The sequence below is a fragment of the Amborella trichopoda genome, chromosome 3, assembly GCF_054954075.1.
Source record: "Amborella trichopoda isolate Santa Cruz 75 chromosome 3, AtrichopodaSantaCruz75HAP2 v2.0, whole genome shotgun sequence".
Classification (NCBI taxonomy): Eukaryota; Viridiplantae; Streptophyta; class Magnoliopsida; order Amborellales; family Amborellaceae; genus Amborella; species Amborella trichopoda.
In genome coordinates, this window is record NC_142338.1 from 45,312,494 (window position 1) to 45,456,672 (window position 144,179).

Below are 144,179 nucleotides of genomic sequence, written 5' to 3' on the forward strand. Positions count from 1 at the left end.
TATATTAAATTTTGAAGGACGCTTCCATCATTACTAACAATCTCTATCTCTCTCTCTCTCTCTCTCTCTCTAAACAATAATTCACAAACTCCCTCGCACTCTCCCATTAACATTGAGGGCCACGTCTTGTTCGTTATCTTGTTTTTGCCTTGTTTTGTTGCACTTTCAATCTCGCATTTGCGTAAATAAAAATTAAAAAAATTAAAAAAAAGAAAATAAAAAGCCAAGCTTCTTTATTCTTTCGACCTACCCTTGTCTAATTGGTAATAATTGTTTAATTTGTAGTAACACCATTTTACAAGTTCCCATTATATTTGTTGTCTTAATCCTTTTTCTATTTCAATTTATATTTCGTTAGATGTTGCTTAATTAGTAAGTATATCCTTCTTTTATGGGAAGCATTAATCGTTCTTTGAGGTTGAACATGGATGATGGCTAATCCTCATAACGTGCCTTACACGAATGCGCCCATGCATGTATTTACATCATTCATCGTGCTTCATTATGCATAATGACTAATCCTACAGCGTGCCTTGCACGAATTTAGCTTGTAAGTGCATTTAGAGAGAGAGAGATTCCTCGGGACTAGAGATTAATGGGAAGGTAGTCCCCACAACGAGTGTATTGACAACCAGTAAAAAGGGCTCTCAATGAGTACTGATAATGAGTGCATTGACAACCAGGTAAAAGAACAAAGAATTTAGGGGTGGCAACTGGTGGGTCCAGGTCGGATCTAAAGTGTTTGTAAAATCGGACCGGAACTGTTAACGGTTCATAAGCTTGGAAGCAGTTTAATCGGTCTAACCGATAAACGATTAGATTTAACCACTCTAACCAGACAAATCCCAGATGGTAAAAAAAGTATTGAAACCGTACATAAGCCTGAAAGCAGTTTAACCGGTCTAAGCAGTAAACGATTAGATTCAACCGCTCTAATCAGGCAAATCCCAAGCAGTCAAAAAAGCGTTGAAACCATACATAGGCATGGAAGCAGTTTAACCGATTTAACTGATAAACGATTAGATTCAATCGCTCTAACCAGGTAAATCCCAGGTGGTCAAAAAAGTGTTGAAAAAAATACAAAAAAAATCTACTAAAATATGAAGAGTATATAAAGAATGATTAAAACAAAACACATTCAAATAAAGTTGAAAATTAATGAAAAAAATGGATTTTAACCCATTTTATATTTTTCAAAATGTATTTTTAAAATTTTCTAAAAAATATGGAAAAATATAAAAGTGAGTATTAATGACCAAAATAATTTTTAATCTTTACCACAATGTAAAGAATATTTAAAAATGCATTACAAATCAAATTTCTTATTTTTGAGAATATATATATATTTAACCGGTTGTTCACCCTAATTGGCCAATGGCCGGTGCTGATCTAACCAGGTGATTAGCGGTTAGATCGGGCGATTATGCGAACAATGGTTATGGGACCCGGATCCAAAACTGATAATATAATATAGGATCCAGATCCGGCTGGATCCAATTGGATCTGACCAAAAATAACAAATATTTATATATTCAATGTACGAAAAATATGGTGTGGGACTTAAACTCGAATCCGGACCCCCAATAGTGTTTGGGTCAAAAATCTAGAAACTCGATCCGACCTGCTGATCCCAACCTGTACCGGTGTCAGGTCCTAGAACAGTTAAGAATCCAATGCCACCTCCGAATAACATAATGTGAACCACATGGAGCTAACCCCTGTGACCCCATGACCATGTGGCTCATCGTTGTCCAATTACTCGAATGGATATAATCCCTCGTTTGGGACCTTGTATATAAAAATGTTGGGTTTATTTCAATACCTAGTTTTGTTGATTCCGGTGTATATAAAAATTGGTTTTGAGCACTATTGTTTGGCTGATTGATGGAAAAACCTAGTATATATGTAAGTTCATATTTTACCCTGTTTGGCACAAAAAAGAATAATGAATTGCTCTGTTGGCCCATAATCCACATCACCGTCCCAACCTTTGAAGGATGATGATAACCTCAATGGTCGTGTGGATTACAAGTCCTCGTGAAGTATGGAAAACATTTGTAGGCATATTATGAAAGAGAGTATACGGCAAGTTCATCTGAGATAGGTAGTTAAGTGGAGATAGAGATGAAATTTTCAGCTGATTGGGTATTAAATTCTAATACTTAATAATCTATATTAAAAATTAATATACTGTTTTAACTTTATATAATTTAAAGTCAAATTTTTTGGTCTTCTCTAACATAGATACCTATTTTGTTGACATATAGATACCTATTTATTTTATCAAAATCCTTTTTGTAGAAAGAAATATATATTTTACATATGATAGATATTCTTTTAAATATTTTTTAAGCTATTCTTTTTTCTTTTAAATTTCTCTCGTTTAATTTCTTTGTTCTAATTTACCTTTTTTATTAAAGGGTACATTCAGACCATATATCAAACACAATTTAATGAGAGATAAACATGACATTTTTTGTTTTAATTGTTAATAAATTTAAGAGTAAAGATCTTTTGTCCCACACCCATGTGTGTCGGACTCCGAAAGATCACCATTAAATTTGGCACAAATCTCTAAAAAAAGTTATCATATGGGTGTGGGATTTAACTTTTCTAGAGATATGTGCCAAATTTAATGGTGATCTTTTGAGGTGCTATACACATAGGTGTGGGAGGGTCTCATAAGATCATTACTATAAATTTAAATAAGGGATTGCATAATGAGTAATGATCCTATGAGACCCTCCCACACCCATATGTGTAGAACTCTAAAGGATCATCATTAAATTTGGCGCAGATCTCTAAAAAAGTTATCATATGGGTGTGGGATTTGACTTTTCTAGAGATCTGTATCAAATTTAATAATAATCTTTTGAGGTCTTACATACATGGATGTGGGAGGGTCTCATATGATCATTACTCTTGTATAATATAATACTATTTATCTTTATTACAAGGAAGTCATAATCACTCATGGCCATTAAATATCAAGTTGGACGGCTTGGGGTGTGTCGCAAAGTTCGATTGTTCTTTTCTTTTCTTTTGAACTTTGAGTCTAATATTTAATATTCTTATGTCACACCCCAAGAATTTACAATATTATTATTCCTGAGATGTGACGGACAAAACATATATACATCTATTGATAGGACAAATTTACAGTGACGAGGTCTTACATAGTAAATAAAGAAAGCTAGCACAACAACAGTATCTTCCAAGGTTGATCTTGACTAGCACTCAAAATGAATCCGTAGTTATCCTGAAAAAATGTTTACCATAATTTGATGAGTTTGGCTACTCAGTAAGTGATCATCATAATCCTAAAATAATCATGATTGAAAGATATCAATATTTTCTAAAATGAGATCTATTAACAGAAATGCATCAACAGTTTCACTTTCAATAAATGCATAATTAAACATAATCCGAGTAATTGAAATCCTTATAACATTTTTAACGGCAGTACATAATTCAAAGGATTTCACAAAATACCCTATTGGCATCCCAAGTAGGTCACCTATATACCCCATCAGCGTCCTGATGGGTCCACTTAATCCCTATCGGCGTCCCAGATAGGTCCACTTAATCCCTGCAGGTCCACTTATACCTCACCGGCGTACCGGATGAGTCCACTTAATCCCTACCGGCGTCCCAGATAGGTCCACTTATACCTCACCGGCGAACCAGATGAGTCCACTTGCATACTTAAATTATTTCTAAATCTCTTTAAACATTCGAAAGCAGCAATATCATGTACTCAACATATCACTGAAACCATTAATATGAATTTCACTTAAACCATTAATAACAGTCACTTTCTATAATATTTCAAAAATAACCAATCAAATATTTTGGGCTCAAATTTAGAAAGGTAGCAGTTTGTAAAGGCATTCTAGCATAATTGCCAATTTAATATGTATAGAAAAAAAAAACTCTTATAAAAATTCAAGAATACGGAATTATCACAATTTATGGAATATCAATTCACAAATAAACATTTCACAACAATACTATAATCAATTGCAAAAATGTCAATTTTTAAATAATAAGGCAGTCATTTGCACATGAATTTTATAATGTCTAAATATTCAAAACAGTAGAAAGAAATATCACAATTTTACTAAAAGCAGAAATATCACATTTATTTCTAACAATAGACAAGAAAAATAAATAAATTTATTTTTCTAATTTACAGCATTCAAAATTTCTAACATAGATAAAATATCACAATTTTTATTAAAAAGATTATTTTTCAAGATAATGAGGTCACGTGCGCATAAAATTTATCGCGCCTAAAATTCATGATAATAAGCAGAAATAATTATTTCATTTTATTTTTAAAAAGAATGGATTATTTTTCGAGACAATGAGGTCACTTACACATAAAATTGATAAAATAAAGATCCTGGACGGAAATATCACTATTTATTAAAAATAGACTATTTTTCAGAAAGACGATGTCACTTACCCACAATTATTTGAGAGGGAGCTTCCGATAAAAGAATTCGGTTCGAGAGAGAAGTTCACTGTGTTTCGACCAGAGAGAGATCTCAAAGTTTTGTTTTAGGGTGGGAGTGCTCACATCCCCTATTTAAATTCTTATAACGTATTATTATATTGTTTTATTACGCTCTACCTCATACCTGAGGTGTCGCGTTAAAAGCAGACTTTTATCGTACGAAAACCACGTCCGCTAAAGGACGTTGCCAGCTGCAAGCAGCAGGACGCAAAAGCAGGCAAAAGAAAAAAAGTAAAGGCAAAGGCAAATCTTTTGAAAATAGTGATGGTCCTCAAGGACCATCATATTCAAACAGAACATCACCTATTTAAAAGCATATTTTCTCCTTTTTTTTTTTTTTTTTGAAATTTTAGGATTGTTACATTCTTCCCTCCTTAAAGAAATTTAGTCCTCTAAATTTGTGTACCTGATTACTGAAAAAGATAGGGGTATTTTTCTCTGATTTCGTCTTCTCGTTCCCAAGTCGACTCTTCTCTTGAATGGTACTGCCATAATACACGGACTAAAGGAATCTCCTTGTTACGCAACACTTGCACCCTTCTATCCAGTATCAAAATTGGCTGCTCAATGAAGGATAGGTCCTTTTCGATCGGTAAAGGTTCATATTTTAAGATATGGGACGGGTCGGGCTGATATTTTCGTAGTGAAGATACATGAAAGACATTATGGACATTTGCCAATTCGGGTGGTAAGGCAAGTCTATAAGCGACACCTCCAATTCTTTTCAGGATTTCAAATGGTCCGATGTAACGTGGGCTCAACTTTCCTTTCTTGCCGAATCTCATAATGCCCTTTATTGGCGAGATTTTTAGGAAAACTCGATCACCTTCCTCAAATTCAAGATCTCTCCTTCGGTTATCGGCATAACTCTTTTGCCGACACTGAGCTGTCCTGAGCCTTTCACGAATTAATGCTATTTTATCTGTGGTTATCTGGACAATTTCTGGCCCCGAAAGCTTTCTTTCACCAACCTCGTCCCAACATATGGGTGACCTGCATTTTCTTCCATACAGGGCTTCATATGGTGCCATTTGAATACTGGCTTGGAAGCTATTATTATAAGCAAACTCAATCAGGGGTAAATGGTCATCCCAGCTTCCTGTAAGGTCAATAACACAGGCCCTCAGCATATCTTCCAAGGTTTGGATGGTCCTCTCCGATTGTCCATCAGTTTGGGGGTGAAAGGCGGTACTAAAGGCGAGTCTCGTCCCCATGGCTGACTGTAGTCTAGCCCAAAATTTAGAAGTAAACCGAGTATCCCTGTCCGATACAATACTGACAGGAACTCCATGCAACCGCACTATTTCCTTAATGTACAGCTGAGCCAGTCGATCCAAAGTGTACGTCGTGCGAATCGGTAGAAAGTGGGCAGCTTTGGTTAATCGGTCCACAATGACCCAAATACTATCATGTCCTGAATTTGTTCTAGGCAAGCCAGAGACAAAATCCATAGAGATGTGCTCCCATTTCCATTCTGGCACTGGTAAAGGCTGCAACAACCCAGCGGGCCTTTGATGTTCATCTTTTACTTGCTGGCATGTTAGGCATGTAGACACAAATAGTGCTACCTCTTTTTTCATATTATTCCACCAAAAGGTTTTCTTCAGGTCCTGATACATTCTAATACTTCCGGGATGCATCGTATAACGAGAATGATGTGCTTCTTCTAAGATAGCTTTCTTTACACTCTCATCATTCGGGACACAAACCCGACCTTTGAATCGTAGCAAATCCTCACTACATATAGAGAATTCATCTCTCTTTCCTTGCTTCACCTCTTTTATAATTGTTATAAGCTGAGGGTCTTTCTTTTGTGCCAATCGAATCTGTTGGATTAATTGGGGTTCCGCCTTAATGTTGGCAATCATACTTACCACACCATTAATGGACGGAGTTGGATGCCAATCCACTATTTCCTCCAACAATCGTATTTCTTGGATCATTAGATGAGCTAAGACTCCCGTAGATTTTCTACTTAGAGCGTCGGCCACAACGTTAGCTTTTCCTGAATGATAATGGATTGTACAATCATAATCTTTTAAGAAATCCATCCATCTTATCTGCCGCATATTTAAATCCTTCTGAGAGAAAAGGTATTTCAAATTCTTATGATCCGTGTATATTACGAATTGCTCACCATATAGATAATGCCTCCATATTTTTAAAGCGAATACTATTGCAGCTAGCTCCAAATCATGAATTGGATATTTTTTCTCATATTCTTTCAACTGTCTGGATGCATATGCCACTACTTTCCCATATTGCATTAATACACAGCCCAAACCTTTATGTGAAGCATCACTATAAATCACAAATCCCCCACTCCCCTCAGGAATAGTTAAAATAGGTGCTGAAGTTAAGCGAACTTTTAGTTCTTGAAAACTCTCCTCACATTCACTTGTCCACTCAAATTTGACATTTTTCTGTGTCAATCGAGTCAATGGGATTGCGATTCGAGAAAATCCTTCTACAAATTTTTTGTAATATCCTGCCAATCCCAAAAAACTTCGAACTTCAGTCACATTACTTGGTTGTTTCCAATTAACAACGGCTTCAACCTTTGAAGGATCAACTGATAGACCTTCCTTTGATATGACATGTCCTAAAAATGTCACTTGTTCAAGCCAAAATTCACATTTACTAAGTTTGGCATACAATTTCTTCTCTCTTAATATTTGCAATACCATTCTTACATGCTGCTTATGTTCCTTCTGATTCTTGGAATAAATTAAAATATCATCGATGAATACCACAATAAATTTATCCAAAAAGGGCTTAAAGATCCGATTCATCAACTCCATAAATGCAGCTGGTGCATTGGTTAATCCAAAAGGCATGACTAAAAATTCATAATGGCCATACCTTGTTCTGAAAGCTGTCTTGAGTACATCTTCACTTTTAATCTTAAGCTGATGGTATCCAGATCTAAGATCAATTTTTAAAAACACTTGTGATCCTTGTAATTGATCAAATAAATCATGAATCCTAGGTAATGGATACTTATTTTTCACTGTCACTTGGTTCAACTGTCTATAATCAATACACAATCTCATAGTCCCATCTCTCTTTTTGACAAACAGTACTGGAGCACCCCAAGGTGACACACTGGGCCTGATAAAACCTTTATCTAATAATTCTTCCAATTGTTGTTTCAGTTCTTTAAGTTCTGCAGGAGCCATTCTGTAAGGTGCCTTAGAAATTGGTGCTACCCCTGGCAATAATTCAATGGAGAATTCAATTTCCCTGTCAGGTAGTAATCTTGGCAATTCTTCAGGAAAAACGTCGGGAAATTCTCTGAGAACCGGAGTGGTATCCAAATTTATTTCTTCCTTCCTATCTTCTTTGATATAGGCAAGAAAGCCTTGACACCCTTTTCGAAGGAGGCGATTAGCTCGAATACAAGAGATTAAATATGATGGGGAGTCTTCTTTGACACCATTGAAGTAAAATACTGGTTGATTCGGAATACTAAAGGTAACAATTTTCTTATAACAATCAATACTTGCATGGTATGCAGAGAGCCAATCCATGCCTAAGATTACATCAAAATCTTGAATTTCCAGGAGTATTAAATCAACCAACAGTTCCTTTTCTTCTATCTTTATTACACATGATTTGTACATTATATTGATGTTAATTGAATCTCCCATCGGTGTGGCTACCTCTAGAATGTATTCTAATTGTTCTGGTTCTACCTTTAAGTGGCATGCGAAGTGTTGTGACATAAATGAATGAGTAGATCCAGGATCAATCAAAACATGAGCTACTTTTTGGAAGATAGTAAGAGTACCTTGGATCACTGATTTTGAGGCCTGAGCGTCTTGCTTGGTAATCGCAAATACTCTTCCCTTCATCTGAGGCTTTGAAGCTATCTCTCCCTGCTTTGGAAGCTGTTGTGTCTGTAAGCTAGGACATTGTTTAATCTGGTGTCCCAATTTTCTACATTTAAAACAGGCTCCGGTATTCCAATAACAAGGGCTTGATCCATGATTTTTCCCAAATTTTCTACATGGTTCTATTGGGTTTTGAAATGGCGAGGGCCTTGGCTTCTTGTTTGGCCTTTCAAACTGTTGTCGATTAGATGATGTAGGTCTAACATGACTGATCTGATTTTTCGTCTTTTGGTAATCTTCAAAATCTTTTTCGACAATTTGGGCACGATCCACTATTTCAGCATAAGTTCTTAATTTCAAGACTGATATTCTGCTTCTAATAGCTGGCCTGAGACCCCTTTCAAATTTCTTCACCTTTCTTGCCTCATTATTAATCATATGCGGTGCAAACCTGGCCAATTCAGTAAACTTGGCCTCGTACTGTGCTACTGTCTTATTTTCTTGGATTAATTCTAGAAATTCCATTTCTTTTTGGTCTCGAATAAAATCTGGGAAATATTTTTCATTAAATGCCTCTAAAAATACTTCCCAAGTCAAGGTTTTATTTTCTTTTACCAATACTCCTTTTGCCATTCGCCACCAGTGTTGTGCCTCACCTTCTAACATAAAAACTGCCAAGGCCACCTTCCTATCATCAGGACATTCCATAACCTCGAATATTTTTTCCCCATCCCTCGGCTTCCAGTGGGTTTACAGCACCCTTAAAAGAAGGTGGGTTTAATTTTTTAAATTGTTCGATATTGCTCCCACCATTTCCTGTAACTGACTGCCTGGGTGGATTGTTGTTTTCCATCTGATGTTGCATTAGAGCAACCATATTTTCCAAAGCTTTGTGAATTCCTTCCATATTGGCTTCAGCTATTCTGGATCCTGACTTTATCCCGGTCTGTACACACAATAAATGCGATTTTAAGTACATTCTTTTTAAATTTCCTAAGGATCTTAAACCTATTGCTCTGATACCATAATTGTTACACCCCAAGAATTTACAATACTATTATTCCTGAGATGTGACGGACAAAACATATATACATCGATTGATAGGACAAATTTACAGTGGCGAGGTCTTACATAGTAAATAAAGAAAGCTAGCACAACAACAGTATCTTCCAAGGTTGATCTTGACTAGCACTCAAAATGAATCCGTAGTTATCCTGAAAAAATGTTTATCATAGTTTGATGAGTTTGGCTACTCAGTAAGTGATCATCATAATCCTAAAAATAATCATGATTGAAAGATATCAATATTTTCCAAAATGAGATCTATTAACAGAAATGCATCAACAGTTTCACTTTCAATAAATGCATAATTAAGTATAATCCGAGTAATTGAAATCCTTATAACACTTTTAACGGCAGTACATAATTCAAAGGATTTCACAAAATACCCTACTGGCGTCCCAAGTAGGTCACCTATATACCCCATCAGCGTCTTGATGGGTCCACTTAATCCCTATCGGCGTCCCAGATAGGTCCACTTAATCCCTGCAGGTCCACTTATACCTCACCGGCATACCGGATGAGTCCACTTAATCCCTACTGGCGTCCCAGATAGGTCCACTTATACCTCATCGGCGAACCGGATGAGTCCACTTGCATACTTAAATTATTTCTAAATATCTTTAAACATTCGAAAGAAGCAATATCATGTACTCAACATATCACTGAAACCATTAATATGAATTTCACTTAAACCATTAATAACAGTTACTTTCTATAATATTTCAAAAATAACCAATCAAATATTTTGGGCTCAAATTTAGAAAGGTAGCAGTTTGTAAAGGCATTCTAGCATAATAGCCAATTTAATATGTATAGAAAAAAAAAACTCTTATAAAAATTTAAGAATACGGAATTATCACAATTTATGGAATATCAATTCACAAATAAACATTTCACAACAATACTATAATCAATTGCAAAAATGTCAATTTTTAAATAATAAGGCAGTCATTTGCACATGAATTTTACAATGTCTAAAAAGAATTTAACGACGAAAGAACCTTTATTGATGGGTTTTTTGAGGTGTACTTTAATTCTACAATATGCCTTTATTGATGGGTTTTTTGAGGTGTACTTTAATTCTACAATATAAGGTTGACACCTTATACAAACTCTTTCCTTCCTTAAAAGTCGCAATTCTATTTTTTTCCTTTTAGATATTACTCCGGGGTGCACGTGTTCGTGTGGTTAAGTAGATTAGGAGTGGATTCCTTTTATTTCCCTAAACTCTTTCTAGTTTGGGCCTATGCCCTATTTTAGTGGTATACTACTTGTCCACCTTAACAATATAAAACAAATTAATTAATTAAATATCTAGATCTTACACTTTGGCTAACAAAAGATGTATACTTTTTAATTTAAAACATTTCCTCATTTAAAAATTAAAAGCTTATACATTTGAACAAATATCCCTGGAGGAAAGATAACGAGGCACATGCAGTGCATGTGCTGGTGTGGTGCCCAGGGAAACCATGGACATACATATGCCCGTGGGATCACCTTCTTTTGTAGACAAACATGTTCATGTGCCCCTCTCTCTCTCTCATTCTTTTGTACAAACAATTCCATGCCTCTTTCTCTCTCATCCATGCAAAAGTTCATGTGCTCTGTCTCTCTTATCCATGCAAAAGTTCGTGTGCTCTGTCTCTCTTATCCATGCAAAAGTTCGTGTGCTCTGTCCTCTTATCCATGCAAAAGTTATTGTGTTCTCTCTCTCTCTCCTCCATGTAGTTCTTGTAGTTCTTGTGCTCTCTTTCTCTCTCTTGTTCTCTCTCTCATCCATGCAAAAATTCTTGTGCTCTCTCTCTCTTATTCATGCAAAAGTTCTTGTGCTCTCTCTCTCATTCAAGCAAAAGTTCTTGTGCTCTCTCTCATCCATGTAAAAGTTCTTGTGCTCTCTTTCTCTCTCTTGTTCTCTCTCTCATCCATGCAAAAACTCTTGTGCTCTCTCTCTCTCTTTCATGCAAAAGTTCTTGTGCTCTCTCTCTCACACCCATGGGACCCAGTGCAGCGTTGCAAACAGTGCACATGCTCACGTCACCTGATGGCTTTATTAACATCCATCCATGCAAATCCATCTCAAAAATACTTTTATTAAGAGGCCCGCTTTTCTACATATGCGGCCTTGGCCGCATAAAAACTAGGTTCTTTATAAAATACGAGAGCAAACGAAATTAGTCCAATTTTATTTAGGGTTGGTATTGCGTCCATAGGCTGTGGACGTTACCTTTTAATGGTTCAATTGAACAAAAATACCTAAAAAATACTCCAAATAAAAAATACTAATCAAAATAAATTTAGAGGTTTTTTTTATCATTTTGTATTTCAAATATTCTTTAAATATTTTTATTTTTTTTATATTTATAAACATTCACCTGTCCCCCAAATTTCATATAAATATTTTTTAAAGTAAATAATAATAATAAAATATTAAACAAATTTGTTACGTTGGATTTCCACTTTTGAAATCTCAACCATTGAAAGCGTGCTCGAGCACCACTTCATGTGGACGGGATACATTTTCTTTTATAAATATCTTTTAATTAAAAGGATACATTTTACTCTTGTAGGAGCTTGGTATATGCGCTCTCAAAATATTCTTACCAGTGAAAGATGCATTAATAAATCCCACGCGAAAGTGAGTGGCATATAATTCAGTGCTTACTAACTAAGTCAAAACTCACGTAAAATGAATTAAAATCGGGTCCAAAATCTTGCTTCTAAAATATCATCTTAAAGATCCAGGACCCAATTGGATCCCTACAATAAATCGTTTGTAAAAAACGATTTCCTGTAAAATACAGCTCTAATAGAAAATATTCTTTGTAAAATGGATGTTTAATGTTTGGAAAGTATCCGGAATCTGGATACAATCGCTACTATGAAAAGACTTAAATGCGATTGATCCCTAGAAAGGCAAATACGGTGGAGATAGAGGGATAAGGAAATGGGCAGAGCAAGACGGAAGTATGGAGAGATTTCTATGAAGTAGGAGAGATAGAGAGCGAAGTAAGAAACAAAGATATAAAGATTTTGGAGAATTAAGAGGAGAGAAATAAAGAGAGAGAGGTAGTTTGGTCAGAGATTGCCTTTTTTTAAAAAAAAAAAAAAAAAAAAAAAAAAGAACTTGCCGTGTACTCGTTTTCAGTTTTTTTGTTCAGGTTTGTAGGGAAATCAAACATGGAAATTAATTGTTTAGCTTGTAGTGAGAAAAAAAATGTTTTGGGCTGAAAATAGAGAAATTAATTTATGGCAGAAAGCATTCCATCCCAAATTTTGAATCCAAACAATAGAAATGAGCAAACCCATTGAAAAACCATTTCTCAAAATATTTTTCCGGAGATCTAGGCTGCCCTCAAATGAGTTGGAATCAAGGTTTAAAAATTCGGCGATCTAGATCGAAATCGTTTGATCCATATCGGATTTGGCACTAGATGAACAAGATCTGCCAATATATTGGGAATCACCCAATCCCCCTTGGATCACAGATTCGACTGTAGAGAATTGGCAATTCGCTACAATAGAATCGCCGAGTCGAAATGCACTTCCAATAATGCACACTGGATCACGGATTTTGCTTTTTTCAGGTTTTTTTTTTTAATGTTTTCCAATATTTTGGCTTTTTCTGGATTGAAATCATTGTAATATAGCATGTTTTGTGAATCAACCATTCATCAAAAAGAATTTCAATCGATCTTTGGTGCCTTTTTTCACATTTTCTGAAAAAAATAATTTTGTTGCAATTTGGTGCGTTTGAAAGAGAATTGAAGCTTTCACAATGTATGTGTGTTAATTTGTTCGATTATTAAACGATTATAGGTAGATTTTTGCTCGAAATGTTGCTGCTGAAAAAATGACCTTAGTCCAAAATTGAACATCCCAATCGTTTTATAACTCGTTTTGGATAAAATTAAGTAAAATGTTTTTATTATCTAGGCTTCACCTCTCAAATAAATTAAGTAATTTATTTATCATTTAGTAATTTTTTTCTATGAATTTTTTCTTGCTTGCATGTGATAAAAATTTTAAGGTTTCTGAAAAATCCATCATTTTTTCAATTTGAACTTCAACATCATATTATTTTTGCTGCAATTTGATGTGTTTGAAAGAGAGTTAGAAGCTTTTACGATTTACGTTTGTGGATTTGTTCGATTATCATAAGATTGTGGGTTGATTTTGGTGCAAAATGTTGCTCGCCTGTAGGGGTTTTTGAGAAATCATTTTTTAATATATATATATATATTGCTTAATAAAATTAGGTCTTTTGATGAATATGCGCTCTTGATACATATGGTGTGGGAATAAGTTTTTTTATTTGTTTTTTAATTATCTTTAATTTTTTTTCATGACTGTATATTTTGGGGGAAAATATTGGCTTTTTAATATTTTTTAATGTTATATTTTTTATTTTAATATTGTAGTATTTTCTATCACTTTTTAATTATTATTTTTACAACATTTGGACTTGAATGCATTTGTATATGTTTTTACTTCTTTTTTTTCATTTCTTTTATATACTCCATCATGATCCTTTTCTTCTTCTTTTTTTGTTACATGAGGAATGTTATGATCTGTTTATTTTTTATCTTTCTATATTTTGACCTATTTAATTGTAGTTAATGTTTTCTCTTATTTTTGAGATAGCATATCTCTTTGATTTTGAGGTATACATGAATCGATATAATGAATTGTCGAGAGAATTCAATGAGATGCATCAATACGATGAAGAGGAAGAACATCACCACCTTTCATTTTGGTATTCGATTGTATTTTGGTTGTTATATGCTCCATTTTGGACTTTATATTTATATATTTATTTTTTTCAATGCTATGGATAAATGGTTAACAGAAATCCATACATGAAATCATCGTCTTAGTATTCACGTATTTTTACAAAAATAATGAAATTACATAATGAATCACTTCTATTTTTTTTCGGAAACTAAATATTTTTATAGACTTAGAAAAGGAAAAAGTTTATGTAAGGATGCAACCTTATAATGTAGAACTACGGATGCACCTCAAATATCCATTGGAAAACATAGTTTTAATGTTGAAAAACCCTTGGATTGATCATCTCAACATCGAGATGTATGACTATGAAAAATAAAAAGATTTTAAGCATCAGAAATAATACATTTTACAACATATTATATACACCGTCCATTTTTAAGATTTTTATATGTTTATAGATCTACTTGATTTTAACCATTTTTGAAATTTAAAATTTTATAATTAGATATCAAAATAGATTTTGAGATAATCTTAAGAATATTTTACATCAAAACTATATACCATGATAAAATTTGAAGGTGCACCTTACCTCTACAGCTACGGATGCATCTGTATGCCAACTGCACCTTTTAGAAAAACTTTTGGGCCGAAACCCACCGATCCGACATGATTTTTGGGGCGTTGATCCGGTTTGCAGATCCGTTTTTCAAACCTTGGTTGGAATCATGTCGAGCACCTTGCAAGCATGATTAATACATGGAATTCTTTCTATTGTTCAAAAAATATTAATACCCTGTTTCTTGATAATTTGAACTATGTTTCTTGATACTAACATGAAAATAAAACTCAAAACTTCACATTATGGCACCACCATGTCCCTATTTGCATATGGTTAAGATTGTTATCCCAATACAATCATCCAGGGTGCTATACACTTATCCTCCTCACCAAATTATTAATTCCCTCCTTTAGCCAATCCATCAGGAATAGATTTCTTAGCTCATATGCGTCTGCAATTCTAACGTCCATTATCTTACCCATATATAACTTGCTTATTGGTTATGAGCAAGATAAAAAGAGAAAAAGAACAAGATCAATCGTTTCTTCATCTTCTTTACATGGGACATATATTTGTATGGATTTTACCCTTTTTCTTCTCTTTCAACCACACATATGCACCTGATTTTGTGCAAGCATGGATTTCTTTCTCTTCGTCCATTTTTTTTCTTTTTTTTTTTTTTTTTTAATTGACACACACTCTATGTGTCTCTCGCCCTCTCTCTCTCGGGCAATTAGCTCAGCCCTGCCCTAACCAAGTCACTTGGCCAATTTTGAGTGGACTTGATCGACTAGTGTACACCTTAAAAAGAACCAATAAAAAAAGAAAAAAATAATTCCTAAAATATGGGGAGATAGGTTGGGGAAGGAAAGCGAGAGCATTTGGGAAGAGTAAGAAACAAAAATGAAAATGGTTGATGGATTTTCAGACCGCTTTAGAGAGGGAGAGAGAGAGGAAGGAAGGGGAGAAAACTAAGGGGCAAATTTATATCCTTTGTGTGGATGTCTATGTGTGTGAGAGAGATTAATAATATATATATGAAAAGTCTTCCCAATGCCTATAGGCAAAAATGAATAGTGATTTTACATCACCGTCCAAAGTTTATCGCATAGTCACGATTGTCTGATAATGGTTTAATTTTTATTTTTTTTACAAATCAAAATAATTTGAAATTTGGAACGTATATACATCTTAGTGAGTCGCACTTAATAAAAATATGAAAAAAATATTTTGTTAATATAAATTGATCAAAATACCCCCATAAATTATCAAGGGTATTTTAATCAATTGATGTTTTGTGAATTATTTTTTAATATTTTAATTAGATTACTCTATTTTTTATGAACATACTCTCCAAATTTCAGACCATTCCGATTTGTAGAAAAAAAAATAAAAATTAAAACACTATAGGAAAACTATGACCGTGTGATGAAGTTTAGATGGTGATGAGGGTAGGCGAAATCACTGTTCATTTTCACCTATAAGGCATTTTGTCGTATCTTTTATATATATATATATATATATATATATATATATATATATATATATATATATATATATATATGGACCCAGTTTCTATATGGCCAAGCCCGCATATCTATAAATGCGGATCTATTAATATATCTCTTTTTTAGATGAATTTTTTTACTTAATTTTTAAGGATATGTGACCTTTAACATTGAGATCATGAATATGAAAAATACATAAATTTTTAAAACCTGGAAATAATAATTCTAGTTAGAAAATATTTGGACTGTTAGTTTCCATTGTTTTTAGATGGAACACCTACTTGCATCCATCTTTAAGATGGATGCTTTACACATTTCGGACTACATATGTAGTCATGCGGTCCAACCCGCACCTAGGGCAGGCCCGACTTCTCTCCCTCTCTTCTTCTCTTATCTTCTCCCTCTCTTCTTCTCTTATCTTCTCCCTCTCTCACACACAAAAGTCTGGACCCACACCTTAGGCGGGTCCAACTCTTACCCTCACACCCTCAGCTTCTCTCCCCCTCTCTCGTCCCACCAAGTCTTGGACCCGCACCTAAGGCGCGTCCTCTCTCACCATCTCTCACCCTCTCTCACCCCAACTTACCTGTTAAGATACCCAAACCCACACCATAGGCAAGTCCATCTTTCTCTCACCCCAACCTACAACCCAAGACAACCGGACCCGCACCATAGACTGGTCCATCTTCTTTCATCCCCCTTAACTCATTTATCTCTCACTCTAATACATCCCTCTCTCTAACTCATATATTCATTTCTAATTCACTCATTTTATTTTATTTTTGTATCATTACTTCTTCACTCTTTCTCTTTACTCATCTCTTCTCTCATCCTTGAGCACTCGAGCCAGGGTCTTCTTGAGTTAGTATCTTAGGGTTCTAACTCTCCGATTGCTACCCTAACCACCAGTTCACGTAATATTGTTGAGTCGTAAAAGGCATTGATTCTCTTGCACTCGATCACTCAGGCTAGGGTCATCCTAAGATAGCTTTTACTAGAGTTTTAACCATTACATCACTCTAACCATTGGGTCGCACAGGGTTCGAGCTGTGAGAGATTTTGTATCTCCTTTCACTCTATTCTCTTCTCTCCCTTGATCACTTTTAGGGGGCTTTTTGGGTTAGTGACATAGTTACAGACTAAGTCCCGTAACTCCACTTTCTAAATCCTCCAGGTACCAATGCTTTGAGCCCGATGTTTTTCCTTGTCTCCTGTAATACCTCTTAGGATAAGTTACTCCAAGAGGTGGCTCGATTTTTCGGTCATCCCTTGACTTCTTTCATCTCATTTTCTTATTCTTCTACTTAACTCTAAACCAAGCTCTCACCAACCTATTCTTATTCTTCTCTTTCTTCTCTTTCATACCTATTTTTCCTATCACTCTACCCTCAAAACTAGAACCACTAACCCACAAGTGCATTAAAGATGAGTTTTATTATAAGTGGACTTTTAATTAGTAGTTTTTTTGTGAGAGTTAAAGTGAGGTATTGATTTCAGAGGGGGCCCAATTCAAACCACGTTGTTGGACAGCCAGAGGGCTTTCGTCATTGATCTAAGAGGGTTGTAGCCTGGGTGTATCCCACGAACTCAACTCTAGTGCGGTAGGTGCTTGAGTCCACCGCTTCATTGCTTTAAAATCTTCTCACTGTTGGAAATACCTATCTACACGTGGCACGGGAGACACACACACGCGCACGAGTTAAGCGGTTGTACAAGAGGGGATTCATCGAGCCTAAGTCTCCGAGGGAGCCCGAGCGAGGTAAATCCAGGCCCGACCAGTAATATTATACTATAGTTAATAATTATACATACATCGAGACAATAAAACAACATCTCTATGTTCACCTATTTTACAAAATAATGAAAGTACATAATGCACCACTCCTAAATTATTTTAGAAACTAAAAGAACACTATTTTTAGATATTTATAGTGATGTTTTCAAAAAAAAATTGAGAAAAAAATTACCTATTCGGCCGATTCTCCAATCTGATCCACCGGTCCACCAATCTGACATTGGTATGGGTGTGACTGATTCATGTCACCAATCCGAAAACACTGGGTTTAACTTTAGGATGCGGATAGCATGCAGTCAAGCCCACACATGTAGAATTGCGGGCTTGGCAATAAATATATTTTTAAAATATAATTTGATCTTAATTTGAAGAGAATATATAATCTTTAACTAAGAGATCATGAATATGAAAAAATAGATAAATTTTGAAACTAAAAATAATAATTATATTAAAAAAACATTTTGACCGATAGTTATAATTGTTTTTAGATAGTCCACCTATTTTCATCCATTATACCTCTGGACGACATACGGTAGAAATTTGGTTCAACCCCACGAAACAATTATTCTTAGCCTTTATATGTTTTTTCTCTCACAATTCTTAGAAGCTGTGATTTAAAAATCGATGATCCGATCCAAAATCGGGCGATCCAGATCAATAATCTCCATGACCTTGCCGGATCCAGTAAAAAATCAAGATTCGAACGATTCAAAGTAATAGACTCGCCGATTTTTTGTTGAACGACCGATTTTTCCACGATTCTTCACCGATTATCTGCCCACATTTGCTCTTCGCACTTTCTCCCCTCTGCAGCCCACTTTGCTCTCGCCCCCTTCTCTCTTCGCACTTTGCATCTCTCTCTCCTCTCTCATCTCCACCTTCACTCTCCCCCACGAACCATCCTCTCTATTTGTCCCTCCACTCCCCGCAAGCCATGCCTATGGTTCAATTTTTTTTTGTTTTTAACTTTTTGAGTTTTGATATTATTATTATCTATTTTTTTTAGGGAGAATTTTATTTTGAATAGTTATTTTTAATGTCATAACATTGAAACTAATAAAAAACTTTTATTTTTATTTTTAATCATATGATACGAAGGTGTTTCTTAATATTTTTTTAATCATGTTTATTATAATATTATAAATGATAATTATAAATTGATAACCAAATATTATATTTTTATTAATTTATTTATATTATAAATTATATAATATATTATTTTGTTATAGTTGTAAATTAGATTTTTTTTTGAATTAGATTATATTATAAGACAAGTTTTAAATTTATTTTTATTTTTCAATTTAATGTATAATATTATAGTTAGTTACGTTGTGATAATTTTGGTCGAATTAAAAGAATTATAAATGTTTGATATGATAATTTTGGGGTATTATTTTTTTAATTTTATAATATAGAAGTGTACACCTCCAATTTTTTTTAGCTCAAAAAATATTATTTTTAGAGATTTTTTTGTGATTATTTGAATTTTTTTTTGGACCAAATTCGCCGATCCAGTCGATTCTCCGAACCAGATCGTCGATCCACCGATCTAACACAGTTTTTAGAATGGCTGATCCAAGTCACCGATCCGTTTTTTAAACCTTGTATCAACCATCTTATTCTTAACACTTTATTTGTGTTCAAACTTTCTGTTCATGACTCTCAAAGTTTACAACTTCAAAATTGCCGATTGTGTTGTGCATCGATTCAAATTTTATTGAGTACCACAAATGCTAGGGTAAAGCCTTGTTTTAGAAGAGCATCAACTTCCGTATTAATCTCCCTATGGAACAATGCATATCTAAAAAAAAAAATTGCACAGTGATATCTCCGCTCGCATCCAAAATTGGGACTACAATTTATCGGATTTCTAACTTCCCTTACACCAGTTTATCCCATTGTTGGAGTCTTCTTCCACGGCAAATTGAGATTAGGGAAAATTTTCAAAATATTCATATGAGATGATTATGGGTATTTTGAAATTATATCAAAAGATATAGGTAAGGTATAAAATTAATCATCTCTTATGAGTTTTTTAATAAATTGGCCCAAAAATTATTTGTGAGTTCTATGCCTTGAAGGAGAGTGCTTGCCTGAGCTCTGGATGGCATTGGGCTAGGCAGCCCGGCCCAGCTCAGAGGTACTAGTCTTGAGCTATAAAATATGGTCCTAGGGCCAAGTCAGTCTAAGCCACCATAGAGTGAGGGTTGGCTGAGGCTTTGGCTTGGGCCGCCATAGGACTGGCCAGCCAAGCCCACATTTTCCCTAATGTCATTTTAATATATAAAGCCATGTCCTAGGCTAGGCTCCCCTCAGCTGTGTCGGGAACGGGCCTAGCGGGACCCAAGCCAAACTCAAGCAAGGGCTGCCCAGCTTGGAGCCAACCCTATCGTTGGCGGTACAAATTCCACTTGAAATTGAATTGTCTACTTTTAGTTTTAGTCTCCTTCAAGAACATGGGAAAGGTTTCTATGCTACTTCGACAACATAGGAGTTTTATCCTCTCCCTACTATCCAGCTCTCTAATTTTGATCAAGAGAGCCATTCACCGTTTGATTTTAGATCTGACGTCTCAAAGTTTTTTATTTTTAGTTTTTTTATACAAATTGTATGAATATGAAATTTGGTATGTGTCATCTTCTCATTGGGGCGCACCTATAAAAATATTAAAAACATTTTTTCAATAAAATATAGTAATCAAAATACCCCTTGAAACTTTCAGGGGTTTTTTGGTCATTTTATTTTATTGAAAATATTTTTTTTTTCGCTAGTGTGAGTTTAATAGAGGAATGGATGTCCAATATTTGGTGTCAAAATAGTTTACAGAAAAAAAAATTAAAAATTAAATAGTATAGAGACATGACATTGTGATTGGGAAAATCTTAACCCTCCATTCATAATGAACAGTTGGATAAGAGAGATGATAGAACTTCTATACTGTAGAAGAAACATAAAAAGCTTGTCCCAATAAAATTTTATAACTTCTATCAAAAAAAAATTGAATCGTCTACCATGTCATATCTTGATGTACCCCAAACGTTCATCCGAAGTTAACTCAAGCTCCATTATAACGCCTCAAAGATTATCATGTTGCATCATTTCCACAGTTGCCACCCAAGACCTTCCCCAAGGAGGGCGACCTTAGTTTGGATGGGGCAACATCAAGAAAAAAGGTGCTCAAGGGCTCAAGTTTTTGGGACGTGACTCATTGTAGCCCCTGCATTCAAGAGGCCCGGCCCAAATATTCCGAAACGGAAGGACAAAATAAAAGGGTGTGGTTTGTATAAGGATACAACTTTATTTATAGAAGTAAAGTTGCGGTATTCTAGTTTGTTTTTTTAGTTGAACGGTATGGATCTGGCATATTTTTTAAAACAATATCAAAATTGACATGTTTTTTGAGACAAAGTCAAATCTATACTGTTCAAATAAAATAAACGATGTAGATTAATATAATATTACTTCTACAAATAAAGTTGCATCGTTATGTGAACTCTTTCCAAATGATAATCTCAGGTTTCCACCCGCTTCACCCATTTCCATAGACATGGGGAGGATTCCTCTTGGCCTACTCAAATTATGCATAAAGTGTCCAAGCAACCTGGCGACGGCCCGACCTATTCTCAATTGTTTTTTCTTTTGAAGTCATGGTAGCGCTAATTGCATTGGATTCCAATTGTGTGCGTAAGTGGGATTAGAGAGAGCCGTTAGGTTAGAACAAGATTAGCGTGACGCCAGAAGGAATTTGGCGGTATACATAGGGTTAATTTGGATACCTGAAAATATATTATCTATGAATTATATATAAGACATTACCGTATAATATATTACATGGAAATAGATTGTTATTGTTTGGGTAGTATTTAGATGCAACATGGGAAATACATTGTAGTTAGATTACACAGTTTTATGTAAAATTCCCTACATTGTACCTTAAATTTGTTCTTACATTGCTCTTACTGGACATACTTACATTGCTCTTACTAGATATAGCGATTTAATATAGAATTGTCTATAAAGATACCATTTATCTTTTGTACGCACAATAATTTTTGTCCTTTAAATTTTAAAATGGATGGTTGTACCAATTGAATAAATACAAAATTTCAAAAAAAATCACTTCATGACTCACTTCAGGCCATCCAATTTGACATCTAATTTTTTATAATGATTGTGACCTCCATTTACGAAAGATAAATGATCTATTTGTAGACATTCTTATTTAATATTGAAATGCATAGGTAAAGATAGCATGACTATATCATGCTTGTCATGCCTCAAAGAATAATAACTTAATATTGTGAATTAATATTGGTCATAAACGTTAAGTGAACTATTTTAGTCACAACCTTTAAATATCGTTAATTTGTAGTTTAAATAATAAATTGTGATGTATTTAAAAAAAAAAAAAAATCTAAAAGAGTAATCATTATCATTTAAATAACATATAATTTATCACTTTTTTCTGCATTTAAACCCTAATATCCCCAAAAAAATCTTTTTTTTTTCCAAATGATTTAGTAATCATTATAATTTATCCCTTTTAGATTGATGAGGTACAGTCTTCATCTAATGAGGAGATCTAAGAAATCTTCTGCAACAACCCATCAATCCAAAACCCTTTTGGATTGATGAGAAAAATTGAAGACAACCCAAAACATATTTAAAATTGCTTCAAAGGCTTGAAGAGCAATGACGTAATAATATGAGAACTGATGGCTTCAAATGAGGGCTATAACCCAATTGAAGATAAAGGGATATAGAATTGGATGTGCGCATGAGAGTGTAGAATTGGATATATGCAACATATGCAAACACTTATAGGTGGAATTTTGAGAAAAAATAGAAATTGAGAGTTTAGAAAGAAAGTAGAAATGGTTGTGCGTATAAGTAGAGTTTAGAGAGAGAGTAGAAATGGATATGCGGAGGAGGGAGGGAGAATAGCGGGAGAATAGATGTGCACATGAAAGAGGGAGAATGGGGAGATAGAAGATTTTTTTGGGCAAGAGACTTGTATAGTTAGATTACCCGTTAAGCACGTAATGGATTTTACAATCATTCTACGCGTAATAGATTTCACGTATTTTTTAAAAAATCTTTTGTAATTTATTTCCAATTTCTTACTATTGAAGTTTACTACTATTGAAGTTTACTATTGAAGTGTACCCAAACATGATAAATCTCATATTTCCTTCTAATATGTTTCTTGTAATAGATTTTCAGTTACCCAAACGGCCCCATAATGTCAAAATAAATAAAGGAATGGCAAACAGGGTTCACATTGGGTTGGCGCCGGTCCTGAAAAATTTAGAGCAGGCTAAATGTAGCTCAGGGCCGAGCCAAGGCCAAGGCCAAGGTCAAGGCAAAGCAGCTTCATCCAGACCCAGGCTAGGTCCAAGACAGAGAGAGAGGGGGTTGGAAAGAGGGAAAATTCACCCACCCAGCCTGTTTCGATAAAAGAGAAAAAATATAGTTGAAAAAATAGATTTAATAGAAGAAAATGTTTTGATAGTACTGCAAGCCTATCAAAATAAGTAAAGCCTCACCTCAAAATTTAGTAGAAATTGTAGTTATGGGGTCCATAGTCTTTGTGTAGAACTAATTTACACCAGTGTTTAAAGTCTTTACGCTAACATAATACTGTGTTTCACTAATTATCTACGACCCAAAATTAAGCCGCCACTTGATGGAGCCGTTATCTAGAGTCCTAGCTTTTAATCCTCACCTGCGGTTTTAGGCGTCCTAACCTTAGAGAAATAGGCATAGCCCTGCTACTCCACACACATAACCCTAGACCCTTAGAAACCCTAAAGACAAGAACCCTAATTTCCCCTTTCATAGACCTATACTTTGGACCTCTGCAACCTTATGCTAGCCAAGACATACACTTAAGCTACTAATCAAAACATAGATTCTAGGTTACATAAATGTACCCTAGACTCTTCTTTTAGACCTTTGGCTTAGATTTCCTCTATCTTATTCAAATCTAAGTTAGTACCGCCTTAGTCATAACTATGTTCGATACCAATTGGCGGATCCTAAGAGGTGAAAGAGGCCAACACAACAATCTTGGATGTGGTCAAGACCACCTTCTAAATGCCGGGCTTGTGGGCCTAGCTTCCAAGTGAGTTCATCCCTTTGCTCTTCATTGTGATTTCATTTGCATATTTCTAGTAGCTTAGTCATAGTTCCCTAATTCATAATCATTTCCCAAATCTCTCCCTTCGTAGCTCTAGATTTTTTGAACTTCTTCCTCTGATTGACTTCATTCCGGTATGAAAGTACTTGGCGTCACGGCCGAAGCCCTACCTTATCGCCCTCGAGCGTTGTGAACATAAGTCCTAAAAATATTGTATATTGTAACACATTATCTAGACCATCCATTTCGCCCTAAAAATAAGTGCTCACCAATCCCCAAGATCTATATCACTTTTTTAGCTACAAATTTTATAATCAATGGTAGAAATTAATTATAGAGCCATCTTAGAAATTTCTCACACCGAAAGTATTTTCAAAACGAAGTTTCGAGGTGAGGCCCTACCCTTTTTTTTAGCCCTTATACGAACTGCATCCTTTAATAAAACCTAGGGTGACACGTTCTAAATCGTGCCCATTCGTAGTTATAGTGTAACTAACATCCCTTCCTATTCTAAATAAATAATAGTGCCAAAAATACCCTATACATAGGCTGGGGAATGGGCCGGGCTGAGCCGGCTTGGGCCTGAGACTGGCCTGGGTCCTTATCGGGCTAGCCCTAGCCCGTCCACTCTCGGTGGAAAACTACACAGTGCATTTATAGGAACTTAATTGAGTTGTATGAATCGGACCGAACTAGTCAATATGACCAATGAACTAGTACCTTCTCGGGTCCGATCCAGACAATGAAATGGGGAAAAGCAGATCTAAACTGGTAAACCAGCCCGTCACGGATCGGGGCCAATTCAACAGCTAAGATGCAAGCTAGCCGTTCCAAATGTGTGGGTAAAATGATAGTTTCAACCCTTCTTTTGCATTTTCTAAAGAAAAAAAAGGGGCTTCATAGGTGGTGTTTAGGTCTTATTAAATACGTAAAGGTTAAAAGGTTTTTCTTGGGTTAAAGTTAAAAAACAACTTATGACTTTTATAAAAGAGAGATTAAAAGAGAGAGAAACAGGTTTATTCGATATGCTCTCCCTTGCTCGATCAACAAGCCTCCGCCAAAAAGACGTCTGGCCAAATTTCGGCAATATTCCGGCAATTTCAACATCAGGCTATTTTTTTATTTATTATTTACTATTTTAATTTAGAGTTTAGAAATTACAAAATAAATGAAAATTTATGTAGCCTTGCTAGTTTTGGGAAATCAAAACATAAGGGTTTTACAATTTTGGAGGTATTTTTCATTTTTGGATGCAATTTTATGTTTTTTTTAACGGAATTTTACAATGTGTAAAAGCCCCTCAAAGAACTAGCCGAAAATATAAAAAGGAAAAACCTAATATTTTTGGATTTTTTCCTTACATATATAGTTTTAATTTTTAAAATTTTAATGTTGTAATTTGTTAGGGCTTTTACAATTAAAATTTGTTAAAAACCCCTAGAAGGTAAATCTAAAAATAAATAAATAAACAAATAGTTTGGTGCAAAATCGTAAATTTTTTATATTCCCTTGAGCTTGGGACATGGTTTGATTCCACTCCCTCGCACCTCTCACCGTGCTAATCTTGCATGGGATTTTATATTTTGTATAAGCCATTAAAACAAAAAATGTATCAAAATCATCTAGTGCCTGTTTTTTGTTTTTTTATTTTATTCATTTAATTTCTGTTTAAAAAAAAAAAAAAAAAGGTAGATAGGGAAACCAAAAAAAGAATAGATTAATTTTTTTTTCAATTTTTATTTTTTATTTTTAGAAAAAATTTATATGTAAGAATGCCAGCATATGAACTTTAGCTGTACTTAGTTTCTCTTGATCAATATTTTATTATTATCTTATGAGCGTTTTTTTGTTTTGCATATTCTTTACAAATTTAAGTTATTGTATCGCTAATAGTTATTTGTTTTAATTTTTTTCAGATTTTTATTTTCTAATTTTCTCTAATTTTTCCCATTTTTTCCTTATTTTACTATTTTTACGCATTATTTAATTTCTTACACTCGTCGTACTAGTGAATTGGTCTTATTCAATATAAACTAATGCGGGCAAGCTTTCTATGCTTGCCCTATAGCATAGAAGTTCTATCTTCCCCCTTGTCCAACCGTCCATTCTGAATGGAGGGTTAAGATTGCCCCAATCACAATGTCACGTCTCTACGCTATTTTTTTTTAAATTTTTTTTATAAACTATTTTGACACCAAATTTTAAACGTCCATTCCTCTATTAAACTCGCACTAGCGAAAAATATAAAAAAAATATTTTCAATAAAATAAAATGACTAAAATACCCCCGAATGTTTTGAGGGGCATTTTGGTCATTACATTTTATCAAAAAAAAAATTTAATATTTTTTATAGGCGCGCCTCAATGAGAAATGGCACGTACCAAATTTCATATTCATATAATTTGTATAAAATAAAAAACAAAAATAAAATACTTTGAAACGTCAGATCTAAAAATTAAACGATGAGTGGCTCTCTTGATCAAAATTGGATGGCTAGACGGTAAGGGGAGGATAGAACTTCTATATTGAAGGGGAAGCATAGAAACCTTTCCCAACTAATGCCCTCACCAATTCAGTCGCCGGTCCGATCCTCATGAGTCAAAATATTACTCACAACTAGCTAGTGTATAATGTGTCACACACTTGTTGTGTATCTAAACCATGGCATAATCTATTCAAGTTTCAAAATAGGGAAAATATCTCAATAGACCCCATTTTTTAGAACAGTGTCCCCTGAATTTTGAAGACTATCTTGCGGCGTTAAATTTTTAGTGTTTATTCTCGTTTGATGCTTTTAATAACATTTTGTTTTCCTAAATAAGAGAAATGATCCTATAGGACCTTCCCCCACCCATGTGTGTAGAACTTCAAAACATCACCATTAAATTTGATACGAATCTATAGAAAAATAAAGTCACACACCTATATAATAACTTTTTTAGAGATTCGTACCAATTTGAATGGTGATCCTTTAAAGTCCTACACAGGTAGGTGGAGTAAGGTCCTATAAAATCATTACTCCCAAAATAATATCCCAATTCCCTCCCTCATTTTAGGTACTATCTCATTTCTCCCTCCAACCTGTCTCCTTCGCTCAAGCCCCCTCTCCCTTGAACCTCTCTCTCGCTCACGTCCCCCTCCCTTCAAATCCTCTCTTTATCTATATGTCGCGTCTCTCTCTAATCCTAGAGCCAGAGGCCTGCAATCAAAGCATGACTCATTTTCCGGCCATTTTTCACAACGAGAAATCCTAAGGTATCTTGATGGAAATTATCTTTCTTGACGAACCTGGTTTTTTACATTTGAAGAAACCCATTCGCTAAAACTAGCAGGGTCACCATACCGACCTCCGCTGGCCTTGCCCTCATTGAAATGGAGAAAACTATAATCTTCGACTTTAATCTCACTCTCCCCATCACTGGCGAATTACTGCTCCTTATGAACAGTGTGAGAGACACATCAAAGGAGGTGAAAGAGGCGCAAGCCGCAGCCATGCTGAGCGCGGTGAGGGCAGAGATGTCATGGGCACTGAATCAGATGAAGAGGGAGGTGATTATGGATTTGGAGGTGAAGATGGTTGGGGTGGAGACCATAAAGGCCATTGACTCAGAGATTGCGGCCCTCACCTTGGAGATTATGAAAAACGATATCGACAAGAAACTACTGGTGTCTTGTGACCATTTTGGTGTTTCTCTTCTTCCTCTCTCTCTCTCACAGTGGTTTGTGAATGAAGGGTAAGGGTTTGGAGGAAATGAGAGAACACAAACAAAAGCTCTTCGATAGAAAATAGTCATATTCTCAAGCCTAAAGAGATTTGATGAAAAACAATCATATTTTCAAGCCTAAAGAGGACTCCTGACCTTGCCACTAAACTGGGCCATACCTAAACCCCTCTAAATTTTAGAGCACCTCATATCTCTCTCTAAATATATACAAACCCTTATTTGTCCCTCCATTAGTGGAGAGAGACTCGTGAAGATCATGTGTACTGCTCCATTACTACTGAAAAATAAATGGAAAATCTACCATAAAAATTTGGATAGAAACCGGTTTTTTTTTTTGTTAATCAAATAGCAGTAGATTAGAGAGAGAGAAAATAGGGGGTCGGAAAAGAGGCTCCGAAAAAGATAAGGAGGTTCCGGGAGAGAAGATATGAGAGAGATACAGAGGTGAGCCCATGGCGTATGAGAGAGAGAATTGAGATAGTGGATAAAATGAGAGAGGGTAGATTTAGGGGGATAGCAAAATGCTACTAAAAGCATCAAACGGGGATCAACAATGTTGGGGTTTTGCAAGAAATGATTTTAAGAACTTCAATGCCGCAAAGTAATTTTCAAAGTCCAAGAGACATCGAGAAACTGTTCTAAAAAATAGAGTCTACAGAAATATTTTTCCTTCAAAATACACGAGTCTTTTGGTGCCCCCGGTCGCATGGCATCACGCAAGAACGTTCTGCAACTCTGAGGTACAATCGGACGGTCAATAGAAATTCACTCTAATCCAACGGTCCAAAATAGGGTGAAAATACGGGAGGACTTCGAAGAGTCGTGATTGCCTGCCTAGTTCCGGGTTGCATCTTTATATAAACTTTTTTCCCTTTTTTATTTCTAGAAAATGACCCACAAGTACGACGATGGCCACATACAAAGACAATATACAAAAACATAGGCTCATAAAGGCGGACTGAATCGTATTTACCTTACAAGAGATGGGTTTTATTGTCTTTACCCAAAATTGAGGGGATAGAGTTATGGTATCGTCGCCACCCATATGTCATAAAAGTACAAAGAAACAAACACACACCCGGTAACCTGTCCCATTGGAAATCAAAACTGATCCACTTTTTTTTTTTTTTTTTTGTTTCTCACTCTAAAAATCCCGTTTCGACCCACCCAATTTAATTCTTGTTTTCTTCTCTCTCTAAAACTCCACATGTTACTGTTTTGTAAAGTCGTTTCTCCCCTCACCAAACCCAACCCAACCCAACCCCCGCGCATAAGGCACCCAAGACTTCCTCAAAAGCGGCCATTTACATGTATTCTCCTCCATTCTCTATATCTAAAATAACCATCTATCCATCACGAAACCTAAGCCACTAAATCCTATCATCATTTTTCTCTCTCTCTACCTCAATTACCACTTGCATTTGGATAACGATGGCAGAAGAAAGACGTATATTAGGCTTTTTTGGATTTCCATGGAGAATTTTTTTGGGTAGCCATTCTTCAAAAAAGTAGGGTATGTCAGTGGAGATTTATGCCTATGATCTTTAATGAGAATCGAGTAAGAGACCTACTCATGACTTATTCATGAGGCGTCAAGGCACCTTTAATGAGAATCAAGTCAGAGACCTCCTCATGAGGTAAAAAAAGTGATAAGTCAATGTGGATTTGGGCCCCTACCATTTGATTAGGAATTAAATTAGAGACCTCACCATGATGTTTGACAATACTACCACCAAGCCCCAAGTCATCCTCTCTATTTAGACTATAGAGAGATACTAAACCTAAAAACCTAGAGATATAGGGATACTTGTGGTTTTGAAGAAAGAAATTTAAAGGGTTTGGTTTAGATGGAGACCAGCTGAGCCAATCTCCCGGTTTTTAAACTCTGTCTTGTAAACACGTTTTTATGAGTCCATGTTGGAATGAGCCACCTCTTAAAAATTTAGTTTTGTGATGGCTTTTTGGACTTAGTTTTTAAAGACATGTAATATCTAACATGAATATGAATAAATAAATAAATTTTAAATAAAATAATAGTTTTATTTAAAAAAAAAACAGTTAGACTGTCAGTTTCAATTGTTTTTAGATGCGGATCCGGTTTCTATGTAGCTAAGCCCGTATATGTAGAAACACGGGCTTCTTAATAAATCTACTTTTGAGATGGATTTTAAGATTTAATGTTTAAGGACATGTAATTTCTAACATGGAGATCATGAATATGAAAACATAAATGAATTTGAAAACTAAAAATAATAATTTTAGAGAGAAAATATTTGGACCGTTAATTTTCATCATTTTTAGAAGGAACACCCACTAACATCTATCTTTAAGATGGATGCTTTACACTTTCTGGACAACATAAAGGCCCGCATGAAACAATTTTGTTTTAGATGCATTACCTATTGGGTGTGGTTTCTGCGACCTTAAACAATTCAAATAAGGTGCACCTCCAAATTTTATCATAATATATATTTTTATTGTAAAATATTATTAGGTTTTTCTCAAAATCTATTTTCATATCTAATCATAAAATTTTAAACTCTAAAAATGATTAAAATCAAATAGATCTATAAACATATGAAAATCTTGAAATTTGACGATCCAGATAATATGTTGCAAGATGCATTGTTTCTAGAACTCAAAATCTTTTTTCTTTCATATTCATACATCACGATGTTAAGGTGATCAATTAAAGGGGTTTTCAACATTAAAACAACCTTTTTCGGCGGATTTTTTTAGATGTATATGTAATACTACATTTTAAGGATATATAAACTTTTTTTCTTACCTATTTACGTCCATTTTATACCTCGAGGACTGCAAATGTAATTCGTCCATGAAACGATTTTCCTCTTCTTAAAGAAGTAATCTCAAATTCGCTTAGATCCAACGGTTGAGAGAGAAGGGCCATAAGGGAAGGGCCGTAAAGAAAGATTCCCAAATTAGAATAGGTCGAGCCGTACGGTGTCTGTTTTGTTCGGCCGCACGCGGACCGGACGGTTCCGGAAGACTGATTCATGGCAACCGGCGTTGCACGTCGACCGCGTGGTTTACCAGTACGGCCGGTCGCCACCCTATATAAGCGGCCGAGACGAGCGGACACCCCGTGCTTTCCACACGTTCTTCTTAATTCACTGTGCTTATATTCTTGAACGCCTTCAGTTCCAGGTGATTTTTTCCCCATTTTTCTCCTTTTTTCTGATTTGGTTTCTAGAGTTCATGATTTACGGTTTTTACCCTGTTTATAGGGCGAATTTGGGTTTTAGATCTGCGTTCTGGGGCTTTTATTTGATGAATGTTGTTTAATGTTTGAATATGATCAATTTCTTAGGTCTTTGATTTATGGTTTCGGTTTCCTGAATGTGACTATGATTGTCGATGTAATATATGTGATTTAATGATTTTGTGTGTCTGTGACGATGGTTATGGCTGTGATGTATGTGAAATTTGTCAATTCACTATGTGATTGTTGGCCCCTTCAGCAATCCCCAAAACCCCAATTAAGGGGAAAAGGAAAAAAAAAGCAAGGAAGAAAATCAGGGAATTAAAAATTTATTTCAATTAAAGGATAAAGAAGGAGTCTACAACTGCATCAACGAAAATTGATTAAGCAAAGTCCTTTTTTCTTTTGTTTTTGCTTCTCTTAAAATTTTTGTTTGACAAAATAATAGGTGGATACCCTCTTTTTTATATTTTTTCATTTCCTTTGACAAAAATGGAATAAATTGGATGGATTAGTAAATCTGCAAACACAAATTGATCAAGTTTCTTTCTCTTTTGTTGGTAAGTATTTTTTTTTATCTCTCAGTTTATTAGAACTTTTCTATTTCCTCCAAAAGCATGGGTAGGAATCTTTTTTCTTCTTTTATTAAATCCGTCTTTTGAACTAGTTGATGAACAGGTTTACAGCAATAATCATTTAAAAGTGGTCATTTCGTATTTTCTTTCAAAATATTTGTTTTCCCCAATGAATTTTTTTTTTTTTATATTGTACCTTGATAGAATGATATGTATGTGTAATGGAGTGAATTAGATTCTTTTTCTAGGCCTTGGGGTGTATTATAACTGTTTATTTAATCAATGTTGGGTTCGATAACTCGCATTTTTCTTTTTCTTTTCTTTTTGCTTTTGGTCATTTCTTTTGATCACATCTGTTGCTCAATCATTCATGTGAAGGGCTCATTTTCAGTTGCTAAACCTTAGCCAACTTTTTGACTGATTAATCTGTGTTCTATCTTCATTGAATCGATTGATTTAGAGACAATAAAGCTAGATCTCATGTAGTTGATTATCAATTAACTATGCTTGTTTAATATCAACTGGCAAAGACTTTCTCTTGGGTAGGGTTAACCTTGTTTAGATTCCATGGACATTTTAAGTTTTGTTTAGATTAATCATACATGTTGCATCATGCATGGCATGGCAATGGGTTCTTTTCGAGAAATATGGGGATGGCTTTCTTCTGTTGAAAATGAACCTGGAAAGATTTTGGTTACTGCTAGATATAGGGAATAAAATTTGTGCATGATATTAGAAGTTTAACTTTGCTCAGAACACCATGTGCATTAACTTACATAATGGGAATTTGTTTTATGTTAGTTCAGAGTCTCATGTGCCAAATATCTTGGTGTATCTTACTTTTCTTCATTCTACAGGATAAACCAGTTTATCAGAAATGGATAACTTCTTGAAAGGTGTGAGTGACAATTTTTCGTCCGACAGATTCTTTGCTGTTCAGGACATTCAACGATGTCCATTTTTGAGGAACATCAACGAACCCACAAGCTTCTCTTTCTCTTCTCCAGTAAATTTCCCCACACCAGTACGTCTCTCTCTCTCTCTCTCTCTCTCTCTCTCTCAAATACAAACATTAGTCCAGTTCTCTCTCTCACACACATTCCAACAATTGTATTAAAGGATTTTATTTATTTTTGATCGGGATATGAGGATGTTGGACAAGGATGGGATGGCTACCTCGTGCTTTCCACTTGAATTGAATTTTCCTTCTGATTTAAGCACTGTGCTTCTATCAGCATTCGATGAGCAGCAAGCATGTCATTCTTTAGCAGTACTTGGATGTTAATGGGGAATTTTCACACTCTAAAATTGTTCATACGTGCAACTGCTTAATATCCTTTACACTGGTCATGTTGCTACATGTTTTTCCATCTCCATTTTGGAACCATGTGCATTGCTTTTGCGATAGAGACAACCATCTAACTAAAGAAATCAGAAAAGAGAAAATGTGTCGGTACAATTTGCATAGGCTGATTCTGTGCTGATTTTTAAGTTATATTAGTTTGAAGACTATATGCTCTGCTTTGGATATCTGAATTTGTTTTATCTTGCAGGTCCGAGGAGCTAAAGGTCCAATATTTGAGGATGGGCCCAATTTTGATCTGGCATTTAGGCTCTTCCATGGTCGTGATGGAGTCGTTCCCCTTTCAAGAAGGTCAGTTCCCTCTTCTGAGATTCCAGAGCCTCCCTATCCGACTCCTCAATTTAACCCTTTGGCAGCAAAGGCAGCCACCATTAGCCTCTCAGCTTTTGGACCTGGTGGGCCCTTCAGCTTCGACACCTTTAATGAGAAATGGAAGAAACAAAAGAAAAAGCCCTCCAAGAAGGAACCCTCTAAACAGGTAAAGTACCATTTCAAGATTTTTTCATCCTCTTCCGAAACGAAAAGAAGGGAAATGAAAAAGATTTTTCTGTTGTGTTACCAAATTTTACAATGCTTTATAATAAAAAAATTATATCAATGCTTTAGCCCCATCTTAGCAATCAATAGCTATTTGAAATTGATGCCCTGTTGGTTGGTAATGTCTACGACAAACTCTAGTGGCACGATATTCATTGTTGAAGTGACTGGTTTAATGGATAGTTGCATAGTGGAGATGGCTTAAAATGCAGATTATATCGGCCAATCTGCTACACTAGTTTGACTTTTAGTTTAGTTTGTGTAGTTGTTGAGATTTGCTGTACCTTACGTATATACTACAGTTTAACACTTTAAAATAAAAATAAAAATGTAACACGCTTTTGGGTGACTTTGGTGTTGTCTCTTCAGTTCTTTGACCTCATTGGACAGGCCATATATATATATATATATATATATATTAATGGACTACCCTTTCTGGGCTGTCTGCACCATCTGTCCTACCTAACATCTACTCCCTCAGTGTTTTATTTTTCAGACTAAGAGGATATTGGATATGCCATTTGAATAAACCCTGTCTTCTTTCTTTTCTTTCTTTTTTTCGAGACAAAACCACCTGTGATTGAGAAATCTAAAGAACTACCAGTTTTCAGTAACAAATGCGAATTCTGGTGAAGTTTGAAATTAGGGAAATTTATCAATGACCCATAAGCGATAAACTATTTTGAAATCAACTCAAGAAATATGGGAAAATCAACTCATGTGTATTTGGATGAAATCCCTTGAAATTATATGAGAAAACTGTTTGCAGGTTTGGTCATGATGGAATGTGTCTGTGTTGTGTTTTGAGAGTCAATCGAATGAGAGTTTGTAGTTCAGGTGTATCTGTGTATGCATGCATTTGAACACGTGGTAGTTCTGCTGAAATTCACATATCCAGTGGCATGGTATTATAATTACGGATTGCTGCTTTTGTAGTTCACTCTTTTGTTTGACCAGTCTTCACTTCATTCTACACACAACAAAACCAATTTCTCACTCTTTCTCCCCCCCCCTTTCAACCAGGCTGACTCTCATGAGGCCATGAGCAATGATTGGCTTGAGACCGGAAATTGCCCTATCGCCAAGTCCTATCGTGCAGTGAGCCGAGTCCTACCTTTGGTCGCCAAAGCCCTTCAACCACCACCAGGCATGAAGCTGAAGTGCCCACCAGCTGTGGTGGCAGCTAGAGCTGCGTTGGCTCGAACCGCTTTAGTAAAGACCCTGAGACCCCAACCCTTGTCTGCAAAAGTGCTCGTAATCGGAGTTCTGGGAATGGCAGCCAATGTGCCTTTAGGCATTTGGAGAGAGCACACTGAAAAGTTCTCTCCATCTTGGTTTGTAGCTATACATGCAGCTATCCCCTTCATAGCTATGTTGAGGAAATCAGTTTTGATGCCTAAGTCAGCTATGGCATTTACTATTGCAGCTTCAGTTCTGGGCCAAGTTATTGGATCAAGGGCTGAGCGCAGTAGGCTTAAGACGAAGGCACTCTCGGCTGAGATGATGGGGAAGGTAGAGAGTGAGGGGATCGATGTGGAAACAGGTTTAGAGGGAGTAGATATGATGACATTAACCGGAGGTTATAATGGAGATTTTAAGAAAGAAGGGATAACTAAAGCTGGTATAGAGCAGAAGCAGATGGAAGCAATGGGTGTAGCAAAGTTAAGTGTGGAGACCCAGGAAATGGCATCAATGGGGAGGAAGGCAACTTTAACTGGTGTGAGCTTGGAGCAAGTGGGAAGGAATGATGGTTTTGTTGGGCAGGCTGTAGAGGCTGGGCGGGGAGGTGGAGGTGGAGGTGGAGCTGGGCCGTGCAGTGTAGCTGTATGCTTTTGAATCATGGGCTCTCTTTCCATTTGAGTGATTAATTGTGGAATATTTCCCTGGTGTTTGGGACATTGAAAGAATACAAGGATGGCCTTGTCTAGAAACTACAAATTCATGAATAAGATATGTTCAGATCTGTACTTTTTATGATATGTTTGTTTCCTTTTAGTGGTTTGCTTTGTTGGCTTGCGAGATTTCATTTCGCAGTTGAATCGCACCAGAAATTAAGATGGTTGCCAAGAAAATGTGTGCAAGGTAAAAAACAGCAAACCTAAACCTGCTATTCTCAAATTGCGTTGCATTAGGTGAGGTGAGGTGTGGCATTCTAGAAGGGAAAACTTTATTGGGTTGGACTTTTCTAAGCTTTTCAAATGAGCATGTGCGTTAGGTACATGTATTTGGATCGAAGGCTTTATTATCTTGGACTCTTTCAAGTTTTGCGGATGCGTGTTTTAGGTCAAACATTTTGGCTCTCTCCCTCTCTCTCTTTTACATGACCACATCCTTTCCAACCAAACCAGTCTTTTAAAATAAAGAATGAGTTTGCAACTTTAAAATATAGAATTATGGTGTATCTAAAAATTCCATGGTAAAATGCTATTTTGAATTTAGAAAACCCTCTAATTGATTGTATCAATATTGAGCTATATAATTATGAAATGAAAAAGGATTTTGAGTCTTAAAAATGGTGCAACACATTATTTTAATCGATTGGCCTCTTTCAAGATTTTCATGTGTTTGTAGATGTACTTGAACTATTTATTGAGTTTAAAATTTATAATTAAAAATAAAAATAGATTATCAGGCTATCCTAATACTTGTTGACACCAAAGTTATTTGATTGTTTGGTTTGCAACCGTATGCAAACCACACCCGTTAAAAAACCATGATCAAGATCGAAATCTCCGCATCCGGAGCAAGTTTGAAAAGTGACCTCTTGGTTTTTTTTTCTTTTCTTAATCGATCCGTTTTGTAAAAGAACTACGTGACTCGAACAAAATAAATTGGGTAGTACGAGAGAAGGAAAATTCTTTTATGCTGGCTGGACCGCATTTCTGCAATGTGCAGTTCCAATGTATAAAGCATCCATAAAAATGGATGCCAATAGGTGGTTCATTGAAAAACAATTGAAACTAACAGTCGAAATGTTTTTTTCGTAAAATTATTATTTTTATTTTTTAAATTTTTATTTATTTTTTTATGTTCATGATCTTCATGTTAGAGATTACATGTCTTTAAAAATTAGGTCTGAAAATCCATCTCAAAAATAGATTTTTAAGAGTCTACTCATTTCTACATAAACTCTTAGAAACCGTGTCCGTGAATGGACCATTCCCAAAAATCAGCTGTAGCATTTTCTGTTTTTTTGACATTATAGAAAAAGGCCCAACCCGCTTTTCTCTCCTTTTCTTCCTTAGTTTGAACCAAATAGCTCTGGAATGGAGTTTTCCTCCTTTCGTTGCGGTTTCCACGAGGTTGCAACTTTAAATGATCAAATTAAGACGCACCTCAAAAGTTTATCTTAACATGTAGTTTTAGTGTCAAAAATGCCTGAATATTGTTTTCATCGTTGATTATAGAATTTTAAACTTCAAAAATAGTTCACATCAAGTAGATCTATAAACATACGAAAATCTCGAAAATGGACTGTCCATATAATGTGTTGCAAGATACATTATTTTTGGGACTCAAATTTTTTTTTTTCTTTTTTTCATAAACATCTCCATGTCGAGATGATCAATTCGACGGTTTTTCACATTAAAACAACCTTTCTCAGTTTTTTTATTAAATTGAATCGCCACTTTTTAAGGGTTGGAAAATCTCTATATTTTAATGTTTATCAAATGATTCCATAAATATAACAAAAGATCGCAGAAATAAAGGATCTTTTTCACAAAGAAAAAAGTGTTATCTTATATATTAAATCAAAAATTTGGACAAATTATTTGATTTTGAAAGACCGTACAATTTAAATCAAACTAAAATCTTTTTTTTTTTTTTTTACCCTTTTCTTGGTTCAAATTTCACTATGTTCAACCAGATTGCCTGAAGGTACACTCGCCTTTTGAAAATCTGGTCCAGATCGACAAACCAGACAGATTCTCGTGTGGGATCAATCCCAAAAATAATTGAAGCAATAATTCAAATTTAAAACAAAAAAATTAAAATATAATAAAACTAAATAAAATAGCAAGGGCAAGGTTCCTTGACAAATGGACAAGTCAATGGGAATTGGACCAGTTCTTTGTTCCAACTACAAATCAAGTCAAGCCCTACCACTGGGAAGGAGTCCGGGTCCGGGCCAACCCAGACCCAATAGGATCTGTTCAAACCCAACCTAAAAATTAAAATCTCTATGTATTTAATTATATTTTAATATATTTCATAATTTAGACCCGACACCCATTGGGTCCAATTTTTGGACCCATACCCGGACCCTGATCAGGTCCACCCCTCGGGTCCTGGGTCAGGTCCAGGTCTAGGTCCATTACCACCCCTACCTATCAGTTCCCGGATCCAAAATCAGCAAAAAAATTTCCCCAGCTTTTGATGATCTAAGACAATAATGTCTCATTTTTCATAAATTTAATATTTTTATAATGTTTTCGCTTCATCAGTTCTGATCCAAAAAACCTTTTTCTACGAATTTTCCTCTTTATCTAACTCATCCAAAAAACCAACCCAAATAGCTCTTTCAGAATCTCTTATATTGAGATGCCCTCAGGATAGTTCTCCAAAATGAAACGAATCAATTCATAAAGAAAAGACGATAAAGAAATGAATATAAGATCACGAAATAATATACGACCAATTAAACGGATAAAGAAAGACAAACATATAAGTATGAGATCATGAAATGGTACGACGTATAAAGAGAGACAAATATGATATCTAGAAATAATATATGACCAATTTCAAGATTTATTTCTGACTTCTCTCATTGTTTGGTTAAATGTAAGACAACTAGAAGGGTAATAAAACAAACAAAATTTCTTCTCATTTTTCATCTTTTGTGATTTCTTCTCATTTTCCTCTTTTAACTCATAATAAAAAAACACTGCAAATTACATATCTAAATATATTTCTTGAAAACTCTTAAAAAACACTGGCAAAAATGTAAAGTGATTTCAGCCTGTAACGGCTCTTGATTTTAACATGAAAGTTCAATGGTAACGGACATAATATGTTTGTGGCGGTCGATTTTTCCCCGTCATCCAAAAAAATGTAACAGCGACAAGCCCATATGCAAAAACATTGTTCATTTTGGCCGGCCAATGGGTGTTGCATAAGGCTTTCCTTTCTCATGATATGTATATGTTTTACACATGGACATGGTTTTGGTGACTCAGCCGACTCAATTATTACAGTGCTATACCTTGTCTATCAAATGTCCATCTATAACATGGATGTCAAAAAAATGTTCCATCCACCAAAAATCAAAATAGACGCTGGAAAAAAGAATTCAAAAAATAATATTTATATTTTTCAAAAAAAAAAATTTCAAATTTAGATCATTGTCATAGTTGACATTATTGAACCTTAAATTTTTGGATTGAAGATACATCTTTGATATATATTTCGAAGGGAGATCGCACAAGAATAGGTGAGTCAGCCGACTCACCAATACTTTTTGAGAAAAGAATGCACAACTTCCCACCATTTATCAAAACAAAATATATATTACAAAAAAACAAAAGACAAACAAAATGGTCACCTATGGAACTTACCATGCGCCAAGTAACTCAAGAGCGTTTCTGTACAATAAGTCTAAAGGGATGACCTGACAGCAAAAGAAAGCAAAGCTCTAGAAACTAAATGCTCTTCTTCAGAACCAGGCTTCAGATGGACACCACCGTCTCCTGTTTCAGGGCTTATTCAATGACCACCACCATAACTGTTAACCCTCATTCCATAACCACCCATTGAGCCCGTGTTCCCATAGGAACCCCCACCAACTCCCGGACAGTCTTTTGCCCAGTGGCCACTTTGCTTACACTTGAAGCATTGGTCAGAAGAGCCCCCAAAACTTTGTTCAGAATTTGAAAGCCTATTCCTAGGGCAATTCACGGAGTTATGCCCAACACCTCCACACTTGTAACAATTCAATGAAGCATTCCCACCGTTGAAACCCATGTTGTTTGAGCTCATAGAAGCATTCCCATTGTTGAAACCCATGTTAGAGTTCATCGAAGCAGTTCCACTGTTGAAACCCATGTTAGAGTTCATCGAAGCAGCCCCACTGTTGAAACCCATGTTGTTAGAGTTCATAGAATTACTCCCACTGTTATATCCCATGTTAGCCAACTGACCCCCACTGCTACTTTCCCTTTTAACATACTGAACCCCATTGCCATTCTCAATTTTAACATTCTGACCGGCTATATTAGTTCCAAGGCTATACCCACTTCCACCAGAATGAATGCTGCCCATGCTGGTTCCCACCCCTGACACACCAGGAGGGCCCCCAGCTGAGAGCTTCTCCTTCTCTAACATCTCAACCAGATACTTGCACTCCGATGAAAAATTCAACTTTTCAACCTTAACTATGGTGGATTTAACACGCTGCTCATCACTGTAAATCTCCTCCTTGACTTTCAGCTTGAACATATACTCATTAAACACCACATTCCTGAGTATATCTGCAAATTTCACATCATCTTGTTCTTCATATTTTAGAAAGTATAAATCCTTTGCGGAAATACCCATGAGTTCTTCTCCGGACTCTTGGAATGCAGTTACCCAAGTTAACCCAGTGTGGTCCTGTATTTGGGCCTGAAGGAGGTACCTGTAGTCACATTCAGGGAAGGTTTGCTCACACCTATCACAGTGCCAAGTGCCATCGCCATTGTTGTTCACCTTCTTGTTGCATTGCCTATCCCCAACCATAAGGGGGCAAGCAGTATAGCAGAAGTTATCCACCTTGATGAAGGAGATAATGGCCTTTACAGTGATCCAATCTGGCTTTTCCGACCTTCCAAGCCCCTCATCCTTGATTTGGGCCACAGTTTTTCGACTATCAGCCCTAGATGTATTATATGAATCTCGGGATATAGAGGGGAAAGGCATGCTCTTTCCATCTCTATCAAACCATTCTCTTAACTGTTGTGCCTCAGGGAAATCAGGGTTTATAAACAACTGGCTTGTAGAGATCGTGCCCACCGATTTCCCACTAAAATCATTCACCCTACCAGCCTTCACTGCCAATACAGGAAAGACCCCAGAATCACACATATCTTGGAGATGTTGGCCTTCATTATTGCAGAAGTTTCCCCATAAGGTCACCTCGACCCCTCGACCTGACATGTCTTTGAGTTGAAGTGTCCTTTTTTGAGTCTCAGTACCATTCTTTCTCATTATAGTGGCTGAAGGATTAATGGATGATACAATTCCTATCAGATCGACCATAGAGTTGCTCTCCATGTGCTCTATCTCATTGATGGGCCTGAAGTTGAATTGCTGCCTCGGAATAGAGGGGTCCTCCTCCATGCAAGGTTCTATTGTAGAGGTGGACTCAAGGAAGATTTCCCACTCGTTATTGAGGTGATTGAAGTTCCTTTGAGCTGGCTTCAAGCTCCCTTTCGATACCAAGTACACCTTTCCGACCTCAAGCCTGTCATAGAACTGGTCAGCTACTGCATTAAAGCAAGTTATGCGAATTTCTCCACCTTCTGAATCAAGGAGATCAAAGGAAAAGACCTTCCCCTCCCCCCTAGGGTTGTTATAACGCCTAAGATCACCTTTGGCCGTAACCCTAGCCTTAATAGTCCATCTCCCTTGGTAAGGATTCAGAGCTGCAATGGGGATTATCCTTGTCGGGGCTTCATTCTTGGCTATGGGCCCTCTGTTCACATACATTGGGGGAGGTTGATTATAACTTTGCTGGCCCATAGGAGGCCGGAATGTGTTCGTTTGAGGACGCATAGAGTTTTGGTTGTAACCGACCATGTTGGGTGATGGTGAATTATTGTAGCCTCTAGCTAATGACTCTGACCCAGACTGCCTAAAACCTGGTTCTGGTGTTACATTCATGGGAGGTCCTCTATTGATGTTTGGCCCTGATGGAGGTCGAGGATTATTATATGAACCAGCTCCAACTTGAGGGTTTTCCATCATTAGGGGTCTCTGCTGAGGCATGGAAGATGACTGAACAGACATGGGAGGACCACTTCCAGGCGTTGAAGGACCACTTCCCTGCTCAGGAGCAGAAGGGTTTGTGGATACATAAGGTCTTGGATTCCCAACTACTTCGCAGTCTGTAAGGACGACTTCCATGTTCAATATGATGATGATCCTGAAAAGGGCAAGGAGGATATGTATATATTATGAAAAGAATAGAGTAAATATAACCACCCAAAACAACATCATTTACCAAGAAATTACAAAGGTGTCCAATAAATGGAAAACCATGCACAAGAAAATAATAATATTAATAATCAAAGCAGTTTAGTACTTAATAATCAAACCAGTTTAGTACTCCTTGCCAAAGACAATGAGGCAAAAGGTCATTAAGCAGACAATGTGATAAACCAACCAGTGAAAACGACTGCAATTTACATGGATCACATTAGTGTGAGCAACCAAGATTGCAATCCAGATTCCAGATAATCCTGATGCAAACATCAACTATCAATCTGGATATGACTCAGCACTGGTGAAAATTGCATCAACCTTTTCTTTTGGGAATGTAGCATCAGAACAAAGAAAAATAAAATAAAATTCCAAATACTTTTCCTTATTCATAATGGAACCATCGTAAAAAGCCAATAAAAGGAAAATATTCTCAATGACATTTTTCTTGTAACAATTGTCACTATAAAATATATACAAAGATCGATTTGTAAGAAACAGTAAAATAAAAAAGTGTGGGACACAGGCTTCACATGTAAAGACAACCCCATTATCAGCCACATATAAGGGTTTCCTTCCCCGCCAATGGACACCTAAACTAAAAACAAAGATAGAAAGAAAGAAATTTCTAAATCAGCCTCTAGTAAATAAATAATCCATCATGCGAATGGTGTAACCCGCTAAACCATTTGATCATGCTCGGACACCTCCACTACAGCCAAAGTCCAGCAAAGGGGCGCCAAAACTCTAAGACAACTAAGGAGCACCCTGGTCTCCAACTCCACGCGGTCCACCATGCTAGCCCAACCCACAAAAACCTTCACCTAATCAAAACCATCTTTTAGCAGCCATCAGAGAGTCTGACAACAGCAGGAACATGGTTATTAGTAGAAAAGAGATTGAAGTCACCTCAATATAATATGGCATCTCCCCATTGAGAAGTGGGCCTGCTAACCACCCTCAGGTACTACATCCAGGATCTCAAACTACAGCAAAATGATCACCATAATACATTGGAAATAATTCCAAAAACTGTAACAAAATCATAGAGCAAAAAACAGTGTTCCAATATTACTGTAAGTGACAACTTTAATGCAACCACCATTGTGGAAATAACTGCCAGTGAAAACCAATCTCTAATTACCAAACAGCTGAACACCAGTAACATAGGCTTGGGGACATGAGTATCTCACTATTACCTATCTGAAAACCGTAAGTGACAACTTTAATGCAACCACAATTGTGGAAATAACTGCCAGTGAGAACCAATCTCTAATTACCACACAGCTGAATGCCACTAACATAAGCTTGTGGCTATGACTATCTCACTATTGCCTATCTGAATAGCAGCATTACCTGTGTGTGCTGACAAATGCAAAGATTTCAAATTGAATTAACAAACCAGGTCCTTATCCATACATCCCCAGCATGGGGGTAAATAACCACTCTGACAACCCTATAAGCCTCAGCGATAAATCCACCACATCCGACGTTCAAAAAGGCAGAGGCGGCTGCCTAAGCAGGTGCCCAGATACCTGGGCAGCCTGCATAGACCTTGCGGGTTAGTGGAACCCCCATGTTTTTGTGTATCAGATATCTTTTTTTTGTGTTATAAAGATTGTTTTATAGTTTTTGTATATAATATTGTACAGAATTACAGATCAAATTCGCATCGCTTTGGCCAAAGAGGGCGAAGCCTTCGGATTTTAGGTATAAACCGAAGAAAAGCGAAGCCTAGTGCTGCCGCTTCGATCAGATTTGGACCGCTTTGGGTTTGCTTCGGGTATGCTTCGAGCAGCAAAGAAATAGCCATACAAAAGTATTGTTTTATTTGTATACATTTCATATATAAAAGTTTTCCCCTGAATCGGCCGAAGCACCGAATTGCTTCATTTGTCTCACATAACCAAAGAAGACTCCGAAACGAATCTGACAAAATTGCTTTGAACTATGAATGGAATAGCTAAAAGTAACATTAAAAGTATGAAAATTACTAGGCCTAACTAGCAAATATTAATTTTCCACTACACTTATACATCTCACAACAGACAACTAACAAAAAAAACAAAGGTCAAAAACTCACAACTCAAATTGCATAAACTAACAAAAGTAGTTTACTGGATGACAAATATTTGGTTTGGGGGCAATGGACTTTTTCTATTGAATTGCTTACCCAAACTAAAAGTCACAAGTAGTATCAATTTACCATAAGATTAATGTCTCTTTTCAATCTAATTGGACCTCCCAATGTAAAAAAAACAAAAAGAAACAACAGATCATAATACAGTTTATTAAAAAGAAAACCCTAATTAAAATATTGTCATACACTAACCTCAAAATGAAATCAATATCGGCTGAAATCTGACTCTTGGTTGCCAAAAGTCCTCTTTTGCAACCACTCCAAGCTCCAAAAATAATCAGGGACAATATCTTTCAATTTCAAGAGATATTGAAACAGTTACAAAAAAATTCGATCTTGGGAAATAACAAAAAAAAAAAAATAACCCTCGGCCAAGGGCTATTTCTACCCTCAGCCAAGGGTTGTCAAGGTGCCGCCTTACATGGGTTCCTTGGGCATGCCCGTCAAGAACACCCCAACCACCCACCCCAAGAAAAAAAAAATACACAGCCTAGGGTATGCCTAGGCGGATTGTCAGCCAGGCCACCAAGGCGGCCAGGCAGCTCACTTTTTCATCTTTAACTGCATCACTTTCAAATCCTCACTATACCCAAGACAACCTACATCTGCCCAATGGCTTTCTCAGAGACAAAACAATCAACAGCTTGAACATTGCTGCATACCGCTAACATTAATAGGAATGAGCTTTGACCTTGGAATCTAAATTTACTACACTTCCCTATATCCAGCAACCTTCTGACTATCCACTCTCTATCACTTATCTGATTGGTTACCGTTCATGCACCAAATCAATAATTACTCCTCTCAATCTGATGGCCCTAAGTATCAACAATATGTCCTCCTACAACAAACCAACACCGTGAACTTCCCAAGTTATCCACAAATCTCCAATGCCACATCACAGGTTTGCAAAAGGATTCTTATTAAGTCCACTTAACTTTCTAAAACTCAAAATCCAAACCACTTGAGATTTATGGCCTAAAGACTAACTGAAACCAATAGTCATCCCAACCCTATCTCTAGATATGCGCACTAAGCAGTCTATGCAAATTCCCCATAAGTGAGATCCGTTCCAGAAGGGTGAATCAAATAAACCATGCTGCTGGGCAATGATGATGCTTATCATGACATGACCCCATAAAGAGATATTAACTTCACAAGGATCTGAGAGCTTTTCAAACCACCCAATCAACAGGTCCTGCGATGTCTTTTGAGGCAATCCCATGCAGAGTAAATTTCGAAAATGTCTGGGAAGCCAAATTTTCTGTTCAGGTAATGATCAGTATCTCAGTGACAGAACCCACCCATTATGATCTCTGATGGTATCAGGTGGGTTTAATGGACAACCAACCAGCAACCATCTTATTCAATACAACAGCCATTATAGATGGCCAAACAGCCACTATACCAAGTTTGATACTTTAAACAAAAAAGGCATGAAAATGAATAGTAAAGTTTATTTTCAGAAAATTAAAAATCACAATATTGTATAAGAAATCCCTTTTGAGAGTAATATAATAAAGCAATCCTTAATACGAATACAGCACACCTCGCATCAAATTCTACCTTCTTTTTCTTGGCTAGCCCCACATCAAATTCTTCAATGATTTTCCGAGATCAAATGAAACAACATACTATATAAAGCAACATTTTCCAACTTGGTGAGTCTGACTCAAACTCGCCCGAGTTACTTGGACAAACATACAGAACTCAAGCAAATAATTTTGGAGACTTGCTTGACCCTATAGCCTCTAGAGAGCTTTTTCCCCCCTTTCTTTCACCATTGTGCAGCATATAGCCTACAAAGCACCCAATTTGAGCTCAAATATCATCCGCTTACTGATTTTTGCGGTGATCTATCCACTAGATAGATCAGATTTGAGAAAATAAAATAAAATTTGACGAATAGGAGATTGAAGACTACGACCTAGACTCCAATCAATTTCATAAACTTGCAATTTCTTCATAACAGGTGGTTGATCTTAAATGAAATTCAATAACGAAGCTTCTTTCTAACTTCTTCAACCAATAATAGGCTTATTTCACCCAAAACGTGGATTTTAATATTACAATTTTAGATTCACTACTCATCTACGACTTTTAAGAGCTTAGATATCCTAAATCCAAAGTGAAAACCCAAAAGTGGTTTCAGGTTTTTGATCGGGGTCATCTGAGGAAGTTATGACAAGAATTGGAGGTGTCATTTTTGTTTGGATGTATTTTGAATCAAAATCTTAAATAAGTCGTTGGGTTTGCTGCAATTTAGTCAGAATCAGGCTTAAACAACCGGGCTTCAAACTCAAGACCTAGTCAAAGCAGCTCAAAAGTACTTTGAAAGATCCTAGGATGATCAATGATGACTTTGAGGTGTGATTATCCAGGTTGCAAAAGGATTGACGAATGTCGGAGTAATGAACAGTTCAACTTTGATTGAACCAACCCATAGACGTTTAAACAGGAGAGTAACTTTAAGCCCATTCAAGCCAGTGCAAGTCTTGCCTAAAGCACATAAATGAGGTCAAGGAACAAGATCAAGGAGATCACGAATATGAAGTGACTGAAATGGTAAAACCGCAGTCAAGGATTGAGCAGGTCTAACTATCATGATTTTCAGCACCAAGCAACTAAGGAAATCATGCATAAGAATCCACATAAGATGTTTATGATCACGTGAAGAGTTTATGGTGATTCAGCACTCAGAATTGCTGTAGTCTAGATACCAATGTTTTGATTGAAAGTAGAGAGGAGCCACCTAACCACTGTGACATTTCAAATTTCAAATTTGAATTCTAAAATCCAGTTAGTTGATATTGGATAAGCCCAAGCCAATAAATTATCCTTCAATGCTTCTCCAAAAGGGAAACACCATTGAATCAAGGACTGTGCGGTTGAAGATTTTCGATGCTGTTAACACATGATTATCTAGTACAGAAAACACCAAATAGGTATTAATGCCACACTTCACGCCAATCTGAACAATGAAGAGAGAGAGAGAGAGAAAAGGCCCGAGACTCTTCCAAATCATCTCAAAGCCTTGCCATAACAAAATTTGCACAAAGCAAGAGAGAGATTGAGGTTGTGTTGCATTAAGTTTATTCCAATTCAGATAACTTAACAAAGAAGTAGCTCTATTTGTGTTTGTTTACTTAGTTGCATGGTTGCTTCATTCATGTTGCTTTCTTTGTCTCTATGTATTTCTTTACCTAGGCCTTTGATCAAAGGTTTTCCACTTTTGTACGAAACAATAATGGCTGTGAAATAAACAAGGTGACTGAGGTTCCTTTGGAACTCCTCCACCCCAGTCCAATATAAAAAAGCTCTCGATCTTCATATGATCGAGTGTGAGCTCATAACTACCGCACCAGAATTTATTTCCTAATGGTAAAGCAAGAAAAGATTGTCACTTCATGAAAAATCCTATCATTATTGACCTAGAAGAACATATGACTGCAAGTCAATGACAAATAAAGAAAGATTGACAGAGAAAGATGTGATGATCTCAAAGTAAGGTTCATGGTCCAAGAATAGCAAGACCAATAGCATGTTATACAATCACTTTGAAGTTGGCATTAAGGAGAAGAACAACCAGTGGACTGTTTGCTTTTACACAGGTGCCTGAAACTAACAACTAAAAGTAAACAAAGACAATCTGAAAAAGTAATACTTCTTCAACATATACGAAGACTAGTGAAAATGATCTCCATTGGGAAGGAATAGCAAAAGCGCTTCACTGCCATGTAATAAATAAAAGCCATTGACAGGAATCCCTGAACTTGATAAAATTACAAAGTTAAGAAGCACAAAGGGCATGGTATATAGGAGGTTATATGTTCGTCGAGGACAGTTTGCTTGTGTGCATGACAAAGCCAATGCTCTATTGGGGAAAAATTTTGACAAATGCTCTGATGCACAAGAGATGCAGACATTGGCCGGTGCCAACGAGGATGAGTTCCCAAAGAAATCAGTTGCCCAACCAGAATTGAACTAGTCAAAGAAACATGGCTAATCTTATGAAATTTTCACAGTAGTATGCAAATATTGTACCTTTTTCAAGCATGTCAATAAAAGGTTGCAATGTTTTAGGTGCAACACAAAAAAAATCTTATTTTGGAGACTTCAAGAGAATCCCTGACTGCAATATGATAATAGACTGACAAAGAAACCAAGATAAACAAAAACTATGCGTATAGGTCCCACAAAAAATTGTACAGGGTAATTTGATGGCAACAGTGTAAAGTGCCATGTGCCTCAACCCCTCTACGAAGCCTTCCATCACATCTATATTAAGCGATCACATGTTAGTAATTGAAGAGTCTTTAGGCTAACATTAATGTAAGGTGCATATTTTCATAAACAAGCTTCTTACACAGATCATTATCATCATCATCATCATCATCATCATCATCATCATCATCATCATCGTCGTCATCATCATCATCATCAAAGCTTTTTCCCAACTAATTGGGGTCGGAAACTTCTTACACAGAGCACTGGGAGCAAAACAATACTTTCCTAATCTGATTATGCACTCAATGGGATACAAATTTCTATGAATAACTCAATTAATTATGTTTTTCTCATGAACAAAATTAATTAACGATCGTCATAAAAATAAGATATATACCCACTTTGAGATTTAGAGCCACCGAGTGTAACAAATTAAACTAGGAAGATCTAACTAATAATTAAACATGGGATACATACAATCTGGTCAAAACCAAAACCATTAAGCAAAGAAATGCCCAAATGGAAAATAGATAAATACTTGGATAGTCACTTCCAAATTAAGAATAACCAAATCTAACCAACTAGAACTGAGGACATCCATCCACTAAACCTCACTAAGGAGACATGCAAAAAACATGAAACCTCCTCAAAATCAATCCATTAAACAACAAAGAAACCCCCAAAATGTAAAACAAACGATCAAGTACTCACTTGCGATTCTGAATAGTATTGCAGATAAATTCATTTAATTGAATGATCGAACCCTTCTGCAACGTCCCATTCTTCACAAAATCATTCATTTGGGTAGCAAGCATAGCTTGTTGTCCATGAACGCCATCAGAGACCACCATGCGAAATCGATCAGCAGTTGTTTTATCAGAGCCAACTGATCTTAGGTCCACAATCTGAACAACTGGCTTGAACCCCTCATCATGACCATCGCAGATTTGGGGTATGGAATTCACAGTAAGATTAACAGCCATTTTATTTAAAATTTATAGGAAGATCAAACCTAGAGAAAATTGAAAACGGAACAAATGTACAGAAAATATATGGTACCGAGAGAAACCTGGAGATGAAACAGCAAACAGAAGTGCGAGCATGCAATAGTGGTGATTTGGGTTAGGGTAACAATGCTAGTAAAAAAAAAAAAAAAACCCTAGGAGCAGGGAAGTAAGCAATGAATAGCAATGGAAAATAAAGAGAGAATCGCTACAGGATGAAGGCATGGAGAGAGAACTCGAATGCCTGTCCTTCTAAACAACTGGATGGCAGTTGATGAAACCCTAGAGAGAGAAACTGGGCGACGATCGTTCTTCTCGACACAGCGGAAAAAAAGATTAGAGTAAGGAGAAAAAACTCTGCGATTAAAGAGAGGAAACTCCAAAGGGCACCCTCCCAGTGTAACTTGCAAAAGGAGAGCGAGAAATTGGAGCGAAAACCTAACCCTATAAATGGCGGACCGAGACTGTACTGAGAGAGAACGGTAAGAAAGCGAGGAGGTTTCGGAGAAGAGGGAATTCGAAAAGACCTTAAATTCGTGACCCGCCAAAAACTTTTCGAAATCCAATTTGATAGGATTTGGCATCCGGACTAAATATGGATGGAATTCGCACGGGAAGGCCACGTAAGAGTCCTGGAACCCACATGTTGTGTGTTAGGGAAGTTGAGGGGCATTCATCGGCCTACAAATTAAGAGCCTAACCTTAATATATCACCATTATTTACCTTTTGGTATAATGGGGTCACAATTAATATTTACAATTAAATGTAAAATTGGGTGGCTGTATTTTTTTTGTTGACCAAACTTAAAGTTCAAAAGCAATTTTTTGATAACTTTATGGCACACCTAAACTATCAAATTTCACTTCGGATAGTTGTAACTTGCAACTAATTATGACCTCTGTATACCAAAAGTAATTAGTGTCATTGTATACAATCGTGAAAAGAAAAATTGCAATACATTTTTCCCAATCCTTCACAATATCATTGAGGATGTCAAAACATCCCAATTAAAAAAAAAATTGGTAAAACGACTTGTAACCCTTTCTCTGCAATTTTCACGACTGTTTTAAAAATTTGGGACAATTAAACCCCCAATTATGTTTTGAGAAAGTATATAATGAGACCATTTACCTTTGGTACAAGGTGATCACAATTAATCTTGGCCACTAGATGTGATATTGAATTACTACAATTATTTTATTAACTAAGCTCAAAGTCCAAAAAAAAGTTTCTCAAACTTTGTGACACATCCAAGCTATCAAATTTCACATCATATGGTTGTAAGTAATTGTGGTCTCCACTATATGAAAGATAAATGGTCTCATTGTATACAACCCCTTGTGTTTTCCTTTATTCTTTTAAAAAATTTGTCCTTTCGTTTTACAAATTACTAAACCTATATATATATATATGCTTTATACACAAAAATTAATAATAGGTATTTTGCTTAATTCCTTTAATGAGTGAACCAATAATTCATTCACAATAGTAATAAAGATTTTGATTAATAATTTACAAGGTTATTAAAGAAAACAAATGTCTAAGTTTGTAGAGTGGGGCTTGTAAGAAAGGGACTGGGGCCGTGGTGTAGCACCCCCACACCATAATCACCATGTTATGGTTTCTATTCTCATCGACATAACCCCATTAACATCTTAAAAAAAAACAACTCTTAAACTATTTGAAAAAAATGAATAGGAGACTGTCTTCCCCACTGAAGAAATGGGGTTACACCACCTCACTAATACCTTAAAAAAAAGTAACTATTTGCGTATTTGATAACTGGAAGCAAGAATTGGAAATTGGAAGTTACCGAAGAACTATAAATTAAAAGTTACTTAAGAAGTTAATTGTTTGATAACCTCCATGGGAAGTTAAGAAGTCCATAGTTTTTGTATTTGATAACTCTTGAGATATATGGTAAATATCTTATATTTATATTTACATAGATAATAATTTAAATAGAAATATATAATGTTTATAACATACTATAATATATGATATTACTGTATAAAATATATATTTTTAATATATATATATATATTATTTATATAATAAATATTTATAATATTATATAATAAAAATATATACAATATATAATATATTATGTTATAATATATATATATTTCATGGACAAAATAAAAAAGTTCCCTTTTTGAATTTCATGGTTTACCATAGAACTTTACTCAAGCCTAAAAGGTGAGAACTTCAACAGTAAAAGGGAGTTCTCAAATTATCTTATGTTTTTTATCAAACACATAACCTGAACAGTAATAAGTAAAGTTCCTTATTCTTTTTCTAACTTCATGTTATCAAACATGCCCTTAAACTTTTGAAAAAATGAATAGCGCTATTTCCCATTAAATTACAAAAAAAAAAAAAGGGTAGGGCCGTCTTCCCACTTAACCCCCCCCCCCCCCCCCCCCCCCAAAAAAAAAAGAAGAGGGTCCTGCTAAGGTAAGTTTCGTTATGGCAACGTGAAAAAGAAAAAGAAGGTCAATCTTCAATGAAATTCGTTATGGCAACACGAAAAAGAAGCAAAAAGGGTTAATCTTAAATGAAATTCGACATTGAATCTTATTTTTAGGTTCTCATTTTGGAAAAAGTTTATATAAGTGTGAGGATCTAAACAATCAAATTAAGGTGCACCTCAAAAATTTATTAGAATAAGTTGTTTCAATGCCATAAATTATTTAAATTGATCATTTTTTTTTTGGTACGTATTCAAATTGATCATCTCAACCTCAAGATGTACGAACATAACCAAAAAATAGATTTCAAGTATTGGAAATAGTGAATATTGTAATGTATTTTTTGACCGTTAATTTTTAAGATTTCCAAGTGTTCATAGATATGCTCCATCTACATTATTTTTTGAAGTTTAAAATTTAGAATTGGGTGCGGTTTGTATAGAGCATAGGCTCTAAACAATCAAATTAGAGCCTACCTTCAAATAGAATGTAGTTTCAATATTGGAAATGTTTGTGATAGCCTTAAAATATATTTTTATATTTATTTATAAAGTTTAAAGCTTAAAAAATAGTGTAGATCGACATATATATGAAAACTTGGAAATCTTGAAAATTCATAATAAAAAAATGTGTTACAAAATACACTAGTTCCAAAACTTGAAATCTATTTTTTTCTCATGTCCATGCTTCTTGATGTCGAGATGATCAATTTGAAGGTATTTGAACATCAAAACAACCTCTTCCAGTGAGATTTTTGAGATAGGCTCAAATTTGATAAGCTCTATATAAATTTTTCCCTTTAAAATTAGATATGGAAATAAAATTTCAAACCAGTCATAAAAATTTCCCATGTGGAAGTACGCCCTACCGTGATGGTTTAGACTTTAGAGCCTCGGCCTTAAAGAAACCACACCCTTAAATAATAGCCTATTTAACCCGAAAACATGGACTTCTAACATTATAATTTGTGGATTCACTATTCAAATAAAAATTCGAAGCGCTTAGATCTCCTAAATCCAAAGTGAAAAACCCTAAGGTGGCTTTTAGGATGATTTTGCTGCAAAAGGATTGGCGAAGGGGGAATAATAAACAGTTTAACTCTGATTGATCAAGAAGATCGGGAATTTGAAACCGCAGAACCGCAGTCAAGGATTGAGCAGGTCTAAACAATTCAAACTCTTTCTAAACCCCAAAAAAGTTTCAGCCTTTACTATCTCTCTCTAAAAAACCTACAAAAAAAGGCTCCTATTTCTCACCATTAATTGTTTGAGGAAAACCATTCCTAGTCTTTCTAAAAACCCACAAAGAAAGGTTCGATCTTTTTCCAATTGGTTTTCCAAGGCAGCCATTGAAGTCCTAGATGAAATTCCCCTTCGAACAATCGAAAATGAGAAGAAATATATTGAGAATACTTTTTGCATACATCCCACCATAAGCCTTAGAGAGGCCTCTTCAAGCCCCCAACTTTTATCCCAATTGATAAGAAAATGCCTACATTTCAGAAATATAAAATGTGGAAAGCAAGTCCATGGCATATGTATTTCATCTGGCATTGAAAACTATGTTGTTTTGAATAATAATTTGATACTTTTTTACTGTAAATGTGGTGATCTAAACCATGCCCGAAAAGTGTTTGATAGAATGCTTGAAAGAAATAGTGTTACGTGGACTGTTACGATCTCTGGTTATGTTCAAAATGGGTATTTCTTCGAGTCTCTTAGGTTGTTTAATGAAATGAGGAAGTTGTGTTTTGCTATTGATCAATATGCATTGTCAGTCATGCTGCGTGCTTGCGTAGCGACCATGTCTCTGATCTTGGGTCGGCAAATTCATGCTCTTTTGATCAAATTTGGAACTGGATTTTCTGTTTTTCTGGGCAATATAGTTATTGATATGTATGTTAAGTGTTTTTGCTTGGAAGATGCTAATAAATTCTTGGATGAAATGCCTGAGAGGAGTGTTGTTTCTTGGACTAGTGTTATTGCTGGCTACACAAGGGACAGTGATTGTCTAGAGGGGTTTGAGGTTTTTACAAGGATGGTTCGAGAGGGTCATCGACCTGATCAATCGGCTTTTGCCAGTGTTTTAAGGGGTACTTCAGTCCATGATTTGAAACCGGGGATCCAACTTCATGGGTTTGCTCTGAAAACTGGGTTTGAAGCCGATTTGATAGTGGGATGTGCCATTGTTGACCTCTATTTGAAATGCTCTAGTCTAAATGAAGCCAAAAGATTATTTTCTCTGATGCCTCAGAAAAGTGTGATCTCGTGGACTACCATGATTGTGGGGTACGTTTGTCATGGGCATTCGATGGATGCATTGGATCTCTTTCTTAAGATGAGGCAAATGGGAATGGAGGGGGATGAGTATACTGCATCAGCTATTCTCAGAGCTTGTGCTATGGCAGTGGCTCTAGAGCAAGGGAAGCAAGCACATTGTTATATTATCAAAAGAGGGCTAGAATTGGATGTATCAGTGACTAATGCACTCATCGACATGTATGGGAAGTGTGGTGATATTCTTAGTGCCCATGATGTATTTTTAGAGGAAAAAGAACCAGACTTAGCGTCATGGAATGCTATGATATGCGGATTTGCCCAGCATGGTCATGGGAAAGAAGCAATTGAGTTTTTTGAGAGAATGAAAAGGCTAGGAGTGGACCCTGATGCAATTACCTTTGTGGGGGTTCTCTCTGGTTGCAGCCATGGTGGCCTAGTGGAGGAAGGCTCAGCTTACTTTAGAATGATGACACAGAAATATAAGATAACTCCCACAGAAGAGCATTCTGGTTGCATGGTAGACCTTTACGGTAGAGCTGGGTTAATAGGTGAAGCTTTGAGGTTCATTAGAGAGATGGGTGTGAAGCCAGGTGATTCAGTTTGGGGTGCTTTACTCGGGGCTTGTAGAATTCATGGGAACATTAGGGTTGCTGAAAAGGCAGTAAATGAACTAATGGAGCTTATGCCAGAGAACCCAGTAGCATATATATGCCTAGCAAATATTTATGCTGCAGCTGGTCGGTGGCAGGATGTGGGTTTTATGAGGAAGTTAATGGCAGAGAAGGGTATTAAGAAAGTTGCTGGGTGCAGCTGGATTCAACTGGAGAATAAGGTCCATATGTTTGTTGTTGGAGATGGAAATCACCCACAATGGAAAGATATAAATAGTGCGTTGGGAATTCTTTCAGTTCATATGACAGATATAGGTTCATTACCAAATTATCCAATTCATATTGGAATTCTCTTTGAAACTTGAAATCCAAAGATATTTTAATGTTGGTATTCTGTCCATGCTAACCAGTTTGTATTGAATCAGTGTCTGAAACAATACTGATATGTACACTCAAATAATACAGAAAGTTTGCGTTCTTCCTATGTTTTGTGTTGCATCAATCACTATACAAGTCCCTGTGTCCTTGTGTTAAACTTCTTGTATCGAGAGAATCCTTAATTCTTACGTGCTGCTCCAGTACTGTTTTATTCTGACATTGATTCATTACTTTAAGAGTAACAAATGAAGCCCTCAATCATGGGCAATTTGACATAATTGTATTTCTTCTACTTCTACGGCTGTGCTTTTGGTTTAAATCATATTTGCTTGGATTTTTTTTGCAGATATGCTTAAAAGAAAAGGTTATCTTTGGTCAATGGAGTTGTGAACAACTTAATATATTTTGATCATCTTTTTTCTTTTTTTTTTCAATAATTCAGAGCTGTTTATTGTTTGTATGTGTAAATTGAAGCAAAAAACTTGCGAAGCCTGTTTATCTAACGAGACAACAGCACTGAACCTGATGAGTTATATATCTATAGTTTCTCAGTCATTTTATAGACACTTAGAACGCAGGCAATTGGAGCTCTTAAAAGCAATAATTGCCGTTGCAGGTCTCCTTTTGAACGTAACTGGCTTCTGCGACCTCCCACTCTTTGCTTGCCAAGATTGAAGGTGAGAAAGTTGGATTTTGAAGGTATGAATGATATATTGAATGCAGTTCTATGATCAGTGTAAAAATGGCAAAAGAAAAACTCATCTTCCTAAATTTACTTACTAGCCAGTGTAGATTTGTTCATGAAACCCAAGTTAGGAAGCCAAGATGTTAATCACATGAATGACAAACTTCAATATAAGCAAAAAGAAAAGGTACAAAGAGTGAAAAAGAGAGACCTGTTTGTTTGTCACACTGTATTTCTTCAAATGCTCCTCTCTTTTGGAGTTTGTATTTCATGTTTTGGCATCAAATCATGTTCAGTTATGTTAACCAACAAATCTGACATGCGAAATTAAAGGAAGCACATGTGAGTATATACGATTGACCAGTATTGAGGAAATGAAAACAAACTTAAGGTATGTTTGGTAACTGAAAAAGCTGTTTTCTTGGAGAATCTCAAAGAAACTGGAAGCCTGAGAAAAAAGATAGAAGTAGAAAACTTTGGTTGAAAGCTGAGAACCCTTGTTTGGTAACCTATCTGTGAAAGCTGGAGAAAGCTCGGGCTAGAGCTTGGGCAAAGAGAGATTGAGAGGGGGGAGATATTGAGAGATTAGAGAAATAAAAGGCCATTTTGTTTCTCCATTTTCTTGAGAAATCGGCAGCCCATCTTGCGCTGCAGTTTTCCCCAAAAATGGGGAAAAGTGTGGAAACACAGAGAAATGCGGGGCCTCCCCGTTTCCACGCTTTTCCGCATTGCCAAGAAGGGAAAATATGGTAACTGAGAAAATAGGTTATTTTCTCTTGTTGTCTCAGTTACCAAACAAGGCCTTAATGGGCTTAATTTCATAACGAACTTACAAAGAAGGTAGTCACATATTCCATTGGTTCATTCCATATATAAACACCTTGAACAGAAAAATGTGATAAGAGAACATAATGTTCAAGAAAGAAAATATCTAAAATAAAAGAGAACATAGATGATCAAACCCAAGCTAATGGCGGTATGCAATTCCTAGCTGGTGCCAAGAAAAAGGAAATAGGTTTCTATTTATATGGTCATCAAAAAGATTTATTGAGGCATGGTAATTCTCAGCAAAAAAATCCCAAGTTTAGGTCTGGATAGTAAGGAAAGGATTATGCATCATATGCAAAAATCCACTAAAGTCGGTCACTAGATGCATAATGTTGAAGGGGTATCCAAGTCTCAATGGAAAAGGGAAAAATATCAATGCCATTGAGATAATCTTCTAGCAACGTAATTTTTATATCTAAGGTGATAATCTTCCACTGCTATCAAAGAGAGTCCATGTAAATTGAAATTGATGGGGCCCTTCATCAATATACACTCATATAGCATCTTCAACTTAGAACAGTCCATAACAACAGCTTTGAAACAGCAGTAATAGCATTGAACTGGATTCAAGAACTTAATAGTCGAGGTTCTGATTCTTTTATGGGCATGTGTATGTCTCTGTTGTTTTGAAGAGAGGTAGGGACATTTGTATGTCACTTTATGAGTGGATCATATGCTCTTTTTCTATTTGTTTGCTTGCTCCCATTTTGTAGGGGAGGTGACTTCATATCATTGGAGAATCTGTTCTTCTTCACTAAGACCTTTCCAGTATGTCATGTCCTATTCTAGGCTTTATCTTAACATTTCATTGAAAGTATATATCAAGTGCTTATCTTCGTCTAAGTTTGCTTAGTAAACATTCTAACTGCTTTTTATTTGCAAATCCTGTTTATCTATTGAGGCAACAACACTGAACCTTATGAGTTATATATCTATAGTTGCTCAGTCATTTTAGATACTCTTAGAACACAGGCAATTGAAGCATCTATAAGCAAATAATTTCCATTACAGGTCTCTGTTTTGAACGTAGCTTGCTTCTGCGACCTCCCACTCTGTGTCTTTCCAACATTGAAAGTGAGAAAGTTGGATTTTGAAGATATGGATGGTATATTGCATACATATATACCTACATAAATTCATACATACATACATACATACATACATATATATATGTAGCACATGTTTCCACTGGCCACGAATACGTGAGCATTTTACAACGGTGATTTTGGAAAACTTCTGTTCATGGCAGTGCTTGGGTGTTTTGACTTTTTCTTAGAAGTCCCACCAAAGTTTAGTTTGATGGTTTTGGTTGTGGTTGGATCCAAATTGACAATGCTTGATATTTTTCTGGAAAATTCTCTTATCCCTTGCCAAGGCACCACAGCCAAAGTGTGGAATCGGTGGGGATGCCTAGTATTGAAAGAGGCATTATATTGATTGTGGTCCAACCCATGTTTAAACTGAATAAATTTAAAAAGTGGACCAGGGTGGCTAGGCTCTTGCAATGGAGAAAGAGATGTTCTACTCTTTCTTCTTCACAACGTAATACATCTGGTAGGAGAGGAGAGCCAAGGTTTTGCAGGTGGTTGAATCAGTGTTTCAGGAAGGCATCAGAGCCCTGGATGCCTAGGTAGTGCCATGGACACCTTGGTGGGTGCCTCATGTATGAGCCGCCCCATACAGGATGATGGAGGAGTTGGAGGTTTCAAGGGGTTCAGGTTTGATGTCAAACCTCCTGGCTTATGGTTTTCTTTTTAAAAGAAAAAATAGAAAACAACTTTTGTGTATTGTGCATTTCATGGCTCTTGAGTTTGAAATTTGCATAATTAGCAATAGAGAAGACTATACTTGCACAAACTTGAATTTTTGATAATAACAATTGGTCATGCAACATTGAAGATATGGACCATAGGCTAGATAGATTAGGCCCTACAGATTAAGTAGACCTATAAACAATGACATGTCTTGTAAGACCCTATTAGTCCTCTCCCAAGTCCAAAAAACAACAAAACAAATTGCAAATTGAGTTTTATCTTCAAGGTCCAAAATCTCATCGTGAGCATATCGCCAACTCCATCACCACCATTCCTTGCATCTGATGCGAGCCATCGTCATTTGAGTTGTCTCCCTCTTGACATGGTACTCACTCCTCCTTTATTGCCTCAACCTCCTGTATGAAGATGTAGTGGCCAGCATAAGTCCAATGTTGTTCTTGCAACCTCACAAAATTTGCCCCTATTTAAACCTTCTATGAGGTAGACCTGATTCTCTCTAGCATTGACCAATCACTCACCAAAATCATCCATGTCTCTCACACCAGTGTTTCAAAAAGCGGACTGCCCAGCGCCTGGGCAGCCGCCTAGGCAGATATCACTGGGCGCCTGCCTAAACCCACCTAGGCGGCTGCCCAGGGCCGCGACCTACCCAGGAGTAGAAATGCGGTTCCTTGAGGGTTTTTATGAGTCATTTTTTTAATATTAAAAGACCAAAATTGTGGGTTGTAGGTTCAGTTGAAACCTAAAACCCATTAGTGGCTATTTTAGAGAGAGGAAACCCAAAAACCAAAATTTTTCTATTGGGCCGCCCAGGTTTTGGGCGCCCACCTAGGCACTAGGCGGCTTGGACCTCCCGACCACCTAGGTGCCGCCTAGCGCTTTTTGAAACACTGTCTCACACCAATGTGGTCAATATGAATGCCGTCTTGCTAGTGCTCATTCAACCCTTGATTATATTGAAGAGATATTAGTTCGTTAAGTCTCTTGCGCTTGAACCTGTTTCTGTTTTTCATATGGGCCTCTTGGATAATGCATGAATACATGATTCTGAAAAAAAAAAAAAAGCAATTTAGGGGTGGAAGGCACAATGAGAGTTAAGAAATTATCAACTCAATGTGCTAAAAGTTGTGGAAGCAGCCTCATGATCTACAGGTGAGGTTCAATACATGAAGGGCTATCCTCTACAAGTGTGAGGCTCTTTCCCCAAGTGTGCAACACCATAAAGCCACATTACATAGCAATACCATTTCTTAAAAAGCAAATTCATAGATTGTAGTAGTATTATATAATTAAAGTACTCAACTCACAAATGAATGTATAAGCAAAGCGATTACTTAGATGGAGTTTAATCCCCTGCCTTCTTGTCGTATCTATGCCAAGTGACTTCATTAAGAACTTTACATATTCAGCTCCATGTTATGAGATCTTGAAGGTTCACATTGGGATTGAGTGTCATGTTTGCACATATGAAATCCATCCATGATCCAACTCCTTGAATTGATATAATATTCTGTAAAAATTTGGTGGGCTGAGAAAATACTCTTCTGCATGCAAGGACCGATGTAGCTACCTAGCTGCCTATCCCACTTTTCATGTATAATGTCCTAAGTTTATTTTTCTCTTCCTCATTATTTCCTCAACCCATGATTAGTTCCTTTTAACCATACACTAAGCACAATACCTCCACAAAAGGATTGAATGCCTAGAGGGAATAATCCATCCCATTTCAAAATTGAATCTCAAAACCAGTATTGCACCTTCTTCTCCTTTTCATGCTTGGTCCCCTTGCTTTTAATCCATTGTTGAGAGACCCTTGGCTCGTCGTTTTTGTCACTTTGGCCTCACCCAACTTCTTAGTGAACTTCCCCATCATGGCAAGGACTTGTGTGTGGTTATGCATGTTATGCATAATACTAGTTATGGTTTTTGCTTTCTGTTTTGTCCGGTCAACAATTTAACTTACCAATTGCCTCAAGCATAAGGTCCGTCAACGCAGTGTGCCACTCATGGAGTACAAAAAATATTTAGTCTCTTCACCTCAATAGTGTGGTGAATATCAGTTAGTTGCAGCTGTGCTACTTGCCGACTTCACTTATACAACTGCCAATTATTCTGAAAATGAAAATTTCATTATGTGTTTCCTTAGATGCATCATGGGACCTCAAAAATATTGTCCTCATTAGACAGTCCACCATAAAATTCATTATATTTCTCCCCCTCTCATCGGTCCATGGAGGTCATGATGGTGACCTCATGCTTTCCCCCCTGCATCTTTATGGGTCTTTTGATACTTGTAGATCCACCTCCTTCTCTATTAAGGCCCCCTGAGCTTATAAGGTGTATGGGCCTTCAACTTGGGTCCATATTGCCTCGCTCCTTCCATAATAGCTTGAAAGCTTTTAAAGCTATCAACTTTGAAAGAAATGTCTACTTGGTCTGTCCATCGGGTTATGTATGGGCATACCCTGCCCTTATACTCCTTGAAGCAATTCTCTATGGTGTTTGCTTCCTGTGCCTGAGCATGGCCTTGGGATTAAGTGTTACATAAAAATCCATTGGCCTTCTTGTGTCTAGCTAGCACCCCCTGCCTACTAACTTTAATTGAGTGCACCTCGAGCTTCCGTTCTTTAACATAATAAGAATCTACTTCTTCTCCCCAAAGGCATTGACTTACATAACATTCTCCTCATGTTCCTTCTTTTTATCTTCTTCTTCTTTTGTACTGACTCCAAATGGGTGAGCATTTCTCTCCTAAGATCAGTCGGTGCTGCCTTGCATTGGGGCTACATCACCTCTAATACTAGCCATTTTTCTTAATTTGATGTATTCCAGATTTGTAATACTACTATAAAAATCACCTTGAATTTAATTTTAGCTTTTGCATTGGCATAGAGGCGTATTTTGATCCAATGTCATTTTGTTTACTTTAACCATAAATGGTGCCGCCACCAGAGGCTAAAAACTCACAAAACCAAAAGCAAATCTTGAATAAATATAAGAAATTAACAAAGCAATGAATGCCACCTTGAATGCCACCTTCATTGCCCTTATCCCTAAGCTTGAGGGAGTGGATTAACCAAAGGCCTTAGGCTGATCAGCCTTATTAACAGCTCCTTTAAATTGCTGTCCAAGGTTTTGGCCTCAAGACTTAAAGAGGTCCTTAGCAATTTAATCTCCCCCACACAGGGGGCATTCGTTAAAGACCTGAAAATCTTAGATGGGGCCTTCATAGCCCACGAATGCATCCATTCCCGGCATTCCTCAAAGACTTCTGGTCTCGTCATTAAGCTCAATTGGGAGAAAGCTTATGACCACTTCGATTGGTCAATTTTAGATGAAGCTATGCGGCGTATGGAGTTTGGCCATCTTTGAAGAAAATGGATCCGTGCTTGTATCCCATCCCCTATCTTCTCAATCCCCATCAATGGAAGCCCAAAAGACTACTTCCCTTCTTCATGGGGGCTCCGCCAAGGAGATCCCCTATCGCCCTTCTTATTCGCCATTGTGGCTGAAATTTTCAGTTCTTCTATTTCTAGATTGTACCAAGCAGGCCTCATTAAGGGATTCAAATCTCGGCCCCTCGGTCTGCACATCTCTCACCTCCAATACGTGGACGACACCCTCCTTTTCTGTGATCCATCTACCCAACAGGTGGACTTCTTGCTCATCTTATTAAAATGTTTCGAGATGGCTACCGGTTTCAAGGTCAACCTCGCCAAATCCAAGATGACTGGGGTTTGCATGGAACCACACCAAATCCATGCTTTAGCTGATAGATGGGGCTGCTCCATAGAGCCTCTACCTTTTACTTATCTTGGTTTGCCTCTGTATATTGGCAAGCCTCACATCATCGATACATTCGATCGTAGACTAGCGGGGTGGAAGGAGAGATTTCTTTCACTGGCTGCCAGGCTTACCCTTCTCAAAGCGACTCTAGCAAATACTCCGGTGTATCAAATGTCTCTTTTCTACCTCCCCGCCGTAGTAGCAGCCAGGTTAAATAAATTGATGAGAGATTTCTTTGATCATGAGATGGAGGTTATAAATTTCATCTCATCTCCTGGGCAGTCCTTTGCTCCCCGAAATCTCAAGGGGTGGGGGCGGGGGCTGGAGCGGGGGCGGGGGGCGGGGGCGGCGGCGGGGGCTAGGGGGGGGGGGGATTCATGACCTCAGAATCAGAATTCATAATCTTGCCCTCTTGGCCAAATGGTGGTGGCGTTATGCCACCCAATCTTCTCATCTATGGAGGGAAGTGGTTCTATTCAAGTCTTGTCATGGTGTGGACCCTTGGACCTTGCCTTGTCGCTCTACCGGTAATCTCTTTGGAATTTGGAGATCCCCTCTTCATTGTCGGGAATATTTTCTCCAAAACATTCGCTTCCTGCCTAGGGAAGGTAGTAAGGTGCTGTTTTGGATTGATGTATGGCTAGACCACACACACCTCTTAGGGACTAGTTCCTTATTTGTACCTTCTGGATCGTAACCCTAATTCTTCAGTGGCCGATAACTTCAGTCTATCCTCTAACCTGGTCCCCAAAATTCAGAAGACATATTATTGAAGGTGAGTACAATGTTTTCCTTGCCTTGACCGAGATTTTGCACCAATTCTTCCGCCCTATCTCTAACGAAGGCAGGCTGGTTTGGTCCCTTAAGGCCTTGGGACATTATATAGTCTTGTCTTTTTCTTTTTTGAGGAATATGTTGACATGTAATATAAATAAGGTAATCAATTACAAATGCTAATTCTATCAAATAAAAGGCATCCCACAAGTTGGGTGCTCTTACAATCAAACAAAAGAAAAGAAACGGAGAATACAAAAAGAAAGTATAAAGCCATAAAGGACATAGAAACTGCTGAAGACCTAGAAATCACGGCTTTGAGCAAACAGGAATTCACCAGGAGGTGAGAGGGTGATACTTCAGGATTCTGATGGTCGGTGAAGTTAGTAGCGGCCCATGCAAAGTAGGAAGTGTCATCTATATTAGAGCTGATGCGAAGTGCTATATCTCCTTATCAGTCTACTCGTTTCCCCCCCAACCTTCCCGATGATGAGGCGCACCACCTTTGATGCGAAAGAAGTTGTGAAGATGAAGAGTTGGCCTGCCCTGCTAATCGCTTTCTAGTTCTGCTGAGGGCCGTTGCACTGTAAACTTGTTAAAGTTTTTCTGCTTCTGCTAGGGACCCTTGCACTGTAAGCTAATGCTACTTGTGTAACCCCAAGGCTATGGGCTGTAGTGACCACCGTGAAGGTAGAATAGAACTAAAAGGATGATGGAAGGGAGCCGAGTGCTCCCCAAGAAATTCTCCTGATCGAGAGTTAGAGAAGAAGAAAGAAGAGGTAGGATAAGGAGGGGAGGTCTAAGAGAGAGAGATAGAGAGAAATCAGAAAAGGGATGGGATAAAGCTCAAAAGTCTGAGAAAATAGAGAGGGGTAACAAGACGGAAGGAAGTGAGAAACACAAGAGAGAATGTTGATGAGATGACAGACCCGAGATTGAGAGGTGAAAGAAAGGGGGAGGAAAGTGAGATGATTGTACAAAAACATAAGGTAGAGAATGAGGTGAGGAGATTTGGCTACAAACAAAGAAGGGAGAGGGAAGAAAGTGAAAATCAGACTTTGAGAGAGTGAAAAAGAAGGCGGCGAGAAATTTTCTTCTTTTCCATCACCTTAAAAAATAGATAAGAAGTAAAAATTATATATTTATATGCCTATAATATAATTTGTACTATCTTTTTTTTTCCTTTTTTTCCTTTTTTATTTTTCTCCTCTTTTTTTTTTTTCTTCGAACAAAGGTTGTATGGGAGGAAAAACCAGGAAGGTGGAGAAAGAGGATTAGAGGAAAAGAGAAGGAGCATGCCTTAAAATTTCAAGGAGTTGGCAGAGTACCTGCACCCAAGGCTGCACCTTCCTTGGCCAAACTGTCTGCCACTGCATTGGCCTCTCGGTAATGAGTGTGAGTCGAACTTGGGAGAGGTTTTTGCAGATGCTTCGAATTAGCTCAAAAGCCGAGCTAAGTCTCCATGGGGGCTCCTTAAGGTCAGAGTCCTAGAGAATAGTATTCTTAGAGTCAGATTATTATCAACCCACCGAGCCACCTTTTTTAATCCTTCAAGTAAAGTAAGGGCCTTTGCTTCCGTGGAATCTCGAATCCCTATGTACTCCGAGAGGGTCCAAAGGGTTAAGTCTGAGTTTGAGAGGGTCCCACCGATGCCAGAGGGACCAGGGTTTCCTAAGGAAGAGCCATCTGTGTTTAGGAAGCCTGAGGGTGGAGGTGACCAAGCAGGCTGAAGTCTATGCGAGGGGGGTGAAAGTTTAAGTACGCTGGTCCAATTATTCAGAAAGTGGGAAATAGGGAGGTTTGCAAAGATAGATATGTTTTTGGTCCAGAAGGAGATAAGGAAGAAATAATATCAAAGATAGACTTTTGGGGTTTAAGAACACCTCTAAAGGTTCTAGAGTTCCTCTCTATCCATACACTCCAAAGTAGGGCCACTATTGAAATACGTCACAATTGTTTTCCAAGGGGGGAGTAAAGAGACTCAAAAAGGATATCCACAGATGGAGGAGTGACCCAAAGAAGACCAAAAAGGTTAAGGAAGGATGACCAAAGCCCAAAAGCAAAATTGCGGAGAATGAAGAGGTGTGGAATAGTCTCTTCTTCTAAGTGGCAAAGAATACATCTATTGGGGAAGGAGACTACACGCCGTTGCAATCGATCTAGGGTTAGGGTCTTTCCGTGAAGAAGCACCCAAATGAAAGCTTGGACTTTATGGGGTATAGGAAGGGACCAAGACTTGTTGATCAAGGGTTGGAAAGTGGGGTTCTGGAGCAACGAGTTGTAGAAAGAGGACACAGAGAAAATTTCTGAAGGGGATTCTTACCAAATAAGGGCATCTTGACAGTTAAGAACTCTGAATACAGGGTGTAAAAGTTGGAGTAAGGAGGTCAGGAAGGTAGTTTCCTGCTCTGAGAGATTTCTGCAAAAAATGGGTGTCCAAACTAGACTTGACAAATCAAATTCTACATATTCAGCTATAAAAGCTTATTGATTGCAGGCCAAAGAATAAAGAGAGGGAAAATAGATGTTCAGAGGGGTGTGGTCTATCCAGAGGTCAGTCCAAAACTTAATATGGTGACCGTTGCCTAATTTGAATCTAGTACGACTCCTGAAAGCATTCTTAGTGAGTGCAATGCTTTTCCAAACACCTGATGACCTATGTGGTGGAGTTCTAGGCAATCATGGGTACCTATACTATACTTGTCCTTAATGACTTGTTTCCATAAAAGAGGGTGGGGAAAGGAGAATTTCCACCACCACTTCCCTAAAAGCACAAGGTTCAAAGTTCTAAGGTTTTTAATCCCCAATCCCCCAAAATTTTTTGGAACACAGACCTTGTCGCAAGCAATTAAATGAAACTTTTTGGGGCCATCTGTTTCTGGCCATAAGAAATCCCTTATTAGTGATTTCCAGTTTTTGAATGACCGAGCTAGGGATTTGAAAGAGCGAGATATAATAAATTGGAATGCAAGCAAGTGTGTCTCTAATTAGTGTGATTCTACCCCCAAATGACAAGTATCTCCCTTTCCATGAGGCAAACTTCCTATTGAATTTCTCTATCAGGTGATCCTAAAGGTTCTTTTTAGGTTTTCCTAAACATAGAGGAAGGCCTAAGTAGGAGGATGGAAGGGTTTCAACAACGTAGCCTAATCGTTGGGCTAAACTCTCCAATTTTGCATTTTGAACCAGTATGCCTATCATTTTAGTTTTGGTAAGATTGACTTTCATCCCTGTGGCAATCCACTTGGTCAGGATTTGCATCACAGAAGATTAAAGTATCGTCTGTGTAAAGAAGGTGTGAAATGATGGGACCAAGAGAGGAGAATCTAAAACCTCATAAAGCCTGGAGATAGATCTTGAGAACAATTCTCCAATTAGGGTGAAGAGGAAAGGCGAAAGGGGGTCTCCTTGCCTAAGCCCTCTGCTAGCTTGGAAGAAACCTTTTGGGGTACCATTGATAAGAATAGAAAAGGAAGGATTGGATATGCAAGTTAGGATCCATTTCCTCCAGAGCGGCCCAAAACCCATTCTAGCTTGGATTAAGTCCAGGAGGTTCCAGTCATAGTTGTTGGGTATGGGAATGGGAACAGTTCCAGGATCTGCAGATCGAAGCTATACTAAAGATCCTTGTGTTAGGGATTGATGCCCGTATAGCCTCAAAGGTCGGGATCGAGGTCCATGTGTGTTGGGGATCGAGTTCTTTATTACATAGGATCGAGAATTATTATATAAAGGTGTGAGATCCTATACATAAGAAGCGAAGTTCCCAAGGGCATTTTTTTTTGAGTTTCTTAACTCAAGAAGCGCATTATTAAAAGTAATCCAAAATATTATGGAGCGAGGAATAACTTTTATAAGAGCAAACTCCATTGTCTAAGAACACGAGTTCCTCGTGTAGGTAATAAGGATCCGTGGCTTTAAAATGTAGCTTCCGGCGTTGTTAACCAATAACATGTAGGCTTAGTCCTTTTATGAAATAAATAAGGAACTCTAACGCGATCCCATATTGGTGGCATCTAGATGCCATATATAGCGATGCTTATGTTCAGCTATTTTGGAGTCTAGATCCCAATGCACTATGGAGCACGAACCATAAGACTAGGGAACTAGATCTTGTAATGTTCAGGAACACGAAATTAAATTGTAAGGAACTCATTCCCATATAAGATGGAGCGAGATCTCGAAAACATTAAATTGAGTTTCAGACAAGATCCGCTCCGGGATCGAGAGAAACGAGGTTCTGCAAGTGATCGCCAAGCAAGGGAGGAGATCCCGATAACTATGGTTCCAGTCTACCGTATTGTAAGCTTTCTCCCAATCTAGTTTTATTATCAACCCTTTTTGGACCGATAGGGACCAGGAGTGGATGGCCTCATGCGCTGTAAGAGCCCTGTCTCGAATTTGCCTATTAGCCGCAAATGCAGATTGGGTAGTAGAAATGATGAAGTTGAGTACTACCTAAAGACGGGTAGCTATGACCTTTGAAAGGATTTTGTAAGAGGAGTTGAGCAGGCTTATGGGGGGCGAAAATCTCTCATCCTATTAGCTCCTTCCAGTTTGGGCACCAAAGATATGAAGGTATAGTTTAATGCTGCATGAAGACGACCTCTTTGAAAAAATTATTTAAAGAGAGCCAAAAGATCAAGGGAAGTAGCTTTCCAAATATTCTGGAAAATTGCAATTGGGAATCCATCAGGACCCGGTGCCTTATCTCTGTGAAGATCAAATACTGCCTTTTGTATTTCTTCTAAGTAGAAAGGCCTTTGAAGACTAGCTGACACTGCTGGGGTCAAGCTAAGGAAGGTTAAGTTTCCTAGTGTAGGGCGTTGATAGGTAGGTTTAGAGAAGAGATTTTTAAAGTACCTAATAAACAACCTCCTGATATGATTGGGTTGGAAGAAGCAATGAGACCATACCGAGATTTGAGTGGTGGCATTGTCTCTTTTTCTGGAACTAGCAGTCTTATGAAAAAAACCTGTGTTTCTGCTCCCTTCTTTGAGCCACTTAATTCTAGACCGTTGAAACCAATGGGTTTCCTCTTGCTTAAGGGTGTGTGAGAGATTGAGTTTGGCCTGTAAACTAGAATCTCTTTCCTGAGGGGTGAGAGGATGGGATTCTTCAATTGAATCCAAAGCGTCAATAGATGCAGACCAGGGTCTCATAGGTTCCTTAAAGTTACCTTTGCTCCAAGCTTTCTGGGATGACTTGAGGATTTGAAGTTTGCGACCCAGCCCACCCAAGGACAAAAGAGGAAGACCAAATAAAAAACAGTAAAGGAGGGTTCATCCAACCAAAAAAGCTCAAATCTAAAGGGTTTGTTGAGACAAGGAGTAGAATAGATATCTAAGAGAATCGACATGTGATTTGATGTGGAATTTGGGAGGACCTTGGAGCAAGTGCCAGGGAAATTGGATTCCCAGGCTTGGTTAACGAGAAATCGATCTATTTTGGTCAAAATAGGATCAATGGCATGGTTGGACCAAGTAAAGGAAGCCCCAGATAAAGTAATGTGGATGAGAGGAATGCTCTCAATGAACCCATTAAAGGACCTCATCAAAGAGGTCAAGCTGCCCCTAGTGGATTTCTCATGGGGCCATCTAACCGAGTTAAAATCACCCCCTAGAAGCCAAAGGGTATCAGAGGGAGCAGTCAAAGCTGAAAGTTCTTGCAACAGGTTCTCTCTAAGCGTAGGACAGCTTAGTTTCAAAGATTGCTAAGATGGTGGGGGAATTGGACCTAACTAATGATCGAATTGCTGATCGCTTGGCATGGCAGTCAAGACCCCTTATGTTCCAACATAAGATCTTCATCTAGGAGAGTTAGGGTGGCGAGCGGATCTTCTGGCAGATATCTGCTTTTTGGGACTAACTGGAAGGATGGAAGAAAGGGAAATGAGTTGGACCGAACTCCTATGGGCATCATAATTATTACCAGAGTGGAGCTGGGAAAGTTCCCTAGACATTCTAGAAGGTGAGGGAGAAGAGGTTACCTTAGGCTCTCCTGCTTGTGCTCTAAGGTGTTCAGAAATCGATGAGATTTCGCCTTCAAAGTGGAGGCCACTATCTTCGATCGTTACCTCCATAAGACCCTCATGCCTATCGATGCTCTCAATCTCCCTAGAATCCGTGGAGACTGAGGACTGGATATCAGAAAAAAATTCAGGGTCTTGAGAGGAATTGTGTGGGACCTGAGGTATCTCAACACAAGGGGGAATAGACTGTAGGGGAACAAGGGAGAGAGGAGGTTCGATTGAGGGTGTGGAGGATAGATTTGAAGAGGGGAATAGGTAGTTAAGGGAGGGGAATGGGGGGGGGTTAACTTTATTGAAAGAGAAAGGAGACTCCAATGGGTTAGGGAACTGGCAATCATTGTCTGAGAATATCTGGCCAGAGGTTGGAGGGTTGTGGAGGGGGGTAGCGTAGATTAGAAGAAGACAAATTTAGTGGAGTTGATTCTGCGGACATGAGATGGTATTGGTTAGGGGAAGAAAGGGGTTCCCTGAGTAGATGGTGTTCAAGGGGTAAGGTAAGGGGGTTCGGGTTATGGAGGGGCTAAAGTCCATCGGTGGGGTGGAGCTAGGAGAGGCTAGTTTAGCAGAATCCAATTGGATTTGGTACCAGCCAGGTAGGTTGGTTTCTGTTTTTGGCGAGGCATTTGGGGAGATGAGAGGGGCTTGTGAGGTTCCGGAGGGTACTCGGGGGAAGGGTTAAAGGTAAGAAGGTTTTGAGGGGGGGATGAAAAGCAACTGTCAAAGAACTCCGGCAAAGGGGAGAAAGGGAACGGGATAAGAGAAGTGGTTATGGTAGGAGGGATAGAGGAGGAGATTGAGTTTTTGCCATCTTTTATGGCGGACGAGATTTCAAAGGAGGATATCACTGCCGGATGTTCTGGGGCAGAAGAAGAAAGAGGGGGAGGGCGAAGGAAGAGAGGCAGTACGGGGCTTGAGTTTAGGACCTCAGAGGGCGGGGGAGATATGACAGGTGAGAGAGCAAGTAGGGGTGGTGGGATGACATTAGGTGGCTGAGAATTAACTACAGCCACCCCCGAGACTTGTATAGGGGCAACACGTGGCAGCGACGAGGACTAGACCGCCCTAGAGGACAGAGAATGGATGCCAAGTGCTTGGGATATTTCCCCTGGTTCACAACTGGGACACGTGGAGGCTGGTTGATGGTCTTTGTTGAGGAGAACAATTAATGGGGAGGACAGAAGGTGAATCAGGGGGTGGCTTCAATGGATCATGCGACGAGACAGGTGGCTGAGAGGTACCTCCAACATTAATGGAAGGGGCAGAGGGGCACAAATATCAAAATAGTCGGAAGGTTCGCGAGGGCGAGATCTCGAGATAGACGTGGCCATTATGTTGGTTGGAATCTCGAGATGGAGGAGTGGGGGTGGGAGTGAGCCATTGGGGATGCTAGACTCTGGTCCTGGGAGCATGGATAGATAGTGAAATTAGTGGTACCCTGAGTATGGTGCAAAGCACCCTTCCGATGATGAACCAGCGTCCAACCATCGTGGTCAGGGGGGTCGATGATGGCGATTGCTGCTCTGCACAGAGACGACGATAAGATAAAGAGTGACCTAAATAGTGCACAACCAGGGACTCAGGGATCAACTTCTCAGAAGCAGCTTCAATAAGAAGAACAACTTTCCCTAACGAAAGAGAACTAACTAATTTCCCATTGACAGAAATAAACTTTCCACAACTATGTCCTAAAGCTTTGAAGACACTAAGAGTCCAAAGGTGGAGAGGTATTCCTTCAAGAGTGATCCGGTGTTTACTAGTTTTTTGGGCTTTAATATGTAGATTCCACTTTTTTAAAGATAGAAGAGCTCCTCTGAATCTAAGACTCCCTATAGGGGGGGGGAAACAACGGTTTGAAGTGCTCTGGGAAAGCAACTAAATACTTTCCGTTATGAAGCAATGTTGAAAAAATGTGGGGATTCTTAAAAGTTCTCTGGAGCCATAAGTTGATACCTCTAGTATAATTGCATTAGGGTTGAAAAGTCCCTACAAAAGAGTTATCCAAAGCAGAAACATGATCAGAGATTTCAGGAGTTTTATAAAGCCAAATATGAGGTAGACCTTGGTAGAAAGAAACATGGTGGTGAGTTGAGTTTGGTGGTGGGTTGGGGGAATGAGGGTTTTGGGAAGGAGAAGGTGTCTTGGTGGCAGTCACCTGTGCGTAACTTCTGAGGGTGCTGATGGGGGGATGAAAGTTAATGGGAGACGACTCTCTAGGACAAGGTCGAGTTGGCTAGTTTAGAGGTGGTTGAGACTTGGGTTTGGGGTTATAAACTTAAGGGTAGTTTTTCCTAGAGGCTTGGGAAGGCTGACTGTGGTGGGGGTCCCTATGTAGCAAAGGTGGTTGGATGTGGTGAGGATTCTCAGGTGGCTTAATGGGCGGTTGAAAATGGTGAGGGTTCTCAGGATACTTAAGTGGGGGTTGTTGCTTGAGATAGTGGGGGTTGGTGGTGGTAGGAGTTGGGAGGATGGGGGAGTTATTGAAAGTAACAGGGGTAAATAACGGTGGGTGATTTTGCGACTTAGGGTATTTAGGGGGGGGTATCTAGATGAGCTCGGTTTATGAGGTTGGTATTGATGGTTATAACTATGGTGCAAAGGTGGTTGGTGGTGATGAGTTGGAGCACGCCATTCCGAGGGAGTGTGAGGCTGGTTTTCATGGAGCACTCCCTTTCCTCTGGAAGTTTTCCCCAGATTGTAAGGTGGACGGTGAGGTGGTTGATGGTGACGAAAGACCGTTTTGCCTCCAATAGGCTCAGTTGAGCGACGAGAGAATCCTGTAAACTTCCAGTCCGTATTTTTCTCCAGTCCTTTCTGGACAATCTTGTAGACCCCTACCCTCTCTACCCTTGGCCTCCAAAGCTTGGATCCCTTTTGTTCCCTTGAAAATCTAAATTTTCTATTGGATTGCAAGTTACGGTAGAATTTTAACCTTAGACTACATACAAAGGAAAGGGGTTCCACTCCCAAATCGATGCATCATGTGTATGGAGGCTAAGGAATCTAATGAACACTTGCTCATCCATTGCCAAATAGCCTCCATGATGTGGAACCATTTCTCTTTTTGTTCAACTGGTTCTGGGCCACGCCCTGCTCAGTCGCGCAGCTATTCCAAATATCCCTCTTTCTCTCTTAGCCAAAGACTGGGATAGTTCTTTGGAAGGCTTCTATGGCGCCATCTCTCTGGGTCATATGGTTGGAACATAACAATAGAATGTTCAGAGGAGAGAAATCCTCAGTGCCTTCCTAATTGAAAAAAATATATATTCCTTGTTTCTTTCTCGGCAAAGAATCACAATCTGTTCAGGGGTTTCTCCTCTTTTGACCTCTATAGTAACTGGCAATCGCTGCTGAAAACAAGAACTATGAAGATTCAGCGAGCATCTCTTTGGCGCTCACCTGAGTAAGGTGTTTCCAAACTCAATTTTGATGGCTGCTCCCTCGTTAACCTTCGGGCATTGGGGCAATTTTAGAGCTCATGATGCTTCCACCCTCCTTTCAGTTTCTTTGTTTATTGGTTTTGCTGATTCCACTATGGTTGAGGTGCTGGTCCGCTGGAAGGACTTCGCCAATTCAACCCTTCATGGTGCAATCAACTGATAGTTGAAGGAGACTCTTAGAATGTCATAGCTTGGGCCTCTGGTAACGTCTCCTGCCTCTGGAGATTTCAATGCCTTTTCAATGAAATTTCCCATCTGTGCATGGGCCTTCAAGTCTCTTGGAATCATAGTTTTAGGGAGGCAAATTCTGTGGCTCATGGATTGGCCAAGGAGGGTGCTTTATCCAACTCAAACTTGGCAGCCTTACCTTCCTTGTAATTTTGTATATTCCTCAAGCCAAAGTGTTGGCTTAAGGCTTTTATTTCTTCCTTAACTATATAGCCTTTTTGTGCCTGTAAGGGTTTTTGTAAAGAACAACCACTCAAGTGGTTGCTTACTTGTTTTCTACTTATAATTATTACTATACAGTCAACTTCATCAAAAAAATTAAAATTAATACCCAATTTTGAATAAAGTAAGTAATCAAAATCGAAACTTAAAAAGATTCGCAAAAACAAAACCCGAAGTTTTTATTTTTTTTGAAGTTGATAGTATATTGATAGAAAAGGAGTACAATAGTAAGCAACCACTTGAGTGGTTGATCTTTACAATTAAGGGCTCAAAAATGCTATACAGCAAAAGAAAAAGAAAACCTCAAGCCGTGATAATGCGGCTTGTGGAATGTACAAAATTAATAGAAGTGTGGGACAACAAAATTTGAGTTGGATGAAGCTCCCTTTTTGGCCAAACTGATAGCTATAGTGTTAGCCTACCTAAAAATGTGATGTTAGGCGACCTGATAGCGCGCACGAAGGTGAGAAAGTTTATCGAAAATGCGTTGAAGCCTCCAAGTAATGACATTCTGCGAGTCTCCTTCGACAATCAACAGATTACACCAAGAGGGGTTGTAGTGACAAAGGCCTTCCAGCAAGACCAAAGCCTCAACATAGAGGAATAAGCTACCAATAGGACGAGATACTGAAAAAAGATTTGAGCCATCGTGAGATTTGAAATTGCTCCTATGCCACAAGGGCCCAGGTTGCCGAGGGAGCAACCATCAAATTGAGTTTGGAAACACCAAGTTCAGGTGGTTGCCAAAGAGATGCCCGAGGTATCTTTGAAATTCTAGTGTTAAGTAGCGAGTGCCAATTACGAAAGTGGTCAAGATAGGAGTAACCCCTAAAAATTGTGATTTTTTGCCCAAAAGATACAAGGGATTTGATTTTGTCAATACGGGAAGGCACAATGGTTTCCTCTCCTCGGAAGATTATATTGTTACGCTCCAACAAGAGGATTTAGAGTGATGCAGCCATGGAAACCTTCTGAAGGATTTTTCTTGCTTTTGGCCACAGTCGGAAGATGGATATTTGGAATAGCTGCGCAACTGAGTGGGGTGTGGCCTAGGACCATTTGAACAATAAGAAGAGGTAGTTCCAAATTGCACAAGCTATCTGGTAATGGATGAATGGATGCTCATTGGTCTTTTCAGCTTCCCTACAGATGGCGCGACAATTTGGGAGTGGAAGCCCTCTCCTTTGGATTTGTTCTATGGTTAAAATTCCACTGTAAATGGCAGTTCAACAGAAAATTTGGATCTTTGGGGCCACAAAGGTGTTCCAAGCTTTGGAGGCTAGGAATAGAGGGGGCAAGGGTCTGGAAGATTGGATGTAGAGAATTCGAGTGAAGGGCGAGACTGAATAAAGTCCTGAGGCCTCTGGGGACCAAACAAGTTTATCATCACCATAGTATAGGAGGAAGACCTGGTGTAAGGTCTCGGTCAAGGCAAGGAGCTCATTGAGCTCTCCCTCAGCAATGTGTCTTCTGAAATTTGGGGACGACATTCTAGACTCGATAGAGAGGCTGAAATTGTCGGCCACTGAAGAGTAGGGGTCACGAGCCAAAAGGGACATATTGGGGAATTGGCCCCTAAGAGGTGTGTAGCATAGCCACACATCATTCCAAAACAACACCTTGTTTCCCTATTTGGGCAGGAAACAAATGTTTTAAAGGAGGTTTTCCAGAGGCATCTCCAAATGCTAGAGAGGTCACTGGTCGAGCAACATGATCCAATAATCAACTCCATGACGATATTTGAAGCAAACAACTTCCCTCCACAGATGATTAGGTTGAGTGGTATAATGCCACCATTTGCCTAGAAGGGTGAAATTGTGGAATCTGAGGTCATGAATCCCCAAGCCCCCGTGAGATTTCGAGGAGCAAAGAACTACCAAGGAGATGAGGTGATATTTGTGGCCTCCATCTCCCGACCAAAAAAAGCCTCGCATCAGTTTGTTTAATACTTCTGCGACCGACGCGGGGATTTGGAAAAGAGCTATTTGATACACCGGGGTGTTTGCTAGAGTCGCCTTGATGATGGTGAGCCTGGCAGTCAGTGAAAGAAATCTCCCTTTTCATCCCTCTAATCTGCAGTCGAATTTATCGATAATGTGGCTCCATAAGGATAGGCGAGGCTCGCCAATGCACATAGGCAAGCCGAGGTAAGAAGAAGGTAGCGGCTCTATGGAGCAGCTGCATATATAGGCTGCTCCATAGAGCCGCCGATAGATGGGATTCCATGCAAACCCCGTTCATCTTAGACTTGGCGAGGTTGACCTTGAAGCCGGTAGCAAAACCAGAACCTAAGGTCACAGACTTTTTGCCAGGCTACCTATAGGTTTAGACTTTTGGGGGAATAGGATTGGTCCAAATTATTTGCCACAGCTGGAGGAAGAGAGGATTGTGTGCGGGTTGCAAAAAGACTTCAATGAGAATTTATCCTTGATGTTTGGGTTATTCATCATCATGTCACAACTATTTGTGAGATTAAAGCCTAAAATTCAGATTGGTAGACTTTTTTTTGGTGAAGTATAGAGTTGATAGAGGGAAAATGGACAGATATACAGAAGAGAGGTACTAGATAGACAAGCAGTAGAGAGAGAGAGAGAGAGAGAGAGATAGAGAGAGAGAGAGAGAGAGAGAGAGAGAGAGAGAGAGTTCATATTGATAGACTTAGTAATCATCTTTTGAATCTTAGAATTAGTTATCATCTTGTCACAGCTGTTTGTGAGATGAATGTCTGATAAGCCCCAAAATCAGATTTGTAATCATAATTTCTACATCCTTGAGGTTTTGCATGAAGAAAGGGCTCTGTTCTAAGCTTCCATTGATTCTTTCAAAGGCCTCTGAAACAAGCAATCACTATTGGATGTCAAACTTGCTTGTGAGGATAGTTCCCTGCGAGTGTCTGAGAACCCAACCGCAAATCTTTCCTAAATCTCACTCATCGAGCAGAATCAAGTTTTAATCTAATCTGACCAAAGAATTGGTTTCTAGCAGAAATTATACTGCGCCAAGTCACATGTCTCTGTGACTCACCAAAACTTCAATACCATTTGCCTAGCAGAGCGTCATTTGCCTGTTTTATGCACCTGATACTGAGACCCCTCTCCTACTTTGATTGGCATACTGTGTCCCATTCAACTGAAGGACATTTGTTTGTTCCTTTCAGCTCTTCCAAAGAAAATCCCTCTGAAGCCTATCAATTCTCTATGATACTGATGCTAGGCATAATTTATACCGAGAGGGTGGAGAGGTGGCTTTAATTAAGGTTCATCGATGGACTGAGTTATATTTTGCTTTCCGGGAAGCAAGTCTTCTTTCTGATCTCTGAATGACACTGTCCATTGTGGTTACATTGGATCATGTATGCACAAAGGTAGCCCCAATTCAGTTCCATACCATAGCAGCTAGTTTTTGGAGCTCTAATGGGCTCATACTGATACCGTGCACTTTGGTCTCGTTTGTGTTGTCTCACAACCCTAAAGCCATATTGAAGAAACCTCAGACCATCCAAGCCGGTGGATTTGATTGGAGAATGGATCACAAAAGATGAGAATATCATCCACATATTGAAAATTCCAGACTTGCAGACCACCATTGCCTACTTTTAAACCACGGAGGAAGGCAATAAATGTACATGAAATAATATCATGCTGAAAATATCTGCTACAAAGGCAAATGAAATTGGAGAAAGTGATCGTAATCCTCTTGAGCAGGGGAAAACAACCAAAGGGGACAGCGTATAGGAGGATTAAGAACATAGCTGTAGATTCACAGGCTGCTATCCATGAGCGCCGTTTACCCTGCAATTCCATTTGCTCGGAGTTAGGTCAAGCACTGGTTGTAGGCCTTCTCATGGTCCAGCTTGGAAACAATGTTAGATTTGGTAGCTCGATACCTTGTATCCATACATTCATGAGTGATTAGCGCCCCATCAAGTATTTGGTAACCTTTTACAAAAGGCTCCTTGAGAAAGAAAAATTAACATTTCCCGAAACTTTTGGAAGTCATGTAGCTGGGGGCCCATTTCCAGGATGTGTTATGCGCTGCTATTTACGCTAATCAGTTGGAAATCCTTTATTGCTTCTTGTAGCCCATTGTGGCTAATTAAATTTCAAGATGTTCAACCAAAACCTAAGATATAGCATACGTTAGCATCCTTGTCCCATTGTGCCCTGATACCCAAAGTAACATCGATGCCTCAGAAACCCTGGAAATGACCCTATAGATTATAAATATTTTAACAAGAAAACATTCAGCAAATTTTGTTCCCAAATATAGAAAATTTATAAGCTTTCAAACAGTTCAAGGACCAACTCATTTTGATTTGTCCTTTTAAAGATATGTGTGAAACACTAGACAATATGACAATATGTTGACTTCCAGTTAGTCCTCCTCATGGCACATATTGTGCAACATGTGTCACGTGTGTGAAACATGGCGTGTATTGGTAGCCTTTTTGTCCCTAAAACCATTTAAACCAATTATATGAGATTTGGAATTGATTTGGTCTGATTTACGCTTTCCCCAGTCCAAGAAACCCAAATTTGGAACTCTAAGTTGGTACCCTAGTGTTCAAAACACTAGAACCCCCTCAATTTATTTTCAAAAGGTTAATATTGCATATCAAATCCAAGGGGATTCCATGAGCTTTCTGATGAAAAAAGAATGACTTCAATCTGATGCTCTGGTGTAAAGTTATAGTTGAACCAATGAACAAAGTACAGAATTTCAAAATTACCACTGCATGTGCATTCGTGGTACATATCATGCTGCATGCAGCACTGGGTGTGATATGCATGGTACATTGTGTGCCATGGGTGCCAGTAAGTCTTCTAGAGATGTAACGTACGCCAATGTGATAGAAACCGGTTTTGACTTGCTAAGCTGCAATCAAGATCTAGAATTGGCATCTTTAGGATTAAACTGCCGCAATTCCTTCAATATTCATCTTTTGGCAAAGTACCCATCAAATTGAACAAATTTCATGAGTTCTCTAATGACTCAAGAACCTCATCGATTCGACTCTCTATTCAAAAGATATGGTCACACTAGTAAACAAACTAGAGATTGTCAAATCTGTCCTTGTCTGTACAAACACAGCATAGTATGTGCCATTTGTGGTGTATACTGAGCTGCACACAACATGGACTGTGCCGTGAAGGGTAATTTGGCCCCAGAACATTCTAGACTCTTCCATAGATGCATGTGGTGCATATTAGGCAAGTATTTGCAGGTGAATGGCCTGCACTGATCCATTCGCTACACACTAAGTACCTGTGGGGGCAAGTTCAGGAGAGAGACAAGAAGAACCAATTTAGAGCCTCTCCTAGATTCCTATTCCTTTTTTCGTATACCTGAAAACCCCCGAGCATGCCCAAAGTCTTACCATAACCCTTATATAGATCTCCAATACCCTAAATGTCCCCAAAGCCCTTAGTGTAGCTCTAAATCCTAGAAGTAGAGCCTCAAAACCCAAGATTTTCGTCCAAGCTTTTGATCCTTTAAATCCTTTGAGCCTGAGGATTTTCAAGTTTCAAGTTCAATTAAAGTCTCTTTTTTGAATTGCGGAAGGCTGGATGGACCCGGTATATTGGGTTTGCCATGGCTGTGGCAGCTGCCACTACAGGTGTTCCATCTTCACCTCTTCTTCCTGATAAATGACAGAGGAAACCAGGAACACTAGAGCGAGTAACACCCCCCCCCCCCCTTTTTCTTCTTTTTCTTTTCCTCCTTTGTCTCTCTGATTAGCTGCATGAATTCATTTATGCAATAAATAAGAACAATGAAAATTTTTTCTTTCTATGCTTAATGGGCTTATATTGTCCTGGACAATGCAGTTGATTGTTTACAATAAGTAGCTTGCATAGGAGAAACCAGTGGTACTGGTCCCCTCTTTCTCAACTCGAAAGTTTGAGTGATGGTGGTAATGCCTACCCCTGGTTTTAACATGTTTAGGTTACACGGGCTACTTTTGTTTTTTGGATCGTTAAGTTACACATGCTACTTATTGCACGAAGGTTATAAACATCATGTACCATCTTTTCAGAAGCACCACCACTCATTTTTATATTTTCAGATCTACACTGTGGGTGGCCATATAAATCTTGCCTGCTGTATATATTGCCACCCATGTTTTGGGTGGCAGAATAACAAGCTGTGGGCAGAAAATTAAAAGAATGAGTGCTGGAATGTGCTGATGTAATAATTTTCTAGTGGCAATCTTATTTCTGGCTTGGTGGGATTTTCATGCTTCAACTTTAAAAAGATATCCATCGCAAAAGAAAAACTTCCATGTGATTATGGTTTATTTCCTTGGGTTGAGGTTTCAACGAGGATGGAATACAGATCTAAATTAATTATGTGCATGTATCACATACCCTATGCATTCTTCATAGGAACGAGACTTGTATATCTCAGACATGATATTTAGGTATAATGGCTGTTTCTTAGATCATTGGATCTTTGTGAATGCTACGTAGCTCTTCAAGAAAATTTTCACACAACCTGACATGCCTGAAGGGGAATTTTCTTGCAAGTATTGCCCTATTAGAGAAGGATCAAAGGATACTCGCACCATACTTCTACCTCTTGAGATTTTTTAGTTTGCGCCTATTGCTCATGCCTTAAATTTCTGGGGCTTTTATAACATGGTTGACATTAGTGTGGAGGATATTAGTCCAATTGTTGTCTATAATTAATTGTGTCATAGGGAGCATAACCTTTCCATCTAATTACTAGCTCGACATATTAAGATGTTTTTTTTTCTCCGATAAGAGTTGATGGAATCAGATGTTTCCTTTCTTAATCACCTAATAGCATTCATGGGGTCATCCCACTTACAGCAAACAAGTCCTTGAGTCTGGCTCAGGTGCTGCTTCGTGACTATGAAGGTACATTGGGGTTTCAATCCTTTTGCAGGCCTCACTGCAGTTAATCTAATCATCCTCCAGTGGGATGAAAGACTTGGGGCACTTCGTTATGTTGTTGATATTTTTTAGTTCACTTGGGTCATGCATGCCTATTTGCTTTCATTTAAGGTTTTCCTTATATCCAACAACTAGTGTTTTTGTTACACATGCATTGGATTATGGAGCACCTCTTGTAGCTTCCATAAGTTGACAAGGAAAAGCTTCTTATATACAATCACCTTCCATGCAGCTTGTAGCTCCAAGATATCTCATATCACTATGTTTTATTGGATCATTACCTGTTTTCTCTTAGTCTTGTTATCTTTGCCATTTCGCAATTTATACTAACTGCCTATGCTGATGCTATCTTTGTAATAACTAACAAAGTGCTATTAATCAAGAACAGATGTATCATATAGAAAAATGCATTGAAAATCCTACAGAGAGAGAGTGAGAGAGAGAGAGAGAGAGAGAGAGAGACCTGCCCAAATGAGGGGAGAGGGAAATATCTCTATTTTCAACCACTCAATGGAAAAATATGTTTTTGTTGACAATTCTCTGGGATGAGTGACCATCATGACACCGTCTATTATCTTTCAGAAGCTTAAATGGAACTCTCCTCAACTCTCTCTGTGATTGTGTCCTTACCTATCAACAGAATAAGTTTCCGTTCTTTTTCTCTTTTTTCGAACAAAAAAAAAGAAGAAAAAAAGAGAATAATCTCTATCAAAAGATAAAAGTTGCAAGCCTTGACAGATGACACCACAAGCAATCAGTGTTCTAATGGTTTTTATGCTTTTACATGCAGAGAAGCTGTATATTTCATTTTTGTAACGGTGATAAACTTAACATCGTGGTTGGCTTTCTCCTGCTATGGAAGTGATCAATTGGGCAGATTCTGATGAAACAATTGATTCAAACTTCTGCATCAAGGAATTAAACGATGAGGAGAATCTATACATGTCTGGTTCCATCCCAAGGTTGCAATTTAGGTATTCTGTAATTGTGGCCACAGATTTAAGGCCTTGATCTGTTAGATTTGTGCGAGAGAGAGAGAGAGAGAGAGAGAGAGAGAGAAAGAGAGAGAGAGAGAGAGAGAGAGAGAGAGAGAGAGAGAGAGAGAGAGAGAGAGTTTAGAATTTCTAATTTTGTTTTCATTGATCTCAGAAAAGAGGCATCCATTGCTCGATGGGTTCAAAAGATGGGTATGGCAGAAGTGATTGAAAGAAAAGGTGGGATGTGGACGACAACAGGGATAGTTCGTCAAGGCAAACTCTATTGTTTAATCGAAGAGGCCTTGTAAGTGACTTTTCATTCATTCAAATGGGCAAATTAAGTTTGGAAAAAGTTTATATAAGGTTGCAACCTTAAAATGTAGAATTACAGATGCACGTCAAAAATCCATCGGAAAAGGTTGTTTTAAGTTGAGAAACCCTCCAATTGATCATCTCGACATTGAGATGTATGAATATGAACAAAAAAAAGTAAAAATTTGAGTCCCAGAAATAGTGCATCTCACAACACATTATCTAGGCCGTCCATTTTCAAGATGTTCATATATTTATAGATTTACCTGATTTTAGCCATTTTTAGAGTTTTAAATTTAATAATTAGATATGAAAATAGATTTTCAGATAATCCTAAAAAAAAATTACACCAAAATTACATGTTATGATAAAATTTGGAAGTGCGCCTTAATTGGATTGTTTAAAGTTGCAACCTTATAGAAACTACACCCATTAAGTTTTGCATTGAAGAGGCTAGTTCATCTCTCTCTCTCTCTCTCTCTCTCTCTCTCTATAGTATATGGTATTTGTGTACTCATGTGCATACTAGACGAATCTCTCAGGTCATATGTGATCCTAATGCTTATGCTTTCAGATTCTTGGTAGAAAGAGGGGCTTTAATTCTCTTAAATGGTGATACTGATACTGCTTTAGGGTTGAAAGAGATATACGGTTTGGTTCAAGAGAGAACTTATGGCTCTTCATGGGAGTGTTTTGAGGCTTACAGGCATCTGAAGTCACTTGGCTATGTAGTGGGCCGTCATAATCTTCCTTGGACATTGAAAAGTGAGAAGATTTCCACTCCTGAGTCTTTCAGAGAGGAACCAAAGGATAGATTAAAAGAGGGTGTTTCTCTCTCTAAAAAGATTGAAGCCATGAATTTCTCTGACCGTGAGAAACCCCATAATTTCTCTTGCATTGTGATGAGTGAGAAATGTTGCTCTTCCGAGCATGTTGGAGTTGCAGAGAACTGTGAGCAATCAAACAATGAATTGGGTAAGGGTGTTTCACTCTCTAAAATGATTGAAGACAAGATAATCTGTGCAAAATCGGAGCCGATATTTGATGTGTATCTCCCAGACAGGCGGTTCCGAAAATCTGCTCCGGTCAATCCCAGTTTTGTGCTCTGCGCCGGAGGGTACTCTCTCTCTGTCTCATATGCACAACAGCAACTTAGATACACTTAAATTCAGGCAACAAGCATCATATTTCTTTTTTAAATTATAGCCCCCCCCCCCCCCCCTGCCCCCCGCCTCCTCTCAATGCACATTTGGATTTGGACTTGCATGCATGAGCATTCTTATGTATATACATGATCACAGATGGCACAATTCTTTTTGAAAATTTAGCGTCTCTCTCACTCACTCTCTCTTACTTGGCTCTATCTAAATTTTTACAGGGAAGAACCTCCAATTAAAGCTGCAGTCAAAAGGCTAAGTGAGGCATGTGGAGAAATTCCCCTCAAGTTTTTTCAATCCGAGTCAGGTCGACTGAGTTTCTTTGAATTTGAGAAAGTAGAGTTGCCTATCTTGCCGTGATAAGTATTTCAGCAATTTTAAACATATTCTTTGTTTTGAGTTTTTCATGTTATATTTTGCTCTTGCTGCCAAAGATCGCTTTGGATTTAAGTCTGCAGTATTTGTAAAAATATAGAATTCTTTTCTGTAGATCTTTTGCATTTCAACTCTTTTGCGTAATTACTTATTATCAAAACATGTTAAAAGATGAGCAGTGGAAAGTTAATAGAAGCCTATTGTGGATGAGTTTGTTGATAGAAATTTTGGGTTTTGTGTCCCAAATTTAGTATTTTTCTCTCCAGTCCCCTGGAGTATGTCTGCACGATATTATCCCATTTACAACAAAAGCCTCCACATATTTATTATTTTCCATCACGTATTAGATTCAGGCTCTTGAGATTGGACATTTGTCAATTCTTTGTAAGTTTGTGCTTCCTAGTGCATAAAAATTGTTTTTAAGTTGTTGATTTTTTGAAAGAAGAGAAGAAATTCTTGTGTCGGCATTAGGTTTCATAGTTCCCGAAGTTCTCATAATTATAAAAGTGTAGCTAAAAATACTTGATAGGGTGAGGTCTATGGGGTGTATTCCTAATATAATTAGGGTTTTAAGTTTTTATTTTTATTATTTTTTAGGAGATCAAATTAAGGTTTGGAGTCATTGAATTTTTAATTTTCTTTAGGGGTGTTTATGCCTTTTTAATTGTACAACGTGGGGGAAGAATTAGAAGTTTGTTTTTTATTTTTAATTTTTAAAGATGAAGGGTTAGGATTCTTAGAAAACAAGTTAGGTTTAATTTTTTTTGTTTTATAAATATGTAAATTATTAGATCTGGAAAAAAAGGAATAAAGAACATATGAGTTCATTGTGGATCTTGCAAAGATATTTTTTCGGTTAAGACTCCCTTGCAAATCCTAAGACAAGATATAATCTCTCCTCTTTATTTTACTCTGCATTTTACCTAAACCCAACAATAGGTTTGGGTAGAGAAGTGGCCTTTTTTGGAGAAATCTTAAGGATTAAATGCTTAGAAATCGTCATTGGCAAAGTGGAAGTACTATAAATTAATGTGGTAATTTAAATGTTACAAATAATAGTAGCAAAAGTGGGTTTTGCATAGTTTTTCCATCAAATGCCGTTAGTCACCAAGTTTCTTGGATTGTGGGTAGTCATCGCCCTTGCTTGTTGGACAGGCATGACCCTTCAGGACCATAGATTTCATACAAACACTCAACGATTTCACAATCTGGCCAAAAATCATCAACGCACCTTTGGGCCTTCAAATAATAAAATATGAAAGATTTCCCTATATCCTTCATTCACACAATAAATAATTCCAAAAATAATAATAATTTTGAGCTCTTAGAAGCCTGGACATGATCTTGCTTCAAGTAAACAATTCAAAGAAATCCCGATCAACTGTACTTTATGAAATACAAATAGCCGATCCCAAATAGTTAATATAAGGCTATGATGATGATGACAACGACCTTATAAGGTGAAAATCTTTTTTAAGTTATGGAGTTAATCTCAAGTGACTAAAGATCATTAAAAAAACCCACTAATGTTGTAGCTGGCCGGTCAAACCACCAAATACACGACTTATATAATGGCTAGGAGAGTACAGTGTGTGACACATGGATGCACCATGATATCCATACATTTATAAGTTGAAAGACACCTTGAATCTCCACAAATACATGCGAACAATGTGCAAAGGATTAAAATGAACTGTTCAACAATGTGCAACGGATTAAAATGAACTGTTCAAAAGAAAGGTCAAAATACCATCTCAAGGGGTCTTCTTTTTCCCTCTCAACTTGTTAAATTTTAAATAAGTATGCAGATGCACCAAAAAAAGCACATCAGCACCAAAATCTTCCCCCTAATACTATTACATTATTTATCCAAATGAAGACACCTATTCATATGCTATATGCCACTGATGATGGCCCCCCCTCATGTCAATCTTTAATATAATACCACATGAATGGAATTCACTTACCACTTTTTTCATGTTCATGGTATAAAGTAAAGATGGTAACAGTCATGAAAAAAGGGAAGACCTTAATGATTAAAGAATGTATATTACAGTACATGTTTGGTTTCAAACAATATATTACCAGCTCCGCTACTACCCGGAGACTTAGCAGTCAACAAGTATGTTCCTCTGCTCAAATGCCATCAAAATTGATCACTCCCCAATTGTCCACTGTCAACATCAGTTGATTGAGGAGCTACAAGTAATATACTGCTTGAAATTGAACAGGCATTATAATATTTCCAATGCCTGAACTGCATCAAGCACACGAAAACATAAAACATGTCGACCATATCTTTTGACAGTACAATCTCAATCCTTCATGGTTTCTTCTACATTGATATTCAACCATATAAAAACATTGTTCGCATCAAATGCCATGCTTAGGACAATCAAATGACTAATTACGGTTTACCAATGATTTAAAAAACGGATCGGTGACCCGGATCGGGCACCTCAAAAACCGATTCGGATTGGCGAATCAGCGATCCGAATCGGGAATCGGCTGAATCGGTCGGATTAAAGCTTCAAAAAAATCCGAAAAAATTATTAAAATTCATTATAAATGTTGTTTTTTAAGAATCCAATAAAAAATGAGGGTACTACATTATTAACTTTCATTTTTTTTTATCAATTTGTGAATATTGAGTGTTCTTTCCCTGTATAAATTTATTTTAACTATTAAATTTGCATCACATAAAAGAAAAATTATAGAATTATCATGGATAAAATATATAATTATATATGGACTATTATAAAGAGTAGACTAATCAATGAAAGAATGGCCATTAAAATCTCGTTTTCGCGAAAAACCCTAACCCGCTAAAAAAACTCAAACTATTACAGCCTAACTAACTATAATCCAAAATTATTACAACCTCACTAATTATAATATTATATACTGAAATTATAATTATTAATTTACATTTTATAATTATTTTATTAGACAAATAATAACAAATTAAAAATATTTTATAATATTATCTAATTTAAAATGTATTATTGACAACTGTAAAAAAAATAGTACATTACATGATTTATAATGTAAAAATTCATAAATAAAATAAAAGATTTGGTTATCAATGTAAAAATTAATAAAATGCGTACAAATTTTGGAGATAACACTTCAATTTTTCAAAAATTTATTTTTTTAGGTTTCTATAATAAATTTAGTAAAAGAGATTGTTAGTAGAAAGAGGGAGATTTCAAATAGAATAAACTTTTTATTTTTATCTTTTTTATACCTTTCATATTATTTACAAAAAAAATTATACCACTATATACAACAAAAATTAACTATTATATAAAAAATTAATTTTTTTATTTTTCATTTTTTTGTCTTTATATTATTTACAAAAATATTTATATTTATACCGACCACTATATACACAACAAAAATATTTATATTTATACCAACCACTATATATACAACAAAAATGCAACACATGCCCAAGGGGATTCGAATACAACAAAAATATTTATATTTATACCGACCACTATATATACAACAAAAATGCAACACATGCCCAATGGGATTCGAATACAACAAAAATATTTATATTTATACCAACCACTATATACACAACAAAAATGCAACATATGCCCAAAGGGATTCGAATGCAATACATGCCCAAAGGGATGTCCAAGGGGATTCGACTTTGGGACCTCAAGCAAAAAAATCAAAGTCAGAACCATCAAACCATCTAACTACATGTGATTATAAATTGCAATTTAATTGACTATATTTACATTTCGTTTTCATTTAATGATGTTCGGAAATTATCCCACATCGAAAGATGTGTATTCAACTTTAGTATAAAAATACCTATGCAATATGAACTATAAAATGTGTATAAGAATATTAGGGCAACCTCGCATGTGCGCTCGGACACACGTGTGCGCATGTGAGTGTACGTGGGGCACGCTTCCACGTGCACTCGGACACACGTGTGCACGTGTGAATGTGCGTGGGGCACACTTGCACATGCGCTCGGACACACGTGTACACGTGTGAGTGTGCGTGGGGCACGCTCTCACGTATGCTCGAACACACATGTGTGTGGGGCACGCTCGCTCGTGCGTGTCATGCGTTACGTGTGTGAACAGGGCTGAACTGGATGGGAACCAGCGGTTCCACTCTAGAACCGGGCTGAATCGGATGGGAACCGACGGTTCCACTCTAGAACCGGGGCGGTTCCCGATTTTTGGTTGGAACCGGCACGGGCACGCGTGTTTCCGAGTCGAACCGGGCGAGTCCGGTTCGACTCGCAGTTTTTTAAAACACTGCGGTTTACCATAGAAAGCCATGGCATTCATGTTCAGTATTTTCTCTACCTTAACAAAGATAAAAAAGACAGGCCACAGACTTAACAGAAGCAAAGAACATAGCCTGGAAAATATTAGCATGCAGAAGAAGTTTTAAGTCATTGCACGAGAGGAGAGAGAGAGAGATTCTCATGTCCAATACGGTTCATAGATAGATAGATAGAGAGAGAGATTCTCATATCTGATGTTCCCCATTTTATTCAATTAAAATGTAAGAAACAACACGTATTAAGGGACGTCGATAAAACATCATGAACATCTATTAAGTTACAACATTGGCAAGGTCTTAAGGTTTACAATGTAAGTAGAATGAAGAATCATCCTCCTCGGGCATGCATGTGTTTGTGTGTGTGTGTTTTGGGGTTGGGGGATCCCCGGGGGGGTGGGAGAGAGCTACCGTCTCATGGTGGGTACTCCAAGATGCGGTCTAATAAGGGTTTGGAGACCATATAACTTTATATATTGAAGGCTTAACCAACCCATTGCAGAGAAGCATGCAAAGATGAGGCAAACTTTACGAAACCTGCCTGAAAGAATGCAAGTACAAAAGTTACCTGCATCTCTGATCAGCAATCGAAAGAACCTAAATAAACCAGTTAACAATACAGCAGAGACCATTCCAGGGATAATTGCCAAAATCATCTCCCAAAGCATGAGTCTTAGAACCATCTTTTCTGGAGCCATGGTCACAAATTGTGTTAAGCTGCATAATAGCACAAATCTATATTAATCAATGTGAATAATTTATGTTGAGACTCTTATCAAATGAGGAAGTGAATATACCAGAATTCTGAATTCTGCCCATTATAACCTCTCTCTCTCTCTCTCTCTCTCTCTCTCTCTCAACTTGACAAATCGTGTCATTTGAAAAAAAAATTAACCTGGGGTCTAGAAATAATAAAATGACATAATGAGCATGCAGGCTTTACTCACAGATTGTAGAATCTCCTCATCAGCTCGAAGGCAGATGGATCTTCCCTGTGACAATTAAACAAACCATCGCCATATATGTCAACTTTAGAAGCACCGGGAGTGTACTTGCAAGCATAGGTTTCATTCACCTGTGCAAGAGAGTAAAACCATCAAAAGAATGTGTTAAAAATATGAAGATCCATATGCAGAAAATGACTAAATCAAAGAGCATGAAAGAGCACTACTGATGTACATATGTGTGTATGTATTAGTGCATTTAATAGAACCTTTTTAATTTAATGAAACATCCAAGTAAGATTTCACATCTTTCCATCTATAAGAATGTCAGTTACTATTCAAACACAAGCATTTCTATGAGAAAGGAGAACAAAAATGGCAAGAAAGGTCAATTCCGTCCATCAGATACTACCTTGAACTGATTCTTCGTCAGCCATGCACTGCTAAAATTGGGTCTGCAGTTAAGAGGAAGAGCTTCCTTAGGGGCCTCTGCCAATGCTTGGAGTGTTCTTCCTGATTGATATGGTCTATATTCAACCTGCAAAATTTGTACATTTAAGGCATGAATTCTTGAAAGGACAATGCATCAAGAGACCAAAAACCAAACCTACAAACACCTCATTATTATAATGAAAAGATTTTGTGCTCCCACAGGAGCATAATGTCCATTTGTTTCCTCAGGCAAAACTCAAGTTAGGAAACGTTTTTGGATCCCAAATTCTGGTGATGTGATCTCTAGGACCCAGTGACCAACCTGAAAGAAGAAGAATTCTCTCAATATGCCAAATATAAAAAATGACATCCCAAGATTGAACAGGAACCATCTAAATTTTGGAGCGAAAGATCTAGATTTTCCAAAATGAAATCCCAATTTTTTTTTAAAAAAATAATCATCTAGTGATAACTAGATGGATCCCTGAATTTTGGATCTAAAAAATCCTCCAAAGTACCAATTTTGGCTGAGGGGGTTGTTGTACAATATGCTCCCATGGAAGCATGACGTACACGCTCCTGTTATAGACCCAAAGCCCAATTAAGAAAACCATCAGAAAAGAGTTAGGTGGACTCAAGTCGATGTTTTGATAACAATAAACAAGAGACAAATATGTACAAGCAATAAGTAGAAAATGCCCATATAACCTACATAATATACTACCATGTATATATATAATGAAATAAATTTTTTAGAGGAATAGAAAAACATAAACACATATTGTACCATTGGTCGCATAATTCATTATATTAACTCTCGATTTGTAACAGTGTAAACAGGACAGCCTTGAAGGTTGTAGAGGTAGACACAGCAGTGTGGACTTTGACGAACAGACAGTTGGCTGAATTAATGACCTCAACAAGCAGTTTTATGTCATCACATGGACTAGAAGGGCCTCTGAGAAAGTCCGGTAAAATGTTTGCAAAAGTACTAGTGTTGAATTTTTGAATGAATTATTATTCTTGAAAGCCAATTATTGCAGAAATGGTTCATGAAATTTGGTTACAGATGAAAGGTGTGATCAACTTATATCATTTTATCATCAACATTTTAGCCTTTTCCCAATTAATTGGGGTTACCTATATGAATCATGGTTCTTCATTCTGCTCTATTAAATGCCATATCCCCATATTTTTTCGGAATACTTCCAACCACGTCTTTTTGGGCCTACCCCTTGCCCTTTTCAGTCCCTCTACTTGAACAAATTCGCACCTCATAACAGGTGTTGTATTTGGTCGGCGCCACACATGGCCAGCCCAACTAAGTCTACTCTCTCTCATTTTATTGTCTATTGGTGCCACGCCTAAATTCTCTCGAATAGATTCATTTCGAATTCTATCTCTTCTTGTCTTGCCCCTCATCCATCTCAACATCCTCATCTCCGCTACATTCATTCTATGGGTATATTGTTTTCTGTACGCCCAACATTCTGCCCTATAGAGCAAAGTTGGTCTCACCGCTGTCCTATAGAACTCGCCCTTCAGCCTCATTGGTATGCAGTGATCACATAAATTCCAGTTGCACATCTCCACTTCGCCAACCCAGCTCTAATTCTGTGTGCGACATCTTCCTCAATCTCTTCATTTTCCTGAATTATCTACCCAAGATATCGAAAGTGCAGTCTTTTTTGTACTTCGTGTCCGTCAATGTTAACTACTTCTTTGTCTCTACTCCTACTATTATTAAATTTGCATTCCATATACTCTGTCTTAGACTGACCAATATCATTTGCATCTTCAGTTTTTTTTCCTGTCATCTTGTATCATTTTGACCTTTAAAATTGGTAAAATAATCTCAGAGATCTACATCTTATAACGCTTGCATTTTTTGACATTCAAAGACCAAAAATGAAGCAACCAAGCTTCAGCTCCTAGGAGATGGAATACAAGACATACTTAACTTCTTTCACGATTTGGTCAAATGGAATTGAATAAGCCAAGTAGAAGATGGTCCTGTGCCAGCCAGTAGGAGGACAGGTAAACAAATAGATATCTACATTTAAAAAAATAAAAAAATAAAAAAAATCTAGTATAATCTACAGTTGATGGAAATGCCTAGTGTTTAATGAATTGCTGACTGGGGCTAGGACTCGCCCAAATTACTCAGACCACGTAGTGGATGAATCAACCTATGATTTGGAGAGTCTGACCTGACTCACAGATTTTTATTTTATGTTTCATAAAAGACTCACAGAATCAGACCTCCGCTCAGCCTCCGAGTCGGACTGAGGGCCATGGCAAGTCCATGCTTGAGTCTGGGAAATGCTCATGGTATATTTGAAACAAGAGCAGGAACGAATGAAGAAACAATTTCCTACCAGGAATTGACTAGGAATCACCAAGAGAAGACAAGCCTTGGACACATGAAAGATCATGCAACCAAATTCCATATGAACCACAGGGCTACCCTTTTTTTTGGCGGAGAGGAAGATGGGATTGCTCAGCATCGAAGTGACCTCATGTAGAACTAAGGTTCCAATAGTAATTTGCTTCTAAATGGAGGGAAATATTTGACATCAAGTAAGAAGATTGAGGTGAGCTGAGGCCAAATGATTACCAGACGGATTACCAAGACAGTGTAAGAGTGAAGAAAGTTGAAGTAGAATAGTAAGAGAACAAGAAACTGCTTGGCTTTAACAGGTGAATGGTGTGACAGCCCCCCGCTGATTCTAGGGCAGCATCTTGATCAACCATAGTAGGTTGCATTGAAAGCTACCCAATTATGACATCAAGGCCAAATCCAATGGTCTGACACAGTATTCGAAAAGATGGTGGGGGAAGGTCCTAGTTGGCATGTCTAGTCCTGAGTATTATCAGTCAAGGCTTGGACCAGAATCACTGGTTCTTTTAAGAACCTGAATGGACTTTTTAAGGCTCAGTATAGTCTCGGATAATTTGTCAGTTTCATCCAGAACCCACATGGGGCTGGTTTTGAGTGACTTGGGCAGGTTTTAAACACTGCTATGATAGAATGTTATGGTTCTCAACCTTTCACCAAAGATTCTCAATGCGTAATACTGTTCCCAAACAACTCTGTCTTACCTTATTGTAATCTTCAACATGACAAAGGCATGGAGAATCATATTTCTCAAAATTAATTATAACATTAACTACAAGCAAATTTTGACACTAATATTGCTGTAATTTCTGTATTATGTGTTTCCACTATGTTCAATGAGATGCTAACATGATTTGCTTGGCAAACCTTGGAGTATTAAGTTCTTCCATGGAGCTCTGGAGCTTGTTCCCAGAAGCTCAGCAGTCTTAATGGATTGTCACAGCAAATATCAGTTGAATAATATCATTATTTATGATATAAAATTTCCGGCATATTTCCAGATAACAAATATGCTTATGGGTACCCCTCAAAGGAAAAGAAGGGAATACCTGAAAAACTGAAGCCCAGTAATAATCGTAGTGACACTTATGTCTTGGCCTTTCTTTAGGATACAACACATTCTTGTTTCTGTAATTGAGTGGACCAAGCTCACAAACCTTGGATGACCTGAGATCCACACCTGCAGTGATCTGCCGGGTCAGTTCATGTTACATGTAATCATCAAACTAAGCATAGGCAAAACAATGCATAGCATGGACACTAGAAAACTAAATAAGGAAAAAATCTGACAAAAATTAAGGGACAAAATTTTGAGAAAAATAAAGCTAGAAGAGCTTGGAAAAAACATAAATTATATGAAAGCAAAAAATAAACAAGAAACGAAAAACCAAAAAGTGGAACTTAATGCTTTGTTTGCCAATGGTGTAATATTCAACCAGTGCTCCTGTAAATAGTACAAGAGAAATGAAAATACCTCACGAGGTCAGTTCATTTTATTATAAAACAAGGCCTAGGAGAAATATTTTCATTAGCTGCCTGTTCATAAAACTTTAGGGCAAATGATGGCAGGTTGACCACCAACACATATCCATTTGGTTACAAAAGATGGATCTTAACCTCCACCATGAAGTAAAGACAGATAAAGACAGGGTAGATAGAAAATAAAATGAACCCAAGAAGAGCAGAAGAAGAAAAGAGGCGAAGGCGGAGGCGGAGGAGAGAGAGAGAGAGAGAGAGAGAGGGAGAGAGCATATCAACCAAACATATCATCCAACAAAAATTCTTGTAGTTCTTTAACCTTTCAAACCAACATATGCTTCATTATTCTTTTATGATTACTTCTAGGCAGATAATGAGAATAATCGGTAAGTGGTTAGTGTGCCATATGACAGACACAGGGACAATAAGATAGATAAAAATTAACATAACACATATGACGCGTTTTCATTTTATATGTAAGGGATGTTTTTCATGACAAAATTAATCAAGAATTATGCAAAGACTAAATTATCAATGGGTGATAGAACACTAATCACAAAATAGCTACAAAGAGAACGAAGATGCCAAAAAAAAGGAAAAAAAAAACTTCTCAGGCCTTTAATCAGCTGAGTTGCCCAAGGACAAAACCAAACACGCCAATAAGTAAAAGACCATAAAAGAAGTACCAGACAGACACCACAACAAAACTGGGAACTTAATACATGAAGAAGAACATGTGTGTGTGTGTGTGTGTGTGTGGCGAAATAGCAAGGAGAAAAACTAGAACCCAAATAAAATGACACAAGGCAAACTTCAGTTTCTTAAAACTGGACCATTCGGGTTTATTAAACCTGATATGTGTCGACACAAACCATATTAAGGATTTGCAACATACTTGGCCAGAAATGGGACAATAGATACATCATCAAATAACACAATTATCAGGCAGTCAATGTAGCAAGTTTGCCTCAGAATGAGGTGAAATTCAAACGAGCAGCAGCACCCATGTAAATTGAAAACACATGAATCATTTTGTTTTGTAATATAATCATACCAGCTGCCTAAATTCTTTCCAATCATTCTCTAGGATTAAATTAAGGCCCATGTTGATCAAATGCTGTATTAAGTATAATCTCATCTCAGAGATTTGAGAATCACAGCTTTTCTCCTATTACATGTTATAGCATTGTACTTTCATAAGCTCAATTATTCTCTTAACTAGAAATGAATACGTTAATATTTCATCACATTTCGTCATTAATAATTTGTGGTTTTCCTCCTTGCTTTGCTGCAATTTGCGTCCCATCATAAACATGACATTGTGAAGGAAAAATCTAAAATTCACTATATTCATCATTTAGCTATAACTTCCCTTCCCCCTCTCTTTGAATAAACGTAACAATAGTAAATAGGTAGTTAAATGAACATTAAGACTAATAGCTACATTGATTCTGTAAAAATTTTCAGTTTCCTCTTTTCTTTCCTGAAAGATAGGGATCTTCACTTTAATATATGCAAGCCAATTAACAAAAAACTACTAAAGTTGGCAGCTTGTCCTGCTTCAAAAAACAGGATCCATGTGGTTAATTTTGTAAAATTCATCCTTTGGATATTCAAAATCATTTACTCTCTTATGTCCAGGAAGTCCATAATTCCTGGAAAATATTCCCATTAAGCATCATCAAGGCAATTTTCCTAGAGAAAACCAAAATGGCAAGCTCACATTGTCACATTTGGGAGGATTGATTCAATAATTGGTTTTGGTCCAATAAGGGTGAGGACCCTAAACTTTCCCTTAGCCCTTCCCAAGCCCGGGTAAAAGAGGTGGATTGTATTAGGTAGGCAGCCAATGTAAAACTTTGCCACATCTTATCACGAATCCTAAACCTATGTAGTTGACCCCAAATAATTGGGATAAAGCTTGGATGATGATGAATTCAATAATTTATTTGATGCTCCATATGATTCCTTTTCTCTTCTTTATTTATCATCATCCAAAGTTTCCTCAAGAAATGCTCAAGATTAACTTATCTCTATCTTGTCCTTCAATCGATATTTTTCTTTATGCTGGAGCTTATGCAGTTCATACTAGTCGCATTAGGAATCAAATCATTGACATAGGACTTTAAGAAATAACACGTGAAGAGAATAAAACTACGAAATCAATTTACATCATTATTTTCTTCAAGGATTCCTGCCTCCAGTCGACTAACAGATAAGACTAACCACAAAAGTATTCAACCAACCATTACAGCTTTAAACAAATGGACTTTCCATTCCATTTCTCCTCTCCCTCTAGCACTATAACCATGCAACTCTTTTTAACCCTAGAAATATTCTCCACCATCCTTAAGAACAACGTACCAAGTATAGTTTTTGCTAGTGCCACTTATCATCATTCATTCCAAAACAGGTACCACAATCACATTTATCTTGCATTGCCACTAAGATAAATAATCATTCATGGTTCATACAGAAATTATCTCACATTAGAGAATAAAAGCCCATTTTGGCTCGTCTTCAAAGTAAGTTTTATAATTGAAAAAAATGGCATCTGTGTCTATTATTTTCTTTATATCATCATCATCATAACATTTTCCTAATTAATTGGGGTCGGCTACACGAATCCTGGTCTGCCATTCTGCTCTATTACAGGTCATTCCCTCAGTGAGGCTATAAGTTTCCATATCCTTTCCGACTACTTCCTGTTAAGATTCGTGAGAGCATACATGCACAGACATTGAATGTGGAGAGAAGAAGAGAGAACACAACATTTACGTGGGGAGAGAAGAAGAGAGAACACAACATTTACGTAGTTCAGGCCGAAGCCTTACATCCACAGATCCAAAGCCCCAACGAGCTACATCTTCTCTGATTTTTGGATGATGTTTACATCAATAAGTACCTCTATATATAGAGGACAATCACACAATTACAAGAAACAAATATAGTATGATTCTTGAAGATAGAGGTAAATAATAGGAGGTCTTATCACCAAACTAACTTAATGACCAAGTAACTTTGATTTGGTCTCTTCTTATCTTCAACAGAGTCAATTATGTCCTTTTGGGCTTACCCCTTGCCTTTTTCAATCCTTCCACTTGAACTAGCTCGCACCTCCTAACAAGTGATGTACTTGGTTGGCGCCACACATGGCCAGCCCACCTAAGTCTACTCTCTCTCATCTTATCGTCTATGGGTGCCACACCTAAATTCTCCTGAATGGATTCATTTCGAATTCTACCCCTTCTTGTCTAGCCACTCATTCATCTTAACATCCTCATCTCCGCTACACTCATTCAATGGGTAGATTGTTTTCGGTCCTCCCAATATTCCGCCCTATAAATCAAAGTTGGTCTCACAGTTGTCCTCTAGAACTTGCCTTTCAGCTTCATTGGCATGCAGCTATCACATAATGACTTTCAGTTTCTGGAAATTGTTATTTTCTTTATATATAATTTTATTATGTTATTTTCACAAATATATAGTCCTCATTGTGGTAGTATTGTGTATGACTCCAGTGACAAGCTGGGTTTGACTCCCACCTCAAACATTTTCAGAAACTCCCGAAGTTTTGTTGAGTTAATTATTCAACTCAGTGAGTTGACTTGGTTTCAACAGTTGCTAAGTCGGCCACCGATTTCAAGTTTCATAACAAAAAAGAGTATAACATAGAACCCTTTACATTTATTCTAAGAAGGTTACAATCATTTATCATTTATAGCCGTTAGATGTGAAATCTGTCAAGGTGGGTGTCTCATAAAGTTTGAAATTTTTTCTTTTAAACTTTGAGCTAGGTCAATGGGACACCACCAGCAATCCGATTTCACATCTAACGACCAAGATTGATTGTGACCTCCTTATACCAATAGTAAATTGTCTTAATTATACACGTTACCGTTAAAAAATTCTTACTTTTGGTTTTAGAGTTTGGGCAGAATACCGGACCAACTCAACTCCCAACAATTTCCAAACCCCACCACTGGTCCATATATTACTGAACCTTACCCAACCTATTAGGTACTAAAATTGGTAGTTCCCCCAATTTCTTACTGCTTCATTATTGAACTAGTCACAAACCAGGCACATACATAGACAAACACCCTAACCAGATTCCACCAATGCTTGAACTCTGACCACAAGCCATATCATAAATGGCAAAAAATAAAAGCACTAACAATGATAGTAGTTCTGAAGCACATATTGGAGAGCTCAAAATATTTATAGGACGGACTGTGTTTCTTTGAAATTCCTTATAGAAATGATTGGCCATTTCTCACAAAAAATCTATAAAATAGAAAAATGTGAGAATTTGCAAGTATGTAATTACAGTCTAATTATAAGAAGTCTTACTTGTTCAGGCCCTAAATTTCAACTGAAATAACATAACAAGTTTTCTAATAGTCTAGTCCAGATTGGTGAATATAGATCAGATTAAGCCAAAATATCCAGAGAAAAAAAAAATGTAGTGAAACTCGGTAAGAATGAACACAAGAAAATTTGACAACTAGACATAAAAGCTGATCAAGCAAGTGCTGAAAAGGCCAACTTACTGCTGGACAGGACCTTGCATTCTGCAGAAACAGGCGATGGTCCAGTAATGGAGTAATTGATCATCAGAAACACTGATAGTCCAGATATGAATGCTAAAACAGAGAAGAAAACCAGAGAAAGAATGATAAGCACGCAATTGCGACGGGCTCCCTCCATAGTTGCAGATCACCAGAAGAAAGCATGTTCTTCTGGTGACGGCAAAACTCGAATTCAAAAGCAAATTTTCACATATATCTCTCCAATTTCCGTTCTCCTGTTGAGAAGGATGAGTTTCAGATAGATAAATTTAGGGTTTCGATTGATCTCGCACGATATCCTTCTTGTATGGAGATCAAAAGTTGAATTTTGTGAACTTTCACCGTCTTGTTCCAACAGGTAAGAAGGTCATGGCTTCAATATCATAGATAAAGAGATATTGTGATGCTTTTTCAAGTAGGTTGAGATTTCTCTTTTTCTGTTTCTTCTAGTAATAAATCTAGGTTTAAGAACGAGAGTCTTTGATTTTCTGAAAGAGTTTTCTTCTTTAAGATCAAAACTACGATGTTCACATCAGATAAAGCTTGAATCACGGTGCCTTGCTTCTCCTGGAAAGTTATTTTTGACGTTTTAAAAGCAGAATCTCGAACTTTTGAATGGTTTCAAATGTACGACTTCGCGTGAGACCGGAGCACGATTCCTAGGAGATTCCACTGCATTTGCTTCTTCTAGTAAGGAATCTAGGATTTCAGAAGAAGAAACCTCGGAGCTTTTCCGATATTTTCCATGTCTTCTTCCTTCTGCTAATATTAGAGCTCGAAATTGAATGATGTATCGGCATTTGTTTCTCTGACTTTATTGGGGTTTTGCGAGATTTCATGTTGAGACTGGAGAGAAAATGGCGTACAAAAAACGCACGCGGACGAGGTAAAAAGTAGAGTTTTATTTTTATAAAAGAAACAAGTGTGTGGTGACGCACTGGTAAGATCCGTGAGTTGCAGTAAACAAGCGTCAATAGTTGACTGGCATTGGTCGGTTTAATCTTCACGGGCATAGCCTCTCGTCTACTTCCTGTTCTTGTGCTACAGTGTCCAAAGGCCCCGTTTGGGCCAGGGTCCGATTGGATCCGCTCGAACCATTCCTGACCTAGACCAGGTCTTTATTTAGACCTGACCCGGTGGGTTTAGTCTATGAAGAAGGGAAAGTTATTATAAATTTCTTAAAGAAAAGTAAAACAAGATCATTTCCCTTTAGTATAAAGTGGTTATAATTAATCCTATTAGATGTGAAATTGGGTTATAATTGAGAGTAATGATACTATAAGACCCTCTCCCATCCATGTGCGGATGACATTAAAGAATCACCATTAAAGTTAACACGGATTTCTAAAAAAATTATCACATAGGTATAGGATTTGATTTTTTTATAGATCCGTGTCAAATTTAATGGCGATCTTTTGGAGTCCTACACATATAGATCGAGAGAATGTCCTATAGGGTCATTTCTCTATAATTAATTCTATTATTAGATGTGAAATTGGGTAACTACATTTATTGTTGACAAATTGTTTCATGCAGGTTGGATCGCACTTCTACAATATGCAGTCACGAAGTATAAAACATATATCTTTAAGATGGATGCGAACGGGTGGTCCATCTAAAAATAAGTGTAACTAACGGTCCAAATGTTTTTTAATATAATTATTATTTCTAGTTTTTTAAAAAATCATATTCATGATTTTCATGTTAAAGATTATATATTCTCTAAAAAATAGGATAAAATTATATTTTAAAAATATATTAATTGCTAAGCCCACATTTTTACAATATGCGGGCTGGCCACATAAAGACCGTGTCCTTTATTGTATTAACCAAGCTCAAAGTTTAAAATGAATTTTCTCTGACTTTGTGATACACTCGATCTACGTCAAATTGTTATAAGTATTTGTGACTTCTTTGTACCAAAAATAAATAGTCTCGGTATATATAAACTTATTTTTTAATAATAGAATAAATTTATATAAGGTTGTATTGCAACTTTAAACTATACAATTAAAATGCACTTCAAGAATCCATCAAAAAAGGCGGTTCTAATGTTGGAAAACCCTCTAACGATAATCTTGACATTGAGATATATAAAAATGAAGAAGAAAAAAAAAATTAAGTCCCAAAAAAGTACATCTTCTAATATATTATGTATACTATCTATTTTCAAGATTTTCATGTATTTATAGAACCATTTTTAAAGTTTAAAGTTATATAATTAGATATAAAAATAAATTGCCAAGTCATCTTAAGAATTTTAATCTTAAAATTACATCGTATTATAACAATAGGATGTGTGCCTTAGGGTTGCAACTATATGCAAACTGCGCCCCTTTGTAATAGGATGTCGTTGAAAACAAAGTAAAGCTTCACCTCGCATCTTTGTTTGGAAAGCATTTTGGGCATGGGAAAAATTTTATGTTGGCTCTAAAATCAATTTTCATCGTGACTATGAAATTAGACGCTAAATTAATGGCATAGATATTTCAGATCCGTGAATACTTATTTTTAGGGCGAAATGTATAGAGTGGATAATGTGTTATAATATACATTATTTTTAAAGCTTGAAATCTTTTTATTTTATTTTATATTCTACAATTGTAATGGTCAATGACGAGCTTATAGATTTGAAGGTTTTTGACGCCAAAAGTGCAATTTTTAATGACTTTTGAGCAGAGGCTTTAGTGATTTTGATAGTGTTCCAGCCTATCAAAACATTTTCGTCTATAATGTATAAATAAGGAAAAAGTTTGTATAAAGGATGCTACCTTATAATGTAGAACTACAGATGCCCCTCAAAAATCCATCGGAAAAGGTAGTTTTAAAGTTGAAAACCCTTTGATTGATCATCTCGACATCGAGATATATGACTATGAAAAATAAAAAGATTTTAAACCTCATAAATAGTGCATTTTACAGCATATTATCTACACCGTCCATTTTCAAAATTTTCATATGTTTATAGATCTACTTGATTTTAAACATTTTTTAAATTTAAAATTTTATAATTAGATATAAAGATAGATTTTGAGATAATCCTAGGAACATTTCACATCAAAATTATATACCATGAAAAAATTTAAAGGTGCACCTTACCTCTACACCTACGGATGCATCCATATGCAAACTGCACCCTATAAATAAAGGTTAAGTTTGCATAAGGCATCAATCTTATACTATTGAAATAAGGCGCATATCAAAACTATACCAAAACATGCAATTTCAGTCTTAAAACCCCTCACGAGAGTATAAAAATCTATTGTCACCCTTGATTATGAATCTTATAGTTCCAAAATAATGTAGATTGAACATATCTATAAATAATTAGAAATTTAAAAAACGATTCAACCCAAAAAAAAAATCAATTTGGGGTTTTTTTAGCATTGGAACAACCTTTTTTTATATATATTTTTATTTCGATAGTATAAGGTTGACACATTACAAAAACTTTTACATAAAAATATCATGTTGACACATTACAAAAACTTTTATATAAAAATATCATGTCTGGTTGACCTTGATCCATACCATGCCCAACCCAATAAGATCCATGGTAGACCTAAACCCAACTCAAGTTGGGTTTGGGACACTAGACCCAAACCTAATCCACCGGGTTTAATATTTGGGTCTGGTCTTGGACCCATGTTAGGTCAACCCGACCTAGATACCACCACTGGTCTTGGTCATAGGTTGGCCCAAGTTGGCTCATCATCTCGGTCAAATTTAGAAAAATAAGCATAAATAATATAAAAATGAATTGATATATTAAAAAGTCATGCATTTTCTGATTTTTAGGTTCATGTATCCTTTTATTACTCAAAAGGCTCTCGGTTTAGAACGCCAAATCATGATACTTTTTGGTATTGCATTTTTTATAATTCAGAAAGGAGTATTGTGTGCTCCCATGGGATAATAATGTAGTCTTAGTCCATCTAGCAAATGACTTGTTTATATTAAAAATCTATTTTTGTTTTAGAAAATAATCATCCTAAATTCTAAAAGGAATCCCAAAGTTTTACCCTCCAAAAAAAAAAACAAACACTATTTACACATTTTCCCCATGTCCCGTCATGCAATTTATTTATTTATTTTTAAATTATGAGGTCCATTTTAGAATCCTAGATGATTTCTAGGGAAAAAATATATATTTTATTTAAAGGATTAAAATTAGGGAAAATTGCATATATCTCTCAAATTTGGACTTTCTAGACAACCTCCCCCTAACTATTTTTTTTTTTTCTTTCACAGCTTTTACCCTAAACATATTTTTCATGCAATACCCCCCACAAATTAAAAAATTAAAAAAAAAGAAAAAAAAAATCCAAAATGCCCTCCCCTTAGTTAAAATTCTTATCTCTCATCTTTCCCACCTATGACCTAATTTTTTAAAGGCGGTTCAACACCGATTTTTTTGGGGAAAAATAAGGGGTCCGACAGTTTATATAGGCGATCCAATAATGGGGTTTTGGAAGAAAAAAAAAAGGGGGGTCTGACAGTTTATAAAGGCAATCCGGCATACTGATCACAGGATCCGGAAATATGCTCACGTGGTTCGGCATAACCCTGTCCCAGTCTGGCAATATTACCCTAAGGTTGTCTTCATGCAGGTCCAGTGTTTTTTTCTCTCAGTCCAGCACTATGTTTGTGATCCACATCACGTTTCGCCCAACATAATTTCTAATGTAAGAAAAATGGCATCTTTGTCAAAAAAATAATTTTTTGACTTGTGGGAGTATTTGCTATAAAAATTCATTTTTAGGTAAAAATTGCAAAAGAAAACTTGGTTGGGGTGGTTGTCTAGAAAGATCTACCTTTTTTTGTATTTTTCCCTTAAAATTATGCACTATACTCCCTCTTTTTAAGGGCTAGAGTTTGTGATTTTACATGGTTTAATACTTGAAGTTTCAAGCAAGTATTTTGATCGGTTCAAATCCTACCTATCATCATAAGAAATACAAGTAATTCGATTTAGAACTTCAAGTTCTGAACTGGCTAAGTTTTATTTGAAACTTGAAGTTCCATACCAAAAACTAAGCCAAAAAGAACAAGTACCTTGATTTGGAAATCTAGGTTTTGAACCAAATGGTATTTTGGAGAAAAATAAATAAGCAACAAATGGAATATTTGCGTAAAGTTAAAAATATGTTGGATCTTTTTTTATGGGTTATATTAGGCTACTCATACTTTGTTTTAGTAAGTAAATTAGGATATATATATATATATATATATATATATGTGTGTGTGTGTGTGTGTATTTTTTTAATGTACTCAATATTTTTTGATACTTGATACCTTTAACCCACCATGGAGTCGCTTTTTTGTCTAGGAATATTTTAGGTAATTAATTAGAAGTAAAGTATAAAGTCTTAACCAATATATATATATATATATATATATATATATATATATATATATATATATATATATATATATATATATATATATATATATATATATATATATATATATATATATATATATATATATTAACAATAATGGACGATAACACTATCCACCTGAGGTGTGACGAGCAATGATTGTTTATTAACCACTAGAAAAATGTTATTAGTTTCTTATATAAATATATATCATATCCTTCCTAATAACAAAAAATGTCATTTGGTATTACAAAATAAAAAGCAATTAGTGTCCAACTATGTTGAGCACATTAAGAAAATACTCAGATATATGAGTACCCTAACATAACCCTTTTCCTAATATAAAAAAAAAGAAGGAAAGAAGGATATTTATCTTACTTTCCTAATATAAGCAAGGGTTCTAGTTCAGAACCTCTCAAAATATAAAGGCTATTGTTACTATGGGTATAGATGGGTTCTTTTATTATAAAGTCATTTCATTTTGATAAATTTTTTATATTTGATTTAAACAATAAGTGTACATTTTGAAATTTTCACAGAAATAAGTGCCTTGTTAAGCAAGGGTCCTAAAACTTTATTGATATAAATACATTTGACTTTTAATGAGATTTTCAAGTATGCACTTATAAATATTATAAAAGTACCCATTTTATTTTAGTAATAATTAACATGCACCCTAACTTAATGAATAAGCCACCTATATAAAAGCAAATTTTGAAAGAAAAACTGCATGTGGTAAATTCACTATTTACAACTCATTCTAACGTTAACTTTTATATCTTGAAGGGTTTAACTGTTGATTATTCGTATAAATTAATACTTCATGTAAAACTAAGATTTTTAAAAAATTATAATAAGGAAAAGTATATGTTAAGGCTATATATGTTTTGCATAAGGCGATCATAATCAATCTTGGCCATTAGTAAAATTTGGCAGTTGGGAGTGTACCACTAACGAACCTCAAAGGTAAAAGAAATTTTTTCTTTTTTAACTTTATAACACACCCGATGATGTCAAAATTTAAATTTGATGGCTATAGTTGACTGTGACTGTGTGTCAAAAGTAAGCATCTTTTAACGATCCTTTATAAAAAGAATATTAAAAAAAGTATACAAACGGACTCATTTACTTTTAGCACAAGGAGGTCACAATCATCCATGTCCTTCATATTTCAAATTGGATGGTTGTGAGCATATCATTAATTAGACTTGAAAGCTCAATTTTTTTTTTAAACTTCGTGACACATCCAAAGCCATCCAAAACATCTAACGGCTTGGAGTAATTGCGATATTCTTTTATTAATAAAATTCCAAGCATTTAAAAAAACAAAAAAAAATTGTGACATTCATGTAACAAAAATATATGGTCTCATAATATAATCTCAAGATATTATATAGATTGACCTGGATAACATTCTAATCGCAAGACTCGAGCCTCACAGAGAAAGTGTTTTATCCAAAATTGAAATGTAATATCTTTCTCACATGAAAATAAGCAGATCATGCGGTATTCATTGCCCCTCATGTCACTTGCTTGCCTCTGCATTGGGAGTAGGACAAGTCCAAAGACCATTGAATAATATAAATAAGGCATCCTACCACTAACACCAATCCACTAATACCTTTAAAAGTCTAACTCCTAATCTACTTTAAAAAATAAAAAAGTAGGGGTGTATATTCTCCAATGAATTACCCAAAAACACTATAAATAAGGGATATTTGTAAAAAAAATACCAATTTGATTATTTTTGTTATACATCTATTATCTGAATTGGGCCTTTTTATTTTTCTAATAAATGTGTGGTTCAAATTCGATGTTAAATGGATTTATTTTTAGGTGAAAGACCAATTTGAACTTTGGAGGCTTGGTCTTCTAATGTCCAAAATGCTCTTTCATAAAAAATAATAATAATAATTTAGTTTGGGACATCCAATATCCATACCACCCTTCACAGGCGCAAAATACCAACTAAATATCAATACACCCCAATCTAATAATTCATACCATAGGCAAACTAGAAATGAGCACATTATATGATATAGAATAAGGGGCTGAAAATATGGAAATGTTGGGGACTCTAAGGTATGAATACATTGTAGCAGTTGGCAATGGAAATTATTTTACCCAACACAAAAAATAAATCAAATAAATTTAATGTTTCAATTGTGCAAGCATTCAGTCGCCTAACAGGATTCTATCATCCAAAATCACAAAGATATACAACACAACTGAAAATATTATTGTTCGTGTACTATTCATAAACAGTATTGGACCGGCCATCAAATCGTTGAATGGTCTGATCCAATCAAATTTAATTTAAAGGCGCACTTTGCGTACAGATGCATTCGTAAGTGTAGAGGTAAGGTGCACCTTCAAATTTTATCATGGTATATAATTTTGATGTAAAATGTTCTTAGGATTATCTCAAAATCTATTTTTATATCTAATTATGAAATTTTAAATTTAAAAAATGGTTAAAATCAAGTAGATCTATAAAAATATGAAAATCTTGAAAATGGACGGTGTGATAATATGTTGTAAAATGCACTATTTTTGAGACTTAAAATATTTTTATTTTTCATAGTCATACATCTCGATGTCGATATGATCAATCAAAGGGTTTTTCAACATTAAAGCGGCGTCTGTAGTTCCATATTATAATGTGGTATCCTTATATAAACTTTTTCCTTAATTTAATCACCTACCTGATTGGTTGGATCATATTTTTAAAAGAAAAAGTTTATATAAGGGGCGATGCTCTAAATAATCAAATTAAAGTGCACCTCAAAAATTCATTAAAAAAAGTTGTTTTGGTATTGAAAAATCTTTAATTCGATCATCTCAACATCAAGATGTATGGATACGAGAACAAAAAGTTTTCAAGTATTGAAAATAGTGTATTTTGTAATGTATTATCTAGATCATCATTTATCAAGATTTTCAAGTGTTCATAGATATGCTCGATCTACACTATTTATTAACTTTAAATTTTATTATTAGAGATGAAAATAAATTTTCAGGCCATCAAAAAGATTTCTAATATCAAAACATGCACTATTTAAAGATTCACCCTATTTTGATTGTTTATAGCCTCCGCCTTTACAAACACAAACTCGGACTACTTTTCGACCAAATAAAATTTTGGTTTTAATCTTGGCTAAAGAACCGGCAAAATCAATTTGCACCAATGGTTTAAAAACCGGATCGGTGACCCGGATCGGGCTTTCAAAAAACCGATCCGGATCGGCAAATCGGCGATCCGGATCGGGAATCGGGTGAATCGGTCAGAATAAAGCTTCAAAAAAATCCGAAAAAATTATTAAAATTCATTATAAATATTGTTTTTTAGGAATTCAATAAAAAATGAGGGTACTCCATTAAGAATTTTCATGTTTTTGAATGAATATGCGAATATTGATATGTTCTTTCCCTGCATGAACCGCCATTCAACATTTAATTTACATCACACAAAAGGATAAACATAGAATTATCATGGAATAAGTATATCAATATACATGGACTACAATAAAGCATAAAATTAGTAACATACGATTTTCACATCTTTTCGAAAATCATCATTTTTCAAAAAATTCGATCATGGAAAAAAAAAAAAAAAAAATTACAGCAAACTCAAACAATAAAAATTAAAAATTGGGTTTAATACATCATGATAATCAAAACTTTATCACGATTTTCACATCTTTTCGAAAAATCATCATTTTTCAAAAAATTCGATCATGGATAAAAAGAAATAAAAAAAAAAAAGTACAGCAAATTTTCAAAAAATTCGATCATGGATTAAAAAAAAAAATTAACAAATTTTCAAAAAGTTCGATCATGGATTAAAAAAAAAAATCACAAATTTTCTAAAAATTCGATCATGGATTACAAAAAATTCGATCATGGATTACAAAACATTCGATCATGGATTACAAAAAATCCGATCATGGATTACATAAAATTCGATCATGGATTACAAAAAAAAAAAAAACAACATAAAAAAAAAAAAAATTTGATCGTGGATTACAAGAACAGAAAAAAACAATTCGATCATGGATTACAAAAAATTCAATCATGGGTTACAAAAAAAAAAAAAAAAACAAAAAATTCGATCATGGATTACAAGTAAAAAAAACAAACATTTCGATCATGGATTACAAAAAAGTCGATCATGGATTACAGAAAATTCTATCATGGATTACAAAAAATTCGATCATGGATTACATAAAATTCGATCATGGATTACAAAAAAAAAAAACAAAAAAAAACAAAAAATTTGATCGTGGATTACAAAAAAGGAAAAAAACAATTACATCATGGATAACAAAAAATTCAATCATAGATTACAAAAAACTCTATCATGGGTTACATAAAAAACAAAAAACAAAAAATTCGATCATGGATTACAAAACATTCGATCATGGATTACAAAAAATTCTATCATGGGTTACAAAAATAAAAAATAAAAAATAAAATTCGATCATGGATTACAAGAAAAAAAACAAACATTTCGATCATGGATTACAAAAAATTCGATCATGGATTACAAAAAATTCTATCATGGGCTACAAAAAAAAAAAAAATTTGTTCTTCACAGAGTCGTTTTACATAAGCGATTTTAACTAAAAAATTCACCTCTAAGTGAATAAATTACATCCAATTGAGTATATTTTCTGATAAACAACAATATAAGGAATCAAAACCCTAAACTTTTAACACATTATTTCTAATATATCATGAAAACAAAATCCAAAGGCGGAAAAAAAAAAAAATGCGGAATTTGGTTCCGCAGACATCTCACTGTTCATATCAAATTTATTGCTGTAATTGACCAGATTACGTAAAATTAAAAATTTTAAATCATACTAGACACAATAAAGATTAAAAACCCTAATCATTGAACTCATTATGTTCAAAATATGCCTTGAAATAAATCAAATGTCGGAAAAAAAGTTCTTACCTGTTTTTGTGAACCGAAGCCTTCAATCTCCAGAAAACTCTGTTTTTCTCAACGATTATCACAAATTAGTAACAAAAGGTTTTGATTCACAGCTTTAAGATCAAAATGCCTACAAATTTTGAAAGATTCATGCCCTATTTGGCATGAAATTTCAGAAAAGGCGGAAACCCTAAACACCGAATTTTTCGTGATCCAAAAACAACCAATTTTTCCACCATTTAATCCTTGAAAAAGCTGAATAAAGCTGTTTACAGCCTGCAAATCAGATCACATGCCAAAAAAAACAAGAAAAATGATCAAAAAATGACAAATTTCAAAAAATCCGTGAAGAACACTGTGCAACCTGTGTTCTTCACGGACTCGCCGATTCCGCACAGTGAATCGGTGAGTCACTGTGCGGAATCGTCCGGTTCTCTCTAGAACCGGACGATTTCCAATTTTTAGAACGATCCGGTCCCTTTTCGCGAATTCCGAGTCGAACCGGGCGAGCTCGGCGATTTTTAAAACGCTGATTTGCACTGATTGGACGCACAGGGATCTTGACATGTGTTCTTGTGTTTTACAGTTTTCAATTCTTTTTCTATTTTTTAATGTGGTTGTTCACTATCACACCATCCACCAAGCGAGTCACTATCGGAATGGACGTTCTTCTGATTTGCAACCCATCTAATCCGACTAGCATCAAATCGGACCAAATGAATAACGCCAACTTCAGAAATCTGCTAACCAAAAAAAAAAAAAAGAGAGCTCATGTCACTCCGCCATTTCAACGCGCTGGACCACCATCTCATGGTCAAAATCTACCATGGTCCTATTGATGGAAAACCCAGCAATCTTTTATACGGGGTGCATGATATTTAGTTAGTTTATTTTTGTGTGAAAGGCCTGACACACCAAAAAAAAGAAGAAGAGAGTGTCGGTTTGAAATCCAATATCCAACTATATCCAACTAAAAATATGGCTTTTTTTTTTGGGTGCGGGTTTGTATAGAGCCGGGCTCTAAAAAATCAAATTAGAGCCCACCTTTAAATAGTGTCGAGAAATTTGGTTTCAATATGGAAATCTCTGGATAGCCTTAAATATACTTTTATCTTTAATTATAAAATTTAAAACTTCAAAAAATAGTGTAGATTGAGCATATCTATGAAACTTGAATAACTTAAAAATTGACAGTCCAAAAATGCGTTACAAGATGCACTATTTCCAAAACTTGAAATCCATTTTTTTTTTTTTAAGTCCATATATCTTGATGTCGAGATGATCAATTTGAAGATGTTTAAGCATTAAAACAACATCTTCTAGTGAAATTTTTGAGGTAGGTTCCAATTTGATTGTTTAGCGTCTACGCTTTACATAAACTTTTCTGTTTTTTTTTTATGAAACAGTAGTAAAGATATTGGAACTTTAAATTGGTATGGTTTGGAATTTGTAAGAGATAAAGATGTATGATATGTTGGGTTTATGTGGCCTTTAAAGGCCTTATGAGAGCTTGTATGAGCATTTTATATAGTGGAACATAAACTCAGTGGGAGTGTGGTCTTTTTGTGGACCATACTAGGCAAATGTTATTTGTTGATACTTTGATTAGGCTCGACAAGATAGGCCAACCGAGGTTTGGAAAAACCCAAGATACCTGGGTATAGGGATCTACCAAGAAGGGTTTAGTGGGTTATCCCTTGATGAGGTCAGAGTATGCCTAGATGAGAGCCAATGGACTGTGTGGCCCTTGCGTGTCATAAATAGCTTTCAGAGACAGACCTAAAATCTATCGTTATATCATCACACGGCATGTACATAGATAACCGTTTTGATATTCACCAATGAGAGTGAAGCCTATACATGTGCGAGAGATTACCCCTATGCATCATAGAGTCATGGTTGCATCATGGTCTGAACGACCATGATTTTTGTCTCTAGGGGAGAACCTGAAATCTATAAACTGGGATTGCGTCTCCTAGTCTATTGGCTGACTTTGGTGATCCAATCATGAGCTCTCGCGGTGGACTGTAGGTCATGGGAACTGTTGAGTCAGTTTGAGAAAGCTAAGCGGATCGTGATTTGCAGTGAAGGTGAAGTGCTGCCATGTATTGATAGTTTATTCGATCTAATGGATCCAATTCCCATCAAAATTAATTAATTTTAATTAATTTTATGTTATGTGATTTTTCGAATGTTTATTTGAATTTTTGTAAATCTTTTGATATTTTATTTTTATCATTTGGATTTATAAATTAAGAGAAAATAAATTTTCAATATTTCAAATAAAATATAAGATTTAAAAATTCTAAATATAAAATAAAATATTTTCTAAAAATATATGGACTTGGGGTCTAAAATTTAAAAAGATGTAGATTGAGTGGGCTCACAGGTGGCCACCAAAAGGGGGCACGCCCCACCATTCACCTAATATTCTTGGGAATAATGTTTATCTCTTGGTTGGCTTATCTCTTTAGGTATAACCATGTGATAAGGTTCGAATATTTGAGATAGTTACTAAATCTTTGAATAATATTGGTTGATTTAATAATTAAGAATTGGATATATTAAAATATAAGTTTTTTTTATTTGATGGTTAGATTTAGGAAATGGAGGATAATGCATTAGCTCATCTTTTTGAATTTTGATGATGGATCAAATAGATGGATGACTCAAATCTCTCACCCCACAAGTCTCCTTAGATCGATGATTGAGATTTGACCTTACGAATTGAGGCAAAATCTATGATATAGAAAATATTGCATATAAAATTTATAAAAGAATGTCTCCCTTCATAAAATGAGATATGTATTCTCTTCTCTATCTACCCAAAATTTAGCTTTATTGGAAAGGGCTTTCGATTAAGTATAATCCAAATTTTTATCTCTCTATAGTTGCACCATGTTTTGGTGGCATGCATCACTTCTGTTCTTTATGGGTAGCAAAGGGGTGGAACCCTTTGCTAGTAGATCTCTCCCTCTTTTTTCATATTCATCTCTCTAAAATCAATCTAAGAGGCTTGATCAAGATTAAGTCATTATATTTTTTGCCATAATAAGGAAATCAACATACTAATCATGGATCCCGAGCAATATCGGAAGGAGGAGACTCGGCGTGGAGTGTACTAAGCCTGATTGAGGTAATCTTCGGCAATTTTATCTTTTTAAATATTTACTCTCTTCCCATAAAGCAATAAAGGTTTACTTCTCTTCCTATAAAGCAATAAAGGCTAGTTTTATTTCTTGAATAAAGAATTGTATTTGAAGATGTAACAATTGAGAATCAATTTTTTTTTTATTTCAAGAGTAATTCGATTATAATTGACATTGTAAGTGATCTTGCCGATGTAGGGGTAAAGGAGTTTTTTTATATCTACACCGTGCTTTTTCATAAAGTACTTTCATGATAGAGATAAGATTACAACGTTACAAGGTTATAAAAACTCTCATGATAAGACATGCGTAAAAAGAGATTGCATGGTAGTTCAGATATTAGAATTTTGGATATCCAATTCCCAAATTTCTCTGTGACTCAAAAATAAAAGAACCTTGGTAGTTTACTTTTTTAAAAAATCATTTTGAACATCTGAACCTCTCTTCTTTTAAAAATAAAAGACCTTATAATGATAAATTGGGGTAACATGGGATTCAAAAAGTCACAAAAAAAGAGAATTAAGTACAAAATATAAAATTTATGAGAGTCTTTTTAGTTCTAAAAATTTAGGGGATTTTTAACACAAATTTTGAGGAAATTTAGGGGATTTTTAACACAAAATTTGAGGCATGTCGAGAAAGTTTTGAACTTTAAAAGTCTTTTTTCCCCTTATTTACACAAAAATTAGTTGGTCAATCACATATCTTATTTATGTTATTGTATACAATGAGACCATTATCTTTGTTACAAAGAGGTCACAATTACTAGAGGACATTAGAAGTCCAATTGGATTGCTTAGAGTGTGATATAAAGTTCGAAAAAGTTTTTTTGTTGAAGTTTGAGTCTAGTCAATGACACATCTACAACCACTCGATTTGAAATATGACAGTCAAAAGAGATTGTGACCTCCTTGTATTAAAAGTAAATGGTCGTTTTGTATACTTTCCCAATGTGAAGGGGCGGCCAAATGTACACTTAAAGTTCGAGTACTCAACAATTATTGGAAGACTCGGCTAGGATTAAGGAATTGACCAATATTGACAAGAAACAATTAGAACCATGCATTTAAAAATTGCCAATATAAATCAAGAATTGCTAATCTCGAATCGAAATCAGTAAGTACCTTGGTTGATTCCTTTACGATATCAGAAACAAAACGGCTCAATGTAGAACCAATGAGTCAGTGGTAACCTAAGAATGCACATTTTTATATCTTATTTTCTATTTTCAATTTTTTATTTTCTTGACTGAGAATCAGCCAACTCAAATTCATAATGAATTGGTCCAATACTTGGTTTTGGGTTTTAAGACATTTATTAGAACAAAAGCTGCCCAGCTGACAAGGAATCGCACCTGACGAAACAGCCGGCGAGCTCATAAACAAACGGTTTTTATGAGTCGGTAGAGAGAGAGAGAGCGCTCATCTAAAAGTTTAAACATGAAGCTAAAGCAAGGCAAATGAGTTTAAGTTGTGAACTCCATAGTGGCAACATGTATACCTTCTAGCCAGACTGAATCCCAAGCCAAACAAAACTTTGCAAGGGCGAGACATGAACGCATTAATGGCAAGCATCATTTCCGTTCGATATTGTGTTGCCATCAAATGATCATTTGCAATGTTTTCTTTTTTTGAGTTTTATTTTTCCCCCTAGGAGATATTTAATATTCTACTCCTAAGTTTTGAATTAGTTTTAAAATACCCATTAAAATGGCGTAATCAGTGAACCAATGCCAAATATGAAAGGACTTGCAACTCAAGCAAGTCAAGTGGACCACTATCTAACAATGTTTTTAAACACATGGACCCGACTATGAGGACAATTGGCATAAAGACAGGGAAAACTTTATCGGTAGGTACCACCCACATATAATACACGATAGCGGTCCAATTTTAAAGAACAGTTGGACCTGAACCTTCTTTTGACATGATGTCATATCAAAATGCGCTATTATTTTTACTCTATATGCAAAACATTTTTTAGCAAAATTTGAGGTTCCTCCTCACTTTATTGTGCCACACCTAGCAATAAAGAATAAAAAATGGGAAAAAATTGACCAAAAAGCCTTTAAAAGTTTTCAGGGTATTTTGGTTATTTTTTTTCATTAAAACTATTTTTATTATTTATTTAAATTTTTTATCAAATGACTCATAAGAGATTAACTATTTAATGCATTACCCATACTTTTGGTTTTTAATTTCAAAATACCCATAAAGAAACACACGATATTGAGTTGGAATAGTTCCAAATGAGTAAACTGTCAAATAATTCATCTCTTATGGGTATTTTGATAAATTTCTCTTATTTTTATCATATACGCCTTTATTGGATGTGTGTATGTAAAATAAAAAGAAAAAACAAAATATTATGAATAGATGGCTAAGATCAGGGGTCACATATATTTTATATGAGGCTGGTACCAGTTCTCCCAAGACAAAAATGGTTAATTTGGACAAGAAGTGGGTGTTCTCCTTTACTCTTACTGAAAGTGATGTAGTAGGTGGAAGGTAGGCTAAACTCTGTGGCAAAACCTCCGTTAGTGGGAATAATAAGATTTTTAGGAATATGGATTGGAATTAAGCAATGCCATGCACTTTAGCCAAATTCCTTATGGTTAGCTAAAATAGATTACTTGTATTGTCATGAAAATTTCAACATAAGGGTAGATTTAGAAGATTCAATACTTTCTAAATTGATTAGGTTTGAGTTATGTTACACAGGAACAAATACTTATGTCTGCTTGTGGCATGGATGTAAGTGTCATGAATATGAACCAAGAAAAAGAAAAAACAAAAGATATGGACACGACACGTTTGTATAATACATGGGTGTCTATGTATATGCACATGTCTATAAATATACATATTGAAATTTATGTGCAGTTCACATTTACATTTACATATTCCACAATGGAAAAGTATATAAAGAGACTATTTAGTTTTGGTACAAGGAGGTCAATATCACTATTGTCCATTGGATTTCAAATTAGATTGTTGTAAGAGTGTCACTGAAAAGACTCCAAGTTCAAAAACAAAAATTTGTGGGACTTCGTGACTAGCCCAAGTCATCGAATTTGACATCTAATGAGTAGAGGTGATTGTGACCTCCTTGTCATACAAATAAATGGAAAACTCATACGTCATAACACTAGCAAAGCATCACAAAAAAATTGAATTAAATTAATAAAAAAATATTACTTTGTAAATCAAAATTTTATTTATTAAAAAGTTATTATTGTCCAATTCAAGGTTGTGCCATAACAACATAGAAAAAAACTAAAAATTACTAGCGAATTATTAGTTCAAAATGAAGCATCCTTATGGCATGGCTATTGAATAGGGCTCTGATGTATTCATTCAAAATCATATGATCACACCACTCATGAAAACAAAAATATTTTATTTTTATTTTAAGCTATTTTTTATTTTTTTAAAAAAGTATTATTATTTGAAGAACGACATTTCCAAGCAAAAAAAAATACCAAATTCCAAAAACAGAACATGTCTTAAAAAGGGACATACTATTAGACACTCAATATAAGTATCGTATGTATTTCTACAACTGTTGACATTTGTGTCCGTGTCCACCAAGTATCGACGCGTAATAATACCCTTAGACACATGTGTCTATGTTTCAAGATATATGCCTTCTAGGGAAGTTTCCTTAGGGTTTAAGTTTGTGGTTATGACTATAAAAAAAAAGCATAGGAGTGTCGTTTCTTCTTCTTCGGTTCAGATTTCAGATATCAGATATAATAGGTTGAAAGGCAACTGAGACTGTTGATATAATAGGTTGAAAGGCAATTGAGACTATGTTGTTTCCAACCCTATGGGAAGAGCAACTCATGTATTTAAGGTTTTGGAAGTAGGGAGCTTGAAAGAGAGGTTGTTTAGTCTATCATTAGTTGGTCATTATTGAGGAAAGAGTGTTGGGCTTTTACTAAGATGGAATTAATTATGATTCTTAAAAAAGTGATCTTATTGGGGAGGGGTGAAAGGAACATTTCGGATACGTGGAAGCTTCCCGTTGAAGCTATGATTAAATCGAATTTTGATGGAGGTTCATTGGGTAATCCTGGATTGGCAGGTACAAGAGAATAGGTTACGGATCAATTAAGAGGGTTTAATGAGTTACCTAGGCAAATGCGGCTGAGGTGCAATCAGCACATTGGGGACTGAAAATCATAGAGGAGAATAGGATGGGGAATATAATAGTGGTTGAAGGGGACTCAGTGAATGTTATTAACTGGTGTAATGTATAGCAGGGAGTACCGTAGATTTCGAAGGCGGTTTGGTTTCAAGGAAGAGATATTTGTACAAGGCCAGTAGTGAGTTTTTTGTCAAATTATAGGAAGTTAAATGGGGAGGTAGATTCATTGGCAACACAAGGAGTGGGCCTTGGGAAGAGAATAGTCCACTTATTTTAGAGGCTTGTTCTTTTATTTTTTGTGCTTGCCTTTGATGTATTGTTCGTATTTATTAATAAAAGATTTATAATCATTATAAAAAAAAAAAAGGGAAAAATTTCATATAAGTGTAAGGCTCTAAACAATCAAACTAGGGCGCACCTCAAAATTTTCACTAGAAGAGATTGTTTTGATGCTCAAATATCCTTAAATTGATCATCTCGACCTCAAGATGCATGGACATGACAAAAAAAAATGGATTTTAAGTGTTGAAAATAGTACATCTTGTAATGTATTTTTGGACCGTTAATTTTCAAGATTTTTATAGATTCGATCTACACCCTTTTTAAAGTCTTAAATTTTATAATTAGAGTTACAAATATATTAGAAGGCTATCACAAAGATTTCCAATATTGAAACTGCATTTCTCGATACTATTTGAAGATGTGCTTTACTTTAATTGTTAGAGCCTCAACTTTATACAAACCGCACCCAATAAAATAATCTGACTAATGATCAAAGACAGATATAAACATCAGCAAGACAAAAGGCCAAAAGTTACACATCTTGACCCATTTCAATTCCACCAAACTCTCTATTCCCCTCCCTCCCCTCTATCCCTGCATCGATGATGACATAAACTTTGCTCCCTCCTACAAAACTACAACTTGTAGAAAAAGTGTTTGGTGAGTCAGATGTGCGACCCGCCCCGGCCCGGCCCTCCTCCAAAATTCATCTTTAAGATAGATTTTGGATCTAAAAATTTCAGATTTGTTAATCCCGGCTATCATGGTGATTATAAATTTTGAATTCTAAAAAATAAAAAACATATTTTTAGGAAATATTTTTAAGTCATATTGTTTTTTAAAATAAAATCATATATATTTCCGCCATCCGTATAGGGGAGAAACAATATTTTGACATCCATCTCTTAGTTAGGATGCATGAGGAGACGCACATGTTGCGGTGAATTCCGACTCACCAAAACCATGTCCTTGACAAACCAACCGCACCTAGGCCTGAACTATGGACACTTTTGCACCACTACCACCTGCTACCCAAGTTTGTTTCTTTTGCTACCCAAGTTTGTTTCTTTCATTCCACTTGTGCTCATTTCACACTTGGGGTGGACCACAAATGCAATAGATTAAGGGTCAAATTATTGAAGCCTCATTATTGATGACCTCATACTCAATACCTCATTTTCAGTTTTTTTGTTGAACCCTGGTCAAAAAAGTATGAGCAGCTTAGACACAAGACCTACTACAAAGCGGTTTGTATAGAGCCTAGGCTCTAAACAATCAAATTAGAGCCTACCTTCAAATACTGTCGAGAAATGTGGTTTTAATATAGAAAGTCTTTGTGATAGCCTTAAAATATATTTTTACATTTATTTATAAAGTTTAAAGCTTAAAAAATAGTATAGATCGACATATCTATCAAAACTTGAAAATCTTAAAAATTGACGACCCAAAAATGTGTTATAAAATGCACTATTTCTAAAACTTGAAATCTATTTTTTTCTCATATCCATGCATCTTGATGTGGAGATGATCAATTTGAAGATATTTGGGCATCAAAACAACATCTTCTAGTGAAATTTTTGATGTAGGCTCAAATTTAATTGTTTAGAACCTCTGCTCTATATATACTTTTCCCTTATCTTTATCATAAGGACACGGTTTTTATGAGTCTATGTAGAAATGAGTCGCTTCTTAAAAATTTATTTTTGGACTTAATTTTTAAAGACATGTAATCTTTAACATGGATATCACGAATATGAAAAATAAATAAATTTTGAAAATTAGAAATAGTAAGTTTATTCAGAAGATATTTAAACCGTTAGTTTCAATTGTTTTAGATGTAGATGGACTGCCTATTTGCATCTAGTTTTAAGATGGATGTTTTTTACCTCTGGGACTGCAAATGTATAAATGCGGTCCCCACCGCATGAATCAATTTCCCGATATGAAGAGAGCAATGCTTTTGGTATGGGGTGCAAGGCCCTCAAATTTCACGCCCAATGCTTGAAAATTGAAACCGATAGTTACCCTACCAAAAAGGCATAAGGATAAGTAATGCATATCCCTGATCTCCGAATTGACCGAAGAGCGAGCGTTTGCGTATTCCTGCGGAAACGTGTTGTGCATTTGAGGACGCAGTTTTTATAAGGCCCGGGCTTTACGAAAACAAAGTAAAGCCTTGACTTCAATCCTCATCTTTAGGTACTGAAAATTTTCATTATGCCTCTAAAATCAATTTTCAACATCGATTATGAAATTTGAAACTCAGATCTGATCACGTTTTTTAGAGTTAAATAGACGGTCCAGCACTTTTGTTTAGGAAGAAATTGATGGTCTAGCCCTTTTTTCAGGGAAAAATAGATGGTCTAGATAATGTATTACGACATGCACTATTTTTCGGGTTTAGAATCCTTTTTTTTTCACAACCATATAATAGTCAAGGCTGTGATGATCGGTTTGAAGGTTTTCTGATATGCCAAAACTAGAATTTTTTTGTGAGTTTTGAGTTGAGGCTTTACTTATTTTGATAAGGCTGCACCTCTATCGAAACATTGGAATGATAGGGCTCAACCCTATCAAAACATTTACCAATCAGACATATTTTGAGAAACTAAAATTTTAAGCTTTTCTTAAAGTGTGACCTTTAACTGAAAGTCGTGGTACTACCACCACAACTCCAAGCCATTTTGAAATAAAATTTTAAGTTTCCGTACTAAAATCTGATGATCTAAAAAATAAAGGGCAATTTATCGAAATACCCACACAAGACGAATTATTTAACGATTTATCTTTTGGAACCATTTCAATGTAAGACCTTGTGTTATTTTATGGGTATTTTGAAATTAAGTAAAAGGATATGGTTAAAATGTTACGTTGTTAATCTTTTATGGGTATTTTTATTAATTATCCAAAAAAAATGAATAACTAATGCTTAATTTTAAAATGATTTTTTTTTTTTTTTTTTGAAATTTACTGCTTGGATTCCCTTCATGGCGCCTGGAATTTCTCTCACGCCAAACATAGTATATGACTGCTGTAAAGCAGAGCTTTAGGATCAGGCCAGTAAAGGCCGAATTCTTAGTTTTGATCTTAATTAATCCATCGGCCAACATCATGAAGGTTGGTTGCGGGCTGATCATATCCACATTTAGAACAGAGCTGAGCCCAAATCCACCCTGCATAGCTGCACTGAAAACAGAGATGTTCGGCACTTTCATCTTCAAGCATGCACAGGCCACAAAGAGTCACGGTGTTGGGATAAAATCTGCTAACTCGATCTGCAGTAATAGTTTTCGGAAGCAGCCTATCTAGTTTTCCGAGGTAGGTTCTATTCACCTAGAGCGATTTGCCTGCTTCTTTCGTGGTCACCCCGTTATGTATGTGCAAGCCGAACTACTGCCCTAAAGAAAGACCTTTGGCCTATGGGGAAGAGTTCAATAGACGCATAAATTTCATACAAATTTATTTTTCGCGGTTGCTAACTAGCTTAAGGAGGTTACATCCCTAAAATTTGGGTCCTAGAAGTACTCTTAAATATAGGGGTGGCAATGGGCCGGGTCGGCCTAGACCTGGACCTGACCAAGACCCAACTCAAGTCGTAGGTTATGGACTCGGACCTGACCCGGTTCGGGTTCGAGTCAGATCTGGGTCTAGAATCTAACAAAATATTTTTTAAAAAAATATATTTCAAATACACACACATCATACATATATAGGCAAATTTAATCAAAATATTATAAATTTCAAAAAATATTTTATAAAGATTGTATGCTATGAGACCAGTTATTTTTTGATATATGGAAGTCGCAATCATCATTGACTATTACATTTGAAATCAAGTGGTTGAGAATGTGTCATTGTTTAGGCACAATATATATATATATATATATATGAAAAAGCTGGGATTAGCCCACTAGCTCATACGAACATATGAGCCTAACGACTCAGAATGAATTTGGGCCAATCTAACGGTCACGACCTCATTTCGTATTTTATATATATATACATATATATATATATATATATATATATATATATATATATATATATATATATATATATATATATATAATGGAAAAAGCTAAGATTAGCCCACTAACTCATGTGAACATATGAGCTCAATCTGGGCCGATTTAATGATCATCACCTCATTTTGTATTTTAATTTTAATTTTTATAAGTCCAAATCACTTGAAATTTTAGGCGCGTGTTCTTCTCATCAAGGTGCACCCAATAAAAATATATAAAAAATTATTCGTAAAAAAAAAAAAGACCAAAATACGTTTGAAACTTTTCGAGGGTATTTTGGTCAACTTATTTCATAATATATATATATATATATATATATATATATATATATATATATATATATATATATATATATATATATATATATATATATACACACTTTCACCTTTATTAAATCCAATGGGTTCTCGAGGCAATTCTCGCCGAGATAAACAACCCATGAGAAATATAATACCATACGAAGGGGAACCCTCGCCTTTGGCAATTCGTTCACCTTCACACTCACCCATTCATCAAATCACCTATCCAGAAGCACATGCTTCTAATCCTATATATTCACCAGCACAATCCAAGTCTGCCTCCATACCGAATATACCCAGATCTGCATACATCGAAAGAGCCTATCTTATGGATATTACCATAGATGAACAACATATCCATACAGATCCCATCAAACTTGCACCATTATATTTATTGAACCATCTCCACCCTACAAATGGGGTAAAAACCAGAGAATATTATGAGGTTCATCTCTGTAGTCCATTATTTCCAACAGAATACCAGAATAATTGCCTATTCCAAAGTTCAAATAAAAAAACTACTTTCCTATGACGAGTGGGGTTGCAATCCCGCATAAGGAAAGAAATTGCACAACCCAAACTTCTCGTATAAATATTATAAATATGCCAAATACATAGAGGCCTGGCATAAATTCTTTTATTATCAAAATCCAAGTAACACACACAGCTGGTACCTTCAGTTCCGGCTACCTGTTTTCGAAAGATTCCCCACATGGTTTCAAAACTGGTTCTTGGTGTGGGGTTCAACATCTTTGGTTCTACCTCCTGCTTTCAAAAACATGCAGGATCAATTCGTGGAATATAATAATAGTGACAATAAAATTGATACTCACCTATACTTCATAGCATTATACCAGATCCCATGGATCATGAAATGGGAATATACTATCTCTGTGAATAATACAGTCGATTACACCTATATTCCTCGATTGGGGAAAACCATCTCTGTTAAATGGTGGGACATTTTTAAAATGGATCTCACCACCACCACACCAAAAAGAATACCCCAACAGACACCTAAATACCAGCCAAGTCCAACTATAGCCAATACCTCTTTTGACTTTCAAACCTACTTACGAAATATGTTGTAAACCAATCCCAATGCATCCAAGGAAGAACTAGAAAAACAAATGAAAGAAATCTTTGCTGAGACTGGAAGAAAACCAGTATCTTCCGAAGAAACTGTACAGTCTTCCCCACTTCATACCAATAGATACCTTCAATTGAGTGAAGCTGATCGAGAAGAAGAAACAGATCCACAAGAAGACGATCCAGATGAATTCAGTCAACGACCGTGAATAGGAAAAAATAGCTATCAACATCACCACCAACAGCAATACCAATAATCCAAAGAGGAACAGTCTCCACCGACAAAGCTCCATAAAAGACAAAACTCCGCCGACAGAAAACGACAAAAAGACTGTTTCAAGATTCGAAACACTGTACCCACTTCTATATACGACAACAAGACACTGTACAAACAGTGATTCACTGTGGCCACGTCTCCGACAACAAACACTATTCCAGACAGAAAATATTGTAGCCACTTGAGATACAGACAAACAAAGCACTGTTCACAATGCTTTTTCTCTTTTCCTCTTTTGTTTGATTCCCTTTTTTGTTTGATTCCCTCGGGTCACCTCATCTTTATTTGATTCCTTCCTATCCTCTTTACTTGCTCCCGAAGGAACTTCCCTCGCCTATAAAAGGAGGAGCCTCCTCTCATTCCAAGCAAGGTCGAACTCAGTCTCAACCATCCTCTTTCTTTGCTGCCTTCTCTGAGTTCTCTTTGATATCTCTCTCTGAGTTATATCTCTCTCCTATTTCCTTTTGAGTTCTTTTTGACATCTCTCTCTGAATAATTTCTCTCTCCTATTTCTCTCTGCAGTCTCTCTAAGTTTATCTCTACTCTCTCTCAGTTCATTACCACTCTTCTGAGTTCGGAATATTGCATCAAACATCAGAGCTATCCTGACCTTCATAGCTCATCATATTTTAAGCACACGATCAGGTTTTATCCTTCACCTTTCTTTCTATATCCATTATGTGTGACTGCAATCTAAAATCTCTCCCTTCATACTGTCCACAACACTGGAAACTATTTTCCAGTTATTGTATTTGTACACAATAAGTTTTAGATTTCCATCCTTCAAGAATTTGTAATAGTTGTATTATTTCAATTGCTCTGTTCTTGTAAACGTTATACAGTTGCTCTGTTGTTGTTTGCTCTGTTCTTGTAAACATTATACAGTTGTTATAAAAAAGTCGTTATATTTGATGCAGTTTAAAATTTTATTCAGTATAAAGATTGGCGAGTTATCTTATGCTCAATGGTTCGTGATTGAGATCTCTATTATCCCTTTACTTTGCATACTCCTTTTTATCCTTAATTATTACAAAATCTTACAGGAACTTGTTAAATATAATAGCCTCTTATTTACATATTTACTCTAGCTTAGATCAGTTTCGCTACAAACACATGTTAGATAATTCTTATAACAGCATATGTTGGTTAAATTAAGAATCAAACAATAGGACTGTAGATCCTGGGCGGATTTGGTATCAAAGCCACACAGTAGAACTGTCTAACAGTGGAACTGTGTAAACAGTTAAACTGATAAAACAGGCATACTGTTCATTAACAGTTACACTATAAGTAAGAGATCAAAGTTACATCTTTACTAAAGAAACCAAGTTAAATTTACATCCAAGAAAGTTGGTCCGAGAGTTAAGGCAAGAGACGAAAGATCTATTGCAAAGTACCGCCAAGGCCAGGAAGAGCCGCTTAGGGAAAACGCTGGATCTTCATCGTCCAGATTGTCATTATCCGCAACCTAAGGATGGCAAATTTAATTAGGAATCTTACAAGTAAGAATGCAACTTCATTTCAAACACTTAGAGTAAAAAACAAAGAACAAATCATTATAAATGACATTGAAGAAAATATTCAAAATTGGAATATTCCTAAGGTACCAATACATGACATTTACTATAAGGGATCATTTAAATTCAAGATGGGATATGCCATCAAGACAGTAGAAGAAAGTTTATCTGTCACTCAAAATCAAGAAGACTTTCAACTACTATCCAGAAAAGTTATTGAAAAACATAAAAAAAATAATTACAAATATTTACACATTGGCCTTATACAAATAGCAGTAAAACCTTTGACCCGACTAGGGTTGAACACCTCTGTGCTTGTATGCCTAAGAGATACAAGACACAATATCTTCACAGACTCGCTACTTGGTATGGTTGAATCCAGCCTCTGTAGTGGTCCAATATATTTTAATTGTTTTCCAAATTTTTCAGTTTCTTTAACTGATCCAAATATTCTAGATATACTAACAATAAATTTAAAAACTCATGGTTTTAACATGATTCATGGTTCTCAAAATCTAGCAATAGTATACAGAATATATTATAAAGTCATGAATACTTTATGTCCAAATATCATGAAAATTGATCAAAAAGATCAAACTATATTATTTCAAACAAATATGGAAAAATCCAATATGAGTGTACCAAAAACAATTAAGTGATCAGATATTATACTCCCACAGTCATGGGCATTACAACATGCAAATCAGCCCCATGAAGTACCAAAAAATAGTATTCCAAATCAAATAATTGAACATCCAGATGGTAATGTTGAAATAAAATTTCAACAATTACAAGTACAGGATGATATCAATATTAATAGAAAAAGGAATATAAAAAATAAATACCAAGTAGAAAATCTTATTCTATTAATCCTGATACTATAATACTACCTCCTCCTACCCAATCTTCTTCATCTATAAAAACAATACCAAAGTCAGATTTATACTTCCAAGGAATAAGGAGAACAACTGATCATGTTGTTATTCCTACCTATACTCCTGAAGCAAGTATAGCAAATACTCCTGAACCTAGTATAGAAGATTTTCAAATATTAACTTTGCAAATCGAAGATGATATAGAAGAAGAAATCAATCCATATGATCAATATTCTGACGAATATATGGCAGCATATTTAGCAGCCAAATTAGAAAGGAAACAAAGAAAAGTCAATAAAGAATATATCAGAAAAGATTATTTATCTGAAGAAAATAAACATATTCGAGAATGGTATTTAAAAACATTTCAACCTAGATTAATAGAATTAATGCATAAAAAATATAATAAATTTCTTAAAAAAGAAAGATTAAACCAATGATTTTTTATATGGCTAAGAGAAGTATGTACTCAATATAATATTACTATTCCTTCATTTGATAATATTCAAACATTAGAAGAGAAAACTTATATCAGTACAGATGGTACAACTACTGCTAGTACCCATCCACCTGAAAAGAGCATAATCCTGAAAGCAGCCATCCCAGTTAAGGATGAGCCAGCACAACCACAATCATTATATGATATTATTGCCACTCCATATAAAATCTTACCTAAAGAAATTGGTAAGAAGCAGGAATTAATTCCTCATATTGTGGAACAAAATAATTATACTAATTTATATATGCAATCTCTAGGTAAACAAGCAGAAAGAATAGAAAGAGTTGTTTCAACAAAACAACCTTCTGCTACACCTATACCAAAGGTAGTTTTGTTCAAACCACCTCCAGAATTAAATAAAAACAAATTCCATATTGGAGATAATAATAAATCCTTAATAGATCAATTAATATCAAAATTATCTCAGCTAGATATTAAAGGAATACCCTCTCCCAAAATAGATATTCCTCCTCCAACTATTATTAGTTCACTTCCTGAGTCTTCTGATAAAGGAAAAGCAAAATTACCTGAGCATGAAACAATGATGCTCCAGGAAGAACCCATCATAGAAGATACTATCCAAAATCAAGAAAATGCATTTATGGATACTACTCCCATAGATCTCAATAGAATAGCTTATGGAAAAAATTGGAAACCAATAACGGCTTTACTATATCACAAAAGACCTACACCTGTTGATATACAAATGGAAGAAGATGCTATACAACAGGCAGTATCATACTCAGGCAGATCCATAGTAAACTGGCAAATAGATGGATTATCAGAATTAAAAATATTAGATGTTATGAGACATATGACAATGTATGCCTCTGCAAATAAAATGGCAGGCAACCCTGATCAAGAGGTTGTAAAAGCAATAGTTAATGGATTTACTGGCTGGTTACGAGGCTGGTGGGATTTTTATGTAGATGATGAAACCAAACAAAGAATCCTCAACAATACTAGATAATGGACCGCCAGAAATGAACAAAACCAAGAAATAATTTATACAAAGAGTGATGCTGTCAACACTCTCATCTATACCATTACACTTCACTTTGTAGGCAGTACAACATTATTAGCAACTAGATCAGAAGATCTACTATCCAATTTACGCTGTCCTATTCTATCTCATTATAAATGGTATAAAGATGTATTTTTCTCAAGATTACTAATAAGAGAAGATTGTCAGCTAGACCACTGGAAAGAGAAATTTATCGCTGGTCTACCATATTTATTCGCAGAAAAAGTCAAAGAACGACTGTGAAAGAAACATAATGGAATTATAGTATATTTATCATATACATTAAGAGAACTCTCCGCAGAAATATGTGCTGAGGGATTAGCCTTATGCACAGATGTGAAACTCAAAAGACAATTGGATAAACAAAAGTCACCAAGTTCTTTTCGCTTAGTGATTTTTTGTTTATCCAATTGTCTTTTGAGTTTCATATCTGTGCATAAGGCTAATCCCTCAGCACATATTTCTGCTGGAAATAATGGACTACAGAGATGGACCCTGTTTCCATGAGTATAGCCTCATAATATTCTCTGGTTTTTACCCCATTAGTAGGGTTGAGCTGGTTCAATAAATATAATGGTGCAAGTTTGATGGGATCTGTATGGATATGTTGTTCATCTATGGTAATATCCATAAGATAGGCTCTTTCGATGTATGCAGATCTGGGTATATTCGGTATGGAGGCAGACTTGGATTGTGCTGGTGAATATATAGGATTAGAAGCATGTGCTTCTGGATAGGTGATTTGATGAATGGGTGAGTGTGAAGGTGAACGAATTGCCAAAGGCGAGGGTTCCCCTTCGTATGGTATTATATTTCTCATGGGTTGTTTATCTCGGCGAGAATTGCCTCGAGAACCCATTGGATTTAATAAACGTGAAAGTGTATTATTAATATTATTCTTATTCTCCTCGAACAGCTGTAGAGCAAGGGATAAGGGTGATTCGTTGTTGGAGTCAGTGTTGCCCCCTGCAAAAATTCACGGGTTAAAAAATCAGGAAGAGAATTGGAAGACCCGAGAAGGTGTTCGATGGAAAAATCAAAGGCGGACAAGATAGCCTGCCATCGTGCAAATATTTGTTTTGAAACCAAATTTTGAACATCTTTTTGCAAAATATCTTTGGCTGCTTTGCAGTCAGTGCGTATTAAGAAATGTTGATTTAAAATATCACTTTAGAATTTAGAAACACAATGAACTATGACTAAGAGTTCTTTCTTGACCATGGAATAATTGAGTTGAGTAGGATTCCAAGCTTTGAAAGTATAACTAAGTAATTGTTCTTGAGAATCAATTTTTTGTTTAAGAATGTCTCCTAAACCTTTGTCAGAAGCATCGCATTCTATAATTTTGAAAGCAGTTGGATGAGGAAGGGATAGACATTCTAGAGTTTTTATCTTGCGTTTAATTACCTGTACTGCTTGAGGATGAATATTTGTCCATGGTGGATGATTCTTTTTGAGTCTATCATATAAAGGTTTAGAATCTAAGGCAAGGTTAGGATAGAAATCACTAACATAATTTAAACATCCTAGGAACCTTTGAAGTTCCTTTTTATCAAGTATTTGAGGGAACTTATCAGCAAATTGTATTGATCTATCTATAGGAATAATGGTTCCATGATGGATCATATGACCTAGAAATCTAATATTGGTTTTGAATAAGGTTATCTTTTTGGCTGAAACAACTAGTCCAGTAGTTTGGATACATGTATAAAAGTATTAATGTGTTTAATATGTTGCTCTATAGATTCAGAGAATATTAAAACATCATCAATATAAACAATCATGAAATGATGATAGGCATTGAAGACATCATTCATTATTTTCTGGAATTCTGATGGAGCGTTCTTTAAACCAAATGGCATAACGTTCCATTCATATTGACCAAATGGGACATTAAATGCTGTTTTATATTTATCTTGTTCTTGAATTTGTATTTGCCAATATCCAGACTTCATATCATATTTAGAAAAGATGCAGGCTTTTTTATTGGGGATAGGATATATGATCCATCTTAATACTTTGTTGAGAGGTTTATAATTGATAACAAGGCGAGGAACTCCTCGTTCTTTTTCAGCATTTTTATTTACATAAAAGGCTGCACAGCTCCAAGATGAGGAGCTTGGTCGTATTAGTTTTTTCTGTTGGAGATCTGCAATCTCTTTGCGGCACATGTCAAGTAGGATAGTATTCATTTGTATTGGTCTAGCCTTTGTAGGTATTTGTTTTTCATCAAAACCTTGTTCATAGGGTAGACTTATACTATGCTTTTTTCTTTCCCAAAAAGCATTAGGATGTTCATTATATATAATAGTTTCTATTTGTTTTTGTATTGATTGAATCTTTTGTTGAATTGAAGGAGTAATTATTTGTTCTTCAAAAGATTTATATTTGATTTCTTGTTTTAAGGTACAAAGAAATCTTTCTTTGTTTTGTGACTGACTTTTAACACTATTTAATTCTTTTAATTTTGGTTTGTGTATAAAATTAAAATGTATTGGAATATTTTGAATGGTTGAAGATATTCCTGTTTCATCTATAGTTAAAGGATATATTAAAGTAAGAAATGGGACTCCAAGTATTACAGCTTGGCTTAATCCTTTTACCATAATAAATGGTGTATCAAGACATTGGTAGTTGTTACAAACTGAAGCATTAGATAATTTGTATTTAATAAATAATCTACTTCCATCTGCTGTATTTAATATTTGAGTAGTTTTATCAAAGTATTTGGAAGGTACAAGTCCTTCATTGATACAATTCAGGTCAGCTCCAGAATCAATTAGAGCTGAAGTTTCAAAGCTATAATCTTTTGCAACAATAATCTTAACTTGGATAAACCATTTTTGTATTACTATTTTGTCTATTAAATTGACAGAAGGAATAGTTACTATTTGTGGCTTAGCTTCTGAAGATTTAGGAATATCTGATGATGGAGTTGGTTCATATGTCATCATTTGATCGAATTCGATTTCATCTGTTTCTGAATCTTGTTGAGATAATTGTTGTAGTTCTAAGGATTTAATCCTATTTTTTAATTGAACTATTTCAGTTTTTATTTCTTTAATTTCTTTTTTGAGATCTGAAATTGTGGGTGACTTTTGTGAACAATTCGGATATTATCTTGATAAGAAAAATATGCCTGACAATTTATATAAGAAAAAGAAAAAATATAAAAGGGAAAAATATAAAGCTAAAAATAAAGATAAGCTAAAAATAAAGATAAGAGAAAATATTATAAAAAATCTAAAAGAAAACTAATTAATAAATTTTCCCCCAATACAAAGGGAAAAAGAAAACTACCAGTATGTTATAAGTGTGGTAAAGTAGGACATTATAAACATCAATGTAAATTAAAAAAGAAAATAGAATCATTACATTTAGATGAAACAATAAAATCAAAATTATATAATATAATCAATTATGATTCTTCGTCCTCTACTTCTACTAATTCTCATATAGATCCAATCCAAGATGATGATCTTATGTGGACAGACTCTTCTGATTCCACTAATGTTTCAGATGCAGAATCATCCAGTTCAATACAAGATAATGATTGTAGTTGCCCCATACCAACACATAATGTTCGGACACTTACTCAAGAAGATAATTTCATCTTAGATATTATTGACAAAATTATTGATCTAGATGAAAAAAGAGCTGTCATTACTCAATTTATTTCTATCACAAAAAATAAAACAAAATCACTTCCAATAAATAAATCTCCTGATGAATATAATTTTGCTTCAATAATGAGAAGAGTAAGTGAACAACACACTTCGAACCATTGAGCATAAGATAACTCGCCAATCTTTATACTGAATAAAATTTTAAACTGCATCAGATATAACGACTTTTTAATAACAAATGTATAATGTTTACAAGAACATAGCAAACAACAACAGAGCAACTGTATAACGTTTACAAGAACAAAGCAACTGAAATAATACAACTATTACAAATTCTTGAAGGATGGAAATCTGAAACATACTGTGTACAAATACAATAACTGGAAAATAGTTTCCAGTGTTGTGGACAATATGAAGGGAGAGATTTTAGATTGCAGTCACACATAATGGATATAGAAAGAAAGGTGAAGGATAAAACCTGATCATGTGCTTAAAATATGATGAGCTATGAAGGTCAGGATAGCTCTGATGTTTGATGCAATATTCCGAACTCAGAAGAGTGGTAATGAACTGAGAGAGAGTAGAGATAAACTTAGAGAGACTGCAGAGAGAAATAGGAGAGAGAAATTATTCAGAGAGAGATGTCAAAAAGAACTCAGAAGGAAATAGGAGAGAGATATAACTCAGAGAGAGATATCAGAGAGAACTCAGAGAAGGCAGCAGAGAAAGAGGATGGTTGAGACTGAGTTCGACCTTGCTTGGAATGAGAGGAGGCTCCTCCTTTTATAGGCAAGGGAAGTTCCTTCGGGAGCAAGTAAAGAGGATAGGAAGGAATCAAATAAAGATGAGGTGACCCGAGGGAATCAAACAAAAGAGGGAATCAAACAAAAGAGGAAAAGAGAAAAAGCATTGTGAACAGTGCTTTGTTTGTCTGTATCTCAAGTGGCTACAGTATTTTCTGTCTGGAATAGTGTTTGTTGTCGGAGACGTGGCCACAGTGAATCACTGTTTGTACAGTGTCTTGTTGTCGTATATAGAAGTGGGTACAGTGCTTCGAATCTTGAAACAGCCTTTTTGTCGTTTTCTGTCGGCGGAGTTTTGTCTTTTATGGAGCTTTGTCGGTGGAGACTGTTCCTCTTTGGATTATTGGTATTGCTGTTGGTGGTGATGTTGATAGCTATTTTTTCCTATTCACGGTCGTTGACTGAATTCATCTGGATCGTCTTCTTCTGGATCTGTTTCTTCTTCTGGATCAGCTTCACTCAATTGAAGGTATCTATTGGTGTGAAGTGGGGAAGACGGTACAATTTCTTCGGAAGATACTGGTTTTCTTCCAGTCTCAGCAAAGATTTCTTTCATTTGTTTTTCTAGTTCTTCCTTGGATGCATTGGGATTGGTTTACAACATATTTCGTAAGTAGGTTGGAGAGTCAAAAGAGGTATTGGCTGTAGTTGGACTTGGCTGGTATTTAGGTGTCTGTTGGGGTATTCTTTTTGGTGTGGTGGTGGTGAGATCCATTTTGAAAATGTCCCACCATTTAACAGAGATGGTTTTCGCCAATCGAGGAATATAGGTGTAATCGGCTGTATTATTCACAGAGATAGTATATTCCCATTTCATGATCCATGGGATTTAGTATAATGTTATGAAGTATAGGTGAGTATCAATTGTATTGTCACTATTATTATATTCCACGAATTGATCCTGCATGTTTTTGAAAGTAAGAGGTAGAACCAAAGATGTTGAACCCCACACCAAGAACCAGTTTTGAAACCATGTGGGGAATCTTTCGAAAACAGGTAGCTGGAACTGAAGATACCAGCTGTGTGTGTTATTTGGATTTTGATAATAAAAGAATTTATGCCAAGCCTCTATGTATTCGGCATATTTATAATATTTATACGAGAAATCTGGATTGTGCAATTTCTTTCTTTGTGCGGGATTGCAACCCCACTCGTCATAGGAAAGCAGCTTTTTTATTTGAACTTTAGAATAGGCAAGTATTCTGATATTCTGCTGGAAATAATGGACTACAGAGATAGACCCTGTTTCCAAGAGTATAGCCTCATAATATTCTCTGGTTTTTACCCCATTAGTAGGGTTGAGATGGTTCAATAAATATAATGGTGCAAGTTTGATGGGATCTGTATGGATATGTTGTTCATCTATGGTAATATCCATAAGATAGGCTCTTTCGATGTATGCAGATCTGGGTATATTCGGTATGGAGGCAGACTTGAATTGTGCTGGTGAATATATAGGATATATATATATATATATATATATATATATATATATATATATATATATATATATATATATATATATATATATATATATATATATATATATATATATATATAAGCCCACTAGCCTATAGTTATATATGAGCCCAATAGCCCAAATTGATCAAATAATCATATGATTGAAAAAGCTAGTGTAGGCTCACTAGCCTACAACGACATATGAGCCTAACGATCTGATGGTGACAATCTCATTTTATATTTAAATTTTAATTTTTTATTTACAAATCCAAATCATATGAAATTTTAAGTGTCTATTCTTCTTATTAAGACTCATCTAATAAAAATATTTTACAAAATATAAATTAACTATAACACCCCTGAAATGTTTTGGGGGGTATTTTGGTAAATATATTTTTTACAAATTGTTTTTTTTATATTTTTATTAGATTCGCTTATTTTTAAATAACACAGTTTTTTTTTATATATTTTTATTAGATTCACTTATTTTTAAATAACACACGCTCAAAATTTCAAGTAATTTGGATTTTTAGAAAAAAGTATTAAAATTTAATTACGAAATACAATCATGATCATTGGATAGGCCCAGATTGAATCTGGGCCGTTTGTCTCATATGCAGCGGTAGGGTAGTGGGCCTACACCAGCTTATATATATATATATATATATATATATATATATATATATATATATATATATATATATATATATATATATATATATATATATATATATATATATATATATATATATATATATATATATATATATGTATACAATATTTGCCTATATATGTATGATCGCTTGTCCGTGCTGATCTTTTTTTTCGCGCTGTACTACTATAGACATAGCATAATCTGTTGTGGCTCCATTTGAAAAACCGTCACGAACAAGCGAAACACTGTTCAACATCGCCTATAGCTATTTTTAAGTCTTATATATATATATATATATATATATATATATATATATATATAGTAGTTCTGATGAAGAAATATGTAAATGTCTTATTACAACTTCTGATATTCATACGCTAACAAAAGAAGATAATAGTTCTGATGAAGAAATACGTAAATGTCCTATTACAACTCCTAATATTCATACGCTAACAAAAGAAGACAATCTTATTTTAGACTTAATAGAGAAGATTTCTGATCCTGATGAAAAAAGAGAAATAATTACTCAGTTTATTAATTTAACTAAAACAAAAACAAAACATATGCCATTAGTCAAACCTCCTGATAATTATAACTTTTCTGATATAATGAAACGTATCAGTCAGCATGAAGCCACACAAAAAGAACCTACTATTGCTGAACTCAAAGCCGAAGTAAATATAGTCAAAGTAGAAGTAACCCAATTAAAAAATATAATTCAAATCCTTGAACTCCATAACAAAACCTCCGAAATAGACACTGACACAGATGTCATTGAATTTGACCACTTACTTAAATCATATTATCCCAATGATTATATAAATCAATGCGAATCATCTACCAGAAAATCAGTAAATGTCTTAAATAGAGTAATCACACAAAAATGGTTTGTCTTAGTAACCATTGTCATAAATGATGAATATGAATTCCAATCTCTAGCTTTAGTTGATTCAGGTGCTGATCTTAATTGCCTCAATGAAGGATTAGTTCCTACAAAATACTTCGATAAAACTACCCAAATTCTTAATACTGCGGATGGAAGTAGACTATTTATTAAATACAAATTATCTAATGCTAAAATTTGTAATGAGGGACATTGTTTTCCTACTCCATTTATTATGGTCAAGGGACTCAGCCAGGCTGTAATCCTTAGCGTACCTTTCCTCACTCTGTTATATCCAATTACTATTTCCCATACAGGTATTGAAACAAATACCCATGGTACCCCTATTAAATTTGAATTCTTTGATAAACCAAAAATCAAAGAAATTAATATTGTCAAACAAAATATCAAACAAAAAGAAGATTTTATAGGATCGTTACAACTTGAAATCAAACATAAGATTATCAGTGGAAAACTCCAAACTAATGATATGATACAAAAAATACAACAACTCAAAATGATCTACCAACCGCTTTTTGGCATAGAAAACAACATATTGTTGGATTACCATATGAACCAAATTTTAGTGAAACAAAAATACCAACAAAAGCTCGACCTATTCAGATGAATACGGAATTATTACAAACATTTCATAATGAAATTAAAGATTTACTTCTTAAGAAACTCATACGTCCCAGTTCATCTCCATGGAGCTGCTCTGCTTTTTATGTCAATAAAAATGCCGGACAAGAACGAGGAGTTCCACGACTAGTCATTAATTATAAACCCCTCAATAAAGTATTACAATGGATTAGATATCCCATTCCAAATAAAAAAGATTTACTCGATAGACTCTTACATGCAGTAATCTTCTCCAAATTTGATTTAAAATCTGGTTTTTGGCAAATATAAATAAAGGAAGAAGATAAATATAAAACAACATTTAATGTCCCTTTTGGACAATATGAATGGAATGCTATGCCCATTGGTCTTAAAAATGCTCCATCTGAATTCCAAAAAATAATGAATGATATATTTAATCCCTTCTATAAATTCATGATAGTTTATATGGATGACGTTCTAGTATTTTCTGAATCTCTTGAACAACATTTTAAACATCTTCGTACTTTCATTCACACAGTTAAAATATTGGGTTAGTAGTTTCTGCTAAAAAGTTAAATCTTTTCCAAACAAAAATTCGATTTTTAGGACATAATATAAATCAAGGGACAATTATCCCAATTGATAGATCCATTCTCTTTGCTGATAAATTTCCTGACAAAATTTTAGACAAAACTGAATTACAAAGATTCTTAGGATGTCTAAATTATATAAGTAATTTTTACCAAAATCTAGCTCTTGATGCTAAACCCTTATATGACCGATTAAAAAAGAATCCTCCACCATGGACTGAGGTTCATACTTTGGCTGTACAACGACTTAAATTCAAAGCCAAAGAATTACCATGTTTAACTTTATCTGATCCTACAGCTTTTAAAATAATTGAATGCGATGCTTCTGAAGGACTTGGTGGTATATTAAAACAATCAGTTGATTCTAAAGAACAATTAATACGATTTACTTCCAAAGCCTGGAATCCAACACGAAAAAATTATTCTACTGTGAAAAAAGAATTACTTGCTATTATTCACTGTGTTTGTAAATTTCAAACTGATATTTTAAACCAACACTTTCTTATTCGCACCGATTGTAAAGCAGCCAAAGACATTCTGTAAAAAGATGTTCAAAACCTTGTTTCCAAACAAATATTTGCCCGTTAGCAGGCCATTCTATCTGCCTTTGATTTCTCTATTGAGCATCTTCACGGCTCTGCTAATTCTTTACCTGACTTCCTTACCCGTGAATTTTTGCAGGGGGGACTGCACCTTACCCACATTTCCTGAAGAAGATACACTTCCATACGGTTTGCAACTCTTTCTTGCCAATAAGAATATCAATATGAATAATCCTCCTAATCCTCCAAACAACAAAGGAGGAAAACAACCCATGGATTTAGTACCAAGCAATATGTTTGGGCCTCTTATGCCCATCTATTCCTCTTTGAATCTGACACCTATGTCACCTCTCAGATCCAGAAACATATCTGAATACTTGATTCAAACTCCTCCTCAAAGTCCAATACAAACTCCAAGTCCGGCATTTTCCCCGGCAACATACCCAAATCAGCAAACCTCTACCTCTACTAAGTCAGTCTATATATATACAACATTCCTAGCAGATATACCCATTTCAGATAACCATGCACAAATTGACCCAAATAAATTGGCTCCCCTTTACCTCGTACACCATTTAAATCCATCATACGGGGTCAAAACCCGTGAATGGTATGAATCCATTCTCATGGAAACCGGTTCGGTTTCGATTGTTCATTTTTATCAAGGGACTACTAAAGTATATGCTTATCAAAATTTCAAATCAAAAAATTACTTTCTTATGACGATTGAGGATGTAATCCTCTCCAAGGGAAAAAATTGTTGAATCTAGAATTCCAATATAAATATTATAAATATGCTGAGTACATAGAAGCCTGGCATAAGGTATTCTCATACCAGAATCCAAATAATACTCACTCTTGGTATTTGCAATTTAAACTCCCTATTTATGAGAGATTCCCAAACTGGTTCCATCACTGGTTTTTATTATGGGGATCTCAGACACAAATCTTACCAGATTCCTTTTAAGCTTTTCAGACCAAATTTGCACAACATAATACTTGCACCGAATTGGATGATTTTCATCTTTACTTCATGGCCATCTACCAAATACCCTGGATCCTAAAATGGGATTATACCATCTCTGAAAATAATACACATAATTATGAGTACATTCCTAAATTTGGCAAAACCATCAAAGTTAAATGGTGGGATATTTTTAGTACTGATCCTGCTTCCTTACCTCTTAAACGCATACCTCCTCAGAACAATATCCTGAGCCCACAAGCACATAATACAGTCTGCCTACCTACATTCTCTGTCTATTTGAAAAAGATGAGACTAGCACACCCTAATGCTACCCTTGAAGAATTAGAACAAAATCTGCTCAATATCTTTGCTCCTGATAACACTGCGCTTATTATGTCAGAAGAAACAGTTCAATCTGGCAATCCATTGTTAGAAGATTTCAGCCAGAGACCCGACCAATAGCTGCGACCCGATATTACAACCAGATACTGCGGCCCGAATAATTGCGACCCCGACCAATACCATCTACATCAGCAACAGTTCATACGATACAACATAAAGAAATTCTTATCTTAACCTTTATTCGCGACATGACCATAAAGCAGATTCCTACACTCCCTTTATTCGCGATATGACTCCACCTACTGCCACAACGTCACGTCACCTCTCCACGAACCAATCAGCAACGTTACCTTTAATACGAAGAGATTCCTCCGTCACGTCACTGCTTCACTAACCAATCAGCAACGCTACCTTCTACACGAAGTCATCCTCCGCCAATCAGAAAAGCTACCTTCAACACCAAGTTACCTAGAAACTCAGTATACATTATTCAATACTACTGAATGAAACACAATTAAAGCCATACATCCTCCTGAACAAAGTCTGAAAATACAAGGAATGGCTGAAACAGTTACTGGATCCACCACAACAGGATCAAACACAGAGCATTATATAGGATCCTCAACCCAAATGATTGTATACGAAACAATAGCTACACCATACAAATTAAATAACGCAAATTTAGCTCGTATGGAATTACTCCCACATATAATTGAACAAAACAATTATACAAATCTCTATCTTCACACTATTGGACAACAAACCATTAGAATAGAAAACTTATTACATCCTCCCACATATAAAGAAAAGAAACAATTATTCTTTAAACCTCCTCCTGAATTAAATAAAGAAAAATTTCATATAGGTGACGATAATAAAACATTAATAGACCAATTAATTTCCAAATTATCCAAATTAGAAATAAAAGATTCCAAACCTAAAGAAAATATTATTATACTAGACAACGATAAAGGGAAAACAAAAATCCCTGAACAAGATAATATGACTCTTCAAGAAGAAATAATGTTCCAAGAAAATGAAAATATCGAACCATCAATTGCCAACACAATATCATCAAATATACAAAAAGCATTTTCTGAACATCATATTTCCCCAGATACGATAAATCGAATCAATTATAATAAGAATTGGCAACCAATAAATGCCCGACCATATTACAAGAGACCAAACCCAATTGATATCCAATTAGAAGAAGACCTTACAAGTCATACCTCTACATATACTGGTCGAACTATTATAGATTAGAACATTGATGGAATTTTCGATCACCGAATATTAGATACAATGAAACATATGACTATGTATGCTTCGACATGTAAAATGGCTGGTAGCCATGATCAGGAAATAGCAAAAGCCATAGTTTCAGGATTTACTGGCTGGCTAAGAGGATAGTGGGATTCTTATCTCAATGAACAAACAAAGCAACAAATATTAACAAATACTCGTCAATGGACAGCAAAAAATGAACACAACCAGAATATGATATATTCTGAAAGTGATGCTGTCAATTCACTGATTTAAAGTGTATCTTCTTCAGGAAGTGTGGGTAAGGTGCGGCCCCCCTACAAAAATTCACGGGTATATATATATATATATATATATATATATATATATATATATATATATATATATATATATATATATATATATATATATATATATATATATATATGGAAAAGTTTATATAGAGTCGAGGCTCTAAACAATCGAATTCAAACCTATCTAAAAAATTTCACTAGAAGAGATTGTTTTGATGCTCAAATTTCCTCAAATTCATCATCTTGACATCAAGATGTATGGACATGAGAAAAAAATGGATTTTAAGTTTTGGAAATAGTGTATTTTGTAATGCACTTTTGAACAGTAAATTTTCAAGATTTTCAAGTTTTCATAGATCTCTCGATCTACACTATTTTTGAAGATTTAAACTTTATAAATAAAGATAAAAATATATTTTAAGGCTATAAAAAATATTTCCAGTTTGAAATTATATTTCTCGACACTATTTGAAGGTACGCTCTAATTTGATTGTTTAAAGCCTAAGCTCTATGCAAATCGTGTCCATATGGGGAAAAGTTTAATTATATATATATGGAAAAGTTTATATATGGTTGCAATCTTAAAATGTAGAATTATAAGTGCACATCAAAAATCTACCAGAAATGTTGTTTTAATATTGATAAAGCCCTCTAATCAATCATCTCATCGAGATTTATGACTATGAAAAAAAAAAAAAAAAATTTGAATATCGAAAATAGTACATCTTGCAACACATTATCTAGACTATCCATTTTCAAGATTTTCATATTTATAGATCTACTTGATTTTAACCATCTTTTGAATTTATAATTTTCTAAGTAGGTATGAAAATAGATTTTAAGATAATATTAATAATTTTTTACAACAAAATTACATGTTATGATAAAATTTTAAGGTGTGCCTTAATTGGATTGTTTAAGGTTGCAACCTTATAGAAACCGCTCCTATATATAGAAATGGAAAAGTCTTCCCAACGCCTATAATGAACAGTGATTTTCCATACCCTCTTCACTGTCCAAAGTTCATCGCACGGTCACGATTATCTGGTAGTCTTTCATTTTTCATTTGCTTTCTACAAATCAGAATGATCTGAGATTTGGAGTGTGTGTACATCTTAGTGAGGCGCACCTAATAAAAATATATAAAAATAATAATTAGTGAAAAATAAATTAACTAAAATACCCCTAAAATTTTTCGAGGGTATTTTGGTCAATTTATTTCATGTAAAATATTTTTTTGATATTTTTTCGTATATTCGCCTACTTTTGAACCGAGGCTCTAAACAATCAAATTTGAGCCTACCTCAAAACTTTCACTAGAAGATGTTGTTTTGATGCCCAAATATCCTCAATTTGATCATCTCGACATCAAGATGCATGGGCATGAGAAAAAAATGGATTTCAAACTTAGGAAATAGTGTATTTTGTAATGCATTTTTTTGACCGTCAATTTTCAAGATTTTAAAGTTTTCCTTAATATGTCGATCTACACTACTTTTGAAGCTTTAAACCTTATAAATAAAGGTGAAAATATATTTTAAGGCTATCACAGAAATTTCTAGTATTGAAACTGCATTTCTCGACAATATTTGAAGGTAGGCTCTAATTTGATTGTTTAGAGCCTAGGCTCTATAAAAACTGCACCATATATATATATATATATATATATATATATATATATATATATATATATATATATATATATATATATATATATATATATATATATATATATATATATATGGAGTAATTTCATACAATGATTGTATAATAATATGATGAATCAATATTTATATTAGGGTTGTTCGTTTGATCCCAAATTTTAAATACACTTTTTCATTTCAATGAACAAAATGAAGCAAATTTTAAAAACACACACTAGAAAATATTTTTTTAACCCAATTAACATAGACCATCTATTTGGTGGGATGCTTAGATCTAGGTTTTAGTATGATTTTTTCCCTTTCCCAAAATTTTAGATGGCTTTATTATCATTAGATGAATACTTTAAAAAATAAAATTTGATTTTGAATTTGTAAAGGTCTAGATCTTGAAATTCACCAAATTGATGGTCTAGATTTATTATTGGAGGGGGACTCATTTTGACAATATCTAGAGTCTAAATTGAATTTTGGGAATTGATTATTGAGATGAAAAAAATGGTGTCTACAAAATATTTGGAGTCATACAAATACTACAAACATAGTTTTCTAGAAGTACGGTTTCATTAAATTATAATGACATGGTAACATGAAATCACTCACACACGTGTGCACACACACACATATATATATATATATAGGAATGCAAACACACATCTAAAAAACCATATTTTTTGCATTTGTATGACCCCAAAATTTGCAGACACATTCTCTGCATCCTCATAATCAATCCTATGATCTTTTTTTTTTTTCAATTTGCACCCTAGATATGGTCAAAATTGCTACCCATCCAACAATAAATCTTGACCATCCGTTTGGTGAATTTCAAGAACTAGGCCTTAACAAATTCAAAAGCACTTTTTTATTTTTTAGCATTATTAATCTAATGATGATAACGCTATATAAAAATATTGGAAATAAAAAAAATCCTTCTAAGGCCTAAATCTAACCATCTCAATAAAATGGACGGCTTATATTAATTGGGCTAGAATGAAAACTTTCTAGAGCATTTTTTCAAATTTTTTTTTTTATGATTGTTCTTCAGAATGAAAAGAGTGTAAATTTAAAAATTTGTGTCAAACAAGTATTTCTAACATGGTTTTTGAAGATGATTGCATTATATTATTATACAACCGTTGCATAAAATCATTCCCATATATATATATATATAGAGCAATTTATAATTGTACTCAATAAAATTTAGACACTTGTTTACTATTGTTTTATATATGGAGCATGTTTTAATAAGAGTAGTTTTGGTCATTAGGAGGGATGTGACATCATCCATTTGGGATGTGACATTACGTGTATAGAGCATTTAATGCCACTAGTATGCTCAATGTGGGTAATGTCACATCCCATGTAAGTGATGTTATACCCCTCTTATTAATTTTAGATATTTTATAATTTTACCCCCACCATATAGTAACTTTTTTATCTATGGATATTTTAGGTCATTAATCAGGGGTAAAATAAAATTTTATTATAAAAAAAAAAATAATTATAAATGAAGATAACATTATCTACATGGCATGTAATATCACCCACATGGAACAATGATTACTTCATAACCACTAGTGTCTTATAGAAATATTTATCCTACTCCTCACAATTGTAAAAAAATTCATTTACACAAAAAACAATGTTAAGTACGTTAAGGAACTACTTATGTGTGTGTGTGTATGTTTGGGCTCGTTTCTAGTCAAGTCGGCCTAGATTTGGACCTGACTCAACTCTAGGGTTTTAGACTTGGACGTGATCCATATGGTCCAAAACTTAGACTGGGACTTGGACCTAGACCCAACTCAGTTGAATCGCCCCAATTGTCACCGCTACCAGAATGCTAGCAAATGAAGGTAAACTATGTGCAAGCGAGAACATACTAATTTTGGCTTAAACAAAAGGGAAAAATTTTGATACTTCCACTAAAACATAGGAGATCTATGCTTCCCCTACCATCCAACCATCCAATTTTGATCAAGAGAGTCACTCACAGTTTGATCTTAGATCCGACGTCTAAAGGTATTTTATTTTTAATTTTTTTTATAAAATTTTTATGAATATGAAATTTTGTACGTGCCATATTCTCATTGGGGCGCACCTATAAAAAATATTAAAAATAAATTTTCTATAAAATATAATGACCAAAATACCCCTTTAAACTTTTAGGGGTATTTTGGTCATTTTATTTTTTTAAAATATAATTTTTTATATTTTCCACTAGTGCGAGTTAAATAGAAGATTGGACATCCAAATTTGATGTCAAAATAATTTATAGAGAAAACATTAAAAATAAAATAGTGTAAAGACGTGACATTGTGATTGGGGCAATCTTAGCCCTCCATTAAAAATGAAGGGTTGGATAAGAGGAAGTATAAAAGTTTTATCCTCTGGGGAGAAGCATAAAAGCTTGCCCTAAATAAAAACCTTGACTCGGGCCAAGTTGGTAAAAGGAAAAAAAAACAAAAAAAAAAAAGGGTACTAAACCATAATGTTAAAATAAAATGGGTTGGGCCAACAATGGGGTTGACAACACGAGTCTAAAAAACTAGGGTCCAAGCCCAAGATAGATTCAGGTCCGAGGAAAGGTCGGGCCTGGGCTAGGGCCAGATGCAAGCCCATTTTTATTAACTTGTTTTCTTCTTTTTCTTCTTTATGTGTATTAGGCCTGATCCAAATGACCAGTTGGGAGCAGGCTCTGGTCGGCCCACCCAGGTCCGGCTAGGGCCAGGCTCACCCAGTCCTGATCCCGCCTAAAACGTGACATTTTCGGTAAAACGCCATTTTTCCTGTCATTACAAAACAAAAAACTGACCAGGCCGTCTCGCTCAGCTATGACACAGCCGCTTTCAAACATTGTAACGATCTCCTTGTCATTCCCGCCAAAATCAGAAGGATCTCATCGTAATTCGGAAAAACTGTAAGGATATTCAATATAATAACTCCTCAAATTTTTAAAAATTGAGCTGGTAGCTTTCAGCCCGAAGCTTCCCTTCATGGCTGGCGTCACTCGCCGCTTCCCCATCCCCATCCCCAGGTAACCCTAATCTTTTTTTATTCCAACTCATCATTTTAAATTTTGGATTTCACTGTTCAATTCCAATTTCTAACTCGTTAAATAGTGGTTTCATTTTTTAAAGAAATTAAATATTCAGTATTGAATTTAATTCACTTTGCAAAGCCAATACCTAAAAATCTTTGGTTTTTCAGTGTTTTTAGGAACTGTCTATGAAGAAACAGCCAAATGCTAGCTTGAGAATCTAAGGAGGATTATGAGAATGGATTCCTTCTATTTTTCATCAAAGCCTTTTCCCAATTAATTGGGTCGGCTATGCCTTCTATTTTTATTATTTTATTGTTATTATTTTATTGCAACATGTACATAAATACTTTAATTTGTTTTTTAATTTGTTGCAAAGTATTTTTTAGTATTTGTACAATATAAACATGCAAAAACCTTATTTGTACAATATAAACATGCAAATAGGGCTCATTTTATGATAGTGTTTAGTATTTGGTTTCAGACAAAATATATTTTAAATTTCTCTTGAGTATGGAATGGGGAATTAGGGCATCAATTCAGGAATCTTCCCTTTTTGCAGTTGAATTTAGTCTATTATGATAAATTATGTCTTTCTCTAACGTTGTATTTGGTCTTTAGCTTGAGAATCTAAGAAGGATTATGAGAATGGATTCCTTCTATTTTTCATCAAAGCCTTTTCCCAACTAATTGGGTTGGCTATGCCTTCTATTTTTATTATTTTATTGGTACTATTTTATTGCAACATGTACATAAATACTTTAATTTCTTTTTTAGTTTGTTGCAATGTATTTTTTAGTATTTGTACAATATAAACATGCAAAAACCTTATTTGTACAATATAAACATGCAAATAGGGCTCATTTTTATGATAGTGTTTAGTATTTGGTTTCAGACAAAATATATTTTAAATTTCTCTTGAGTATGGAATGGGGAATTAGGGCATCAATTCAGGAATCTTCCCTTTTTGCAGTTGAATTTAGTCTATTATGATAAATTATGTCTTTCTCTAACGTTGTATTTGGGCATTTTGATTTTGATCATAGTTGAGCTGGTGTTCTCTCTTCCTCTCTCTCTGTCTGTCTTTCTCTCAGTGATTAATCTTTTAAATTAGGTCTCCAATTTGTTTTGACTTTTTGGTATTTTGGTGAACTTTTCCTTCCCCTCTTTCTTTCTGTCTTTGGTTGATTTCTGGCAATTACTCTTGTCAAATGAGTAAAAAATGCTCATAGGAATTTCAAATTGAAAAAAGATTGGGACACGTAATGTTTTCCTTTATCTGCAAGTTTTCATTAACTCTCAGAAAATTTGTAACCATATTAGAAGTTTGAAGCTTTCAGGAGAGGAAATATTCACCTCTTACCCCCTCTGTTTTTGTTTGTTCTATGGTCATCTAGCTTTTGAGTGAAGTAGCCAATTGCTTTATCTCTAGTTTCTTTATCTCTTGCAGTTTGTTAATCTCTTAACTAAGCTACCAGTTTCTCTCTCTTTCTTTGTTTCTTTTTCTTTTAGGATATTTTTTAATCATCCGGCTTGTAATATTAGTTCAGTTTTATTATAGTTCAATTGCTGGTTTTCTGACTTCACATATTTTCACTCATGCCAGAAGCATAACCTGAACTTAGCTGGTTTTTTGTCTATCAGTCTTGTTTAAATATACCACTTCTTTTCATCCATTGTGATGGATTGATGGTTTAATTTTCTGGGTTGTATTTAGTTTGTACAGCTTCATTTGTATTGAGTCTTTGTCAATTAGTTTCTGTGGAAGCTAGAGTCCTTTCACTTAACATATCTCTCTGAGAATATAGAGATTGTATATAATATGATTCAAAATGAAAGTGAAAAACATGCCGCCAATGATTCTCTTCAGAAGCCTGATGATGGTGTCCATCAATATCCGATGTGGTCTAAGTCTTCTCCAAGAAACAATATGGAGAAGAATGGCTTGGAAATGGACGGCTCAAACAGGGAATATTCCACTTTCTATAGGAATTCAAGTGAAGAAATGTTTTTGAAGTCATTGATGGACAGTTCAATTGGTGCAGCAGCCCCAAACATGGAGAATATGGGTTTCAGGACCCTATCTCAGTCATTCAGGGGAGATAGCGAAGAACTCTTCAACAGCTGGCTTCAAAGTGCAGAGGCAAGAATTTATGCTATGTAATATATCATCCAAAGTTTCCAACTTGTGGTTTCTTTTATTGCTTCAGTATCATATATTGAAATACTGAAATACTCGTACCTATAGTCAGAATGACAGAATCTTTGGTAATTCATACTTGTAATTCTTCCATGTTTCAAAGAAGGCTATGACGAGCCTGCTGACCTAAATGTTCTTATCTAGGTTGAGAAACTTTAATCCTACGTACTTTTTTGATATGAGTGCCTATGCTTTTCTTTTGGCTTACTAATGATAGCTGAGATGATATTTGACCAAAGTCAAAAGTTCTATTCCCTAAGTTCAGAGCATTGGGGAGCACAATTTTTGAGCTTATCCCTATTGTTGCGGAGAGAGACAAAAGTAAGTCCTCCAGTCATATTTGATCCAATTCAAAATTTCTAATTTCTGGCTTCAATATGCATCAATAAAAGTCTCCTCCACTTTGTCCTAAATTTAGGTACTACGTTCTAACTTTTGGAAACTGTTTCTTGAAAGCCATCCCAATCCTCCAATATAACAAGAATCTGCACCTTCTACAATTCCCCAATACTAACCTCTGGTTACCTCCTCTGATGTCAATTGACCTGAGCAATATGCATGACATTCCTTATCTCCGAGTAAAGCTCCACTACCTTTTCTCATTGGAAAAAATTTATATAAGGTTGCAACCTTAAAATGTAGAATTAAAGATGCACCTAAAAAATTCATCATAAAAGGTTGTTTAGATGTTGGAAAACCCTCTAATTGATCATCTCGACATCGAGATGTGTGAATATGAAAAGAAAAACATTTCGAGTTTGTAAAATAGTGTATCTTGCAACACATTATCTAAACCGTTCATTTTCAAGATTTTGATGTGTTTATAAATCTACTTGATTTGAACTATTTTTAGAGTTGAAAATTTTATAATTAGCGATGAAAATAGATTATCGAGTCATCCAAAGAATTTTTGATATCAAAATTACGTTTATGACAAAATTTAGAGGTGAGCTTTAATTGGATTGTTTAAGGTTGCAACCTTATGCAAACCGCATCCTTATTTTGTCTTTTGAGAAGGTGCCAAGGCTCAAACCATCATATTTAGGCACTTAATGGAAACTGGTTTCAAAATAGATCTCTCATCCTCACAAGTAGCAAGACCTGCCCCATGAGGCTAGTTACTATCTCTTTCTATCGGTGTAATGGGTAATCATAGAACTTTCCATGTATTGAGATGTCTCTTTTTTGGTCCTGGTCATGGCAGCATATCAGTAAGGATCCCGCAGAAAGCAATAGCATAGA

General features: G+C 35.8%; 6 protein-coding genes, 2 long non-coding RNA genes and 1 pseudogene across 40 annotated transcripts in view; 6 read left to right on the forward strand and 3 right to left on the reverse strand.

Moving 5' to 3' along the window:
- Positions 1-9,099: 9,099 nt before the first annotated feature.
- Positions 9,100-11,066, reverse strand: LOC148782899 (uncharacterized). Its single transcript, XR_016051293.1, has 3 exons — positions 10,811-11,066; positions 9,484-9,566; positions 9,100-9,298 (listed from the first exon to the last, which is right to left on the reverse strand). It is a non-coding gene; the product is annotated as an uncharacterized LOC148782899 (long non-coding RNA).
- A 458-nt stretch (positions 11,067-11,524) lies between these two features.
- On the forward strand, positions 11,525-14,342 carry LOC148782900 (uncharacterized). The gene is made up of 2 exons (XR_016051294.1): positions 11,525-12,491; positions 14,059-14,342. It is a non-coding gene; the product is annotated as an uncharacterized LOC148782900 (long non-coding RNA).
- Positions 14,343-27,521: 13,179 nt separating this feature from the next.
- On the forward strand, positions 27,522-27,887 carry LOC18443946 (ATP synthase subunit b', chloroplastic). Its single transcript, XM_006854126.1, has one exon. It carries the CDS (start codon positions 27,522-27,524, stop codon positions 27,885-27,887), a length of 366 nt encoding a protein of 121 aa, XP_006854188.1.
- Positions 27,888-30,980: 3,093 nt separating this feature from the next.
- LOC18443945 (uncharacterized) lies at positions 30,981-35,549 on the forward strand. Its single transcript, XM_011628662.3, has 4 exons — positions 30,981-31,042; positions 32,530-32,696; positions 33,226-33,513; positions 34,596-35,549. The coding sequence occupies exons 2-4, from the start codon at positions 32,550-32,552 to the stop codon at positions 35,406-35,408; spliced, it is 1,248 nt and encodes a 415-aa protein (XP_011626964.1). The 5' UTR covers positions 30,981-31,042; positions 32,530-32,549; the 3' UTR covers positions 35,409-35,549.
- Positions 35,550-38,944: 3,395 nt separating this feature from the next.
- Positions 38,945-49,702, reverse strand: LOC18443944 (replication protein A 70 kDa DNA-binding subunit A). The gene is made up of 2 exons (XM_006854124.4): positions 48,826-49,702; positions 38,945-41,691 (listed from the first exon to the last, which is right to left on the reverse strand). The coding sequence occupies exons 1-2, from the start codon at positions 49,095-49,097 to the stop codon at positions 39,276-39,278; spliced, it is 2,688 nt and encodes an 895-aa protein (XP_006854186.2). The 5' UTR covers positions 49,098-49,702; the 3' UTR covers positions 38,945-39,275.
- Positions 49,703-52,648: 2,946 nt separating this feature from the next.
- On the forward strand, positions 52,649-82,587 carry LOC18443941 (tRNA-splicing endonuclease subunit). Of its 14 annotated transcripts, XM_088860864.1 has the most exons (8): positions 52,649-52,750; positions 55,475-55,535; positions 57,085-57,139; positions 80,332-80,515; positions 80,691-80,822; positions 81,405-81,805; positions 81,894-81,947; positions 82,209-82,587. In XM_088860864.1, exons 4-8 carry the CDS (start codon positions 80,397-80,399, stop codon positions 82,244-82,246), a joined length of 744 nt encoding a protein of 247 aa, XP_088716990.1. In that variant the 5' UTR covers positions 52,649-52,750; positions 55,475-55,535; positions 57,085-57,139; positions 80,332-80,396; the 3' UTR covers positions 82,247-82,587. The 14 variants fall into 14 exon arrangements, with proteins under 14 accessions (XP_088716990.1, XP_020528976.2, XP_088716991.1 ...); XM_020673317.2 differs by having other exon boundaries at positions 55,475-55,557; positions 81,405-81,947; XM_088860865.1 differs by lacking the exon at positions 57,085-57,139 and having other exon boundaries at positions 55,475-55,557.
- LOC105421393 (pentatricopeptide repeat-containing protein At3g02330, mitochondrial pseudogene) lies at positions 52,867-54,964 on the forward strand (annotated as a pseudogene). The gene has a single exon (XR_016051295.1). The product of XR_016051295.1 is annotated as a pentatricopeptide repeat-containing protein At3g02330, mitochondrial pseudogene (transcript).
- A 4,275-nt stretch (positions 82,588-86,862) lies between the features above and the next one.
- LOC18443940 (exopolysaccharide production negative regulator) lies at positions 86,863-97,287 on the reverse strand. The gene is made up of 5 exons (XM_088860869.1): positions 96,483-97,287; positions 91,500-91,630; positions 88,033-88,158; positions 87,624-87,751; positions 86,863-87,393 (listed from the first exon to the last, which is right to left on the reverse strand). The coding sequence occupies exons 1-5, from the start codon at positions 96,637-96,639 to the stop codon at positions 87,084-87,086; spliced, it is 852 nt and encodes a 283-aa protein (XP_088716995.1). The 5' UTR covers positions 96,640-97,287; the 3' UTR covers positions 86,863-87,083.
- A 42,944-nt stretch (positions 97,288-140,231) lies between these two features.
- The window catches only part of LOC18443939 (protein CYCLOPS), a 17,788-nt gene continuing 13,840 nt past the window's right edge, over positions 140,232-144,179 (forward strand). For 4 of the 19 annotated variants that reach the window (XR_016051296.1, XR_002282579.2, XM_088860870.1 and 1 more), the window contains exons 1-2: positions 140,602-140,734; positions 140,908-142,880. Coding sequence is in view for 10 of the 19 variants with exons in the window: in XM_088860870.1 (XP_088716996.1) it covers positions 142,560-142,880 (321 nt within the window). In the remaining 9 variants the exon portion in view is untranslated. Of the gene's footprint in view, positions 140,735-140,907; positions 142,898-144,179 lie in introns of all 19 variants that reach the window. The other 15 variants (XR_016051297.1, XM_088860871.1, XM_020673409.2 and 12 more) reach the window with 14 other exon arrangements.

Bases quoted from the DNA above. Each gene is read 5' to 3' on its own strand.
- LOC18443940 (XM_088860869.1), bottom strand. From the start codon at position 96,639: ATGGAGGGAGCCCGTCGCAATTGCGTGCTTATCATTCTTTCTCTGGTT. The intron at 88,159-91,499 runs GTATTCCCTTCT...CAAATTTTGCAG, and splicing joins ACTGGGCTTCAGTTTTTCAG to GTTGAATATAGACCATATCA. The intron at 87,752-88,032 runs GTAGTATCTGAT...TCTCTTGCACAG, and splicing joins TGACGAAGAATCAGTTCAAG to GTGAATGAAACCTATGCTTG.
- LOC18443941 (XM_020673317.2), top strand. From the start codon at position 80,397: ATGGAAGTGATCAATTGGGCAGATTCTGATGAAACAATTGATTCAAAC. The intron at 80,516-80,690 runs GTATTCTGTAAT...CATTGATCTCAG, and splicing joins ATCCCAAGGTTGCAATTTAG to AAAAGAGGCATCCATTGCTC. The intron at 81,948-82,208 runs GTACTCTCTCTC...AAATTTTTACAG, and splicing joins TTTGTGCTCTGCGCCGGAGG to GGAAGAACCTCCAATTAAAG.
- LOC18443945 (XM_011628662.3), top strand. From the start codon at position 32,550: ATGGATAACTTCTTGAAAGGTGTGAGTGACAATTTTTCGTCCGACAGA. The intron at 32,697-33,225 runs GTACGTCTCTCT...TTTATCTTGCAG, and splicing joins CAGTAAATTTCCCCACACCA to GTCCGAGGAGCTAAAGGTCC. The intron at 33,514-34,595 runs GTAAAGTACCAT...CCTTTCAACCAG, and splicing joins AGAAGGAACCCTCTAAACAG to GCTGACTCTCATGAGGCCAT.
- LOC18443944 (XM_006854124.4), bottom strand. From the start codon at position 49,097: ATGGCTGTTAATCTTACTGTGAATTCCATACCCCAAATCTGCGATGGT. The intron at 41,692-48,825 runs GTGAGTACTTGA...TGCCCTTTTCAG, and splicing joins AATACTATTCAGAATCGCAA to GATCATCATCATATTGAACA.
- LOC18443946 (XM_006854126.1), top strand. From the start codon at position 27,522: ATGGAGAAAACTATAATCTTCGACTTTAATCTCACTCTCCCCATCACT.